The sequence below is a fragment of the Vipera berus genome (assembly GCF_964194415.1).
Source record: "Vipera berus genome assembly, chromosome: 2".
In the NCBI taxonomy this organism is placed as follows: domain Eukaryota; kingdom Metazoa; phylum Chordata; class Lepidosauria; order Squamata; family Viperidae; genus Vipera; species Vipera berus.
The window spans coordinates 59858004-60002182 of NC_138203.1; the positions used below are offsets into that span (position 1 = coordinate 59858004).

At 40.2% G+C, this 144179-nt stretch overlaps 1 protein-coding gene and 1 long non-coding RNA gene across 2 annotated transcripts; both read right to left on the reverse strand.

The window, feature by feature from the left end:
- Positions 1-40647: 40647 nt before the first annotated feature.
- On the reverse strand, positions 40648-43148 carry GADD45G (growth arrest and DNA damage inducible gamma). The gene is made up of 4 exons (XM_081315739.1): positions 42871-43148; positions 42518-42655; positions 42147-42360; positions 40648-41627 (listed from the first exon to the last, which is right to left on the reverse strand). Exons 1-4 carry the CDS (start codon positions 42921-42923, stop codon positions 41517-41519), a joined length of 516 nt encoding a protein of 171 aa, XP_081171865.1. The 5' UTR covers positions 42924-43148; the 3' UTR covers positions 40648-41516.
- A 5439-nt stretch (positions 43149-48587) lies between these two features.
- LOC308661143 lies at positions 48588-80560 on the reverse strand. Its single transcript, XR_014024898.1, has 3 exons — positions 80508-80560; positions 63570-63628; positions 48588-48695 (listed from the first exon to the last, which is right to left on the reverse strand). It is a non-coding gene; the product is annotated as an uncharacterized lncRNA (long non-coding RNA).
- Positions 80561-144179: the final 63619 nt, after the last annotated feature.

Below are 144179 nucleotides of genomic sequence, written 5' to 3' on the forward strand. Positions count from 1 at the left end.
GACTGAACAAGAGGTAGCATAACCAACAATATTATCTTATTTTTTATTACTTTTTGGGATAATCTTAAAAAAAACATAAGGAGATATATTGCACTGGTTCTATCTGAGAATTCCCCTTCTCTTTGAGTCAAGCTCTTAGAATGCCAAGCAAACGTCATGAGGGGATCCTTCTGGTAGAATTGACTACTCTTGACATAAATTGTGAGCTCTAAAAGAAATCAAGTGTTCTTGCCCAAAGTTAATGTTTTATACGTTTACAATGGAGCAGCTGCTCTGCTAATACTACAGCCAGGAAAGAATTTGCATTTAAATCTACACAGTCATACTTTTACTGCATGATTCAGCTGAAAGGACTATTGCTAGCTTCTGCTTAGATTGCAAACTACGTTTATTCAGAGACAAAAGTCATTATTATAATGCTGTATGTCCAAGTTATTTTGGGAGAGTTTTTGAATTTTAAGGGTTGTAAGGAACAGACAAGTATTTTCTTGATCCTAAATCTAGATGCTTTTGTTTTATCTCGTGGCCGTAAGCAAGCAAATATGTTAGGCACTTATACTTCATAAGTGAAAAACAGGACTAAATTGCAACTCATCTTCAGCAGATTTAATCAGCATACTTATTCTTACTGGGCTAGAGTACTGATATTACTGAACAATGAGAACCAGTTCATATCTAATAAGTGGAAATACTTCAGTGGCTTGGAGAAGCTCCTGGTGCTGCAGTGGTTAGAATGCAGTATTGCAGACTAACTCTGCCCACATACTGTACCAGCAGTTTGATCCCAACTGGATTAAGGTTGACTTGGTCTTCCATCCTTCCAAAATCTGTAAAATGAAGACCCAGATTGTTGGGGCCAATATGCTGACTCTGTAAACTGCTCAGAGAGTGCTGTAAAGCACTATAGAACACTATATAAGTCTAAATGGTATTGCCAACTGCTATAAGGAACGTGCTACTGGCTTATAGATTCCTTCAGCCACATGATCACTTCTAAATATTTTCCTTTCTGTCTTTATGAGCTATTTTTGCTACTATTTTTCAATCTAGGACAACCACTGATTGCATCAAGATGAGAATGGGGAACCTGCAGCACAATTTCTCTCAGGCAGCTGCTTGCATGTCTTGCCTATTTCAATAATCCTTACTCGCCAGATTGCCCTTGTAGGAATTGCTTCATCTTTTGCTTGTGATCCTGTATATAAAGGTAAAGGTAAAGGTTCCCCCACACATGCGTGCTAGTCGTTTCCAACTCTAGGGGTCAGTGCTCATCTCCGTTTCAAAGCCAAAGAGACAGCGCTTATCCGAGGACATCTCCGTGGTCATGTAGCCGGCATGACTAGACGCCAAAGGCGCACGGAATATTTACATAAAAAATAATTAAATTGCTTATTGAAAATTAAGTGTCTAACCCTTCAGATTTCATCAATTATTGTTCTATGTTGCATTCATTTGATTTTTCCTGGTCCTGAATGTCCTTCATAGAAAAAGTTCCTCAGCCCCAACTTAAACCATAATATGCCTCCAAACAAGGAACGCAGATTTACTGTGAAATACTAATTTCAGTCCTATTTTGAAAATAATTTACAGTTAGTTTAAAAATTCAAAAAACAATGCAGGAATCTCTTTCTCCCTCCCTCCCTCCCTCCCTCCGTGTTTCTCTCTCTCTCTCTCTCTCTCTCTCTCTCTCTCTCTCTCTCTCTCTCTCTCTCTCTCTCTCTCTCTCTTCTCTCTCTCTCTCTCTCTCTCTGTTTTTGGTTCTTTTATTTTCTTTCTTTTTACTATCATTTTTTCTTTGCCATTGTCAATAGCTTTTCTTGTTTTTTCCTTATTTAATATATCTTTTTTCTTTGAATGTACTTATATATGTAAAATCTTTTTAATAAAAAACTATTTTAAGAATGAAAAGTGTTGAGTTTTTGAATGTTTAAATGCTTTTTGGGCATAATTGTACAAACGTGGAACTGTGGGCCTCCATAAGGCAGACCATACAGAGCAAATTATCTTGCATCATCACTGCATAAATGAAGCAAAGCTGTCATTCTATAAAGGCTTCTAGACACGATGGTTTGCTTTGGGGTAGCAATTGCTGATGGCTTTCCTTTTTAGGCCTTGAAATTTTCTTTTTTATAATTAGCAATAAACAATCTTCTCCCAGTTGAATTAATTATAGTGTCCTTTGGGATGGATGACTCCTTCAGCAGTTTTATCAAATTGAAAAAGAATATCTTAATGGATTTTATGAAAAAAATTGACATACCGGTAAATGAAGCCCCTATTCTGCATCAAACTGATCCTCTGGAATAAGTACATGCAGTTGTGAGTCTGCTGGCAGGACATGCCCATGTGTGCAGAATATCTTTTCCAAAGTCGCTTCCCTAACTACCTGTAGATTTCTGAGTCCAATTCAAAATGCTGGGCATTACCTTTCAAGTTTTGCATGGAACAGCACCAGAATACCTAAAATAGCACTTTGGATCAGAATATCCATTCTGAACATTAAGGGAAGGCCTTGCAAAGTAGATTGGGTCTGAAAATCACACCAGGCTTTCTTGCCAGCACTCTCACTTTGCAGAATTCTCTCCCCACAAAGCTATAAGCACCTCTAACCATCCTTGTATTTCAAAACCAAAGGAGTCCTATTTCATTATGCATTTGCCCTAAAGTGAATGCAAGCATCATAATAGATTATGTATCAGCTTTATTCAAATGTTGTTACTTTTGTAAATTTTCATCCATGCTATTTGCATACTTTGGGCTAGGGAAGAATATCCCAAGAAATTATTTGAAATTAATGAATATTGAATAAAAACAGTTCCATGTTCAGCAAGGTTATTAATCAGGAGAGATACTCCAGGACCAATGCAATGTCACATTATGTTGATCATGATGTAGGTTTGTGTATAAAGCAAAACGTGTTTGCCCCAAAATGTAAACAGTTTTGTGGAAATTTTCTCAATGTTAAAATGAACACAACTACTAAGTCTAATTAGAGAAAAACAGCCCCTCCTTTTCTTTTTCTTTTTTCTTTTTGGAAGAAGAAGAAGGCAGTGACAATACATCTACTTAAACTATTTGATGGGGTGCAGGGAGACTTTTGTAGCATATAAGCTCTGAGCTCCAGTTTGCTTTCTTTACCTTGGAAGAATTAGCTGTTGACTCTGCCTATTACTTATCAGACTCTCTTATGAAGTCAGCAAGTCCAGTACAGAATCTATGTCTTTCTTTGCTTCATCAGCATGCTATTCCTGTTCAGCAGACTTGGTATCAAATATTACGTTAGTGACCAAAAAAAAAAAGCTGCATGCCCAGTGCATGGCTTGTTTGGAGCCTGTCTTCCCAGCATAATTGGAGGCACTAACTCAGGAGCAAAGAGCATATCTTAGATTAAGTTGCACAATTCAGCTGAAAGTCAACAAAATTCACTAAAGAACTGCCTGTACTTTGGCTAGCCACAATTCCATGGTACTATCAGTCATGGGGTCTCTTGTCCCAAGGTCCCTGGCAAACAGAATCTGTGGGATTAAGCGATAAAAGCATTCATGATGCCGTTCTAACACAATACGTTGTTTCTCATAACTATATTTCTCCAAATGACTGGATGGGGCAGTGCAAATGCTTTGTACAGGAGGGGGAGAGTTAGCTGTCTTTGCCGTGATCACAGCTGCTGCTGATATACTAACAGAGAACTCATTTTCCAATTGTGGATCCTTATGAGAGCCAACTGGCACCATCCCAGCACTAATCTACGCAAGCAGTAGGGGGAAGTAGAGTTAGCAGATTTTTTTTAAAATAGTATTTAGAGAAAAAAATAATGGGAGGAATAGCTGAATGAGAGTAATTAATTAATTAATTCTTTTTATGTAATTTGTGGATAACTAAGCTACAAATTTGACAACTGATTTGCAGGAGGTAAATTTACATAGGGAAGCAGATTTCTAGTGTTGGAACAGGTTAATTCTGTGCACATACAAATCTTGATATTACTTGCAGTGAGTTGCCTATTCAGCTGCCCATCCTATCCTTTTCCATACTATAGTATACTAATCACAACTCTGTAACAACTACCTTTGTATGCAGCTGGATCTGTTGCACACTGTTGGTTTAGCACTAATATTTGCTAGGATATTAAAATCTAACACAATACACCAGAGAATGCTAGTGACTGCATCACAAAAGCTAAGTACTTTCTGAGGTAATTTTCCTACACTATTTGAAAATTACATGAGTCACTTGTTTATATTTTCAAACAAAATAATGGAGTTTATTCAAATTCCAAAACCCAATGTCTCAGAATCAATTGTTTAACTGCTTCGAGAAGGTAAATCTCATTTATAGATCAACCCACATACTTAGCTCCCAAGTACACAAAGGAGATAATGAAAAGTATAAGGTAGCTAATTTCACTGTTCTAAGATGAATTCCCTTGACCCAGAGGGTTGTGTAACTTTGTTATTGACATCAATATTAAAAGCTAATCCCATCTGCTATGCCTCTGTAATAATTTGAGAAATAGATTGTAACTTATATTTCCAAAATGCTTTGCAATACCCTTTCCACAAAACTCTGAGCATTCCTTAATGCTCTACACAGATTTTAGTTGTCTTGTTTGCAAAACTGTTCATGAGGTCCCAATAATTTCTCAACTGTTCATTAAATATTTGAAGAGATCATAGGCAGGGGAGATTCTGATCAGTCTAAATGCTTTATGAAACTCATGATTTTGACCTGCTTACCACTACCAAGGTGGCCAGATCGAATTGTATTCAAATGAATAGGGGTAAATTTGCATGGCTTATCAAGCCAACTGCATTGGCTCAAGATATTTGCTGTCCATGGCACCTACATAGACTAAACTCTGGAGTGGTAACTGAATCAGGTAATTACAGATGAAACTCGAAAAATTAGAATATCGTGCAAAAGTTCATTTATTTCAATAATGCAACTTAAAAGGGGAAACTAATATATGAGATAGACTCATTACATGCAAAGCAAGATAGTTCAAGCTGTGATTTGTCATAATTGTGATGATTATGGCATACAGCTCATGAAAACCCCAAATCCACAATCTCAGAAAATTAGAATATTACATGCAATCAATAAAACAAGGAGTGTACATAGAACAATATCAGACTTCTGAAAAGTATAAGCATGCATATGTACTCAGTACTTGGTTTGGGCCCCTTTTGCAGCAATTACTGCCTCAATGCAGCCTGGCATGGAAGCTATCAGCCTGTGGCACTGCTAAGGTGTTATGGAAGACCAGGATGCTTCAATAGCGGCCTTCAGCTCTTCTGCATTGTTTGGTCTCATGTCTCTCATCGTTCTCTTGGCAATGCCCCATAGATTCTCTATGGGGTTCAGGTCAGGCGAGTTTGCTGGCCAATCAAGCACAGTAATCCCACGGTCATTCAACCAGGTTTTGGTGCTTTTGGCAGTGTGGGCAGGTGCCAAGTCCTGCTGGAAAATGAAGTCAGCATCCCCATAAAGCTCGTCTGCAGAAGGAAGCATGAAGTGCTCCAAAATCTCCTGGTAGACGGCTGCATTGACCCTGGACTTAATGAAGCACAGTGGACCAACACCAGCAGATGACATGGCTCCCCAAATCAACACAGACTGTGGAAACTTCACACTGGACTTCAAGCATCTTGCAGTGTGTGCCTCTCCATTCTTCCTCCAGACTCTGGGTCCTTGGTTTCCAAATGAGATGCAAAAGTTGCTCTCATCAGAAAAGAGGACTTTGGACCACTGAGCAACAGACCAGGTCTGTTTTTCTTTAGCCCAGGTAAGACGCTTCTGACGTTGTTTGTTGTTCAGGAGCAGCTTGACAAGAGGAATATGACATTTGAAGCCCATGTCCAGGATCCGTCTGTGTGTGGTGGCTCTTGATGCACTGACTCCAGCCTCAGTCCACTCCTTGTGAAAGTCCCCAACACTTTCGAATGGCCTTTTCCTGACAATCCTCTCCAGGCTGCGGTCATCCCTGCTCCTTGTGCACCTTTTTCTTCCACACTTTTCCCTTCCACATAACTTTCTATTAATGTGCTTTGATACAGCACTTTGGGAACATCCAACTTCTTTTGCAATTACCTTTTGAGGCTTTCCCTCCTTATGGAGGGTGTCAATGATGGTTTTCTGCACAACTGTCAGGTCAGCAGTCTTCCCCATGATTGTGATTCCTACTGAACCAGACTGAGAGACCATTTAAAGGCTCAGGAACCCTTTGCAGGTGTTATGGCTTAATTAGCTGATTAGAGTGGGACACTTTGAGCCTAGAATATTGCACCTTTTCACAATATTCTAATTTTCTGAGATTGTGGATTTGGGGTTTTCATGAGCTGTAAGCCATAATCATAACAATTATGACAAATCACGGCTTGAACTATCTTGCTTTGCATGTAATGAGTCTATCTCATATATTAGTTTCCCCTTTTAAGTTGCATTACTGAAATAAATGAACTTTTGCACGATATTCTAATTTTTTGAGTTTCACCTGTAAATGTTGCAGTAGGAAGGAAAGGGTTCACCATGGAGCATCTCAGCAGTACAAGACAGAGTGTGTAGCACCCAGAGTTCTGACCCAAGCAGCATTTGTCACATTTGGCTCCCCCTAATGAGAAGGAAGGACTCACTGGAGAAGAGCCTAATGCTGGGAAAGATTGAGGGCAATAGAAGAAGGGGACGACAGAGAATGAGGTGGCTGAATGGAGTCACTGAAGCAGTAGGCGTGAGCTTAAATGGACTCCAGAAGGTGGTAGAGGACAGGAAGACCTGGAGGAACATTGTCCATGGGGTCACGATGTGTTGGACATGACTTTGCAACTAACAACAACAAATTTTACTTAATGTTAGGGAAGGTTGTCATTCATATCTGGTACACAGTGTTCATCAGCATTGTAGACCAGGCATGTTCAACCCATTACCCACGGGTTGCATGTGATCCTGGACAGCTAGCAATGAGGGCCCAAAATTTTTACATTATTGTGTGATTTTAATATATATTAACAACTGTATATATTTTACATGTGACCCAAGACAATTCCTCTTCACTCAGTGTGATTCAGGCAAGCCAAAAGGTTGGACACTCAGGGGTTTGACAGTAGGTCTAAACTAGATAATTTGAAAGCTTGGGCATGTAGGAGTAGGAGCTAACACAAAATATTGTAGCATAGAATCCTTCTGTTCAGTCATCCGCGTCCTCTTTCAGGATGTGCCATTCTATCTCTCTCCTCCCTTTTTTCTTGCTCTCTTACGAGTGATTCAGCGTTCTATAGCACTAAACAAACCTAGACTGAATGGTGTTATTTGTAGAGTTTTCTTAAGGTTTTTCCCCTTGGACTTATTTGCTGTATTTCTCTTGCATGACTGTTAATTACTCTTGCTTGTGCACCAGCAGTGTGTTTTGACTACAGAAAGCTGTTTTCATGCACACAACCCCTCTGAATATTTGCTATGGGAAGAATTATGCTTACCAAATATCCCAGTTCTAATGATATGTTTCTGCACATCAGACCATGTAGCTGGAGCAATATGATTCATGCAATTTCCGTGAAGCTGCAGTAGATCTAATCTGTTCTTCACTTACATAAAAAGTTGTAAACAGGTGCAGCCACGATTACAATGCCACAACCAGAGAATTAGAACCAAAGCCCAAATGCAACCATATTTTCTCCTGCAACAAGATACCGTATTTTCCGGCGTATAAGATGACTTTTTAACCCATGAAAATCACCTCAAAAGTTGGGGGGTCGTCTTATACGCCCAGTCATCTTATACGCCGGAAAATCAGTGGGTGGCGTCTGGTGGGAGCCGGCAGGGCAGCTCCTTAGCAGCTGGGGAGTGCGCGCATGTGCAGGACTGCCCTGCCGGCTCCCGCCCGACGCTCTTCCCTCTTGAGGCAGCATCGCTCCCTGGCTCCTAAGGAGTCCTCGGGGATGCTGCCTCAAGAGGGAAGAGCATCGGACGGGAGCCGGCAGGGAAGTCCTGCACACGTGCGCGTGTGCAGGACTTCCCTGCCGGCTCCCATCCGACGCTCTTCCCTCTTGAGGCAGCTGCTGCCTCAAGAGGGAAGAGCCGGCTCCCGTCCAATGCTCTTCCCTCTTGAGGCAGCAGCTGCCTCAAGAGGGAAGAGCGTCAGACGGGAGCCGGCAGGGAAGTCCTGCTCCCGTCCGACACTGCACTTCCGCCGGGCGGTGCTGGCCGAGACGAGCCAGCAGGCAGCCGCCATGAGCGCGGCGCTGAGGGGCAGCGGCAGGATGGCCCAGCACCTGCAGGACGGCCAGCAGCCCCATGCGCAGCAGCAGCCGCCGGCTCAGCAACAGGTCCAAGCGCAGGAGCCGCACCGCCAGGCTGCCCAGGAAAAGCAGCCACACCGAGAGGCTGCACGCCCAGTCTAGCTCCATGAGGGGCAGGGCGGGAAGCCGGCCGGGAAGAGGGACCGGGAGCCCGGGCCGAGCGCGCCTCGGCCGACGGTGAGAGGAAAGCGGCACATGAAAAAGAGGCTGCGGGCGGAGCTGCCCCGCCCTGTGCCGAATGGGAGAAGTTCAAGGCCTGGGGGGGAAGCAGGAGGGGCGCCGGCCATGGCGGGGTGGCGGCTGCTCTCCGGCGCTGCCTGCCGCCCGGGAAACGCTGCGCCTCGGGGGCCGGCAGAAGCGTGGGAGCAGCAGGAGGGCCGGCGGGGCCAGTCGGGCCTTCGCCTCCTCTGCGACGGACAGGGAGGGCAGGGCATGTAAGTATTTTCCGGCGTATAAGACAAAAAACCTTGAAAAACCTCTTAAAAGTAGGGGGTCGTCTTGTACGCCGGGTCGTCTTATACGCCGGAAAATACGGTAACCTGATGCTGCAGTACTGTAATACTGTGAGCAAGTAGTATTACAGAGGACTCTGATTTGAGATCTATTTGAAATCATCTCAAAGAACAGTGGCAAACATACTGGGCTACAGACAGAAAACTTCTTTTGCGCATCTTCAGAATCGTTTTTCTTCTCAGTCTAAAATCAGGTTACATTGGATACTCTTTTATTGTTTGGAAGTACAGTACTACCTATTCACATGAAACCACAGAATGTTTTTGCTGCTGGTTCCTAGGAAATTGAGAAAACAAAACAGAGATAGTGTGAGCTGCTTCTCCTCCACAAAAGTGAATCTGAATCTCATAAAGGAGGGGGGGGGAGGAAAGAAACCCCATGCCTACATTTTAAATGAAGTCTCAAAGTAACTATGACAAATATTGACTATAGCTATATCCCAAAATGCACAGTAATAGCTGAGGACCAGCATGCATTGTATTGAGTAAGCATACAAAAGAGTAAACATGGGCTGACGGGACTGCAGGCTTCCCTCTGAGGAAAGTTTCCTGCTAAGGGAGGGCAGCCTGAGCTAAAATAACAAGTATGAGGAGAAGAGATTGGCCAATGTCCACAAGACCAGTTTTATTTTGCCTCTTGTTCCAAGAACTCTGCCTGACAGCTGGCTGACAATGAGAACAGCAAAACACTAGAGAAGGTGCTCTGCATCCTGTTCACAACAGCCCAGCCGCTTATAATAGAGAGATGGGAGAAAAACAAATCTGAGAGAAAGAACTATTATTCTTTCCTCAGGAACAGCACATTTCCACCCTTGCCTTTGCTGCCATTATAAGATGATGGTGACTGTCTGTCTTTCTGTTGGGCTAATTATATCAAATAAGAGTTTGCTGCTGCTGCTGCTGCTGCTGCTGCTTTAACATAAAAACAAAACTTGGGTTATTTTTGTTACTGTATGCACAGCCCCAGGGAACGTGCATATGAGAAGGATCTCTTTTCCCTCAGCTTGAAGCACATTTTTGCACAGACCAGAGTTAACAGTATTTTGGTCAGTCAAGTTTTTCCATCAATACAAGAGTAGGCAATCAACCAGCTTACATCTGACACACAAACCTTCTGTATGTAATGATTAAATATTCCCCGAGAGCAGACCACAGAAAATCAGCAGTAAACCATCATATTCCAAAGCCATGACTTCCTGTTCCTTTTACATACATAAAATAGTTTTAAAGCATAATATACAAATCTTATTTGTCTTCAAGACCCTATTCCAGCATCCTCCTCCTTCTTCTTTCAAAAAATTAATTCCTCAGCCACCACAAACTTTCCAGCTCTTGAACTGATGGGTGCGTTTATTTGGTAGCTTGTATGTAAAGTTGTTTCAGTATGGAAAATGCAGGAATGCAAAAAGTACAAGGAAAAATACAGTAACATATCTATTGGTTACTGAAAGCCATAAGATACTCCAAAGGCAGTTTCTGTAGGAACTATATAGGCTAGCTCTACTATTAGGCATTTCTTTCAGGTAGCTGTTTTTAGGTGCAATGAAAAATATTTTAGGTGCAATCATAGTATTTTACTATCAGGAAAAGATGATATTTGTGAGATTTTCTTCTGGAAAATAATTTGACCTTGAGGAATAAGTGAACATCTGAAATAACTTTCCCCTGGAGACCTCATTTAGCATAGTGGGCATTCTCCAAAGATAACATCAAATTCAGAGAAGTTTGTGAAAAGGGCCATTTTTTAATGCACAAAATTGATAAAGCAAATTTGCTGTGCCACAGAGATCAGAGGGACTGGGAAATGGGACAAGAAGATATGTGACTGTATTATATTACAGACTACTACATCTCCAGGTTATGGGTTTTATTATAATAGATGTCTGTCTATTGAATAATGGTTGTAAAATATTAAGGAAGTGGTAGTTCTGATCTCATGCTTGTTTACTATTCAGTTCTCTGACTCATCGTTGGTGCTGTTCTTATAGACTACAATATAAGAATGAATGCTCGTGTTTTAAGGCAACTGCCTTAAATTAAATCTCCTTTAGAACCAATACTACTTTTCTATGCTCTGTTTTATGAAATGAAGCAGGAAAGCCTTCCCCGATATTTTGTCATACTTTATTTGTACATGCCAGAGGATGACTAAACTTCTATGTATGATAAAAAGTTGACAATCCAAATATCCATCTTCCTTTTTATTGACCTGCCATGACTACTGCAGAAATTTAGCAAGATAAAGCTTTTCCCAAGTGTTTGTTTGGCTGAATTGTTGCTGTTTCCCAAACTCCAAATCAACTTTCATATTTTAACGCCTTCTTTTAAACACTCTCTGTTCTTGTTAAATAGTATGTCATTTTCTTTAAATATGTAAATTTTCATTCATTTCCCCCCCCCTTTTTTACCTCCCTTACTCTCCTCACATCAAATTTTATGACAAATTCATATCCTTTTATTTTCTATAATATGCTATATGCATATTAAGGAAGTTATTTTTAGCATCTGCACTCACATTGTCAAAATAAAATTAGCAAGCTTTGACAGAAGGCCAGGCTTAAATATCTAAGGTCATTTTTGACATGATGGAGAATTAAATCAGGGCTATCTTTAAATCCACTCCTCTTCTATATGCTATAAGGACTCAAGTGAAACTAGGTCCAACCATGTTGACCTCATGGTACAAAAGTCAGTGTGTGGATGGTAGAGGACAGGAAGGCCTGGAGGAACATTGTCCATGGGGTTGTGATGGGTCAGACACGACTTCGCAACTAACAACAACAACAATGCCTAAGGAAGAATATTAGCCCTGGTGGCACAGTGGTTAGAATGCAGTATTGCAGGATAATTCTGCTGACTGCCAGCAGCTCGATTCTCCTTGGCTCAAGGTTGAATCAGCTTTCCATCCTTTCGAGGTTGGTAAAATGAGGAGCCAGATTATTGGGAGCAATATGCTGACACTTTAAACTGCTTAGGGAGGGCTGTAAAGTACTGTGAAACAGTATATAAGTCTAAGTTCTAGTGTCCAGCTGTGACCTCTATTGCTCCAGGAACTTTCAGCACTATAACTCATGTGACATGGCCATCCTACCTTCCTACCATTTTGCCTTTGAATTCATTACATTAACAGGTGATGGAAAAAGTCAGCAAGAATGTCTCTAAAGCAGACATGTCAAACTCGCGACGTCACGTGACGTCGTGCAACGTATTGGAGCTTTTTCTCCATTGCCGGCAATGGGGTGGGTGCAGTTTCCTGCTGATGCGTCCGGCCAGCGGACCGGCAGTTTGACACCCCTGCTCTAAAGGAAGACTTTCTCAGGTATCTAGCAACAGCTGGGGAGGTTCATAAGAGAAAATGGTAAGACTTCTCTTTCAGTCATAGGGTTCATGCTGTCATTAAATGGTGTTATGGAAAGAAGGAAAACATAAATTAAAAAGGGTCAAATAAGCACCAAGACTTATGGAGAGGAAAACAATGATTGCTCCCATGAAGCTGCTCTATCTTCTGATTAAAGGAAGTCAATTGGTTTGTTGTAAATAACATATGTTGCAAATTTAGCTCTTTATCTTGTTCATGAATTGAACTTGCTTTCTACAAAGAGCTTTGCCTTTCTAGCAAAGCATTATTTTGTTCAATAGCCTCATATATGAACAAAACATGAGCTTAAAGATGGGGCTGGGATGTATTCACTCCAGCTGCTCATTATTTTCTGCTATAATTGTTGACACAGGCCATAAGCTCTGACAGTCATCTTAGCTTTTCCACTGGCTATTAGCTTTTAAACAAGAGAATTGAAAATAAATGCCAAAAATAATGACAGTGTGTCAGGTGTGAACAACCGGATAGTCATTAAAGAACCCACAGTAGTAGGTTTTTTTTGAAAGCTTTAAAAACATTTTAGGGAAATACAACAAACATCCAAACACTGTCTAGAGTTTCTCTAGATTGCAGCACTGATTTCACTGAAGGAGCTCAATAGCATAATACATACTGTATTTAGCTAATATAAGAGTAAGTCCCAGAAAACTCAATCAGATTTTCCTTAAGAGGCACAGGATCCTGTTCTCATTCTCTGAAACAGAAATAAACAAGGCAAAAGCTCAGTTCTCTTCATTACTTTACATGACACTCAATGACACAGCGAGCTTTACTGTTTGTATATATATACTCTGAGAATATATGTTCTCAGAAAAATCACTCACAATGGTCAGGTTGTAGATAAGAGATTAGACTAAATGCAATCCATTGAAAAAGGAAATGACAGTCTTCCAAGTCTTTGCCAAGAATTCCAAATGACATTTGCAACTAAGACAAGATCAACATTATATGAAAAGATGATATTCCCAGGTCAAAAAGTTTCCAACACGTTATTGGAGGAGAACAGAGGACAAGTGTACATAACACTAGTGCACGTGACATGGCTAGATTATAGCCAAATGGACACCCAGATGCTGGTATGCCAAGAAACAAAAAGAGAACTCAGTACTGCAAAGATAGGTATACAACTGATACACAGAATGCCAGACTTGTGAACCAAAAGAAATATGAAGTTGTGTCAGAATAAAAATGTCAAAACTGAATTTTGACATTCTGGGAATCAATAAACTGAGATGAATTGGAATAGGTTATTTCATATCAGAAGAGTATGGTGGAGGACAAAACAAAACCATACAAGAAATAGAGAAGTCATCATTATTATCAAATGAGCGTCAAAACCTATGTTCCAGTACAACACAAAAATTCCTCATTTGAATCCAAAATGAGTCAATGAAAATTATAGATCTACAGGTGTATTCTCCAATAACAGATGAAAAAGTTGGACATTTCCATGACAACTAGCAATGTCTTGTCAACAGAACTTCAAAACAGGACATCATGCTAATTATAGGAAACTGAAATTTTACAGTTGGAAGTCAAATAATATCTGGAATAGCTGAAAATTATATCTAATAGCCTTGGAGTATGAAATGGAACAGGAGCCAGAGTAATCAAATTTGTATCAAGATGATTTAATGTTTGCAGCAAATATTTTCTTCCAGCAGCCAAATGTGAAAACTATGGACAACAACAAAATCAAACCGATTATACTCTCTGCAAGCAAACATGGATAAGCTGTAACTACATGGGGTTTCACAATCACCGTATCCTAGGCCTGGAAGAAGAATAAAGTTTTAATAGCGTGTGTCTATGGAGATTCTCAATCAACCAGGTGATGGTTTTCCCAAAGGTGCTTTGTTCAAAAGATAACTGGACTTTCTTGGGGGGTTTTCTTTGAAACATTTCACTTGTCATCCAAGAAGCTTCTTCAGTTGTGAGAACTGAACTGAACAAAATTGAAGAAATTTCTTGGGTGAGAAGCAAAATGTTTTCAAAGAAGAAGAAAAAAGACCAGTTGCCTTTTGGGGGGAAAAAACACCTTTGGGACAAGTGTTTAACAGTTTCCAAAATGTTATAAAAATAGGTGTTGCCTAAATTTCTAGGGGAACATCATTCCAGAGAGCAGGTACTGCAATTCCCAGCAGATCCATTCATGATCTTAACAAGATGACCAGTGAAACCACTAACTTCAGTTTTTAGCAGATATGGTAAATGAGAGCAGTGGCCAAGGGGTTGGAAAAGGTCAATTTATATTCCACTACCAAAAAAGGATGATGCTAAAGAATGCTTAAAATACTGAACACTTACCCTTATCTGAAATGCTAGTAAGATAATGCTCAACATTTTGCAATCCAGACTTCAGCAATGCATGGAATGAGAACTGCCAGATGTACAAACTGGATTCAGAAGTGGCAGGGATCACATTGCTAGCATCTGAGGAATAACGGAGAAGGCAAGGAGCTCCAAAAGATACACTTTTTGCCTTATTATGCTAAGTAAATCACATGGATAGTCCTCCCCAAAGATGGGTGTACTCCTCTGCCTATTGAAATATTTGACTGTAAAGTAACAAAATGGGATAGGGAACAATTAACTTTTACTAAACTGGGAGAGTATTTATCTATTTAGAAAATTTATATGGCTGCCCTCTCACTCTCAGTGACTCTGGGCAGCTTACAAAAAAATGAAAACCCAACATAGAACAATACAAATAATAACCTCACTTCTCCCCCCCCACTTGATAGGTTCCATCAATTGCACCATGATTGTATGCTATCACCTTATTTATTTCATATATGTTTTGAGTATATAATAAGAACTTTATTTAATTAATAGATTTATACCTCTTATTTTCCTCACAATAACAGACCTCTGAGGTGGGTTGGATTAAGAAAGTGTGACCTTAATACTTTAACATTATACCAAGCTGACAAAAGATAAGAGAGCTAGATGTTATCATTAGTGAAAGAAGCATGAGCTGATAAGAACTCAAAGAGGAAGTTACTGGCAGATATTCCTGGCAAAATAATATCTATCTGAAGCAACTTACTGACTGAACAACAAAAGCCCCATCTACGTAGATCAAATCAAGGATTTATTTAGGCTCTTCATATTATTTTCTAAGATTCGATACCAAATTGTAACATACACCTCTCTCCTGTGCCCCAATAAAGCCACGATGGTGGAATCGGTTCAGTGCAGATGCTTGGAGAACCCTAGCATTTGAATGTAACATTTTGCTTTAATGCAAGTATTAAGGGGAAGGGAAGAGATAGAAGAGGATATTTGTTGCTCAGGGTTGGTAGGGAGGAAGATTAGAGGAGGGTTAGAAATCGTCTCAAGGACACATGTGTTATACAATCAGCATGTCATATGTAAGTTGTGTATTAAGAAGCACTATTATAATTTAAAATAATGTAACATCAACTTTTCTCAGAAATTATTTGCAATTCCATTTGTTTCCCTCACTCCTCATTTTGCCCACTGTTTTTAAATTTCACTGTGTAAGCCTGCATGAACAGGGGTTCAAATATCATCCACTCTTTGCCAATGCCTTGCCTTTAACAAAAGCAATATTAAGGTCATCTTGTTCCATTAGGCAGCAACTAGAGAGTTTGTGTTTGCAGGAACTTCATATGCTGCCAATTTAAACAACCTTTGTGTCTCTACAAGAAACCCAAGAAAGTCTATAACTTTATACAAATACTAGGAAATGTTATGTTCAAGTACTCTACTGTTATTATAGAATAATATAACTCCTACAGAGAAAAGACAGATAGAGATTGAAGTCTTGACCAGGATGATGGTCAGTAAGGGTGTGCATATTTGGAAAAGGTTCTTCAAGAAATGTTTCGGATCTCATTCCTGCATGTGCACAGCATCTCTTTACTATTTATTAATTTAGTCTATTTTTGTCAGGGATCCACATGAATGTGAAAAAACTGCAGCTGCTTTAAAGTATTCCATTAGCTTTAATGAGTAAATTTCTTAAAGCATGGGCACCTTTCAGGCGCAGAAAAGCATGGGAAAAAGGGGCAACTTTTGTTGAGAGCAAAAAAGCACAGTTTAGCACTTCCTAATACTTCAAGAACTTCTTCCAAAGTATTTCTGAAGTAGATACAGCCCTACAGGGCAGGATAGTTTCATGTGATGAATGATTAATTCTGTCGCAGAAGAATTGAAAGAATATACTCAAGCATTGGCACTTTCTAATGAGGACTTAAAAGACTTCTATTGAAAGTATTTGTACCATGCAGAAACCAAGATATCAGATGAGTGTATAGGAGCAACCTATAATCTACAACTAAATGGGAAACTGTTTGATTTCAGCATCAGATAATGGTGATTGTGAGTGGTGAGAGAATGCTGTTACACAGGGAATCCAAAGCATGTAGCAATGGAATAAGGCCCCTGCAATCAATTATATTTTAAGCCTGCTTTTCCAACTTCTGAGAAGGGCATCAGATGTTTAAGGACTGGGGCTCCCCAAAGTCTTAGTCAGTGAAGCTAGTCACTTGGAGCAGTGCAGTCTCAATTTATCTGAGGATTCCAGTTTGGAAAAAATCCACCTGAAAAATATGAGTCCTACTATAGTCAGATATTACTGTTGTGATTCTCTGCATGAGTGCAATATTTCTGTATTGAATTTCAGAGGACATCATTGTCCAAACCATTGAATGAACCCATTCACTATAGTGAAGGCAAAAGACTGGAGAGGAAAAAAATGTGATGTAAATTTAAAATCAGGCCAGATTAATTTCAAGCTCCAAGGAATTCAACTGAGCCATTATAATCAAAAATAGTTCCCTGTTCATCTCCATTTCAATATTTATCACACACTTACCGGTAGTAGCCTAAGCACAGAATACACACTTGTGAATATTATCAAAATGGTTTTGATAAGATGGGGCATAAATATACAATATTGTAAAATCATCTTGTGCTATCTGATCTTGGAGATGTTAGTCACTGAAAAGACAGAACCATATCTGTCCTTGTAGCAGCTGAAAATAAAGAAATGGGAAGCTTTGGGAAATTAATAGAAATTCACATGAACCAGATCTAGGCTGCAAAAATTCAGGTAACACCAGATGGCCACAACAGGAGTATTCGGCATGTATTGTGCTGCCAAAAAGTGGGTTTCTGACTCTTTGTAGTCCAGATGTTGTAGCTCAACAATATCCTCTTTCACTGAATAGCTATTAAGTAGTGCCTTCTTTACAATTGAATCTTTCTAGTGATATAAAGGGACACGGTCACTCAGTGGGTTAGGATGCTGAGCTTGTCGATCAGAAGGTCGGCAGTTTGGCGGGTTGAATCTCGAGTGCCACGTAGCAGAGTGAGCGCCTGTTACTCGTCCCAGGTTCTGCCAACCTAGCAGTTCGAATGCACGTAAAAAATGCAAGTAGAAAAATAGGGACCACTACGGTGGGAAGGTAACAGCGCTCCGTGCTCCTTTGGCATCTAGTCATGCCAGCCACATGACCACGGAGACGTCCTCGGACAAGCGCTGGCTCTTCGGCTTTGAAACGGAGATGAGCACCGGCTCCTAGAGTCGGAAACGACTAGCACACATGTGCGGGGGAACCTTTACCTTTTAGTGATATAAATTGTCCTTTAGTGATGAGGAAAGAAAAAAAGGACGCAGTTATGCTTCAGTGGCCTGGACCAAATCCAGGAAATAATCCTGAGTGGAATACTACTAGGCCCACAGTTTTAATCCAAATGGCTCATGTCACTGAAGGACCACAGAAAGGACACCTTTCCTAATTGCACTTCCAAGCCATGGACTAAGTGATTGCATTTTCTTAAAGAATTCCCCACAGTGGAATCACTTGAGAATAATGTAAAGGTATTAGTTGTAGGGGTTTGACTAACAAGTCTTTTTAAGGATGTGGTAGAATCTGAAGTATGAGCAAAGGGAAGTGTTTCAGACTTTAAGTTGGGGTCATGTTTTTAATATTCCATAGGAGTCGTGTTACATGGCAGTTTTAACATCAAACTTATTTATGTTCTGTGATATAGATTGTGTTTTGTAATATGATTCATTTAGATGTGCATGGCTCAAGAGCAAGCCTTGAAATGGATGTTACAGTTGATGGTTTTAACCACAGAAATGAAGAAGAGACTCACCAGTAGTCAAGCAATACAGATCATCCTTTGTATATACAGTATAAATGAGGCTTGGTAAACTAGAAGCCATGTTTTGTTTCCCAGCATGCCACTGAAAAACCCTATAGTTGACCTATCATTACTTGTTTGCTTGTTGTTTGAAAGTTCTCAAGAAATCTGACAGAAAGTGCTTCTGTCACTTATAGCCAGAGAGTTGAAATCCAGTCCTTTTTTCCCCATATTTTGCAATCCATCAATAAAATGCGTGCTGCAATTCTACAACGTACAGTAAATGGGAATTTATGTAATCAAACAAAATTGGACTTGGAAAAGATATGAATAGGATTAGACGTCATGTAACAATCATGAGGTAAAGGTACGTGGTGGCTCAGTGGGTTAGGACGCTGAGCTTGTCGATCAGAAGGTCGGCAGTTTGGCGGGTCGAATCCCGAGTGCCACGTAGCAGAGTGAGCACCTGTTACTCGTCCCAGCTTCTGCCAACCTAGCAGTTCGAAAGCACGTAAAAATGCAAGTAGAAAAATAGGGATCACTACGGTGGGAAGGTAACAGCGTTCCGTGCGCCTTTGGCATCTAGTCATGCCAGCCACATGACCACGGAGACGTCCTCGGACAAGCGCTGGCTCTTTGGCTTTGAAACAGAGATGAGCACCGGCCCCTAGAGTTGGAAACGATTAGCACGCATGTGCTTACCTTTACCTTTACCTTAACAATCATGAACATATTTAACAAGTCCAGGGGAGTTCAGTGAATTTTGCTACAAAAAAATTATTCAAGAGAAAAGCAATGAAACTTTCAGCTAACAGAGTTTGTAGCAGAAACATTCTTCTGTGAGCACATTTTGCAACAGTATAAGCTTACTATACCGACAATTCCAAATTTGGGGGATACAATTTAAATGCATTAATATATTCAGCTCTTAATTGCTTTCAAAGAAGTTTGTTCACTATAGTAATAGTATCTATCCTATAAGGAATTCCAAGTAGATGCATCAGTAATGTGTACTATCGTATATACCAAAATTCCTTTAAATGTAATATAGCACCAACATAGAAAAAATAAAAGCCAGCCTTTTAAAATTAATCACAGTTATCAAGTGCAGTAAAACATAAAGCTAATATTCCTTAAACCCTTAAAGTCATGTCTACTGCAAATTTATTGTGCAAATTATTATTTTTTTTAAATGGGAATAATACTTTTTTATATTCAGTAAAGGTCTTCTCTAATACTCCCAATGCCTCTGAAATTTTACAGCTGGGAGGTCATTGGGACCAAATAATATACATAACAAGTATTTTAACTATATGTATTACCATTCAGATTTTCTAAGTAAATTGTATTCTTTTAAAAAATCTCAGAAGTTTTAGAAGGAACATCATTGGTTTGTTTAATATATCTATATGCCCATTATCTAGAACAGGGCTTTTAACCTTTTCACCCATTGTACCACTTTTAGGATATGGCAATATCCGAGTTCCACCAGTCGCCTAGCAAGATGTCAAAAACGATGACAAAAAAAGGAAAAAAGTGATGAAGTACAGGTAGTCCTTGACTTACAACAGTTCGCTTAGTGACTGTTCAAAGTTACAATGGCACTGAAAAAAGTGCCCCCCAACCCACAGCCAAGCAAGATACCTGCCTGCCTGCCCGGTGGCACTCTTCCTCCTGTCCGAGTTTTTCAGTGTTGTGAGCATTTCTGTTGAGGATTGGCAGCGAGGGTGGGGTGGCGGTGTTTGGTTTTTATTCCCCCCCGTCTGCTGGGTGGTTGCAGCAGGTTTTGGTCACTTCACATGACCCTGGGACACTGTGACCGTCATAAATATGAATCAGTTGCCAAGCATCTGAATGTAAATCACAAGACCCTGGAGATGCTGCAACATTCCAGCTGGTCAGCACTTCTTCTGGGCTCAGAAGCGCCAGGATCAGTGCCGAGCTCCAGCACTGCTGAGCTCAGCTTCTGCTGAGCCCTGACAGTCCCAAAGAAGTGCTGATCCTGGCGCTTCCGCTGAGCTCTGACAGCCCTGCAGCTTCAGCCATCTCTCGCTCAGGCTTGTGCGGTGCTGCCACTGGTTCAGCTCATTCCCCTGCCCTGCTACCACTTTTCTAGGATGGTCGCATACCACCTGCCAGGTGCCAATGTACCACAGGTGGTACCCGTACCACTGGTTGAAAGGCCCTGATCTAGAAGGTATTAAGGTGGGCTGCAATGCATATAAAGCAGAATATTAAATAAAATAAAAAAACTGAGGATAATCAATGGTCACTTGCAGTTTTCTGAGCAAGTATTTTAGAAGTGGTTTGCAATTGCCTTCTTTCTAGGGCTGAGAGTGTGTGATTGGCCCAAACCTCACCCAGTTGGCTTCATGCTTAAGGCAGGACTCCTGGTTTCTTTCCCAGTGCCTTTAATCACTATATGAAACTGACTGTTGAAGTTGGAATGGCAACAAAGAAAGCACTTTACTTGGTGCTAGACCAAATTGCCTGGAAGCAAAGTTGGATAATATGAACTCCAATAAACTCATCCACTCAGATTCAGTAATAAGCATTGTTAGTCTTCTCATCTTCAAATTACAGATGGAAGTTGTCATAAAATGGACTGACCTAGAATTTAAAAATAGCAGCACAAGATCAGAAGGCGTACTGCTTTACTTCTGAAAGGTTGGGGAGACCCTAAAAATAGAACAGCTGTCAAGCATCTACAATGAGTTTTCCTTTTTTTAAAAAAAATAGCCCCTCCTTCGATGATGTACCCATCCCTGCACAAAACACTTCAAGAGAGGCACCCCATCATGTCTCTCTACACTCCCCACCCTCATGCCGACAGTGAAATATTCAGTATAATGCGTTCACGAAGCTAAATAATACAGTGAGAAATGCATCTAAGAAACAAGCCAATACAATCTGATGTGCCTTGCATTCAGCTTGCTGCAGGAGCTTCCCAAGTGAGAACTCAGTTGGTACCAAGGGCACTGAGTCCTTTGCAACTCATCCCCACAGGACCAATAAAAAGGAAGTGTTGTGTATTAAGGCTTAAAGAAACACCTAAGCACTTGTATAACAGTCACTACCAGTATGCATTTGAACTGTAACTGTTTTGGCGGGAGTCAATTATGGCGGGAGATTTAGGTTCAATCTGATTGGTTGGCTGTGTACTCAGAAAGGTATATAAAGAGTGCAAGTACCACCTAACCCCTCAGTACAGTTATGGTCACCAAATAAAGAGCTGTTTGACTGTACTCATCTGCCTGGCATCATTCCTACTCTTCAGAACCCACTACACAACAGAAAGCAAATGGAAAAAGCCAAGTCACAACCCTCAACTTCTCAAGGAACCCTAGTAATTCCATGCTCTTCCCAACAGTCCTTCTTGTAAGCAGAGGAGCACTTAATAGTCCAAATCTAAGCTAACCACCCAGGGATCGATTATTTTTCTTCCAAAGGTGGACTTCTATGTTCTTTCATGCAAGCTCTATTTTGTGTAGTATTGTGCAAGCAGTATGACTGATTTCTGAGTAAACTTCTTTTTTTTTTAGAACAGACTCTAATTGTGTTAGCTTCTTATTCATTCTGCTTAGAAGAAATGATAAAACTTTTCAAAGTTATTCTCTAAACAGGGAAGTGCGTTCTCATTTTTTTTTATTCCATAGGTAGACAGGATAATAAGCAGGTAAAGTAATTTTATCTATGCCTTTAGACAGTCATGAGAGAAAGAGATTATTGATAAAATGGATGCCCGAAGTATAATATAAGATTTTCTGAAGACTTTACAAAGCTAAAGTCAACCTAAACTCCTTATTTGGTATTTCTTCCTCTCTTCTGCTTTTCTTTTCTTTTTTATTTTTTTTTACTGGAGGAGCTTCATGTGATGTTATCAGTCTAGTCTCCTCCAAGGCACAGAAAAGATACATTATGTTCAGACATTTAAAATCAAAAACACCTGAACTTTCTGTCAGGAAATGCAGCTCTGGGAACAAAATGGTAAAAACCTAGAATTCTTGTAAGTGAAGGAGCACTCAGTAGTCTAAAAAAACAAGCTGTCTCTACTTTCTCTAATTGTCAGTGTTCTGGAAATCAAAAGTTTTAAGAAATGATCCATGCGTTGACCCCCTGGTAAGGAATTTCACATGTCAGTTCAGGTTCTTTTATTTTGATATTATTTTGATTGGAAATGTACGATAAGGTGGCAGCAATATTTTTACACCAGCTTTTCCTTTGGGAATCCAGATTCATCCTTTCACATTGCTGACGTTCCCACACACCCCAAGCCCTAACGCTAAAGCCTCCGCTCACTTGTTGCACATTGGAATGAGAAAGGCATTGGGACTATGAAGATGGAAATGAATACGGCTTGCTTTCATACTTCACAGCATACCAGTTGCAGTCCTCCCTTTCTGAATGCTGACAACTGGGTAGAGGTGTCCATGAAAGGCTTCGGGAATAGAAATAACTGGGATTTATTACAGTTTGAATTTATGAACTAGATGCTGATCAGCTGAAGTAACTTCCCAGTGTTGACGAGGAAGCTTTCACAAAACTCTGAGTCAGCCTAATCACTCTCTTCAATAGGGAAGAAAAACAGAAAGAGTATTTAAACAGACCTAGTAACTATCACAAGATGGGGGTGGGGGTGTAAAAAGAAAAGCAAGAAGAAGACCACGGCGATGTGATCATTTCCCTCCTCTCCTCTCCCTCCCTCCCCCCTTTTTTTGGTCAGGGATCAGCACAACACATTTAAAACTGATTCAGAGTTTTGATCACATTTTGAACATACATGCATTTGGCTGCATATAGCACATGGCTGCCCAGATTTCATTGACAGTGATCAACAGTATCCCCAAATTCATTTGTTTTCAAAGTTGCCTCTTCTATACCAGTGTGTACACATGCCATTTCTAGCAATTAATTTACACATAATTCTTATAGCACGCGAACGTCTGTGAAGATGATTTCTATACAGGTACATCATTATTTATTGCTTAAGGAGGAGCAGGATCAAAGTATCCTATCCTGTGAAGACGTCAGCCCTCCCACTCACCCATTCATGCTATAACACAGATTTTTGACCAAGGACTATATCCAGACACCTCCAAGGCCAACTCTTTCTTATGACTCAATGTTGTGTTTCATAGGGAGTGAACCACATGGACAACACATGAACTGTTCATTCCACATATTGATTAGTCTGTGTCCTTTACAATCTGTGCCCTGCATGTTATGCTGCCTGGCAAAATACTTTTGGAATCAGTTCCTTAGTGAAATAGTTAGATAACTGTACGTTCTGTTCCATTTCAAAGCAACTTAATTGTGTATGAACTTCTTCATGTTTGATTCATGAATAATCTTTCATAAATATACTAGAATGGATAACTACAACAAGTTGGGATTGTGATTGGGTTTATGGATTAAAGGTAAAGGTAAAGGTTCCCCCGCACATGTGTGCTAGTTGTTTCCGACTCTAGGGGCCGGTGCTCATCTCCGTTTCAAAGCCAAAGAGCCAGCGCTTGTCCGAGGACGTTTCCGTGGTCATGTGGCCAGCATGACTAGATGCCAAAGGCGCACAGAGTGCTGTTACCTTCCCACGGTAGTGGTCCCTATTTTTCTACTTGCATTTTTACTTGTTTTCGAACTGCTTGGTTGGCAGAAGCTGGGACGAGTAACAGGCGCTCACTCTGTTATGCGGCACTCAGGATTCGACCTGCCAAACTGCCGACCATCTGATCGACAAGCTCAGTGTCCTAACCCACTGAGCCACCGTGTCCCTTGTTTATGGATTAAAGCTGCATAAAAAGGAAGAAAGAGGAGGGGACTCAGACATCCATAGCATGTAGCACAGAAAACAATTCCCTTCCCACAGATCTGCCATGGATATTTAATATTGTATAGGTGACAATATGTAATTCAATCAGATGCTCTCTGTTTTTAAGAAATAAGGGTGGAACATACATTGAGAAATGGAGACTTATAGATCAAATTGCTCCCTTGTCATGAAATTAATCTGTTCAGTGCTAGACTTATCTGGAACAAATTAGGTAGGAACTCGTTGAGCTTTCTAGGTATAGTACAATGTATTTCTTTTATTTCTCAATAGCAAACTTGCACTTTAGTCAAGAATTAGCAAAACCTCCATTCAGACACCTTCCCCTTTACCCTAAATAGCTCACTTTATAAATAAAGCCAAAGTAACATTTCCAAGCACAGCCTTAAAATTCCTTCATTTCCTGCAAATTGGAAAGCTTACACTGTGTCTCTCTAGACAGTGGATGAACCACAAAATGACCCAGAAAGAAATTGAATACTTTTTGCGATGAAGATGTTGTACATTCTTCCAGAATAAAGATCCATATAGTGAAAAATGAGTACTGTAGTGTGCAAAATTGGTGTCAGAAAGAATGAAAAATCATCTTAACAGACCTATACCTCACTCTATAGGACATCAGTCACAATGCCCCTAGAGTCTACCCTCTGAAGTTTTGTTTGTTATTCCAGAAGAAACATGTGACAATGACAAATGTTGCAAGTGTTCATACAACCTGTAAAGTGATAGGACCTTGAATGACCTTCAGTGCTATCATAGGAAGGAAACTTGACATTGTGGTTGGCTACCAAATGCTCTCTATTGAATTACCCGGTAGAGGGCTTCTTCAGAAGATTTGTTTACAAACACTAGATTGAAGAGCATCTAGTACAATTCTTCCCGGTACAATTTCCATTTCACTGCAAATTCAAATGATGAAGATCATTTTCCCTCCTAGTGTAAAATTCAGATGTTGGTGACAGCCAATTTCAGCAATCATTACTTTGGCACTTCCATGTTTCATTTTCAAAGCACAGAACTACTACAAACTACTACAAAATTTCCAATGGGTTAAAGTTACTATGTTAGAGCACTAACACTAGCACTTAGACTTATATGCTGCTTCACAGTGCTTTATATCCCTCTCTAAGCAATTTACAATACCAGCCTATTGCCCCCAATAATCTGGGTCCTCATTTTACTGACCTCGGAAGGATGGAAGGCTGAGTCAACCTTGAGCCAGTGAGAATTGAACTGCTGGCAGGCAGCAGAATAAGCCTGCAGTATTGCATTCTAACCACTGCACCACCATAGCTCTTATTTTACACAACACAGATTGTATTGTATGTCTAAGTTTGATCAGAGTATAATGGTATCAATAAAGGAAAATATTTGTAGCTGAAGGTTGAAATGAGGGCTCCTTGGTGCTCTCTGAGCTTGGTTGTGTTCTTGCAGACATTTCATTACCCAAATTAGGTAACATACTCAGTACTAGTAATGAATGGGATTTGTCCTCGGTTTATATTCTAGTGCAGAGGTCCCCAACCTATGGGCCGTGGCCCACTACCGGGCTGTGGCCTCTTGGCCACCGGGCCATGTGAGTAGCTGGACAGTGCACACAGATGTGTGCGCGTGCTCACCCTCCCTCGTGCCACCATTGCTGTGAGTGTTGTGTGGGCAGCGGCAGCTCCGCTAGTATTGCACAGGCGATGGGATTGCCATGAACCTTGCACAGTGGCGGGAGCACTGCAAATGGCAGGTGGGTGGCAACGTGCCACATGCGGGTGGCAGCATTGCCAGGAAACTTGCACGGGCGGCAACAGCACCGCAAGAGGCAGGCAGCAGGCGGGCTGCAGCATGATCCTCGTGCCGGTGGTTGCATCGCTGCAAGCCTGGCGGTGGTGGCACCACAAGCCTCACAGCCGCCATTGCTGAGAGCCTCGCAAGCATGCTCACAGCCCTATTTGCATAGTCTGCATGCTTGTGGCCTGTTTGTGCATGCACGTGCATGTGTGGCCACCTTCACGTTTGTGCATGCGTGTGTAAGGCGCTTGCCCCTCCAGGCCAATCCAGAAAGATTGGGGATCCCTGTTCTAGTCGCTTGCCCTGTCAGTGTTGGTGGGAGATGGTCTTGGAAGTTCTTTAATTGGGCCGTTTACTGTTAGCTTCTTTGGCAGTTCCTTGATTGGGGTATTATTTACTTCTTGATTGTTGGTCTGATATTAATTTTGGAGTTTATGTTCATCTGGATGTTAATTGCTTATGAGGAGCTGTTTTGGTCTTTTTATTCCCTTTTTGGCTAGTTGATTGTCTCTTTTGCATAGCATATGTTGTTGTTAGTTGCGAAGTCGTGTCCGACCCATCGTGACCCTATGGACAATGTTCCTCCAGGCTTTCCTGTCCTCTGCCATCTTCTGGAGTCCATTTAAGCTCACGCCTACTGCTTCAGTGACTCCATCCAGCCACCTCATTCTCTGTCGTCCCCTTCTTCTATTGCCCCCAATCTTTCCCAGCATTAGGCTCTTCTCCAGTGAGTCCTTCCTCCTCATTAGGTGGCCAAAGTATTTGAGTTTTAGCTTCAGGATCTGGCCTTCTAAAGAGCAGTCAGGGTTGATCTCCTCTAGGACTGACCGGTTTGATCGCCTTGCAGTCCAAGGGACTCGCAGGAGTCTTCTCCAGCACCAGAGTTCAAAGGCCTCAATTCTTTTGCGTTCAGCCTTTCTTATGGTCCAACTTTCACTGCCATACATTGCAACTGGGAAGACCATAGCCTTGACTATACGCACTTTTGTTCACAGGGTGATGTCTCTGCTTTTTAGTGTGCTGTCTAGATTTGCTATGGCTTTCCTCCCGAGGAGCAAGCGTCTTTTAATTTCTTGACTACAGTCCCCATCTGCAGTGATCTTGGAGCCCAGGAAAATAAAGTCTGTCACTACCTCCATTCCTTCCCCATCTATTTGCCAGGAATTGAGAGGGCCGGATGCCATGATCTTGGTTTTCTTAATGTTTAGTTTCAACCCAACTTTTGCACTCTCTTTCTTCACTTGCAACAAGAGACTCTTCAGTTCCTCTTCACTTTCTGCCATTAGCATATAGATACTGCTTATGTCTATGTGGCTCTTAATGGGTAATTTGTATGATGGTAGCTATCCTCAGGTTGGGATTACAAAGAGAATCCAATGAAAATTAACTTACTAACCTATTTCTCCAATTGTTTATTATGTTTCAACTTATTGTTATGTCTTTCAGTTGTGCTATTCATTGTCAAACATGCTTTCTATTACATTGATATAAAGAACATTGCTATAGTCATGAGGTAGGCTGGGTGCAAATTAATGAATGCTGAGTTGTAAACAAATATGTCAATGAAAGTACTGTATAGGTATGTACATAACAATGGTTATGTCTTTCTTAAACTTAAATGAAAGCTTTGAAGCTTTTATATGAAGGGTTCTAGCAAAGGAAATTGAAAACATTTTCCTCAAAACACTATTCCTCATATGTGTAGCCCTGAACTGCTATTGTAACAACAGTTTATCTTCGGTATTCTAATCCTGGGGTCCTCTTAGCATGCTGGAATAGCAGCTTAGTTATTTTTTTCAAATCATATATTTGAAATAAACAAAACTTATTCTAAATGCTCATAAGTAAGCATTCATTTTCATTCTTAGGTCTCCATGTGGCCCAACTTCTTTATCTGTCTTGTCTCATTCTCAGTTATTCATGGAACTCAACAGAATATCTTTTTCCCCCAGATCGCATCTTTAAAAATGTTGCACAATTTATCCAAAACTCAGATCTAGTCATTCCATTATCGGCATTCAAACAACAGCATGTAGTCATCACCTGCCTATGGATTCCTATTTTCACACCTACCCACAATACTGTAATTCATATTTTTGGACATACACTTTAGACCTTTTGTTTATAATCAAACCTACAACATCACTTTCCTGAATATTTTTATGAAGTCCAGAGCAGGTCATTTTCATTCTAATGAATTATATTCTTCTCCTTCCTCTTAGTTTCACATATAAACACTTCATGTTCCTTGTTCTTGGCTTACTATCACAACTGGGACCAGAATTTCCATTTCTAAGCTAGGCTGTAGTTAAGTGCATTGTGTCCAATTTTATCTTTTTTGCCGCAATTGTTAAGTGAATTACTACAGATGTTCAGTAAATCATGGAATCATTAAGTGACTCTGGCTTCTCCTAACTGACTTTGCTGAATGGAAGCTGGCTGGAAAGGTCACAAATGGAGAATCACATAATCCTGGGACATTGCAATACAGGCCAATTGCTAAGCACTGAATTTTGTTCTTGTGACTGTGAGGATGCTGCAACGGTAGTAGTGCAAGGACTGGTGATAAATCACTGTTTTCAGTGCTTGTTGTAGCTTCAAATGGTCACTAAATGAATGGTTGAAAGTCAAGGATTACCTGTACAGAATTGGTCTTTGTCTGGTATATAATAGGATTATGCTGCAACAGGAATACAGGGTCAAAAAGTACATGTACTTAAAGTACATGTATTGAATATTTGTAGGCCATTTTAAAAGATAATAATTCAGCAGAAATATTCACAGACGTTTTGGAAACTCCAACAAAGATTTGGGGTGGAAAAAACCATACTGGAGGCCCTGAAGTCTCATATTATAATCCCTTAGTTTAAGATCACAGTAAAATGTGAATTGTAGTTTTGCAACCCAAGATCTTAGGGAACAATTCCCCATAAAAATCAGGTGATTATGATCACTGTGTCTTTATAGCTGAAAATGTGAAGTTCAGGTGGTTACCCTAATGGTGGTGTAGTTGTGAGATGTCACAAAAATCATGTTACCTAGTCAGGAAGAAGCTTTCCATAGGAGCCACATGACTGAACATAGCCATAGATTACACATGTCCTTTAGATGTGCGAAAAGAGAGGTCAATATTGTCCTCCCAGATACAAGAATAGTATAGCAAAATGGTTAGAAGGGAGGAGAAAATACATTTTTCTCAATGCCCCAAAGTTATTCATAGCCAACAGAAACTCAGTTATATCTAGCATTTCTGTCCCTTTGCATGAAGTGGGCAAAGTCTCGCCATATTTTCTAATCTCACACTACTTGTGTTTTTCTATGCTCTGGCTGCTGTCAGCTTTGATGGTATCCAGCCACCATGTTCTTTGGTGGCCTGGTTTACTTTTACCATTAACTTTTCCAAATATAATTTGTTTCTCCAGTGAATTCCCCTGCATGACATGACCAAAATAAGTGAGATGCAGTTTTGTGATTTTAAGACAAGTCTAATTAGTAGTTACTATAAGGCAGGAAAATGAAGAGCCATATTTAAACCTACTGGGCAATTTTGACCAATGAGTAATTTCCTGTCTATCCATGGATATACTTACAACTGGAATAAACAGCAGGAGAGCAGGAAAAATAATGCCTGCTGCTTTGAGTTTTTAATAGCAAAGATAAGATACAAATGTAATAGAAGCTCCTGCCCCAAAGCCTGGAGAACTGGGGCTGGTCAGTGTAAAAATACACTGCTACTTGAATCAGTGACTTGATCTTATCCCTAAGGCAATTGCCCGTGGTTTGAACTGTCTGCATCCTCTAGTCTAGAAGGATTCCTGGCCTTTCTATAAAGACACAAAGAGCCAAATCTAATCCTGCAGGGCCTTTTTGTTCTCCAGGGCAGAGAAAGGTTCACTTGCAGAATTTCAGCCTAAAAACCACTGTTAAAGGTACAGAACTTTGATTAGAAGAAAGTGGCAACTGTATGACTCAGCAAGAGTTTTTTCGTCTTTGGAGAGAGGAGGGGTAAACCCAGTGATTGCTAATGCTGATTTCTCGACTTTCAGAAACCAGTTGAAATAATTATGGTGGCAAGAGCGGGCAGCTATCAATTAATCTTGGAGATGTTTGCATTTTTCCCCATGGTCTATTTTTAAAATTGGAAAAAAATCAAAGTTGGGAATTGAATACTCCCTGAACAGATTGGTTGGCAGCCCTTGCTTGGAAGGAAGTTGCTTCTGACAGGCAAAAGAGGCCAGTAATTGCTCAGAGAAAGAGAAACTGAGAAATTTTCATTTTCTCTATGACTTGCTCCAGGAGTTGCCGGGTAGGGCAGAGAAAGCTTTCTCAGTGATTTGTGTAAGTGTGTTTGGTAATCTGAATTTGTGGCTGCAGCCTGTTTATTTCTCTGAAAACAAGGTGACTATGGTGGGTAAAACTTGGTGAATCAAGGGGCTTTTTCTCAGCTAAAATAAGAGGGCAGGGGTTTTCCTGCTTTCTTTGCTATTATTTTCTCCTGGGCTCATGAAGATTTCAAAGAACTAATTTCTAAAGTATATGTGTATATATATACATATATACATATATACATATATACATATATATATATATATATATATATATATATATATATATATATATATATATATATATATATATATATATATATATATATATATATATATATATATATATATATATATATATATCCATCCCTAGGAAAACACACACATATCACTTGAGCTAAATCAAAATACTCAGTTTTAGAAAACAAATCTTTCTAGGCACCTGGATTAAGTGTGTCCAGAGGCGGAATTGAGATGACCCTTGGATGCAACAAAACAATCTATGTCATGAGAAATTCAGAAGTAGAGTACAACACTGGGGTTTAGAAATAAAGAGGTTATTACCATTGTTGAGGGCCTGCTGAGGGCCTGATTTACAAGAAAGAAGAACCTGAAGAATGGAAAGCAAAGGTCTTATAGAGGGCTATAAGGTGGGAAATTCTAGGGATCTGATTTGCCAGCTAGTTTGGGGACAGATTCTTGTCCACTTGGGATATAATACTATTGTCTTGTTAGGCAAAGCAGGCCTTTTGGGAGGGGCAACAGAGCTGGGAAAGTCCCTTGTTAAGGAGAATGGAATGTTGAAGATCATCAGGTGACTTGAGAATGGAATGTTAGCATTTCTCACCTGGTTACTATGCAATTCCCTTATTAGGGCTTCCCTTGGCCTTGGTTGGAGCTAATGAGCAAGGGTTTTATTTTTTCCCATGTAGATTGGATTGCAGGGGGCTTTGTCTGGGGGCAGGGAGGATCAATTGGGGTCTGGTAGGATTAGGCAAAGAAGAGCTGGGTTTGGCTCTGGTCATGCCCAAAAAACATGAAGGAGAAAGAATATAGCCTCCACTTTGTTAGTTAGATTTCTTTTCTCCATCACATCTGGACATTCTTTGCTACATTTGGTGGCCATCTGGATCTTTGTATGTCAGACCTAGGAACCCTAAGCAATTTTTTTTTATATCGTAAACTGCTTGGGTTAATGCTGTAATCAAAGTGAAAAGCCATTGCTTTTTAGAACAAGGGTTTATATACATGAACAGAAATCATAACTATGTAGAATTACAGCGTTGACGTGTGAATTTCAATATGTTGTGATTCAGGGTCAGCCTGTGGGTTCGGCAGTTGGGTCGGACGACTCAGAGGAGGAGGGGGGTGTTGAAGATATTGCTGATGAGAGCCCTCAGCCAGGCCCCTCCCACCTGGTCATGACGGAGACCCAGCTGTGTGAGCATGACAGCGTGGATGAAGATGACCCACAGCTGGCCCTGTTCAAGGACGCCCGACGCAGGAGGCAGTCAATCAGGAGTAAACAGAGGAAGGCAATGGGGCACCTCGGAAGGAGGCAGAGAGAAGCCACGCCCTGAACTGTATAAAAGGGGAATGCGTGGGAGGGCTGGTTTGCTGAAGGCAACCACTTGATTAGTTCCTGTTTTATAGCTCCTGTTTCATGGTTGGTGTCTTGTCTTGCTCTGTTTTATGTGAATAAATTTGGCAGGCTTAATTCCAGCCTCTTGCCGTTTGTAAAGGGGTTGTCCCTGCCTTTTCTGCAGGGCCGGTAGCAGGCTGATACAGAACACAATAGCATCCATAGCTTATTTGGCAATCATCTTTCCTATCTTGCTTTGACAGTTATAAAGAGATACAGCAGTAATGAAACTATGTAAGGATTTATGGTATTTATATGACTGAAAGTGGTCCATAATAAATTTAAAGTTTTACGGGACTCCTGAAAAACATCCTTAGGATGGAATGTGAAGGGATCTTTATGGTCAGCAGGAACAAAACCAAGTAGCCAGTTTCTGATGTGAAATGTTAATCAGAGATGCAATATTTACATGACATATTTAATAATAACAACATATTTTCAATAATGAATCATCAATGAGTGAGAGCACGTTTTGAATTTCTGTCCCGATTAGTTAGTTGCCATATCTGAACTACAAAAATCTGTATGACCACCAAACAGCAAAGATAAAAATTGGAAAATTCTAACACTTTTGTGCCATATTGTGGTTGTCCAGAATGTTTTAGCTCAGATGTGGTAGGTCTACATTATCATCATTCAGAAAGACTAATGGAAAGGAATGATGTACGTTGTACACCAAACCAAAGAATTACCAACCTTGTACAGCCTTATATTTCATTTTTTAAAAATTTTATTTCCATTTATATCCCGCCCTTCTCCGAAGACTCAGGGCGGCTTACAAGCTTAGCAGTAGCCTTCATTCTATGTATATGCCTGCTTATTATTAGGGCTTTCGCCCCCCCCCCCAAGCGGCATTATTACAAAGTCAGCTTATTGCCCCCAACAATCTGGGTCCTCATTTTACCTACCTCGGAAGGATGGAAGGCTGAGTCAACCTTGAGCCTGGTGGGATGCGAACCTGCACTAATTGCAGGCAGCTGGTGTTACTTAAGGAGGCATTAGCCCACTGCTCCACCAAGGCTCCTTAGGGTGATTGTGTTGCACCTCCATCATATCCAACTGAACAGATTGTGATGGACATAAAAAATGGATGGAGAGAGAATCTTGCCCACCATCCTGAGGGTCTTGGAGAAATCAATGATATAGGGAGGGAGGAGAAGCAGAGATAAGTCCTTAGAATGTATACCACTCAATGACATGGATATATTTACGAATATAGCTACATTCAAGTATGATCCATATTTTGCTGGTCAGATTCCATCCCCACATAAATGCTTAAAACATTGCATGGTTTAAGCCTTCGACTTTAGCATGAAGAGTGGTTATTAGTAATTCTGAAAAGAATAGTCTGTATTTTGGCTGGGGAAAAAAACAGTTTTCTGTCATGGTTTTCTTCTGGTGGACTTCCAGTTTTTTGCAGCCCAACCCTGATACGTTTACTTTCTAACATGCTTCCATAGTATAATAGCTTAATGCAAACCATGCACTTGTAGATACTGGATTTGAGCTTGCTATTAATGATCAGACAACATGTCCATTCAAAGCCAGGAAAAGAAAGAAAGGCAATCTTCTCATCTGGAGTTTCCTGTTTCATTCCTTATTTATTAAAGGTAGCCTCTTCCATGTCGATGCTTCCCAGATGTCACGGTCCACAGCTTCACGTTTTAATGGCATTTACTAGGAAGGATGGGAACTTTAGTCCAACACTTCTGGAGGGCACCAACTGGTTTAAGGAAGGCTGATGCAGGGACTAATTACAAAAGATAATATCCATTGTGCAGATTTACTGTATGCTATTCTACATAGGGGGTGAACAGGGAGTGATGACTAAGTGGCCAGAAGACAAAGCAAACTCAGAGATCTCCATTTGAAGTTCGGCATACAGATACAACCAACCAAGAGAAGCTGCACATTTGGATCTTAAGGACAGTGGTATGCACAAAGCTAAATAAATGAACCAGTTCACTAGTTTGGAATGCCTCTAAAGCCTTTGTCCAAGAGACAAAGTCTGCATATCATTCTGATCAGGGGTTTTAGATTTGGACTTTGCATACTGGCTGGGGAATTCTGGAAGCTGAAGTCCACATATCCTAAAGTTGCCAAGGTTGAAAACGTTGGTCTGCTGCTTCTAACATTACTCTGCCTTAGCTTTGGTTTTGGGGAGATAAATACCTGAAAATAATGTATCTAGAAGGTAGGGATAGATGTACAATCCTTTTGTGTTTTGCTCATTTCCATGTATTGGTTTTATTTATTTCATGGTAATGTACTGTATATCCACTTATGTGTAAATACACACATAGCACACATATCCCAGTTTTCCTTCAGCTAAGCCCTGTCTGTAAAATCAGATTTCCTGACATACCTGATTACACTTGAAGGATAAAATAAAATATTGTCCAAGCATACCAGAAATCAGTTCCTACTGGTTGTTACAATATGTCTTACTCTATGAAGGATTCCATTGGTCTACTCTAGGTGATGTCAATCTTTGATTAATGGATGCATGCAATGGGACTGTATAATATGCTCAGAATGCAGATGCTATCCTTCCCGTCTCATTACTGATCAGATAGGTCATAACACACACTTCTATTCAGTGATATGAATCAACACACTATGTAATTTGATAGCACTTTTGCTGCTGATGTTTGTTCAGGATGATATTGATATTGATAATATGGAGAACCTTGATGACCTTGTCTACTCTTTTTATTGGATTAGGCACAGGCTCTAGAGCACATGTGTAAAACAACATTATCCAGAAAATCAAATCACAATTGATCTAGCACGCACATTTTGGAATCAAACATGGAAGTCATGTGCATGCAGCATTCCATGTACACATGCCCACATGTCATTGGATAAAACTCCTCTATAGGCATGTAGTGTATGTTCTAATTCTGCAGTTAGCTTACATAATGGGGCATGTGGATAGTATAAATATGTCCATGCAGTTTCTAATATGATATTCTACATGCCAAGGTCTAAACAAAAGATCTGATCCATATCCCACCATGTGTAGATCTAGAAGCCTACACAACTGGATGGTTTTAATTAATTAATTAATTAAGTTGCAACAACTTTTGCTATGCTATCAAGTATTTTGAATGCAGGATCCATAATTCCCAGGTAATGTGGCTGGAAATCACAGAGGTTGAAGTTTAATACATCTAGAAAGAAGCAGTTATTGAATGATAAGCCACAACATTTGTCCTAACTAAATAAAAACTCTAGGAAAGGGGTTCACATCATATATATTCAGATAAGAAGGTGCCCCAGGGCTCTGTTCTGGGCCCAGTGCTCTTCAACATCTTCATCAATGATTTGGATGAGGGGATAGATGGAGAACTCATGAAATTTGCAGATGACATCAAGCTGGCAGGAACAGCCAACACTCCAGAAGATAGGCTTAAGATACAGAAGGATCTTGACAGACCTGAACATTGGGCGCTATCTAACAAAATGAAATTCAGTGGTGAAAAAAGTGAAATTCTACATTTAGGCAAGAAAAATTAAATGCACAGGTACAGTATAGGTGGTACCTTGCTCAATAATAGTAACTGTCAGAGGGATCTTGGAGTCCTAGTGGACAGTCACTTAAATATGAGCCAGCAGTGTGCTGCAGCTGCCAAAAAAGCCAATACAGTGCTAGGCTGCATTAACAGAGGGATAGAATCAAGATCACGTGAAGTGTTAATACCATTTTATAATGCCTTGGTAAAGCAACACTTGGAATACTGCATCCAGTTTTGGTCACCATGAGGTAAAAAAGATGTTGACACTCTAGAAAGAGTACAGAGAAAACCAACAAAAATGATTAGGTACTAGAGGCTAAAACATATAAAGAATGGTTGCTGGAATTGGGTATGCCTAGTTTAATGAAGAGAAGGACAAGGGGTGACATGATAGCAGTCTTCCAATATCTCATGGGTTGCCACAAAGAAGAAGGAGTCAAGCTATTCTCCAAAGCACCTGAAGGCAGGACAAGAAGCAATGGATGGAAACTGATCAAAGAGAGAAGCAACCTAGAACTAAGGAGAAATTTCCTGACTGTTAAGAACAATTAATCAGTGGAACAACCTGCCTCCAGAAGCTGTGAGTGCTCCAACACTGGAAGTATTTAAGAAGAGACTGGACAGCCGTTTGTCTGAAATGGTATAGGGTTTCCTGCCTGAGCAGGGGGTTGGACTAGAAGACCTCCAAGGTCCCTTCCAATTATTCTATTCTATTCTATTCTATTCTATTCTATTCTATTCTATTCTATTCTATTCTATTCTATTCTTCTATTCTATTCTATTCTATTCTAATCAAGGAAAGAAGCAACCTAGAACTAAGGAGAAACTTCCTGACAATTAGAACAATTAACCATTGGAACAACCTGCCTCCAGAAGCAGTGAATGCTCCAACACTGGAAGTTTTTAAGGAGAGACTGGATGGCCATTTGTCTGAAATGGTATGTAGGGTTTCCTGCCTGAGCAGGGGGTTGGACTAGAAGACCTCCAAGGTCCCTTCCAACTTTAGATGAGTAGTAGTAGTAGTAGTAGTAGTAGTAGTAGTAGTAGTAGTAGTATATTGTAATCAGCATTATCACTTGCAGGACTGGAAATGTACATCCCAAAACTAAATATAATTTCACCTGTACACCCTAGTTATATTGCCATTACACACACTTTGTTTCCATATAATAGCAGCAGCATCTCCCAACCTGCTGTAATATGTGGCTCATTGGAAGAGTGTTGCTGAATCTATGAGAGTATGGTATACTAAACAGTATTCTACAAGCATGTTGTTTGTTGCTGCTGCTATATCTATAAAGCCTCTTCCCAGTCTCTAATACACCATAGAGCAAATAGTGCGGCATATGATGGTCATCCATTCTAATGGTGTGTCTTGCCCACTGCACCTCAGCTCTGATAATTAGGGACTCAATGCTGGTGGACCTTGCATAATCCAAGATCTCGGTGTTGAGATGGTCTTGCCAACAAATGCCAAGAATGGAGTGCAAAGGACACATGTGAAATTTCTACAGTTTGGTGTGTCATTGATGTACAGACCAGGATTCACATCTATATAGAAAGGAAGGGATCACCATAGCATTGCAGACTTTCAGCTTTGTGGAGATACAAATGTGTTAATTGAGTGCTCTAATACACAGCTGTCTCAGAGCCTGACTTACCTTGCTGATCTTGGAGTCAATTTCTTTGTCCAAAGACCCATTGTTCAAGATGATGCTTACCAAGAATTTGAAGCTTGGTCATGTCGTCAACAATGAATTTGGTTCTATTGGGTAGGTATTTGGCATGTGCTGGTAAAGTACTTCAGTCTTACAGGCTGATAGTCAGGCTGAAGAGCATAGCAGCATCTTATAATTTGTTCAGCATCAATTGTAGAGCACTGTCTTGTGTACCAAGAATGCCCAATCATCAGCAAAGAGGGGTTTTTTTAAAATGACCCTATGAAGGTATTTTTTTGCATTCAAGCAGCAAAGATTAAAGAAACAGCCATCTAACTGGTACTTGATATACATTCCCTTCTTCAGACCTTGGACAGCATGCGACAACCTATAAGGAAGAACAGATTGAACAGAACTGGGACTACCACACAAACCTGCTTCATCCCATTAGAAATGGCAAATGCAGCTGACATATCACTATTGTAAAGGACCTGTTCTGTCATTACTAGCTGAATCAATGTCACGGATTCCCTTGGGCATCCAGTGTCTCAGGATGGTCCAGAGAATCTCCCTGCTTACGGTGTTAAAACCTTTTGTTGGGTCAGTGAAGACAGCAAAGAGGTTTGCTCTGCTCAGTGCACTTTTCTTAAGACTTGCACCTTTTTTTGCCCTTTTTGTTGCTGCTATATCTATAATAAAAGCAGGAATGAAGGACCAAAACACTGTAGTCATTGTTGAAGTCTGGCTATGTGGTAATTTAGCCAGTACAACTAATGGTTAAGGATGATGGGGTTCAGCAATAACTAAGAAAATGGGTTGTCAAGTTCAGATGTAGATAACCAGAAAACCAGTATATTTACTGTGCTTAGTTTAAGGGTTTGGGGACATTTCCAGTCCAATATGTGTGTGAGGTCCAGTGAACCTTAGAGATAGAACTGCCTGGATTTTCTATTGAATAAATGTGTTCTAGGATTAGTGTGCTAGTACATTTTGGAGTGACTTATCAAGAAAAACAACCCTAGCTTTCATCAACCTATTCTATAGTACATCTTTTCATGTGCTTGAAACAGTGTCACCTCAGGACAGCAAGTTCACTGAATATTTTGCTTTCTTGCTTAGACAAATGAAACATAACTTTGCTCTTGACAAGTATAACTAGTGTACACAACAAATTGTCTCTCCAGTTATAGCACGAGATACCTGCTTTGTTCTAAGGTCTTCTTTCCATCTTATCAGCGCAACAGTTTATTAAGTTATTTAAGGCCACTGCTTTTGACTCATGCTTTGCATAAAGTTATTACAGGATAGTGTTTTGTTTTTCCCCAGTTTTTGGGTACAGACCACATCAGGAGAGATATACAAACTAGCAGAATCCCATAAAGTCCTTGAAAATATATATTTATCAACCCAAAAGTAACTGAGGTCTCCTATGCAATCTTCTGCCTAAGGCATGGTCAAAGAGTTACTTAAGCAACTTCATCCAGATGTTCACCAGTGAATATTCTTAGTCATAGCCATTTGTGAAAAGGCTTTAGAATAGTTTTGAGCTTCAGTACATCTGGTAATAAAAGAGTTTAAAATGATTCAGAATCTCTGTTTGAATTTATTGGATCATATTTAGGAAATATGATTCACTAATTGTATCACAGATTCAGCTTGACTATCAAGAACTAATGGAATTTCATTTCACAGAATCTTTCACTGATATACTGTAAATAATTCTGTTGCCCTTGCATATTGTACAATTCAGATGACAAGAGTTTAAATCATAATAGGGAACCAGTTTGGCCAGGTAGTTGAGGCACCAGGCTAGGAACTGTGAGACTGTGAGTTAAGCAAAAAGTCAGCTTGGGCCAGTCACTCTCTCTCAGCCCTAGGAAGAAGCAGTGACAAACTACTTCTGAAAAACTTTGCCAAAAAATTGCAGAGATTAGTCCAGATACTCACTATAAGTCAAAAGTGACTTGATGGCACACAGTCACACATGCGGCCATGTATGCACTCACACATACAGTCATAATTACATATGAAGGGGTAACAGTGCACTATTAACTTGGAGTATATATTATTTACATGGTGCAGGGCCCTTTCCTTATGTCAGCTGCAACACCAGTTAAAAGGTTTTTCATAGTTAGTGAAAGCATTTATCAAATGGCACCATGGGGAATGTGATATATACAATCATGCCTAGTTTTAAATGCCAGGGCTGCAAATGATTTTTCTCCCCAAGATGCAAACAGCTATTCAGGTCCAAATGTAAGGATAAATAATATCAGACACTGGTGAGATAGCTTCATGCTCATTCACTAGAGTGAAATGAAGACAAAATGAGGATATTCATTCTCCAAAGGCACCTAATGTTGCTTTCCACTGCAACATTTTTAAGATGAAAAATTGGAGTATATATTATTTACATGGTGCAGGGCCCTTTCCTTATGTCAGCTGCAACACCAGTTAAAAGGTTTTTCATAGTTAGTGAAAGCATTTATCAAATGGCACCATGGGGAATGTGGTATATACAATCACGCCAGGAATAGTTTTAAATGCTAGGGCTGCAAATGATTTTTCTCCCCAAGATGCAAACAGCTATTCAGATCCAAATGTAAGGATAAAGAATATCAGACACTGGTGATATAGCTTCATGCTCATTCACTGGAGTGAAATGAAGACAAAATGAGGATATTCATTCTCCAAAGGCACTTAATGTTGGGTTCCACTGCAACATTTTTAAGATGAAAAATGTGGCTGATCTTCTATAGATTAAAAAAAGAATAGTGAAGTGTTTATACTCCCAGGGCAAATAAACCATTCTTTGAAGAACCAAATGTCCACGTTTATCATTATTTTGCCTTTTTAAAATGTTCTTCCAGCAACTGGGAAGCTAAATGATCAATTCTGTTGCTACGGCAGATGGCAGATGGACAAACAAGCAGACAACTTGAAGCAGTTGCAAGTTTTTGGCACTCCATCTGCATATTTCCAGTGCAATTCTATCCAATGCTTCAGCCTACGTCTGCTGCTCGTATCTATTGAAAATCAACTGTGCAAGATAAAAGTATTTATTTATTTGAAGAGAAAGATGGGTATGAAATATTTCTCCAGTGCTTTTATCTTTGAATGAACAGTGCTCATCTCACTGTCAGGCATCTGATCCTACAAAACCATTTTTGTAATGTTTTATTCCTTCAGTGTTTTGAATGTTCAGCTGGCCAGTAACATGTGCTGTGCCTTCAATGCACAACAAAGGCGACCTACATTAGCAGGACTCATTAAACATGCAGCTCTTTAGTCTTGCAAGCTGTTGAGAGAAGCAGCTGTTGCAATGTGGTGGGTGAAAGGTCATGTCACTTCAATGGAAGGCATTTCCTTTGTCCAGCCACTCACTGCCTAAATCCTTCCAGCCAAAGATACAAAACTATGTTGCTCCAAACCTTAAAATTTTAATCCGTATACAAGGTATTGTGTTGACTTACAAAAATAACTAAGTCACATTCATTTTTATTCTTTATTATAACTTTAAATTTATTTCAGGGAGCTCTGGTTATCTCCATAGTATACACTAATGGGAGCATTTGAACCACTTTTAAGTGTTCTGGAGCTACACACTGTAGATAAATACACTCTTATTTTAAAAAGCAACAAGTTTACAGCCTATGACTGTATCAGACAATTGTGCCTTAGCCCCTAGTACTGGAGTACACCTGTTACACCATTTGAAGAACATTTCTTGTGTGTGTTAATGTCAGTAAATAATGTCCCCATCGGCTTCATTGAAACTTTGATTGCAAATCCATTTCCCCACCACCACTCATAAGCAAGACCATTACTACATAGAAGTTAATCTTCAAAATTTATTACAAAATATATAAGATCTTCAACAGCAACATCAATTTAAATCAAAAATAATTATTGCAAAATTGATCAATATAGAATATAGTCCAAAGGCCTCTGATAGATCAGTCTTCATTAAACTTTTTATATCAATGCAATGGTACCAATGTGTACTATGCTTAAGAGTCTTTTGGGGCACTTTTAAGTACCCCCATCAACCATTCCTGATTACAGTGTCCACATATTATTCACATGCCACTTGTATCCAGTTTTCCAACTTTCTCCCTTATTTTGCTACCAAACGTTTCATCTCACTTGGAAACCTGCGACAGTTTTTCTTTTTCTTCTGCTCCTTAAAACATGAGATACTTTTTCAGCTCCAGACTTGTCAGCTTCCTTACCAACTGCAATTTAGTGGGGACTTCCTGTTGGCATGAGCCATCCCCGTCCCTCCTCTTCTCCACAAGATCCCACCGTGTGCTGACTGAGCGACTTAATCCAACACAAGCTGTTGACCGGGCTAATCTCCAGAATCAGCCACTTGTTGGGTTGCCCAGATGTGTAACTCCAGGACAGAGGGAATGCAACAAAAGGTGCGAACCTCTTCTATGCATTGGATGGTCAGCCTCCATCACTCAGGAAGGGCAATATTGGGCACCCAGTCATTCACATTTCGACTCTCCTCACAAAACAAGTTCAACTTGTCCAAGGCTGGATCTTTCCAGGCATCCTCGTTGGGATTCTATAGTAAAACAAACAAAAAACAAAAAAAACACCAGAAGCTATTAGTGAAAGCTGTCGACCTAGAAATCATTTAGTATTTTATATAAAACATTTTCCTTACTTGTAATAATAAAACTATGATTTCCCAAATACCAGTTGTAATGCTCTTGCATGGAAACCAATGTATTATTTAAGTTGTTCAGTATTTGCATACTATTTCAGGGGTGTCAATTAATGTACAAAATTGGTTCCCTTGAGAATAATCTATTGCTGGAAACTCAGTTATGGCTTTGGATATCTCCAAGAGGCTCAAGTTGCTCTAACAAATCATTATTCTGCCTGAAAACTGTGACTTAGTGACACAAAAGCGACTCCAAGGGAGGAGGGAGGAAGAGAGAAGTAGGGGAAATCCCACTCTCTACATAATCCTGCATAAAGGTCAAGTATTAAAAGTCACAAACATAACGGGAAATTTTGCAACCCTGAGGGAGTACAAGCCCTCTCTCGACATTCTCTAAGCAGACACAAAACCACTTACCGTAATGAGGATGCAGTGCAGATCTCGGGGCTCCCCAGATTCCTCCCCGGCACCCACGATGGCAGCCAGTTTCTGGATGTCATTTATTCTCACAATGTCGATGTCGTTTTCACAGCAGAAAGCCTGGATGAGGGTAAAGTGGATCTGGAGGGCAATGTCTCCCTCGTCCTCCTCATCTGCAGCCAGCACACAGAAAGCCACGGTGTCTGGATCGCTGCGGGGGGGGGGGAAATGAGGGGAAAGCAGATTAGCAGGGATCCCGGGATGCTTCCAACCCAAGGAGGGAGGGAAAAGCGAGCTTAAAGCCCCTCGCTCCAAGGCCGGCCAGCCACCCACCCACCCACCCTGCGCCGAGCGAGCCGGATACTCACACGTTCATCAGCTTGGCAGATTCATAGACGCCGGCGGTAAGGCAACCTCGGCGCTGCGAGGCGACGAGCAACTCCTGGAGCGCTTTGCCGGCGCTCTGCATCCTGGTTCCGCTTGCGCTAGTGCTGCTGGCGGCGCTACTGCAAGAGAAGCGGAGAAGAGCGGGTCAGTGTCGGGAAGAAGGAGCCGGGCTACAACGGACGCACCGCTCTCTGGCTCAGCCTCGCCACCTAGGTGAGGACCGGCTTTGCGCGAGATTCCCTTCCCGAGCGTCAAAAAAAAATGCCCCGTCCTCTCTCTTTTTTTTTTCCTTCCTTCCCCGGGCTGAGAAGCAGTGCCGGCGGATAGTAGTTACCTGTCGCTCGTTTCAGGCATCGGTTCCTGGCCGTGAATTTCCTCCAGAGTCATAATGGTCCAAAAGACGAAGGAAAAAATAAAATAAAATAAAGCACCAGGGTTATCCACACAAGGCTGGCTCTGCACTTCAAAGTAAAAATAATAATAATAATCTTCCGGAAAGCGGTTCGACAAAAGAAAAGGGGATGGGGGCAAAAAAATAAAATAAAAAATCCAAAGCCGAAGTTCCTCTGCTTAACCGTCTGCTCTCAAATCCCAAGCGCGTCTGAGCGGCGAGGAGCGGCGTTTGCCCTATATATAGGCTGCGGAGCTAGCGCGCCGGCAGCTGCCGGAATCTCGCCTCCTCTGATTGGCTGAGCTTGGCGTGTATTGTTATGTTAAGCCGACAGTCGGGTAGACCCGGCTCGTGCCGGGAGGCCACGTGGGAGGAGGGGGCTGGCGGGCGGGGAGAAGCGGGTAATGGCGTGGAAAGGGGCCGGGGGATTTCAATGCCTCGAATTCGCTTTTGTTGTGATGTTACTAGGCAGACTGCGGCCGACGTACTAGATCTTTGAAGCGGGCGGAGGGAAGAGCGGATGACTCAAAAGGAGGGAGCTCGTCTTAAGATGGGCAACCTGTGGCATAAGTTCCGCCAACTGCGCTGTAACGTGATAAAAGAGTTTTTTTTCCTTGCGTGCGTTGCTTTTCCAGAGACAATTCCATCAGCAAAGTCTCTCCCTCCACCCTGCTCCCAAATCAAGTTCTCTTGTCCTATGGCCAAACCCAAACCGAATGAACCAAGGCTTGGGCACTCCATCGGGGTGGGGTGGGGTGGAGGGGTGTCCCACATCTCTGCATCTGTCCCCAGCAAGGGCTCACAGGTTTCTTAACGCCTCGGATCTCAAAACGCCGGACTTTTTGCAGAAGCAATCCGAATTAGGTTTTTGCTAGAAGTGGAGATTGGGGAGGGTGGGGGAAGGGGAGGGGAGGGGGGGCACGGACAGTTCCTGCAAAGTTCACCAGAATGAGACTAGATCAGCGTTTCCCAACCTTAGGAACTTGAAGATGCGTGGACTTCAACTCCCAGAATTCCCCAGCCAGCTATGCTGGCTGGGGAATTCTGGGAGTTGAAGTCCACGCATCTTCAAGTTCCTAAGGTTGGGAAACGCTGGACTAGATCCAGGCCGGCATGTCTAATGAGCTGCTGCTGTGAGCAGATTGCGGAAGGCACACGCTGCTCGTTTGCATTTCTATGGAGACCTCACAATAGCGGAGGTCTGGCGTGTGGCAGTTTGGAGCGCAGACAATTGAGGCTTTCTCTTCATAGCTGCACTGTCCACCTGCCACTGGGTGAAGATTTGCTTTGGGGCTGAAGGAAGGCGGGAGCGGTGCGCGGAGGGAGGAAAGGAGGGGGGGGGGGACAATTGCATTACTCTCTTGGGTCGGCCAATCTGCTCCTGCTGATGAATGTCTCCACTTGCGCGCACGCACACACACATTTCCAAAGTGCAATTGAATTTGGAGGCTTTCGGAGCACGCGATCGTCTCCTCCTCAAAAGGCTCCGTTATTCGGCCTTTTGTCTTTGCCCCGAGCCATGCTTTCATTGGCCTTTTGTCTTTGCCCTGAGGCCACACATTCAGACATTGCAGGACATCATTTAAGCACACTTGGCCTGTGGCCGCCTCGGCTTAACCGGGCCAGTCTAATGAAGCAGAAAGCAAAAAAAGGGCTACTACACCTGTTCTCAGAAAGATGGACTCCAACTTCATCTTTGGAAGTGAGAAATGAAGATTCAGATCCAAGTGAAAGGAAGTTGGTTGCAGGAGGGGGCATGATTCACTTACAGAATTCACTGCAACAAGACACCAGCTTGGAAGATAGGAGGCAGATCTTGGATGAAGGGTGGGCAACTATTGCAACTTTACCAGTGCAGACATGGACTTGCAGAATTCCTGAGCCAGCCACGTTGACTCAGGAATTCTGGGAATTGAAGTTTGCAGATTGCCTACCTCTGTCTTGAACAATGAAATTATCAGTGGCTGTTAGGCATGATAATGAATGGATGACTGAGGAACATGAGTGCAAGTTTTATATTGTCCTCCTGGCCTGCTTGTAGAATTTCCACTGAAGCAACAGAATGCTGGTCAGGCTGGCAAAGTGTTCTTTGCAATTAATGATAAGGCTCAAGAGAGGAAACATCTAATTGTTTATTTAAAAAAAACTTTTTCAAATAGAGAAAAGAGCACAATTTGTCTTGTGAATTAAAGAAATGAACATCTTATGCTGAGGTCTCCCTTACTTTTTTCCCCTCTTGTGTCTTATTTCTTTCATTTCAGCAATTTTAGGCTAACAGCGCTACCTGCTGGATTAATGATGCATATCTTTCAGATTATAATAATTGGCTAAAATCAAGTTTCTAAGAGGAAAAGAAAAAAGTCTCCCATTGGATAAAATGCAGGGGTTTTTTTCCTGCTTACAACAGATTAAAAAGCCGGTATTAACTCTTTTTTGCATATTCTACCTACTCTCTGGGGTTTGTAGTCTTTTGGTTCTGGCACATGAACGCAGCTGTTTCTATGTATTGGCTCCTTTGAAAGAAGAACCCTTTCTATATCAAATAGAATTGTGCCACCTTGTGGATATACAAATCATGGCTTCCAGAAAGAAAAAAGTTGGATGCAACTTAGCTTACAAAATCATAACCAAGTTCTATTGAAAATATGCTCCCAAGAGCATTTACCTAAATTACATACTGTAGATAAGAAATGTCATAATAGTTAATACAATCAATTTATGAAGTTATCCAGTCTGTTCCTAGCCAGCACTCTTTCAAAAAAGAAGAGAGGCAGATGGAAGTTCCCAATCAGAGCAATTGTACTAAAGAGCAAATAGGACCACAGACATTTAGCAACAAAAGAGAAGTGAGAGAGAACCACGCTGGCCTCCCACCTCCAGAGATAATAGCTCCAAAGTAAATTTAATAACCATGTGAGGAACGTAGAGATCCAAATGCTGCAAAATGGTAACATATGGCTTTGAGAGCAAGGAGTATTTAAAGAAACAATCCAAGTTGCTAGAGTAATAATTTGTACGACATTGCCAGTACTAAGTAGCATGACAAAAAACTGAGGACTGGGTGATTTTCAATTAATTGCAATGTGGATTTCTGCTTGGGGCAATGAGGTCTAAATTCTGAAGAAACCAGTTTGCTCCACTGAAACAAAGGTAAGTGAATTAGAGCAAAGATGTGTGCAAATAGAACTCGCTGGGTCTGGCTGTTTCATCCCATTCCCAAGATACCAGCTGTTTGGGAGAAGAAAGGTCTTAAGGGAGAAGGACATCATTTCAAGTGCAAGAATGAAGTTTCAGGGAAAAGGTCTTTGGAAAAGGTCTATGAACTCACATTCTCATATCAAGGATACACTTCTGGAAATGGACAACTTTTGTTGTTGTTGTTAGCTGCGAAGTCGTGTCCGACCCATCGCAACCCTATGGACAACATTCCTCCAGGCCTTCCTGTCCTCTACCATCTTCTGGAGTCCATTTAAGCTCGCGCCTACTGCTTCAGTGACTCCATCCAGCCACCTCATTCTCTGTCGTCCCCTTCTTCTATTGCCCTCGATCTTTCCCAGCATTAGGCTCTTCTCCAGTGAGTCCTTCCTTCTCATTAGGTGGCCAAAGTACTTGAGTTTTAGCTTCAGAATCTGGCCTTCTAAAGAGCAGTCAGGATTGATCTCCTCTAGGACTGACCGGTTTGATCGCCTTGCAGTCCAAGGGACTCGCAGGAGTCTTCTCCAGCACCACAGTTCAAAGGCCTCAATTCTTTGGCGCTCAGCCTTTCTTATGGTCCAACTTTCACTGCCATACATTGCAACTGGGAAGACCATAGCCTTGACTATACGCACTTTTGTTGACAGGGTGATGTCTCTGCTTTTTAGTGTGCTGTCTAGATTTGCCATGGCTTTCCTCCCCAGGAGCAAGGACAACTTTTAGTTGCAGATAATTTAGTCATTACAAATTATCTTGGAGTCAAGATGAGATATTTGAGTGTTTAGTTGCAAAAGGGTACATAGAGGCTTTCTATAAATAAGCTTGGTGGGATAAATTGAAATAGTGGAACATAATGATTACTAGACGCAGACTTTAAAAAAAGAACAAGATTTAGTATGCTGTTGTATTTATATCAAAGAAGGTATACAATTTATAGTAGTAGAAAACATTGCAAGACAGAATTGCTGTGGATTGCAGTAACTGGCCACACATGTACCTTGGGTCTAGAAATATATCTGATCAAGTGCAAATTTAAGAAAAAGCCAGGAAGGTACACAAAGGGGAAAATATTAAAATATTGATTTTTACACATATCCCCACATAGCTTTGGTATATTCATGCTCAGGCTGCAGGTTCTTCTGCAATAAAGTTCCCCAATGTTAAACAAAAGCAGGCAATGCGCAATAATACCATTATTATATCATATTACTAATATCAAAGAAATTGCATAGTATATTCAGTGGCCACAAATGAAAACAAGTCCAGATCACCCCTAAGTATTTTGTAAGCTGGGTTCACATTGGAAAGGTAGGAATGTTGGTTTTCTGGAAAAGCAATTAAAGTACACAAGTGAGATAAGTAGCACAACATGAGATATTACACAAAGCTCAGTCACTTGTTCAGCTAGAGCAGGGGTAGGCAACCTTGGCTCTTTTATGACTCATGGACTTCAACTCCCAGAATTCCTGAGTCAGCTATGCTATGCCATGACTGTAAAAGAGCCAAGGTTGCCTAGTTTTGTTTGTGTCATTCATCTAAGAAAGAAGTGCTGCATCTGATTTCTTCCTCCCGCAACAGTCTTAAGGATAGCTCTTTAAAAGGCATATTTAGAGGTAGACTGAGCAGCTGGGAGATTGTTTGGAGACCGTATGCTTTGCCTGACCTAAAATAAATGACACAAAAGAGAGCTTTCAAAGGTCACCAAATGACTTTTTCTAAGTCGCCATTTCTCTGGCTATAAAAGGCCATTAGCGAACATTTTTTAGAGCACCGAGAGAAGGAAAAGGAAATAATATCTTCAACAGGGACATATATCTTCCCTTTCTATTTAATATGATACACCCACCAGCATCTGGGCTAAAAACAATAGTAGTACTGGTTTTCTTTAACAGAACCTCAGCTGAAAAAAAATGAAGAGTTCAGTTCACATTTCTTTTTTAGGGTTAATCAGTGGATGTGCCTTTTCATAGAATCATAAAATCAGAAGAGAGCATTTAGGCCATCAAATCCAATTTCTTACTCAGTGTACCTTTCCAATGTAAAACATATACACCAGATGCATGCTTGAATGTATCCAAAGAGGGGATGCTTAGTAAATAAATAAAATTATTAATAAACAACTAATAATTCATAGAAATTCATCCTGATATTACAGTTGCAGCCAAAACCTAATTTCTAATTCCATCCAAACTGAAAATTCAAATTGCAATATAAGCAAACAGGCAGAAAAACAAAGAATCCTAAATCAGACTGGACACTTGGTTCCAACGTTGAACTCCGTTACTGTTAGTGTTCCAGTTGAAGTGGACTCTAACTTTCTGTAATTTAAGCCAATTAGTCCAAGAAATGTTGCTGTTTTGTGTAACAAACGTCAGATACTTTATAAGTACTTGATGAACCTCCTCTCAATCTTCTCAAGGCAAGACTATTTTAATTTCTTCACATTTTCTTCATAGGACACAGTTTGCAGGCCTCTGGTCATCTTCTGGGCCCTTCTTTGAACATGTTTTAGTTTATCCAAGTTAATATAAAAGTGTGATGTCCAATTCTGGCCACCCAATGTGAAGTCAGTTCTATCCAATACAAATAAAATGGATCATAACATGCACTAGAGATGGTGGAACATAGAGAAGAGGGAGACATAACAAAAAGTCATAATACAGCACCCTAAACATGGATTTTTTTAAAAAATAAAAAACTGTAGAAAGCAACAACAACAACAACAACAAACTTTGGGGCTAAACAGAGTAAATGCCTAAAGTTGAATCAGCTTGGTAAGGCTATTGTGACCTGTTTTCTGCTGAGTCACCATTATGATAAGGTCCCCATTATGAAATCATCTGGCACAAGCAAGGTCAGAGAGGCCCTTTGATAGTCTTCTGGGCCAGTTGGATTTGTGAGCTTTTGAATCACTTCTTTTCAATATGTTATTACATATTTATTATTGATTGGTTAGAATGCTTGAATTTGTATATGTATGTATGTATTTTTTATTTATCCATTTTCTTAATAAAGGGAATAATTTATTCCCTTGATTTATTACATTACCTTTTTACAGCTATTTGTTGATCATGTATAAGTATTTATTTATTAGGTCTGTTTGTTGATTGGTTGCTTTGGAAAGACAAGGCACTGAAAGATACACAAAATGTAAGTACAATTTTTTTATGGCTTCTATATTCCAGAGCAGTGTGTAAAAGGAGATAAGTGCAATAGCAGTCATAGGAGCTAAAACTGTATGTTCAAATACACTTTTTTTAGCTGTGGCTGCTCCCTTTGACAGTCCCCAGTCATGAGGAAAGAGTTGTCTCTATGGAGATACATCCCAACACAATTGGAGATAGTGACATACCCACAATCTCAAATCCTGAGGAAGCATCTGCAAAAAAGCTGTTAGGATCTTTCTATCATACTTGATGTATTGAATTACAAATGAATTGGTGTTATGTACTGTAAGAGACAAAAGTGCATTAATTCATGTTGCTCATCCCCTTCCCCCATTGTTCTAGGATAGAAGTGTGGTCCTTCTTTCGTAAAATGACATCAAAGGTTTCCCCACTCCAGAAAGAAGGAAAAAATAATCAAGAAAAACACACCAGCAAACAGGACAGCAGGGAATATATTCCACCAGTATATTCCCCTGATATCCAGATAGATAACGGAGAAAAGGTATTAAAAAAAATCCCCTCCCAATGGATGGCTACTCTGGGAAATGGCAACATGGCGCAAGTTAACATCACACATGTCATGACATCGTTGTACAAATGATGCAAGCTATATAATTTGCATCCCTTCTAGACTGACAAAATTTACATAGTTCACAACAGGAGCCTGATATCATGATTCAGGTAGAATCACTACTGTACATTTATATCTCTCCTCATTAGTATAGTAAAAGTAACAATAGGACTGTGGGGAAAATATTAACTACTGGAAACTTGCACTGATTACCTAGCCCAGTGTCAGCCTGTACCTACTTATAGCTGCAAAGCTGCATCTGTTGGATTTTTGACAGCTATTCTCCTTAGCCAAGTCGGGGGATCAACTACCTCTTGTGAAGCAGATTCCAGCTTTCCTGGTGATAATGGCAGCAGAAAGTGAGCAGTCTGCATTGGTTCTGCAACAGGAAGGAAGAAAGCTTGCTTCTTTCTTCCTTCCAGTAAACTGATTAATTCAAGTTGGGTGAGATTTTGCAGTAATTTGCAACTAACCTGTTGACATTAATACAACAAAGGGAATGTTGTGTGGTCAGTGAAATACGACATTAGTCATTAGTGAGGTCTTGCCAAACAGCAACATGGAAATATGGATTCCCAATCTGGTGTTATTCAACTGATTTTTAGAGTACCAAGACTGGTGGCAGAATCAGTTAAGATTTTACATTCTGTTCAATATCAGGTCAGACTTCAGTGGGGATTGCCATCTTGGGTTTTTAATTGTTTGCACTGCCTGTGCACTTATCAAGGATAACACTTTTGCTCTCTTTGATGTATAATTATACAAGAGATAAAATTTTGAAGTTGGGGAAAAAAACGAATTGAGCCACACTAGCCATTCTTCCATACTTCCTGCAGTATTCCATGATGTCACCTTCGTTTTATTCCACTAGGCCGTGTGTGTTCCCAATATCATTCTTAATATTGAATTAAAAGTAATTTGTAAATAGGTAATTAAATACATCTATGAAGTTATATCTAGCAATACGTCAAAGGCAGAAATAAGAACCTAGTGGACATTAATTTTGCTCCATTCTCTACCTCCCAAATAAGGAATTCTGTGTCTCAAACCTTAATGAGATAGCTCCACAGAACAAGACGGTAGTAACTTTATTTTTTTATTATTATTATTATTATTATTATTATTATTATTATTATTATTATTATTATTATTATTATTATTATTATTATTATTTTAATCCCATTTATATCCCGCCCTTCTCCGAAGACTCAGGGCGGCTTACAATCTAAGCACAAATCAAATGTGCTTAGCAATAGCCTTCATTCTATGTATATGCCTGCTTATTAGGGCTTTCGCCCCCCCCCCCAAAGCGGCATTATTACAAAGTCAGCTTATTGCCCCCAAGAGTCTGGGTCCTCATTTTACCTACCTCGGAAGGATGGAAGGCTGAGTCAACCTTGAGCCTGGTGGGATGCAAACCTGCACTAATTGCAGGCAGCTGGTGTTACTTAAGGAGGCATTAGCCCACTGCTCCACCAAGGCTCTTTTACTGAAGCTGCAACAGTACTTGATACTATAGGAGCAGATATATGTCCAAACAATGACAGTTAACTTGGGCTGAAGCAAAAGTTGTTTTTGACCAGTCCACAAAAATTCCTAAGATTCTTCTTTCCTCATCAGCAAATTTCTACAAGAAATTAAAATTTATTTTCTTTTGATGCCTTTTAAAAGTAATCATAGAGATCTTTCAGATAATTGTGGATCAAAATAAGGAGGTTGTATGCCACATTTGTTGTGCTAAATGGCATGCGTGGCAGTTGAAGCTGTAAGATTTCCATCACCTTTTCGTCTGTAGAGGCTTCCAAACTCCACTGTACAGGCCAAAAAATGGAGAAGTATTATCTAGGATAAAGGATGCACAGTTCTCTGAGCTGAATTCTGAGTCAGGGAGACACTTTTCCAATATCATTGGAATATGTGACTGCTTTATTATGGGCATATCCAAAAAATGAACAATAACCAAACCTTGAAAACCATAATCCTATCTCAAAATTGCCTTTTGTATTCAGGAGGGCTATTTTCCAATCACCTGAACTTTGCTTTGGGATAGCACCTACGCTCTCTTTTTCATTGGAATGGATGGGTTAACTGGCTTTTGTATATCCACATTGATATATCTTAGATATTTCACTGTCTGAAAACATTTTGTCTGTATAATTCACAGGAAATGATGAATTGTGCTGTAAAGATGATGGTGGTAATATTGTAATAATACCATTACTACCACAAGAAGAATTTTATTCTGTGTTCACTGCTTTGTCAGTACGCTGGAAAATTGTCGGCTCACCAGCATTCAGGATTTTAATTCTTTTGACTTTCTACATTTGTCCTATACATCTCTGCATCATTATATCTGCCAAACATTTCAGTCCAGTCAAGACAGTTATCCTTCCCAAAGGAAGGCACTCTAAGAAAATCTATGATCGGCCGCTTAGTGTGAGAATAGTGTATCCCACTAACAGCAGGAATGGGAACAATCCATGAAGGCAGCAATGTCCCATCTTTGGCCCCATCTAGTGCCAAAACCAATTACAAAAATCAGGAGAACTTGCAGAGAAGATTTAATGTTACCATACTACAGTAGTAGAATCTAGGTAGTAGAATCTAATCTATACTATTGGTCACTAGCAGCTGGAAAGGGCATTGCACTTCAGAGATTGGTTGGATAAGTTAATGGTTTTAATGTTAAAAGCAGTCAGGTTGTATTTCTCAAAAGTGTCTTGCTCCAAACTAGGCCTATTATAAAACTAAATAATATTCTGCTTTATAATAGAACTAGGCAATGCTTCGGATTCAATTTGGAAGAAGTGCTTTGAAAATGTGGGAGTACAAATGCAGCCCCTCTGCTTTAAGGAGGGCATTTGCAAAAAAGAACAGTCTTTAAAAAAAAAGACTTATTGCTTTACTAGGCACTTTTATTGTAACATTCAAGTGTGGTTAGAAATGCATGGCTTAATCTCTGAGACAAGAATATGTATTATTTGTTCACTCAACCAGATATTTAGGACAAATACTGATTTGGCCCTGGTTATTAATGTATTGTTTTCTTAAATTTATGCCTTATGACTTGAGAAAAAAATTATGCTGGGAGAGAGAAACAAAATAAATGAGTAAGTTGTATAGGGAATAAACAGTGTCCCTGTTTTTTTAACATATTGGCAGGTGCACAACTGGAAACCACTATGATATATTAAGAAATCTGAGGCACATGTTCCACAAAATGCATGCGTGTTTCTTTTTCTGAAGGATTTTATAAATCTGCTGCTTGGCAGAATTTGAGGAACTGAATGCAATTTTACAATGTTTTTTCTTGGATTTCTGTTGAGAATAATGCAACAAAAGATTTTGAAAATGAACTACTCTTCTAGAGAGAGATGAACTTCATTTATGCAGCAATTTTGGAAATAAATACTGTCTTGGATCGTCTATTTCATTTTACTATGCCAACTCTGAAAAGAAGATATTTTTATTCAACAGAAAGCTATTATTTAAGATGAAAGGAAGATGAAAGTAAATCATCTTATTGGCTTTACTGGCTTTTAGGTCCTCCAAATTTTCTTCTGCTCTATATGCTCTCCTTGGGTAATTCCATTTTTAGTACCCAAACAATATCTTCTGTAGGAGTTATCACTTGATTGCATTCATATTTACTATACAGCTAGTCCTTGACTTACAATCATGCCTGCCTGGACCTTCCATCACTAAGTGATGCAGTTGTTAAGTGAGCCAAGCCCAATTTTATAATCTTTTTTGCTACAGATATTAAGCAAATCACCATGGTCATTAAGTGAATCACACAATTTTTAAGCAAAACCAGCTTCCCTCACTGACTTTGCTTGTTAAAGTCCCTGGGAAGGTCATAAATGGTGATCACATGATTTCAAGGTGCTGCAACCATTGTAAATACAAGCTAGTTGCCAAACAATTTTTTTTTCATTTTTAATCCCATTTATATCCCGCCCTTCTCCGAAGACTCAGGGCGGCTTACAATTTAAGCACAAACCAATGTGCTCAGCAATAGCCTTCATTCTATTTATTTATTTATTTATTTATTTTATTTATTTATTTATTAGTTTTTATAAACCGCCCTTCTCCCGAGGGACTCGGGGCGGTGTACAGAGGAAGGAAGGTATACAGATGAACAATAAAAATAATAAAAACAATAGTGAAAACAAACTGGGACCCCAATTAACGCTATCATGCCAGGCCGGACTGCTGGAACAGGAAAGTTTTTAAGTCGCGTCGGAAGGTACGGAGGTCGGGGGCCATCCGGATTTCGGTTGGTAAGCTGTTCCAGAGGGCTGGCGCACCCACTGAGAATGCCCTCCCCCTGGGGGCCACCAGCCGACATTTCTTGAGCGGTGGCACCCTGAGGAGGCCCTCTCTGCTTATTAGGGCTTTCGCCCCCCCCCCCAAGCGGCATTATTACAAAGTCAGCTTATTGCCCCCAACAATCTGGGTCCTCATTTTACCTACCTCGGAAGGATGGAAGGCTGAGTCAACCTTGAGCCTGGTGGGATGCGAACCTGCACTAATTGCAGGCAGCTGGTGTTACTTAAGGAGGCATTAGCCCACTGCTCCACCAAGGCTCCACCAATTGAATTTTGTGACCTCGGGGATGCTGTGATGGTTATTAGCATGATAACCTGTCATGAGTCACTTTTTTTTAACACTTCATAACTTTGAATGGTCATTAAATGATGGTCATAAGTTGAGGATTACCTGAATGTGCAAAGGAGCAATGTCTAGCTAGCTGTGATGCGCTCATTTTCTTTCTCTCTTTCCCTATATTCCCATCACTTTCCCATCAGGTTCTGTGTGCATATCCAAATTAAGGATTGCCTAGGTGGGTTTTTCTCCCAGGATAAGCACCCATTTCTACCTATCCACCTCAAAAATGACTATCCAGCCAATCAGGAACAATAAGCATGTAAAAACAGCATGTACTCCCTGATGTTATTTTGGTATTGTTTTTTTCTTAAGAGTATCAAGCTTCCCAACTGTTGTAAGTCTTAAGTTATTTTTATAACTATGACTGTGTGTAAGTAAAACCAAGGAAGGAAGGAAGGAAGGAAGGAAGGAAGGAAGGAAGGAAGGAAGGAAGGAAGGAAGGAAGGAAGGAAGGAAGGAAGGAAGGAAGGAAGGACTTAAAACAGTCTTGGAGTCTTTTTAGACCATACTGCAAACTCATGTTGTTCTCCAGTTTTCAAACCAATGCGTATAACCAGTTTCTCTGTGACTTTGGTTGTCCAGAAAGAGATTCTACCATAGCAGAAAGCAAAAATCTGTACCAGCTTCAACATATATAATTATAGAAAGCATACTTTGATCCTTTTAGACTTTCTGACTAACATTCTGACTTTTGTAACTTGCAGGGCATTGATATATTTATCAACTTTTTGAATGCCATGAATACTGTTTATGGCCCATTGGCAGAAAAAGGAAAGATTGTAGAAACAATTGTGGTGAGTCTATCCTTCTGTACCATTTGAAAACCAACAGTATCAGAGCTATGATTATATAATGGTAGTCCTCAGGTAACAGCAGAACTTGGGATCAGAATTTCTGTAGCTAGGTGCTGTGGTCATAAAGCAGGATGTCATAAATCCAGCACTTCCAGTTGCCATTGTTAAGCAAATCACTGCAGGTTGTTAAGGACACCATGTGATTGCCACCTGCTACTTCCTGCCAGCTTCCCCTTTGGCTTTGCTTATAGGAAGCCAGTAAAGAACATCACAAATGGTGATCTGGTGACCATGGGATGTGACTGACATAAGTATAAGCACTGGTTTAAGTATCACTTGCTCAGAGCACTGTACGTTTGAACAATCACTGAACATACTGTTAAGCAAGGATCAGCTATAAAAGTTTATGCATACAGAAATGTATGCCTGCTTAGTTTGTGTGGAAATATTGGTGATCAGAATAGAAACATCAGTTCAACTTCCGGATGGCAAGGCGTCGCCGGAGGCAGCCATTCTTTGGCTGTCAGCCTCGCGGCTCCATAGAGCCGCTGAAAACAGCGCCGATCAGCTGTTTCGGCAGCTCAGAAGCCCCCACCTCGGGAGAAGAGGAGGGGGTGAGCGCCCAGGTAGGGGTAGAGCTCTCCGGGGCCACCAGAACTCAGAGTTTTGGCGGCTAAAGGATTGAGCCCCCCCGAAGCCTGGGAATGCTCCGGACTGTGAGGCGCCTCTGCTGCAGGTTTTTTGGAGCAGAACAGGGCGTTCGCAACCATCCCTGCTAGCAAGGAAGAGTTATTGAGAACGAGGACGCAGGCAGAGCGATGCAGGAGATTTCGGTGAAGATGGTGTTTTGATCTTTAACTCAATGGACTTTGCTGAGCTCGTAAGTGAAAGTGCATAGCTAACAATAGTGGGTGAAAATGGCGGCTATATCTTCTAAAGTTCCTGCTTTGGTGCAACAGTCTTCGCTGAAAACTTTATTGTCCCCTGCACCCGTATCTGCATCAGCTTTTACAGTAAAAGATTTGCAGAATCTGCTGCAAGAGACTATGGAAAAGCAAATGTAACAATTCGTTGAGATAATGGAGAAAAAGTTGGAGGAGAAGTTTACAGAGAAATTAACAGAAATGAGAGCAGACATCACATCTGCAATGCAAAGCATGGTTAAATGTATTGAGAATTTGGATGAAAGAGTGGAAGATCTTGCTCAAAATGATATTAGACTGGAAGCCAAAATGACAGAAACTGAAAATGTGGTAGAGAAAATTGATTATGATTTGATTTCGACACAGTATTATCAGATGGAGTTTGCTTTAAGGATTAGAGGCCTAAAAGAAAATCCTGAGGAAAATTTGAAGAAAATGGTTTCTGAGGCTTTGGAAGGGGTGTTGGGGCGACCAGCAGACGAAATAATGGAAGATATAGATAAAATCTTCCGTGTTAATTCGTGGATTGCAAGACAAAGGAAATTACCCAGAGATGTGGTGGTTTATTTTACAAAGAGAATGATTAGAAATGAAGTTATCCAGGCCTCCTACAATATTGATTTTGTAATTGCTGAGCAAAAAGTTCTGATTTTAAAAGAGATCCCTGCAAGAATTTTAAGAAAAAGGAAGGAATTTGCTTTTTTGACACAAGAATTGAGACAACGTGATATCAAGTTTAGATGGCAGATACCAGTGGGTATGGTGGTGACCTATGAAGGTACGAGGCATTGTTTTACCACAGTGACTCAGGCACGTGATTTCTATACTGTAGTAATGTTTTAAAAGCAGTCCCCATACCATTTTTGGAATCTACAAAGAAAAAAGGTGAGAGAGAGTCTCAACGTTCCAGAGAGAATCTACAAGATGCTGAAGGGTTAATGCAGACAGATGTGAAAGCTACAGGAGTGGGTCAAATTTCAGTACCACTGGAGAAGGCCAGAAATTGGAAGAGGCGTGCTGCTTCTGGACGAATGAATCAAGCCTGAAGATTTAGTTGCATAACTGCAGGAGATAATAATGTAATAAGGACTATGGGAATTGGAATTGCTAGAAGGACTAAATATTTGGGGATATATTTTTCACCCTTATAAAATAATTATGTAATATTTTATGTTGCTTTAGTTTTAAGATTATGAAAATTTATTTGGGAAGATTTGTAGTAGTGCTTACTGATATTCTGTAGGTTATGATTTGTTATTTGGATGGTATGTATAGTTACGGTGTGATAAGAAGGTGGATATTGTGTGTTAGGTATGTATTTTGTGATATGCTTTGGTGCAATTTTGGGAAAAATTATAGATGAAATTAACTTGTAATTTTTTATGGGTAATAATGAAATAGGTAATAGAAAATATAAGAATGATGTGATTATATAAAAATTTTTAAGTTTGGAAGGTAATGTATGGTATTTTAAGTTGTATAATATATTAGGAGAAGGGAAGGTTGTATAAACCTGGTCTTAGTATGAATTTAAAGCCTAGTTGGATAGAAGAATAGTTTTATAAAATTGATATAAATTGTTTTATCTGTGATTGAAGCTAATTTGTAATATTTTTATGGGTAATACTGGAATAGGTAATAGAAAATATAAGAACGATGTGATTATATAAAAAAAATTAAGTTTGGAAAGTAATCTATGGTATTTTAAGTTGTATAATATATTAGGATAATATGAATTTAAAGCCCAGTTGGAAAGAAGAATAGTGTTAGAAGATTGATATAAATTGTTTTATCTGTGATTGTTTTTATTGGGTATTAGATTGAAAAGTATTATTTTGTATTTGAATAATCATTGATATGATATATATATGTTTGGAGTTTATCTATATGAGTTAAAGTGCGATAGTTTAAATAGTTTAGGATTGTTTGCGTAAATTAGATTATGATTGTTTGTATTTTTATACCCTGTATTTTGCTCTGGGAAGTGGGGGGGAGGGGAAAGGGAAGGAGGGGTTGGGGAGGGTTGGGGAGGGGGAAGAGGGTGGGAGGGGAGGGGGTTGGGAGGGTTTTTTTTGTTAAAGATAAAATGTATTGTAAAACTTTTTAATAAAAAAAAAGAATAGAAACGTCAGTTTAGTCTGTTCCTTCGGAGAAGAGAGGGTAGCAGAAGGCAGTGAGCAGAAGATACCTTATATAACAGGGATGGCGAACCTATGGCACGCGTGCCACAGGTGACATGCGGAGCCATCCCTGTGGGCACGCACTCCATCACCCAAGAGGGAGGTGGGGCCAGGCTGCCCCACCCCCTCTCCACGTGCTCCTGCGCTCTTGCTCTCTTTCTCTCTGCACTGAGAGTCAGGGAGCAGCTGCAAGAGCTGGGTGGATCCGGGCTGGATGCTGGAGGCAGCTGCAGCATGAATCCAGGTAAGCCTCCGGAGCGATTTCGCGCCCCCCCCCCGATGGCTGATCAGGGTGGCAGAGGCCTTTTCAAAGCCTCTGGACCTTGCATCCATGGCCGCAGAGCAATTGTGCAGTGCACCAGCAGCCCGATCCGGGCTCCAGAGGCCTGCAAAAGACCTCTGCACAACGATTTTGTGCCCTCCCCACTGCCGACCCAGGCCACTGAGGTGCCACAAAATGGCCCCACAGCCATGGATGCAAGCTCCAGAGGCTTCAAAAAGGCCTCTGCCACCGGCCGGGGGGGGGGGCACAAAATCACTGTGCAACCTGAGATCCATGGGGCAGAGGCCTTTTCCAAGTAGTGGCAGGGTGATCCATGTGGGGGGTGGAAATGGTGGAAGCAGCAGGACAATCCATACAGGGGGGAACTGCGGCCTGGCAGCCGTTCTCCGGAGGGAGGCACGCGGCCGCTGTGCACCCGAAACTGGCCCTCTTTGGCGATGTGGCAGGCAGCCATTCTCCTCCGAAGGGAGGTGAGTGTCCACTGTGCGCCCAAAACCAACTCTTCGGCAACGCACCTCCTCCTCTGGAGGAGAACAGCTGCCTGGCGCATCACCGAAGAGAGCCAGTTTCGGGTGCACAGCGGCCGCTCGCCTCCCTCCGGAGGCACGTCGTGGCACAGAGCTGATTTCTGGTGTGTAGTGGCCGCTCGCCTCCCTCCAAATCAGCCAGGGGGGGAGTGAAATCGCTCTGCAGCCCTAGATTTGGGCAGCAGAAGCATTTTTTAAGGCTCTGGAGCTTGCACCCATGGCCGTGGGGAGATTTTACGATGCTCCAGTGGCCTGACCCGGGCATTGGAGGCCTGCAAAATGCTTCTGCTTCCTAGATCTAGGGCTGCAGAGCAATTTCGCTTCCCCCCCCAAGCTGATTTGGGCAGCAGAAGCATTTTTCAGGCCTCTGACGCCTGGATTGGGCCTGGAGGCAGCTGCAGCATGAATCCAGGTAAGCCTCCGGAGCGATTTCGCGCCCCCCCCCCCGATGGCTGATCAGGGTGGCAGAGGCCTTTTCAAAGCCTCTGGACCTTGCATCCATGGCCGCAGAGCAATTGTGCAGTGCACCAGCAGCCCGATCCGGGCTCCAGAGGCCTGCAAAAGACCTCTGCACAACGATTTTGTGCCCTCCCCACTGCCGACCCAGGCCACTGAGGTGCCACAAAATGGCCCCACAGCCATGGATGCAAGCTCCAGAGGCTTCAAAAAGGCCTCTGCCACCGGCCGGGGGGGGCACAAAATCACTGTGCAACCTGAGATCCATGGGGCAGAGGCCTTTTCCAAGTAGTGGCAGGGTGATCCATGTGGGGGGTGGAAATGGTGGAAGCAGCAGGACAATCCATACAGGGGGGAACTGCGGCCTGGCAGCCGTTCTCCGGAGGGAGGCACGCGGCCGCTGTGCACCCGAAACTGGCCCTCTTTGGCGATGTGGCAGGCAGCCATTCTCCTCCGAAGGGAGGTGAGTGTCCACTGTGCGCCCAAAACCAACTCTTCGGCAACGCACCTCCTCCTCTGGAGGAGAACAGCTGCCTGGCGCATCACCGAAGAGAGCCAGTTTCGGGTGCACAGCGGCCGCTCGCCTCCCTCCGGAGGCACGTCGTGGCACAGAGCTGATTTCTGGTGTGTAGTGGCCGCTCGCCTCCCTCCAAATCAGCCAGGGGGGCAGTGAAATCGCTCTGCAGCCCTAGATTTGGGCAGCAGAAGCATTTTTTAAGGCTCTGGAGCTTGCACCCATGGCCGTGGGGAGATTTTACGATGCTCCAGTGGCCTGACCCGGGCATTGGAGGCCTGCAAAATGCTTCTGCTTCCTAGATCTAGGGCTGCAGAGCAATTTCGCTTCCCCCCCCAGCTGATTTGGGCAGCAGAAGCATTTTTCAGGCCTCTGACGCCTGGATTGGGCCGCTGGAGCATCATAAAATCTGCCCACAGCCATGGATGCGAGTTCCAGAAGCTTCAAAAACACTTCTGCCGAGATCGGGCGTGGGGGGGGTGAGCGAAATTGCTCTGCAGCCATAGATCTGTGCAGCAGAAGCAGCAGAGAGAGAGATTGAGCCAGCAGGGAAGCAGAAGTGTGAGGAAAGGAAAGCATTACAAAGTAAGCAAAGTTACAAAAAGAGGAATCTCTCTCTCTCTGTGTCACACACACATACACACACACTTCCCTACCCCTTTAATATCATGTCTTCCCCCACCCTCTTTAATGTCTTCCCCCACCTTTAATATCATGTCTTCCTCCGCCCCCTTTAATATGTCTTCCCCACCCCCTTTAATATCATGTCTTCCTCCACCCCCTTTAATATCATGTCTTCCCCCACCCCCTTTAATATCTCTTCTCCCACCCTGTTTAATATCATGTCTACCCCCACCCCCTTTAATATCAGTGAGGCTCCTCCAGTGGACCATGACCTGGTGCTCGCCCCGGTCCCATCCCCCCTCTGCCAGAGACCCTTAGATCCGCCCCAGTCCTGCCCAGCTCCAAACAAGTGCCCCTGATGCAAGTGATGTTGAGCTGGCCACGCCCACCCAGTAGGCCACGCCCATGCCAGCCATGCCCACCCAGTGGGCCACGCCCATCCGGCACCCAACGATAAATAAGTGGGATTTGGGTTGCCAAAGACAAGAGCATCTACAGTAGACTCTTTATCTGTAGTATTGTCTGTTTTGAAAATGCTGGAATATCTTTAAGAAGTTGTAGGAACATGGGCCAATGCCTGCAATAAGCACAGGACTAATTTTCTGTTCTCTGTTATTTTCTTCTAGGAAACATTGGAGGAACACTATAACCACCCTCTTGCCCTTTTTCTTCTGATAAATTGTATGAATGCGATTGCTAACTTAAGGTGGGTTTTATCTTCAACAGTCCTTTTATAAAGAATATTAAAGTGATGTGGAATAAGATTAGAAATAGTTCTCTGTTCATTTGTTCATATGAGGATTTCTACTCCCTTTTCCATGATGAATACACGGGAAATTGCCCGTCTTGCAAAAAATGTATGAAAGAAAATATTAGAATATGATACTGCGTATCTGTATGTAAACAGAACAATGTCGATGTCAATACAGCTGCACCTTCACAAGAAGGAATGTGAACTGTCTAGGACAGGGGTCTCCAACCTTGGCAATGTTAAGACCTGTGGACCTCAACTCCCAGAATTCCCCAGCCAGCATGGCTGGCTGGGGAATTCTGGGAGTTGAAGTCCACAAGTCTTAAAGTTGCCAAGGTTGGGGACCCCTGGTCTAGGACCATGGTCTTATAGCAGGTTCATGAGCAGATAATTAGGCTTTTGGCAGCATCAGGAACACAAAGTCTCTCCTAATAGCAGGCTTTCTGTATATGTGTATAGTTACAAGCTCTGGTCAGCATCTTGTTAACTCGAAATCTCACACCTGCCAGCAAAATCCAGCCACCCATAACATCAGACGTGGAAACACGGTTGCTGAATATTGTTTTGAGACGCCTCATAGGAAATGGACCTGAACGGCAACTAGAGATCTGTGATAAGGTAAATTTCTATTGAATTTGAATATATTGGAACATTGGCACCTATCAGATCTGTGATACTTATCTGATTAAAAGTGTGAATTTATATTTAACATTGAACTAGGAGGGAATTTTGTATCTTTCAGGTAAAGGGAAGAAGCCAACATACCTACTCCATTATTGTTACCACATGGTTCTTAGAGTATAAGAACAGGATTTCATTTCATGAGGCAAAACAATATAGTTTTCTGTAGCATATTCCTGAGAACCCGTTTGGCATAGTGCTTTAAGATAACACTCTAGAAACCATGAGTTCTAATCCTGACTTAGGCATAAAGCCACCTGGATGACTTTGAGTCGGTCACTCTCGTTCAGACACAGAAAGAAGGCAATGGCAAACAACTTGTCTAGGCAATCACCAGAAGTCAAGACTCACTCAAAAGAACAACCACTTGCATAATGCAGGCGTACTATTTCTAGAGAGCAAAACCTATAATTCAGCAATGATTTGCTCTGTTTTCTTGCAGACCCTCTATAGACAAGCTTCCCTGGCTTTTGCAGCAATGCTCAAGGGCTTGTTGGCTGAGGCACCAACAATAGAGCATCTCCATAACATCCTGGAGGTAAGTGTTTAAAAAAAGATGAGGGTGAATAATAGTCTGTAAATAGACAGGAGAAAGGTAGAACCAACCAGGTTCTTATCCTCACTTCAGGAACAGAACAGAAGAGAATAGAGAATTGGAAGGGACCTTGGAGTCTTCTAGTCCAGACATGTCAAACACAAGGCCCGGGGCCACATCCGGCCTGCGAAGTGGTTTCATGTGGCCCGCGAAGCCATCCTGGAAACAGTGAGGGAACGGCCCCCACTGCCTTGGCCCTGGCCCAGAGACCCTCCTTCTGCCAGAGACCCTCAGATCTGTCCCACTCCTGCCCGGGCCCTCATAGGCACCCTTGATGCAAACGATGTAGAGCTGGCCATGCCCACCCAGTAGGCCATATGCACTCTAGCCATGCCCACCCAGTAGGCCACGCCCACCCAGGCCATACCCACCCGGCCCCCTTAGGGCAACCGCAATGCTGATGCGGCCCTCAATGAAATTGAGTTTGACACCCCTGTTCTAGTCCAACCCCCTGCTCAGGCAGGAAATTTATGAGAGAGCAGGTTTGGCATGTGTCATTGAAACAATGATGGAGGGGTGCCTCTTTCTGAAATTTGTCTGATGGAGTTTCATGCGGCAGCTACCCTATAAAGACATTTATGTGATTAAATTATTCTAAAATAGGTTTTTTCCTTCTTCCACAGCATTTCACAAAGTACATAACATCCAGCAATCGTCTAGAAAAAGTCCAAGCTATCAAGGCCACCAATTATCTGTTTATGGAAGCTTACCATAACCTTGGTCTTCATTATGATGTAAGTATCCCATCTTTGTACATGCACCTGAGGATCTAGGATGGGAAACAGTTATAGAGATGAGTTACAAAACATCACTGCTTCCACTTAATCTATGAAATCTACAGCAATGGAGAGCCCTCCTAGAGATGGGTTTACAGGCTTTGCTCTTTGCCACTTGAAGAAGGGAAGTGAAATTAGCATTTCTTCAGTCAAACCTTAGTTAGCAGACCAAAAAAGTAATAGAAACAGAAGATCAAATATTATTGGATAGAAGGTAAGAAGTTTTCAAAGGCTGGTTGAACAATTCTAATTCTTCAAAACTGTCTCTTCGTTCTTCCAGGCTTATGAAATGCGAGAATATTTGGGAAAAATCTGGCACTGCCCGAACAAAGAAAAACAATGAGAAATTTTCTTTCCTCCTTATCTATCTGTGCACGCTCTCCCTCTCCCTCCCTCCTTCTCTCTCTCTCTCTCTCTCTCTCTCTTTCTCTCTCTCTCCCTCCCTCTTGTGTGTGTATGTATGTGTGTGTGTGTACATGTGTGTGTGCTTTTTGCTTTCTCCTTTCTTAATTTCTTTGGTCCTACCTTCCAGCTTTCTCTTGGTTTTCCTATTCCAGAGGACTCACCTCTAATCCATTTTTCTTAGCTGAAATGGGATAATTATATCTTTTAATAGCCAAAGCCTCGGATTACAGTTTGATGCCTTGCTCTGTTGCCCACCAGGCTTTCTGTCTTAAGATTTTTTTAAAAAGCTTATCGATTCTAAATAAATTGTGTGTGTATGTGCATTAATTTAGGATATTTTTTATTTTTACTTTCTGTGAGTAATCACGATCACCATAGCAAGAATACCTACAATATACTTTCCAAATTCCATATGTCCCCACAGTCCTAAAAGTAGTTAGGAACTATTGCTACAATGTTCTACTGCCCCATCCACATTAGGGATCAGGGATGCCCATAGGAAGTGATAAAAAGGGTCAAAATGGCAGCTGTGCACATAAAAAGCCAGTAAAGCTTTGATTACACCGTCAAAGCTACCATATTGACTTTTTTGACCGCACCTTGTAGACATCTTGCAAGGGCTTCTTTGATAATATGAGCAGTATTTTTTCAATTGGAATTGCAGCTTAATGGGTAGATGACAATAACAAATAACTAATAGCAAAACCTTTTTTCATGGCTGGTTTGGGTTTGGATTTGATATTCTCTGTTCTGATTTTTTCATATGGGGAGAGGTGGAAGAGAAAACTACATCATACTTATATGAAGATTGTTTTCCCCGAATACTGTTCTGTCAACCTGAGATTACAATAGTGGTCATTACATTAAAAAAAACTAATTTCTTTACTATTTTATAAAGAATCATTATTACCTTCACAGTGACTTGATTTCCTGCTATTAAGAAGGTTCCCTAGAGAGGAATTTTCTAATGAAATGAATCTGATGAATGTATTTGGCTTCAAATTTACTCTACTTCTCTCTTGTTCATCTTTTGGTCAGTAGCTCACAATTTATCTTACCCATTTGAAAATATTTAGACCCAAAGATCCAAATCCAAATGTCCAAATGTATAAATGTTCCAGAGTAATTCACTCCTGTGGAAGTTTGGGGTCAATTCCCCTGCAGGGCATGTTCTTTTGTTGATACACTGTGCTCTTCTTCCACCTTTCAATGGTATAGAGTCTCCTGCTCAAGCAAGGCATTGAACTAGAAGACCTCCAAGGTCCCTTCCAACTCTATTATTCTATGTTCTATGTTCCAAGTGAATTATTCTGAACAGAAATGTGGGTGTAGTTCTAACACTAACTGTATTAGTATCACTTTCTGTTACAGCATGCACAATCTTATTGCATGAGATAACCCAGGAGTAAACACAGTAAACAGTGGTTTGTATTGTAGATAGTGGTTTATCTTACACTATCTACAATATCATACACCAGGAACAATATACATACATGTGCTATCACAGCAGGATCCAACAAACAGCAGTTACAGCAGAACAGAAGAGAGAGCACACATCCGCGGAGCCTTGCCTTTTATACAAAGCTCTTAAAGAGACACAGACCCTGCTTGCTCTTAAAGAGACATAGACCCTGCTGAGTCATTCCCATCATTACATCATATATTACATCAGCTGGTTAGCTATTAAATCATTACCTTGACACTTTCATTTCTTTATGGATTCAAAAGCATGCTGGGATAAGGATTAGGATAGATAAGTGTAGTGCTCTTAGGGTGAGTTTGGCTTAATGTTAAATATCACCAAGGTTAAATTTATTGTGAAAATTAGTACTATGGCACATATTTATGGCTAGTGCTGGGTTTAAGTTACAGTTGAGACTGATGTTACTAAGGGTTAAGTTGAGAGGGCTCAGATTTATGTCATCATGAGAACTAGCTCAGCACCCATGGGTGGCAATACAAATGCCTTTTTTACATGTAGATATAAACATCTGTAGCAATTGTAACATGAAGAAAGTAAAGGACATCAGAGGATAATATTAAATATAAATTTATTGAATAAAACTTTGTGGGAAGCAAAGTTTTTGGTTTTTTTTATATATTCCACTTTCACCATGGTCTGACAATATTTTTCCTTAACCAGAATACCTCCATTATTTGTTACATTTTGAGATAAAAACAGTTTTGGTGTTGCTTGCGATGATAAATTTGTTACCCTTGACATCAATATAATTTGTTTCTTTTCATTGATAAGCAAAACTGTTTACATAGATACTGTATGTATTTTTAAATGCTATTAATATCCTAGTAGGAAATAATGTGGAAAATCTTTTTGTACAAATTTAGAATTACAACTTCTATATGTTTCAATTCTAAAATGGTATCACACTAAATTTCCATTAACTCCATTGTTTTCTTCTGTAGCACTATCAATTTCAGAGCATATTGTGATAGCACTGAATCAGAATTATAAAGAATATTCCAAATTATATAGTCAGTGAAGATTACTGCCATTTTGATGTACACAGAACCATCTCCTTTGGATGCATATTTATCCTCAGGTGTTAACTCCACATGAACCCAGTAGTACTTACTAAGTAAGCATCTTTGGCTAATACCTTAAGAATAAATAATATTGAACTTTTTTTTGAGCATTCAGTTATAGGGTAGCACACTTTGTCATTAAGTTCCCCCAAATCCTCTTAAATAACATTCTTCAAATTCCTCTACTTTTAGCTGTGTTAGATTTTAATTCCCATTATTGTCAATCCCAAAGATCATGCTGGTTGGGAATTCCAGAAAATGAAGTCCAAAACATCTAAAGTACCAATTGAGGATGGCTGCCCTATCGCATGGATGAGAACTAATCTATTCCAGTTTTCCCTGTGTCATACAGAAATACAGTTCTGTAAGTTAAGTATGCCAAGATCTGACCTGGCTACAGAAGCTATTATTAATTCCCTAATCTATTGAACCTTAATTTAATTACACATAGACTATGCTACTACAAAAAAAAATTTCCAGTTGCTAGGAGACATGCTAGGGAAAAAGAAAATGGATTTTCTCAAGTTGAAACTGTAATACTATATTTCCACCATTAGATGGCAGAAGAGGCCTATTCTTTCTTAATCTCAAAGCCTCAGGAATACAATAACCATGGGTGTTGCAGCCTGAAAAGAAGCACTTTTTAATAAACCTTTAATAATTTGCTTCCTCTTTCCTAAAATGAACACCCAAAAGTTTAAATATAAAACAGCCAGATTCATTTTGGTCCCATTCCTAGAAATGCTTTGGTTTTATTTTTATGTTTATTCAGTCTATAAAGCTCTAAGTAAAAGATTCTGTTATTCTAACTTAGGAATCACACTGACAGAAATAAGCTAACAAAAAAAAAAACCAGTTGGTTCACAATGCTGGCTGAGTTGCACACAAGGAAAACCATTTTTATAGTGGTTCTACAAATGCTTCATAGACTAGAGCACATTTACTTCTGAGTAAACACACATGCCTCAAAATGTTGTCGCATTGAATGAATCAAGTATTTAAACTTTCCCCTGCCTATTAAAGCTTTTTTTCAAGTTGTACAGATTCATTCTCCAAATGTTGAAGTTACAGACCTATTCCAAACTTTTGAACGTAGGGGCAATTACATGGTGATGGCTCCCATCTTGAGACTGTCCAGATATGCAACAACAGCATTTGCAATCTGCTTACTATGCAGATCAAACACACTGGTGATAAGGTTCCCCGGAGTCTACTGAACCTTGTGTGACATCTCTTCAGCTAAAGAAAAACTTATGAGTAACTATTAAAGAGACTTTCATTTTAAAGGCCTAATGATGGATGGATTTTGAGTCAACAGCTGCACTAACAGCTGTAAGTACTGGTAGGAGGCTGTCTTGGTATAAATATGTAAGTTATCTATCTAAAACTAAGAAACAAAGAAAACACTTTAATATACTGGTTCCACAGTAAGATGAGACATACATTTTGTTCTTTCATATCAGAACAGTGCATTCATCAAAACATTATTCAAGCATATTAAATGTCCCTACATAGCGTGTAAACTAAGACTTTGATGTCATACAGATAGCCAAAAAAATGAAATTTTATGCATTGTAAATAATTATTTGTAGCTATCCAAAAGATGTTAATCAGATAAACTCTTTCTAATGAAATATGCTCTTTTTTAAAAACTTTTTTTGAATCGGTCGGAAATTTTCTGGTACATTTCCAAGAAGGCTAATTAGATTTAGAGTAGATTTAGATTGCATTAAAGGCTCTCCTCAAATGTGCTGAGAAGAAAAAAAACATTCAAACGTGTGCCTCATTTTTAGAATTATAAATTCCAGCTGTTATGGTTACATTTTTATATTATTTATCTATAGTATTGCCTTTGTCTAAATCATATTTCCATGCCCATTGGCCTCTAGATAGGTGGAGTATATTTCTCATGACATATAATAATGTAATAAAACATACCGTATTTTCCGGCGTATAAGACGACTTTTTAACCCATGAAAATCTTCTCAAAAGTTGGGGGGGGTCGTCTTATACGCCGGGTCATCTTATACGCCGGAAAATACTATTCACCTCTCTGATCTTTTCTGCTGAACGGCGGGATCGCTGGGTGAATGGAGGTAGGCGATGGCGACCCATGGTTAAGCGGCCAACAGCGAACGGGTGATGGAGGGCAAACTCTCGTCAGATCATGGGGCGGCTGCTGCAGCCGCCACATTGCTCTCTCTAGGACTGTCCATGCTGGCGCTTCCAATGCTGGCTGTCAGGTCCCTGACGAGAGGACGAGCAGGCGGTCCCCAGAGATGCGCCGCTCAACAGTAGGAAGGGAGCACCTTTGCTCCCGCCGAGGCACCGCCTGACCCGCGCCGACCAGAAGAATTGCTTGCCCGGTCACGGAGTGCGGAACTGAGAGCAGCAGCGCACCAAGCAAGAGAGCTCAGAGGAAAGAAGGCGAGGCGCCCATTTGGCGGGGAAGGAGCAAAGCTGGGCAAATCACAGAGCAGGCGGAGCAGGGAAACGTTACAGGGGAAAAGGGGGTGGGGTTTAAAAGGCGAGGCAGGCGGGACGTGGAGACATTCTGTTAGAAGTAATGAAGGAGCCTCTGGGCGCTTTCTGGATCGGATTGTGCGAACTGAGGGTGCCGCTACAGTCCTCGTGTTTCCCAGGGTTGCCTGTCATGCCAGAGGTATTCCCTGTAGCCCCAGATTCTTTAGCTCCCCACTTTCCTTAATTCGGGCGAATTTTGTGCTCCGTGGAGAAACATTAATATGCAAATGCCATTTGTTTAACCGCGCAAAACTCGGGGGAAACCTTGGTATTTGGGAATGGAAAGGCTTAAGCCTTTTCATTTCTGTTTTATGCACGGGCTGGGAGGGTCACGAAGTTTACCTCTTTTATTTTAGCAACATCGTGGCACTTATAAAAAAAGGGTACTAACACTAAACGAGTTGTTAATATGCAGATTGTGTGCCAGGAAGTGAAATATTGAGTTATTAGCCCAAACCCTATAATTTAACACGAAAAGTAGGGGGTCGTCTTATACACCAGGTCGTCTTATACGTCGGAAAATATGGTACATGGAAGATACTAGGCTGAGAAAACCTGCTTTAAAGACTAGATCTGAAAATTTCTTGTTTGTAACATTTATTAAAATCTTTTGTAACGTTAAGCTCGATTCCTGGTGACTCTATGCACAAGTCCAATTAGATCCTTGCCAAAAATATGGAAATATTTTTTCTGCTGCCTATTCCCATTTTAAAAAAAGTTCTCCATAAATCATATAGGAGAAGTAAAAATAGAAATCTTCTTAAATTCTACCCTAGATATTTGTCCGGATCAGTTTTCCTACATTTACTTTAAAATAAGGTTTCCTAACCTTGGCAAGTTTAAGATGTATGGACTTCAACCCCAGGAATTCTGCATGCCACACATGTTAAAGTTACCAAGATAGGGAAACATTACTTTAAAGTCAGACAAGAAACAATATACAATTAACTGTGTCTTGAAAATAGCATGTTAAGAGCTTCTTGTATCCCTCTGCTTCCATTTAGTGGTTGTATGGATTTCTGCAGCCCACATCTGGTAGGCCTAATCATAGTTAAGATGGCATTTTGCACAAAGTGCTAGCACTCAGCAATTATTTCCTGGCTAGTAGCCCTGCTCTCAGGTATTGGTGCAAACATATCTTGGGAATCTTAACACCAGAGTCCCCTCACCCGAAGGCTGCAAGCAGTGCTTTTTTTGTAAAAGAAAAAGGTGCCGGAACTCACACATGTCATACAACGTGCCTTGCCTACCCTACAAGGTTCCATCCAAAAAAGGTGCCGGAACTCCGTTCTGGGCATTCTATGAGGAAAAAAAGCCCTGGCTGCAAGAATAAAAAAACCTCAACACAGTCATTTTTATCTTGGAGACCTTCCTGACTACGCTTTAGAGTCCCTCTTTGAGGGAGATGTGTGGTTCAGAAATGTAATTGATAGAAAATACATACATACATACATACATACATACATACATACATACATACATACATATTAACCTGAAACTGATGGAGGCAGTTATGACTACTTTCTTATCTACTGCAGATATCTAGTTGGCTGGGCCTGAGGAATGAAGGATGAGAGCTGGAGTACCAGGAGGTCTTCCCAAGTGGAAGGATGGAGTTTCCCATTACTTTCCTCCTCTCTACCCTGATGCGGAGTCATGCATGCATGTGCAAACACACACAAAATGCAATTTCCTTCCTTCCTTCCTTCCTTCCTTCCTTCCTTCCTTCCTTCCTTCCTTCCTTCTCCTCCATCTTCAAATTGTATAATTTTCAGGCAATTTTATAAATATTGCCCAGGACATCTGAATACCATTAGACCAGATTGAAAATTTGGGCATCTTTTGGGAGGGGGGGGGAGAAAGGGCAAGACAGAATCGTATACAAAAGAGGTGTAGTTTCAACTACAAACTCCATATGCCACCATGCAGATTTTGCTGATTTTCCCCATAGATGGTCCTGGAAACTTTATCCCCTTCCAAATTGTTGCCTTGAAATGAAATTTTCTCTTTCAAGGAAACAAATATAAATTATTTGTAATAAATAGATTCCTCAGTTCAGACCAAATTGTTATCTAATAAGCATCAATAAACAAGGGAGCCAGATGAAATCAGAAACAGAGCTTGCCCACCCCTGCTCTAATGTATGCAAAACAAACATAGCCATAGCATATCACCTAAAGGTGCACTGCACTCTCAATAATCAGATGACTATTAGATAGCAAAGGTTGCTTATTGGTTTAGGAGGTAAGAAAATTCTGAGACTGTTTGCAGTTAATTTGTGTAGGCTGCAACCTCAAATTTTGTGACAGCTGAAGCTGTACACTGAAGAAACCGGAGCAAGAATGAACTTGCTGGAAGTAGACACACAATTTATTTGTTGCAGCAAACTATTATCGTTCCAACTCAGCTGGATATGAAGTTGTATCATTAAAATCATTTCCTACCTCACCCATGGGCTGTTCAACCTTTCACAGCTAAATGATATACAATTAAAGAATGTATTGCCTGCAGTGCAGACACACCTTGGTTCAAAGATTAGTATGTCAACTTGGGCCCTCTACGCATATTTTGAAATTTGCTACTCCTGTAAAATCACACACACATGCACACACACACACATTTATATTTGGATAGACATTTACTCAGGAATAAGTCACAACCAGCCAGGCTTTTGAACAAAATGAACAAATGCACAGAAAATGGCACTACTTTGTTGACAGCAGAGGAAAGTGTTGGACTGATTAGCTCACCTCATGTATTCAGTATGCCTATAATATGAAAAGGGATGCAGTGGCTCACTGGGTTAGGATGCTGAGCTTGTCGATCAGAAGGTCGGCAGTTTGGCTGGTCGAATCCCGAGTGCCGCATAACAGAGTGAGCGCCTGTTACTCGTCCCAGCTTCTGCCAACCTAGCAGTTCGAAAGCACGTAAAAATGCAAGTAGAAAAATAGGGACCACTACGGTGGGAAGGTAACAGCGTTCCATGCTCCTTTGGCGTCTAGTCATGCCGGCCACATGACCACGGAGACGTCCTCGGACAAGCGCTGGCTCTTTGGCTTTGAAATGGAGATGAGCACCGGCCCCTAGAGTTGGAAACGACTAGCACGCATGTGCGGGGGAACCTTTACCTTTACCTTTATAATATGAAAAGTCTGATTAATGTTCAGTTAATGAGTGGCTTACCTCCAGAAGTTATGGGTGCTCCAACACTGGATTTTTTTCAAAAGAGATTGGACAACCATTTATCTGAAATGGCATACGATTTCCAGCTTGAACAGAGGGTTAGACAAAAGGACCTCCAAAGTCCCATCCAACTCTTGTTATTCTATGTGAAACAGAATTCTTGCGTACCATGAGGATACAATTCTGTCAGTGCAACAGCTGTGAGTGGGTTATTATTCTGTATCCTACTTTTCTCTATATCTAGTTGTTTATATCAACCTATGAGCCACTCCTCAGAAAAACCAGAAAGGCTGGGTAAACATTTTATGGAGGCATCCCTGCATGTATTTTTTTTTCTCTCACCCACGTTATTTTTTCCCCTTATTGCACTATTCTGTATGAGTTATGAAGTAAGATAGTGGCATTGCCTTACTAATTGTAACCTTTCTGAACATCATCAGTTGATAAGATGTCTTCTGCCAAACACCCCATTGGTGTGAGTGGAGAATGATTTTGACATCTGACTACACCTGCATAGGACAGGCTTGCTACCTGTCATTTGATTACCTTTTCAAGTCCCATGGATAACTGATTGCTAGGTTAAGAAATGCTGCCTAGTAAGGCTCTCCCACTTTACTTCTGCAGCTTCCCTAACCTGATAACTAGAAGCATTGAGAACTTGTTTTGAGGCCGCATTAATACCTTTTTGACAGAGCACTAAACCTACTGTCAAAACAACTCCATCCAGATCATCGGAACTGCCAGGTAAAGCAGGAGAACATCATTTCTTTGCCAGACAGCACCCACAAATCAGCTGTTTGATGGGTTTGTTTAGACTAGAGCATTGATTTAGCACTCTTACACGCCCCAAACACACCAGATTGTTGATTTGGAATACTTGGATGTGCACAATAGGTGAGCCCAATTTGAAAGAGCAATTTTCTCTAGCTCTCCAAATCAGAAGAGTCGTGGAGGGTATTGACAAGGGCTGGAAGGAAGAGGACTGTGCCTGCACCAACCTAAAGTAGCTGCTAAGTAATAATAAGATAATTAACAAGATAATTAGGTGCCATGGTTAAAGGCATCAGGCTAGAAATTGGGAAACCATATATTCTAGTCCTGCCTTTAGCACGAAGCCAGCTGGGTGAACTTGGCTCAGTCACTCTCTTTCAGCCCTAAGACAGAGGCACTGACAAACATACAAAGGGATTTGTCTAGACACCCACCAGATGTCAGAAACTGACTCAAAGGCAACATTAATAGCAACTGAATTTGGACTGTACACATTTCTTCACTTTTATAATGTATTCACTTCTAATCCTCTTAAACACACTGAAGCCAAGAAGGTTAGAAGTGAAAACATCATGACAGTGAAGAAGATCTTAAAGTCCAAACTCAGCAGAGGGAAACACCACCAAGCCAATTAATACCTAGGCAAATGTAACACCTTTTCCATACGCAACTGGAATCGTGAACTGGACTCAAGCAGAACTAAAAGCCCTGGTAGGAAGACGAGAAAAATAATGACAATGAATCATCCATGCTTCATCCATGCAGTGTTGTTGACGGACTCTACTTATCCAGGAGCATAGGTGGGTGTGGAATGCTGCAAGTAGACCAGACAGTTGAAGGAGAAGAAAAAAGGCATTTGAAGAGTATCTAAAGCACAGTGAAGAAGACACACTGAAGCTAATATACCATGAAGATTCGTGAGTACTGGCAAACCAAACTGGCCTACAAGAAAGACCAAGTGAATAAAAAAGACATGGCAAGACGAACTACTACATGACCAACACACACACACACTTCTAGCAGGCAAGACCTGGCAATGCTAAGAGCAGTAAAGTTGAGGGCAGAGCCAGAGGGATAATTCTGGATCTAACAAGCATATAGTTTGCATTAATGCTATAGATCAAATCACCAGAGGTTGAGCTCCACTTGAAGGAAACATTACCTTTTAAGAAGTATTTTCATTGCTCTATTTTTATTTAGGCTAGCGATATTATAATAAATATTATAATAAATGGGATTACAATAAAAAAATAAAATAAATATTACTTTCTGGACTTAACTGTGGATTCCTTTTCTAAAATTTATGATCAGCATAGCTGAATCTAACAGTTTATTGAGCTCCCATCAACAAAAAGTATGGCTTATAGAGCCATAAGGATCCCTGCCTGCCTTTCCTACAGTATGGGCTAGCTGATGAACCTGATGGGCAGGAAATATTTTGCAGATGTCATCCTGCCATTAATAGGAGAAAATCAATCAATCCAGTCTCTGCCAACCAGTTGATCAAATCACAGCAGTGGTTTTCCACAGCTAAAGAGAACTGGAATGAGATAAACAATATATAAAGGGATATGAATAAAAGTGTGCATGGACAATGAATAACTTCATCCTTGCAATTGCACAGGGTTCAGAAGATTGCAGACCCATGCCACAAGGTGATATACAAGTAGTCCTTGACTTACAACACTTCATTTAGTGACTGTTCAAAGTTACAATGGCACTAAAAAAAAGTGACACAACCATTTCTCACACTTATGATCACTGCAACTTTCCTCCGGTCACATGATCAAAATTTGGATGCTTGGCAACTGACTCATATTTATGACGGTTGCTGTGTCCCAGGTTCATGTGATCACCTTTTGTGACTTTCTGACAAGCAAAGTCAATGGGAAAGTCAGATTCACTTAACAACCATATTACTAACTTAACACCTGCAGTGATTTACTTAACAACTGTGGCAGGAAAGGTCGTAAAATGGGGGCAAAGTTCACTTAACAAATGTCTCACTTAGCAACAGAAATTTGGGCTCCATCATGGTCGTAAGCCGAGGCCTACCCATACTACACATTAAATCAAAACTCAGCCAATACTAACAGTTTCAACCCTATTCATTACTGTATAACTTTTTCTTTTCTTTTTGACATAAAGGCTCATCCACAGAGCAGATGGGAGGCATACTAATGCAGTCACCAAATAATCCAATTCCTCTGCAGCTTTTAACCTCTAGGTCTTCTCATTTCAAATGCCTATCCTTAGAAAGTCTCTTTTTTTTTCCTTCATGTTTTTTTCCTTCCCATAAAGTTAAAGACCATGTTTTGGGCAGCATAATACCTATAGAGGTTTTTCTTGAAGCTAAGAACAACTTTTTATATTACAGAGTACTGGATGCTTTAGTTATTTTAGCAAAGCCTCATGGTTAAGGATGACATGGAGAGCTTGCTTGTTTGTTTTTCTAACAATTCTTTTTCCCCCCTCTTTTTTCTTTTTAATGCTGTGTGGAAGATTTCTACATCAAAAGCTGCCAAAATATTCTTTTTAAACATTAAGAATCAAAAGATCAGGTCTTGGATAGTAGAAGGACAATTTAAATTGACTCTCAGAGATTTCCATTAGGAAAAGATCAGTCTTGTTGCAATTAAGCTAATCGAATCAGAGAAACACAAGTAGACTCTTAGGTCATCTTGTCTACCCTGGGGGGTTTGTGCATCATGGTTTGTTTGTTTTTTTGCTTCCACTAACCTAATTTGGAGCATTCTGATCTGCTAATACTTTTTGTTCTTTGATTAATGTCCACTGGAGTGAATAATTTATGCTCTGGTGTGTGTGTGTGTGTGTGTGTATTTCAAACACGAGGCCTAAAAACCTTTTCCACTCACTAAATTGCAAACCAAGCAAAATTATCCGCAACCTTTGTAACCTCCCGGATTCCCTCCCTCCCTCCCCAGTATTGCTCAGCTAGGAACCTGAAGGCAGCTCCCTCTTGGGGAAAACAAAGTGGTTATTAGGGACCAAACGACAGCCTTGAATTGACTGTGTTACAGCATCAGTTGTTTAATATTGCAGGGTATCTTCTAGCATATATTTTTGTCCTTGCGCAGGTTATAATCATGTTAGCAAAGGCAACTCTGGGCCGCTGAGACACTCCCTTTCCTGCCTCTAATCTGTACCCAATGACATCTGGTGAAATCCACAGAGGCAGAGCTAACAATCTCATTTCCGTGCATACCATGACAAGGAGAAGGGATTATGCTGGCATTCCCTCAGAGGTGTGGACCTGCTGCTTTAATTGTTAACCCCCACTGTAGACTCTGCATCAGCTAAGGAAGAGAGGAATTCAGTTATTTGGGTGCTGGTGCACCAGGCGATGTTCAGGTTGCCAACTGTCCAAATCAACTTCTATGCCTTTTACAGTACTTTGATCCAAAAGAAACTAGAGAAAAATCAGATGGAGTCTGGTATCGCCTTTTCTGACTAACACATTTTATTAAAAAGCATAATCTTTTGCAAATAAACATTCCCAAAACTCTGTAGATGATACTTTCATAGCAGTAGAGGGGGGGGGGAAAGTATCTTCTGCTAATGGAGAATCCAGACAACATGTGTGGCTGATATGTGGTTGGCTTGTTTGTGGTTCAGAGTATAATGTCATATGAACCAAGCAAACTAGTTATTTCAATAAACCATAGTTAAAGTGTCATGTAAACACAGCTATTCCCATCCACCTGCTGTTAGATTTTTTTTTTAAATGGTAATTTTAGGCACAATTGGCTATAAAATACAATTAATAGAATAGCAGTTTTTTCTAGCCAGGTGATCTCTGAATATGTTGGTCTACAATTCCCATTAGGTATATTTTCCCATTGTGTGTGTACATAAAAATGCTATATTAAAAAGTTCCCTTTTTATGACCCTGTAATCCCTTAATTCAGAGTAGAGTTGGGGCAACTGGGTAGAGCTGAGCATTTACAGACTGGATGCCCTTCCTGACGTCATGCAGAGTTCGCAGCAGCTTTTTTTCTTTGCTCCTTAGGACAGAAAAATCGGCCACTACCTAGGACTGTACTCTCAACCTACCAAGCAGGAAATGAGCATCTTTACCACTAGGCCACCACACTGCTATAAATATACTATATATCTATATAACATATGTTTGTGTGTGTGTATATACACAGACAAATACACAGACAACTTGATGGCACTATATATGCCACTGAGAGATATGAGTGACTTCTAGTCTAAAAGTGTGCAATACAACAATGAAATAGTCAATTGCTATTTTTATATAAATGACTAAGGGTTAAAATTATGGACCGAGTACTACATATTTGAATTGATATAATTCCAAATCAATAGAGAGATTCACATGACCGTGTCTTACCTATAGCAAAATAAATAAATTGCAGAGAATCTTTGTGAAATCAGAAGACTAAGAAGCAAGCACTGACTTCTATATTGCTTTTGACTGAGGAGAGGCTTCCTGCTATTTCCTTTGAAGATAAAACACTTCTGAAACTTAGCCTGCTGAGGAAATCAACAGCTATATGTCAAGTGCTTTTTTTTTTAACTTCAAGATTCCATATTGTGTAAACCCCATCCCAATTAAGGGGAAAAGATTTTAAAAGATAGGCCAGGCTTCATGTTCCTCATTTGAATGCAAGTTTTGAAGTTCCCTTTAGAGGTTTCAAAAGCCAGGATCTGAAAGCAAAAAAAAAGGCTATTCTTCTCTGTGTAAGTTGTACTGCAATCATATCCTTTATCCCTGAATACATGACACCTTCTATTAGCAAATGCATTAACCTAAAAAATGCCATCCCAGGGTGATTCTGAACTGCAGAAATGGGAGTGCAACTAGCCTTAGCTAATCTCAAAAAATATAAACTGGGTTGGAATTTATTAGTACTTTATGAGGAAGCATCAGGAAATGCCAAGCTAGACTGGAAATTTTTAAAAAAAAATCCTAGAAGACAATAATGGCAAATCACTTTTGTATTTTTAACATTTACAGTATGTGACTGGCTGCTAAAATATTAAATAGAACAAATAGGTCTTCCTCTTTTTGTGGATTTTCTGTTTGCGCTCTCTCTTGCTCTCTCTCTCCCCCTCCCTTCTTCCCTCCCTCCCTCCCTCTGGTTTCTCTTCAGATCGTATAAATCTTTCGCCTTTTACCCCTTTAACAAGTGTTTCCAAGCAATCTCAGTGGGCAAGAGAACAGGTTCCTTTAAAGATGCAAAGAAATTCACATTGATAAGAGAATAGAGGCACAATACAGTGAGGCATGAGATAGCGTAAGAAATCATGTACCCTTCCCCCCTCAAAAAAAATGTTGTAACTAAATGTATAAACCAAAGCAAGGTAAACCTATTCAGGGTTCTTGATATTTATTTTCTTATCCAGTAACTTCAGATACAAGATACAAGCCAGGAATATCAGGAATAGGCAAGAACTAGGGGGAAAAAACAACCAACCACTAAGGCCCCCTGGCTAGGTTTTCTGCTGTTCAAAAGGGATGAGTTTAATTGATAGGTGTCTGTTTCCTTTAGGCAATGAAATAATTATTGTCTATTTTTTTTTCTTAGGTGGGTGTGAATGAGCCAGGAAGTGGCAACCTTCTGCCAGTCCACTTTGTGTATTTGTTGCAAAGGAATGTTGACAGACAGAAAGTGAAGAAGAACTAAAGAGCCTCTTGTTGCAGGTGAAGAAGGAGAGTGCAAAACTTGGGTTGAAACTTAACATTAAGAAAACCAAGATCATGGCATCTGGCCCTCTCAATTCCTGGCAAATAGATGGGGAAGAAATGGAGGTAGTGACAGATTTTATTTTCCTGGGCTCCAAGATCACTGCAGATGGGGACTGTAGCCAAGAAATTAAAAGACGCTTGCTCCTGGGGAGGAAAGCCATGGCAAATCTAGACAGCACACTAAAAAGCAGAGACATCACCCTGTCAACAAAAGTGCGTATAGTCAAGGCTATGGTCTTCCCAGTTGCAATGTATGGCTGTGAAAGTTGGACCATAAGAAAGGCTGAGCGCCAAAGAATTGAGGCCTTTTAACTCTGGTGCTGGAGAAGACTCCTGCGAGTCCCTTGGACTGCAAGGCGATCAAACCGGTCAGTCCTAGAGGAGATCAATCCTGACTGCTCTTTAGAAGGCCAGATCCTGAAGCTAAAACTCAAATACTTTGGCCACCTAATGAGAAGGAAGGACTCACTGGAGAAGAGCCTAATGCTGGGAAAGATCGAGGGCAATAGAAGAAGGGGACGACAGAGAATGAGGTGGCTGGATGGAGTCACTGAAGCAGTAGGCGTGAGCTTAAATGGACTCCAGAAGATGGTAGAGGACAGGAAGGCCTGGAGGAATGTTGTCCATAGGGTCGCGATGGGTCGGACACGACTTCGCAGCTAACAACAACAACAATGTTGACAGAAAGTGACCAGAGAGAGCCAGGCAATGGAATAGCTTTCCCAGACAATTCAGAAGAGGTTTTAAGCATGGCTGGCCAGCTAGGGTTCAGTTTCTTCACAGAAAGGTTAAGTTAAAACAAAATATATTAGAGAATACCCACCAAGGGGTTGATGGATAGAAGAAGCTGGCTCTTCACTCTTGCTGTAAATAACCTGATATTCAGCCAGATTTGTAGACTTTTTTTAAAAAAAAAAGCAATAATATCTGTGTATATGAACATGATTATGATTGCCAAATTATATGGAAGTTAGGGAAGTTAATACTGTGGGGATGGGATACAAAAGATATTTGTTGAATAAAACAAAGCGATATGATGTCAAGAAAAAAATGGGTAATGAATTTGTATTGAATAGAAAAAGTAACCAGTGCAAAATAAGCACTTTAGAATAGTTGGTCATACAGAGAGAATGACTGAGGAAAGCAAGTATATGGGGAAAAAATAAGAAAGGAAAATCTGGGAATATTGTGTTTAGATGGAGTTATGTGATCTTCAGAAAGGAAAGCTGAGGAGTTCATGAAAGAGCATAAAAAGTTAAGGATGACTTGCAATGACTGGAAAATATGGAGAGGCATACCGAATGGTTTGGGGTAAACCAGCTTTAGCTATATTTCTTACTCTTTTATATCTCACGCCATAATTAATTTGGCTGCCAAGTTGGGATTTCCCCTTTGTCCCACTTTTGTTTACAGAAGCCAAATAGGTTTGTCATTATTCTTTGCAATGCTCCCTGACAAATCTATGAATAGTCCCTAAGCTTAGGAGCAATTAGACTACATGGATGGTACACAAATCTCTTTCTTGAAATCAAAGGCACACAGTGGTTCTGTCCAGCAAGTGGCAGGGTTGCAAGCCATCTATCCGTTTGTTGTCTGTAAAGCTGCAGCTAGAAGAAAGTAACACACCGGTCTTAATTCAAATCACATTTGCATTCACAATACTCAGCATTAAGAAGCACAAAACATGTTTATGAATAAATAATATTTACCTTCCATCATTTCATGTACATAAGCCCATTATGTAATTCTGCCTCTTCACTTCCAGTATCGGCAGCTGCTTCACTTTGCATAAAGGTATTTATGGATTTGCTGTTGGTTTCATTTCCTCAATTATATATACTATTATAATATATTTAAATATGCTGATATATTACTTACATGTAAGCTCTTTGTGAAACATATCTTGGTTTTTTGAGAATAGTACTTTACACTCATTTCCAAAAATATGTTCTCAGGTGCAAACCTAGGACCTATCTCCAACTCTTTAAAGCTTCTATGTCATTTCCAAGGCTGACACATTAGCTGCAGGGGCATCTGCATAATCCTGAGAAAAGCTGGCATCTTTAAAGATTTGCGGACAGGTATTATATATGTAAGGGACGCGGTGGCTCAGTGGGTTAGGACGCTGAGCTTGTCGATCAGAAGGTCGGCAGTTTGGCGGGTCGAATCCCGAGTGCTGCATAACAGAGTGAGTGCCTGTTACTCGTCCCAGCTTCTGCCAACCTAGCAGTTCGAAAGCACGTAAAAATGCAAGTAGAAAAATAGGGACCACTACGGTGGGAAGGTAACAGCGTTCCGTGCGCCTTTGGTGTCTAGTTATGCTGGCCACATGACCACGGAGATGTCCTCGGACAAGCGCTGGCTCTTCGGCTTTGAAACGGAGATGAGCACCGGCCCCTAGAGTCGGAAACGACTAGCACGCATGTGCGGGGGAACCTTTACCTTTTTATTATATATGTTCTCTAAAGTCCTCTTTGGCCTTATCCATCAATCTGTCTATGTATCTGTCTGTCTATCTATCTATCTATCTATCCACAGTAATTCATATCTTCCAATCCAGAATGTGGTTAAAATTAAAACAAAAAGCCAAAACAATATTAGATCATACTGAAGTTTTATATAGATTAGCAAGCAAGTTGTAATAGTGGGCAGCCCCATGCTCTATAGGCGGGATGTTTTCTCCAGGAACTGTTTTCAGAGCTGTATTACCTTTGTGCACTTAGCTATCAAAACCCATGGTTCTTGTTATACAATTTCCATTGAATTAGCTAATCCTGTTAAAACTAGCTAACCTTGTGGGCATTTCCATGACACATGGTAATGAATCTTAGAAATTGGCATGTCTTGAGTCTATTTCCAGTGAACTTAATTGGGTAATTCCAATCTTCTAATATTGCACTCTGATGATTCTACATAATATGTTATGCAACAAAGACTTCCTATCTGTTAACTGAGAAACCTATACATAGACATTTTTTTATTAGCATGAACAGACCTGTCGGTATGCTATTGAAATGAATGGCAACCACTAGGCGTATGCATTAGAGTGCCTGAATCTATATGGACATTCTAGATTGTGGAACATATGTCTAATAAAGAAATATGAAAAATTATTCTACAGTAACACATTAACTGCACAAACTAATCAATTGGAATTATCATTTCTCATGATGAAGCTACTGGAGCTACCCTAATAAACATTTCCAAAATGCAAATTAAAAATCAGAGGGGAAAAATGTACTTCCTGGTTTTGAACCTGATATGTATTGGAAGCAACATACCCAAAACATTCTCCCTTCTTCCTCCATCAGAATCATTAAAATAACTGATTAGAAGAATTTTTGTTATCACATAATTTTAAAGCAATAAATGGAAATAAAAAGTGCATTTTCCAAAACATTGTTTCTCAAGTTTTCTGCATTTATTTATTTATTTATTTATTATTTTAATCCCATTTATATCCCGCCCTTCTCCGAAGACTCAGGGCGGCTTACAATTTAAGCACAAACCAATGTGCTTAGCAATAGTTTAGAAAATGTGAACACCGAGTGAAGCCCACGCTACCTCTGCACATCTTTAACTATGGAATATAGAAATACTTTTTTTTTGGCAAATAAGACAGTGATAATGGTTGAATCTGTATATCCTTTCCCATCCCAGTGATCTTTTAAAGGTCTGTTTAAACAAAATCATATTCAAAATATTCACTCCAAATTTACTTGAAATATTTTAATCTACCTCATATCATAGAAATTACTAATAGCACAAACTTGCTGGAATCTTTGAATAATAAGGAACTACAGACAATAAATTGCCATTTTAATATGCTCATTACACTTGAACTGCTTATGCAAGGTCACAGTTCTACTTAGGAAATTATATATGAATTCATATTAATAACTGCAATTGAAACTTGTTAGTTATTATCAGTTTTCTGAATTTTAATATTCAGTCTTACTTGTAATGTATTTCAGAAACCAGCTGACTGGTAGTGATTGCTAGAAGGCTGGGTTGGACCACCAGATGACCTATCTTCTCAGTATCATAAGGTAAAGGTAAAGGTTCCCCCGCACATGCGTGCTAGTCATTTCCGACTCTAGGAGCCGGTGCTCATCTCCGTTTCAAAGCCGAAGAGCCAGCGTTTGTCCAGCATGACTAGACGCCAAAGGCACACGGAATGCTGTTACCTTCCCACCGTAGTGGTCTCTATTTTTCTACTTGCATTTTTACATGCTTTGAACTGCTAGGTTGGCAGAAGCTGGGACGAGTAACAGGCGCTCACTCTGTTACGCAGCACTCGGGATTCGACCCGCTAAACTGCCAATCTTCTGATCAACAAGCTCAGCGTCCTAACCCACTGAGCCACCGCATCCCTCTCAGTATCATAGCCTGTCATTTTTAAATCCACTTTCAAATCGTTTCAATCATGTCAGATAATACTTGTTCCCCTTCCATAACATTTTAAAATACATTCTTTCTATAAATGCAGACATTCTTAACATTAACTTCTGGATCCGTTGTTCAAAAATATCTTTCAATGGGTCCAGTGTTAAAATGTTTTGCTTTATTCTGTATTAGTAAATTGAATTGGAATGTCCTCCTTCTTTAATTGCAATCTTTAGTTCCTCTCATTTCTTTTAGTGTCCAGTTTTTAAAATCTCATTTTTTAAAGAATTCAAACAAAAGCATGTTTTTAAGTGCAGGATTTTTGATAATGAATTCCAAAATCTTATTTCAGATTTATCTGGACCCTTAGTCCATCTATAATTTTCAAAAAATAAAAGTTTTAATTACTCTTTTGCTGTTTATTCCAGAAAAAAAATATTGAGCCCTTAATTTTTGTATCTAAAACTGAAAACTTGCGGATCCAAAGGCCCCTAATAGCTGAAAACCAATTAACAAGCAATTAGCAGAAGTGATTAGTAAAAGAGGTATGTTAACTCAGCATCCTTTCTGTAATGTATTGGGCTTGCTTGTTAACACCATGTGGTAATGGCTGGTAGGCTGCTTGAGCAGGGAGCTACCTAACGGCTCCCACCATCTCAGACAACCCGTCTCCAGCACTGCTATTGGTTGCCCCTAGGGCAGCAATAGGTTGCTTCAAACCTATTGGCCGCCACCTAGGGGCCAGGGTATAAGTTGCTGCATCTGCAGTCCTGTTCTCTAGTTCAGATCCTGCAAGCAATAAACCATGATCTTTGCTGAACACACTCGCCTCATCTTCATTCCTGCGCAACGAACCCAGACACAACACTGGTGATGAGGGTGGAATCCTGCTTCTCCATCAAAGCTGAAAGTCATTAGGGGAAAGGTAGCGCACGCCTGGCGGGAAAGCAAATTCCCCCCCCCTACAGTCGGCTAGCTAAGCCACGCTAGCAACCACGCGCTCAGAGGACCAGTCCCTGGGCAATAGAGAGGCAGGATTTGAAGACGCTGAGATCCAGCCGCGAAGACCAGCAGAATGCCCAAGGTCGGAAGGCTGCGAGAATTCGACATCAAGCAACCAGAAGGATGGCCCTCGTACCTGTACCCTGAAGGTTGAGAACTACCTTCAGGTGAACCAGGTCACAGAGGATGGACTGAAGGCCACCACACTGCTTTGTGTGTGCGGCCCAGTGTTGTTTGATCTGGCCGAAAACCTGTTTGCACCCACGCCGTTGGAATCCGTCTCCTACACCAAACTGAAGAAGCTCAGAGAACACTTCCAACCAAAGATGTCGCTCATTGCATGGTGCTACGCCTTCAAACAACGAATACAGCAGCCAGGAGAGACTGCATCCAATTACATTGCAGCCTTGAGGCAGGCCGCACACCTGTGTCGATTTTCAGATGTCAAAGAGCGACTTTGAGACCGGCTCGTCTGCAGCCTCCGCAGCAGAGAGCTGCAGCAGAAACTTTTTGCCAGAGAGGTCCTGTCATTCACAGATGCCCAGAACGAAGTCATGGCGGATGAAGCTGCTGGTGGAGCCATCTGAATGATCCGGCCCGCCAGAATGATGCAACACAAAGAAGCCGTCCACCACGAGGATGCAGAACTCACCGAGGACTCCGAAGAAGACGCCAAAGTCGAGAAGTTGCACAGACAACCCGACCAACAGCTCCGCAGCAGCAAGCAGCAAGACACTAATTACAAGGCAGATTTCTTGCCTAGATGTCCAGGTTGTGGCGCCGCCACCAACGCTCGGACTGCAGGTTCCGGACAGCCACGTGCTGGGCCTGTGGAAAAACTGGCCACATCGCATCAGTTTGCAAAGGTCGCCAGAGGGACTGGCCATCAAATCCCCAGTCGGAAGATCTGACCAGGAGAGGTACCGGTGCACCAGGGCCGTTCAGCATGGGGTTTTGCTCAAGCCGTAGAAGTGTCTGCCGTACCAGGGCCCAACGCCCCCTTAAACCCAAGTTTAGACTTCAGGTGGAGCTGCAAGGGGTCCCCTGTAAGATGGAGCTGGACACAGGCTCTGCCGTTTCCATTATTTCTCTGGACACATTTAATTTTGTGTGCAGTCACAGTAGGAGATGGGCCAAGCTAAGGCCCTCTGACATACTTTTAACAGATTTTCAGAATGCAAAAGTCATAGTCAAGGGTGAAGCCACCTTGGCCATTAAATTTAAGGGGTTTTTAGGGCACCTGGATGTTTTCGTAGTAGGGGGCCAGAGAACGAGCCTAATTGGGCTCGATTGGTTTGATGCACTAGGCATCCAAGTAACCAGTATCAACCAGACACAAGTTGCAAATCTAGCGTCAGTTTGCAAGGACTTCGCAGATGTATTTGATTCAGCCCTAGGAACTTACACGGGCCCACCAATAGCATTCAAACTAGACCCAAATGTGGTTCCCATCAGGATTAAGCCTCGCAGGGTCCCCTTTGCCCTCAAGCACAAAATAGACACGGAACTAGGCAAGCTTGTGGAACAGGGCGTTTTTGTAACACCACTTAAAGCCAAGAGGGAGGTCAGAATATGCACAGATTATAAATGCACAATTAACCGGGCCCTTAAACAGCATGCATACCCAGTCCCAGTGGTGAGCCACATCCTGGCATCTTTGCAGGGTGGCACCATTTTTGAGAAATTAGATTTGGTGCAGGCCTATCAGCAACTACCTGTTGATGAGGCCATGGCCGCAGCACAGACAATTGTGACCCACAAGGGGGCTTTCAGAGTAAAGCGCTTGCAATTTGGGGTCAGTGTAGCCCTGGGCATTTTTCAGGGAATCATGGAACGCACACTCCACAGAGGTGCTAGCAAGGAGGCTCAGAGCCGTCCTGTGGAGGCTGCATGAAGCAGGCCTCAAACTAAAAAAGAGCAAATCCAGTATTGGGGTTCCCTCAACTGATTTTTTGGGGTTTCACATTGATGCTAATGGCATCCACCCAGCTGAGTCCAAAGTGAAGGCCATTCAGATGGCACCTAGCCCTAAAACAAAAGGAGAGCTGCAAGCATTCTTGGGCCTCCTCAACTTCTACCACACGTTTCTTCCTAACAAGGCCGCAGTGGCAGAGCTGCTTCACAGGCTCTTAGATAAAAAAGCTTCTTGGAAGTGGACCAGCATTCACAAAAAAAGTTTTCAGGACCTAAAGTCACTTCTGTCGGTCAGTTCCACTATCACTCATTTCAGGGAGTCTAAACCAATCTGTTTAGCATGTGATGCATCCCCATATGGGGTGGGTGCAGTCTTGAGTCACTTAGAGAAAGATGGAACACAAGTTCCCATTGCATTTTATTCGAGGACACTGTCCTCTGCTGAGTGTAACTACGCTCAAATTGACAAAGAGGCATTGGCCATGGTAGCTGGAGTTAAAAAATTCCACGACTACTTATATGGCAGGGACTTCACGGTCTTCACAACCAGAAACGGCTACTGGGGTTATTCACCACAGACAAACAGACATCCCATTTATTATCCCCTAGAATGCTGAGATGGTCTATTTTTTTATCAGCATACACATTTAAGCTGATTCACAAACCCAGCAAAGAAATGGGCCATGCAGATGGCCTGAGTAGGCTTCCACTGCCACAAATCGAACCAGATCCTTATTTTGAGGACACAGGGATAAAAAGCTTAGTAAAACCTGTATCTCAATTTGTCAGAATCATCTTCTACTGCTCCCAACCCAACTCAAACCCTGAAGCAAGAGCATTTTTCAGTTAAGAGGTGGGGGGGGACCCAAGAAGTGCCAATTACTGGTAGCAGCAGCACCTTGGAGGTAATAGTTTTATTGTGAAAAGGAAAAGGAATAGCTGGGCTCAAATAGAAATAGAACATTCTGGAACCAAACTCTTTGCTGGGACCTGTTTGTACCCTGAAACACTATCTGAGGTAACTTGAAGTCAGCTGCTACTAAGTTACCTGGATAATGGATAGTTCCAGCAGAAGTCAATTTATTGACTTATTTGCCTCATCCTCTGACTCTTGCTTCAGACATGGAACATTGTTATCTTTAGGCTGGAGGGTTTTGTTGTCACTGTGAGTTGTGGTGGTGGTGGGCACGAAGGGAGGCACAGCCAATCTCAATGTATACAGGGTTGTACTTTGACAATAAAGGTTCATTCATTCATTTATTTATTTGTTTCCTAGCTATCTCCAATATGAACTCTTTTTTACTATTAGTATTCTTTACAACATCTCCCTGCCTCTCTTTCTTTGAAGTAAACAGCAAAGCTGGCCCTTTAAACTGGGTGGATATCAACACCTCTGTTTTAAAATGAAAACTTGGGAAGATGGTGCAGAAGATAAAATTTGTACTCCTTGCTTATCTTCTAGATCAGCTCTGGAGTAACTGAGGCCTTCAGATGGCCCCAGCTGCCAATTGAGGCAGGTACCAGCAGATCTACCTGTTAGGAAATCAGCCTCTCTATGCAACACAATCTTGTTAATGAAAAGGCAAGAACTGTTTGTAGAGATCATTTACTATAGATACACATACAAACCAAGTAGTTTCGCATATCAGTTTGATACCCAGCCAGCCACCTGCTTATAAAATTCCCACTCTGTACCCGGAAGTGGTGATATCTCCTGACAGTGTAAAAACAAACATGCCCTTTTCAAAACCAGCACCATTTGTTTCACAGTAATTCATAAAGTTTAATTGTGTTAAACTCTGCTGTTATATAGCTTTCACTTCCACTTTGGTCTTTTTGCATAGAGTGGTCTGACTTTCAATAGGTAGAAAAAAATCCACTGATAAGGTTAAAATTAGAATAAGGGTGGAGGGGAACGTTTTTGGAAATGAGAAGAATCTTGCAATAATGACGACAAGAAAACCAGAACAATTTGATTTTTGTTTCATTTTAAATTTAAAGCAGTTGAATCTGCCCAGTCCAGAGTAATGTACATACATCACAGGACAGAGTTCTAGTATAATTCCCCTCCTCATTTCTAATCATCATCATCATTTAAGCCTTATCCTCTGCAGGATGAAGGCCTCTTCCACATGTTCACTTCTAATATGTGAAAGAAATAGAAAGCTATATCAAACAGCCATAATGTTCTATGTTGATCCTGTCAAAATCCCATAATAATAATAATTTTCTATCAAGTCTGTTCTATACACAGGAGAGAGAATGAGATAGTTTATTAACTTATTGTTTGCTTTTGTCATACCCGATTTTTTTTTACTTCCCTTGATTTTTCTCAAGCATCTATTTCTTTTCCAGTGAATGTTGTCTTTATATCATGTGTCACAAATATTCTAGCTTCATTATTATTGCTTCTAATGAATAGTTTGGTTTTACTTCATCTAGTATTAAATGATTTGTTCTTTTTGTGATGTAAAGTACTTTTGATCATTTTCTCCAGCACCACAATTTGAAAATATATACTGTATATATACAATTTTCTTCATTCAGCTTTTTGATTGCATAATTTCCAAAGCCAAATGTCACAATTTTAAAACCATGGTCTTGATATTACATTTCTTGTCAGTGTAATAACTTTGCACTTTGATATTTTGTCTAGTTCTGTCACAGTTTTTCCCCAAGTGGCAAAAGTCTTTACGTCATGGCTCTATCATTTTGACTTTGAGTCTAGGAAGACATTGTCCGTTCTTCTCTGCACATTTGCTGGTTTAAACTGTAATTTTGGAAGAAGAAATTCATAATCTGAGCTGCAGGCAGCATCATTTCTTCTTTTTGTTGACTGAGTACAGTTTCTCCTTTTTTTTCACTGGTGGAAAATATAGTCAGTGTGATTTCAGTGTTGTTTATCAGGTGATATCCATATATAGCATTGTCTTTCCAGCTCTTGTAAGAAGGCATTTGATTCTTAGATTTTATTTAGTTTGCCCTGGATTCTAATTTAGATCACCCTATCATTTTTAATAGTATGTAAACATTCAAATAATAATAATAATAATAATAATAATAATAATAATAATAATAATAATAATAATAATAATAATAATAATGATAATGATGATGATGATGTGGCATTTGCTGTCTATTGCTGTCTTTTCCATTCTGGCTTTTTTCTTACAGTTTGGTCTTGTGCAGCCAGAATTAGGCCCTCTCTCTTCAGTTTTCTTGCTCTTAGCCATTGCCAGTTCTTGTTGTTATATGCTTGGCCTGCTAGCTTTTTTTTAATCTCCTGGCCCTGTAATACTTTGCCTTGCTCTGTCTCTTTTCTAGTCTTCATTTGGTCTTTCTTGTAAGCCAGTTTGGTCTGCCAGTACTCAGTAACCTTCATGATATACTAGCTTCAGTGCATCTTCTTCACTCTCCTTTAGTTTAGATAACTCCCAGTGCCCTTTTTTCTTCATCAACTGTATACTTAGTATACTTGCAATATTCCATGATCACATTTTCCTTAATAAGTAGAATCTGTCAACATAGCTGTGCGGATGAAGAGCATGATTCATTGTCATTATTCTTCTGATCTTCCTAGCCAGGCTTTTTAGTTCTGCTTGAGTCCAGCTGTGTATTTAATAACTGGAATTTCCTGGAGATGTTAATTGCCTTGATAGTATTTCCTCCACTGAGTTTGGCCTTTAAGATCTTCATTCTCACGATATATTCACTTTTTTAACCATCTTTATTTCAGTGTGTTTGATGTTGTCAGCATGAAGGATGGCCAGGTATTCATAATGATCATCTTCATCCAGACTCTTGATGTTATTTTCTTAGGGCATCTTGGTTCCTTCACTTTTCACTATTTCCTTCCTTTTGATGGTGAGGATGGCACTTTAGTCCAGTCTAAACTCTACTGCAATATCTTGCCTGTATATACGGACATTGTTGCTTAGTGATTCTTTTTCAGGTGGTGTTTTTCCATATAGCTTCAGATCATCCTGGTTAAGGAGATGGGATAGCCTGGCAGATGTTTTTGAAGTTTGATATCCATGGCCTGAGTTATTCATATTGTTGACAGAGAAATAAGTGCAATTACAAGCAATAATGGTGACAGTGAGTCTCCTTGAAAGACTCCTTTTGTTATTAACCTCTGCCAGTCTATCACCATTGACTGGCAACTTTGTCTTCCATTGTGCCACTGGTCTTTGCATAAAGTTTCTGATGTTTCTATTGACTTCTGTTATTTCTAGGCAATTGATTGTTCAATCATGTGGCAGTGAGTAAAATGCTTTTTTGTAATCAACCCAAGGTACATTCAAGGTGATTTTTCTTCTCTTGCAGTTTTCCAAAATCATCTTGTCAATTAGGAGCTGGTCTTCTGTTCCTCTGCTCAGGTGGCATCCTTTCTACTCAGGTGGAAAGAGCTTGTTTTTAACCAGATGCTAGTAAATTACATCAGCTACTATGCCAGTTAGCAATTTGAAAGTTATAGGTAAGCTGGAAATAGGTCTCTAGTTGGTTGCTATTGCCCTGTTTATTGTATCTTTCATTATCAGGTAGGTTTTGCCAGATGTTAACCAATCTTCAATTCATATCTCCTTCCAGTATGTTGTTAAATTACTTGGCAATAAGTGGGTGCAGACCAGTCCAATATATCAACCAAACTCTATGCAGTTCATTTTTATCTGGTGCTGACCAATCCTTGATCTTGCTTGATCTTTTCTCCACCATTTCTATTGTTATTACAAGTTCTTCAGTGTCTTTATTCTAACCCACCTCCTTTATTCAAGCTGCCTTGTATTTCTTTGAGTTGTCCCATGCAACAAGAAGTGCACTGTTTCTTCTGTGGGTAGGTATTGACTTATTAACACTGCAGTTTCTTCACTCATGGTTTTTTTTTTAAATCCCATTTATATCCCGCCCTTCTCTAAAGACTCAGGGCGGCTTACAATCTAAGAAGCACAAATCAATGTGCTTAGCAATAGCCTTCATTCTATGTACCGTATATGCCTGCTTATTAGGGCTTTCGCCCCCCCTCCCCAAGCGGCACTATTACAAAGTCAGCTTATTGCCCCCAACAATCTGGGTCCTCATTTTACCTACCTCGGAAGGATGGAAGGCTGAGTCAACCTTGAGCCTAGTGGGACTCGAACCTGTACTAATTGCAGGCAGCTGGTGTTACTTAAGGAGGCATTAGCCCACTGCTCCACCAAGGGTTGATAGAAATGTTTCTGATTTGGCTAAAATTGGAGATTCTACCTAGTGTTACATACTGCCCTTTATTTCCATTTTAGCTTGGAATGTGAGAAAGAAGCAACACTTGATTTGCACAACTTTATTATATTGATTCTGAAAATAATGATCTGCTGAAAGAATGCTGTTTATTTATTTATTTATTTATTGATGGGATTTATATCCCGCCCTATCTCCTGAAGGACTCAGGGCGGCTCACAATAAAACATATAATAAGTGCATAAATCAAGATAAAATGAAATTGAGAACATCAGTGCAATAAAAAATTAGAGAATTTAAAAATGAATTAAAAATACTAAATATAAATTAATTAAAATGCCTGTCAGTCTAGGTCAGCTTGGTGGAACAGGTGTGTTTTGAGGCCGCGGCGAAAGGATTGGAGGTTTTGGGCTATCCGAAGCTCAGGGGGGAGCTGATTCCATAGGGTTGGTGCTCCCACAGAGAAGGCCCTCCCCCTGGGGGTCGCCAGCCGACATTGCCTAGCTGACGGTACCCTGAGGAGGCCTTCTCTGTGTGAGTGTACTGGGCGATGGGAATTTGTTCCCGGCAGCAGATGGTCCTGCAAGTATCCCGGACCTAAGCCATGTAGGGCTTTAAAGGTAAGTACCAGCACCTTAAATCTCACCCGGAGGGCAACTGGTAGCCAATGCAGCTCACGCAGGAGGGGTGTAATATGGGAGTATCGGGAAGCTCCCATCACAACCCGTGCAGCTGCATTCTGCACCAGCTGAAGCCTCCGGGTGGTCTTTAAGGGCAGCCCCATGTAGAGAGCATTGCAGTAATCAATACGGGAGGTAACGAGTGCGTGGGTGACTGTACGTAGGGCATCTTGGTCCAAAAAGGGGCGCAATTGGTATATAAGACGAATCTGGGCAAATGCCCCCCTAGCCACGGTTCCAATGTGATCTTCAAAACTGAGTCGTGAATCTAGGAGGACGCCCAGATTGCGTGCTTTATCAATGGGAGGTAACATCTCTCCTCCTATAGTCAGAGATGGAACCTCTTGGACTAAACGAGATGACGGTATGTACAGCCACTCAGTCTTGGCCGGGTTGAGTCGAAGCCTGTTTTCTCCCATCCAAATCTGTACCGCTTCCAGACAACGGGACATCACATCGAGGGCATCACTGGGTTGGTTCGGGGTGGAGATGAATAGCTGGGTATCATCAGCATATTGATGATATTTCACCCCGAAGCTATGGATGATCTCTCCCAGCGGCTTCATATAGATGTTGAACAGGAGGGGCGAGAGCACCGAACCCTGAGGCACTCCACAATTAAGAGGCCTAGGGCTTGACCTCTGCCCTCCTGCCAACACCGTCTGCGAACGGTCCGAGAGGTAGGAGGAGAACCAACGCAGAACGGTGCCTCCCACTCCCAGCCCCTCAAGACGACGCAGTAAGATACCATGGTCGATGGTATCAAAAGCCGCTGATAGATCTAATAGGACCAGGACAGAAGAATAACCTCTATCTCGGGCCCGCCAGAGATCATTCACCAGCGCGACCAATGCCGTCTCCGTGCTGTGCCCTGGTCTGAAACCCGATTGGTACGGATCTAGATATTCAGCTTCCTCCAGGTTCAAAGGGAGCTGTCGTGCCACCACGCTCTCAACGACCTTCGCAAGGAAGCGAAGGTTGGAGACAGGACGGAAGTTGTTTAAAACAGCTGGGTCCAGTGCCGGTTTCTTGAGGAGGGGCCTTACCACCGCCTCTTTCAAGGCAGCAGGGAAGTACCCTTCACTCAGTGAGGCATTGATAACTGCTAGGAGCCAGCCTCGTGTAACCTCCCGAAAAGCATAGACTAGCCAGGAGGGACACGGGTCCAACAAACATGTGGCGGCACTTAGTTTCCCCATGATCTTGTCCACTTCATCCGGAGTCACAGGATCGAACTCTTCCCAAATGTACTTGGCCAACTTCATCGTTTTCCTCTCGTTAGATACTGCCCAGTCAGAGTCCAGACCAGCCCGAATCTGAGCAATTTTGTCCACCAGATATTTACTAAATTCCTCAGCCCGTCCATGTAGGGGGTCCTCTCCCGTCTCTTGACTTAAAAGGGAGCGGACCACTCTAAATAGGGCGGCCGGGCGATTATCTGCGGACGCAATGAGGGTGGTGAAGTAGGCGCGCTTTGCCACCCTCATTGCCACAAGATAGGATCTAGAAAAGGATCTTAACTGTGTTCGGTCAGACTCAGACCGACTGGCTCTCCAAATGCTCTCTAGGCCCCTTCTCTGGCGCTTCATCTCCCGCAGGTCCTTGGAGAACCAAGGAGCGAGTCGGGACTTGCGCCGGGTCAGAGGCCGCAAAGGGACAACGCGGTCGAGCGCCTCCGAAGCAGCCTGTTGCCAGGCATTAACTAAGGACTCGACCGGGTTGTGGGAGAGGGAGGTGGGAATCGGTCCAAGCGCCATCTGGAATGCTGGACTTCGAAGAGATTGATACACCCATGCCAGGAACAAGAAGACAAGCAAATAAAAAACAACTGACAAGTTGCTGAGAATTATTAGGGGTGCTGGAGGAGGAGAGATCAGATGAATTCTTAGTAATTTTTTTGGAGCTAGGAATCTCTTGGAAGATTGATAATATTACTTTTTGAAAATACAATCTCCTTTATATAGCAGAATGGATGCCATTTTCATTTTGATTAGTGGATCTTGGAATTGTCTCAAAGATAAAGGAGAAGCCACAATCTCTGTTATGCAGAATCTGCACGTAAATGTGGAGGAGGTCATACTGAAGTTGCAAGATCCAAATGCCAAATGTTGAAATAATAGTGAGGGAGGAGGTTGAGGTTTGTGGTAGGATTAAACTGTTTCAACATTCTGTTATAAACATTCAGTGTTGTAATGGGAAAATGATAATATCTTTTATTGGGCTATTATCTTATAAACTTACATGAATAAGCATATGTATTCTGTTTTTGATTTAAAAATGGGCTTTCCTACTATTTGATTTGAAGAGTTCTTTAGAATGTAAAAAATGCAAACAATAAAATGTTTCAGATTTTGCAATGCAAAAATAAATAGTGTTGAGAACAATTTTACATTTTCTTGGGTGCCATGGTATAAGCCTTCAAGGAGTAGAAGCAACTTTGATAAATGGTTTAAAATCTAGGTAACCGTGAAAAGCTATTATAATAAGCAAGGGGGGAAAAACAGACAAACACACACAACCAAAATGGAAGATCAGGCTGAAAAATAAGATTAGTATAATAAGATCAGATGCAAGCAAGCTAGAACATATTAAAGAGAATAAACTAAAGAACAAGAAGACCAAAGAATAACTGATAAATATCACCTAGAAACAAGGAGCTCACAAAAGGGGCCCTGATCTAAAGTTACAAGGACATAGATGAGATAAAAGAGCTTGTATGTGGTGGCCCCTATACTTTTGAAACTTCCTACTGCTGAGATTTGTAAAGCCCCTTCCCTCTTGACATTTAGATCATTGAAGACAGTTTTATTTCATCTAGTTAAAGGTTATTTGTGTCCGTCTGAAGGGAGATTTATTATTCTTCATATAATTTTATATTAAAGGTTTATTAGAGATTTTAATTATAATAAAAACTAATACAAGCTAACATCTTTATTCTTTATAAATAAATAACTATAAATAAATTGATTATTGATTTATTTAACCTGTTTTAAAATGTTCACAATTTGCAACTTACTCTTATGATTTATGCAGGCTATAAACCAAATAAATATTTCTTTTCTCAGTTATCTTTTCTCAAGGTAAAGCATATGCTGATGGCCCAGCTTCTCCGACCTACGGTATATATATTAGCTGTCTTCTTTGCTTTTTGCCTTGTTTTTCTTTGACCTGCTCCAGTTTATATGAATCCTCATTAACATGGCCAGACTAGAAACATTCCCAGAGGTAGTATCTAAGCAATCTAAAGCACTGAACATTGCCAATGTTTTGATACATATCTGATGTGTGGTATGATGTAAATATACATATACATGTACATGTACATGTATATGTATATGTATATATATATATGAGACTCATTCTGAATAACAGCTACAACTTTCAAAATAAATTTTGGCAAATTTTAGCACCTAATAAATGTTAAATGCTATTCTTAAGACATTAATATGAGCTCATTAACATATTCAATCTCTTGTCTATTGGACACCTCTGTAAATGCTTGAGAAGAATTGGGTGTCAACCTTTTTATGATACATACTGTATATAATGTTTTGAGGGGTGTTTGGACAAAAAGGGCACAATGGTCCTTTTCTATAGCTGTTCTGTTTTACTCTGATGAACTATTGCTAATATAATTTTGTCAATGAAAAACAAGATTTAAAAATATTAATGTCATGTTAAACTATTGGAATATTGGGATGTTAAACTTGGAATTTATTAATCTGACCTTAGATCCAAGAAGATGGTTTTGTTTTGTTAGAGAATGACTATTACTGTATTTCAGACTCAAAATTTTAGGTTGAAGTTATGTGTTTATTTTGACTCTTGGAACGTGGCTCTCTGCTAATGAAAAAGATCATTATGATTCCATATGTCAAGATTTAATTTGTTTTTAAAACTGAGTTGCACTGTAAATCTATTGTAGTAAATGTAGGTTGGCTCGATTTTTCTTATTTTTTTTTCCATATTGGTATGCATATTATAGTTACCTAATTTAAGGATTTAAAGATTTTAAAAATCCCTCTCACTTTCTATTGCTTCCCAGCTATCCTGTTCTTCAGTTTATTAATTATATTTATTGCTTAAATATCAGGTAAGATTAGCTCCCAAAATGGCTTAAAATTAGCAAATGAACAGTATATGTAGACAGGTAAATTATGAAAAGAGTTATTTCTCAGGAAATCTTGTGGTGAGAGTCCAAATCTTTTTTCTTCCATGGCAAAAAACAGGAATTGAGTGACAATGGCCAGAATAATCAAACCTCCCACCACATCTTACTTAATTCAGTCTATGCAAATAAAATAATGCTGTATATTAAGTGATGAAATGCAAAATGTTTGTTAAATAAAATGCTTATATACCCTGTTTAACATTGCCAATCTTTTATCCAAGAGACCTCCTATGAATCTGATGTTTGGATGCAGCCTCAGTTCCTCAACTATCAGTCTTGCTTTCTGCTGCAATGAATCAGACATACATTGAGCATTTGGCAAAGTTAACCATATTCCTGGGTTAATGTGCAGAAATACACATAGAATAGAATTTTTTATTGGCCAAGTGTGATTGGACACACAAGGAATGTGTCTCCGGTGCATAAGCTCTCAGTGTACATGCAAGCAACAAGTGATAAATCATGATCATAATCATAAAATACAATCGTAACTCATAAGATACAGTGATAGTGATAGGATAGTAAATAAAGCAATCAACATAAATCATAGGATACAAACAACAAGTTATAGCCATAAGATGCTAAAGGAATGCGTAATAGGAAAGATGAGAAGGATAATAGTAATACAGTTCAGCTGTATTATATGGTTTGCATCCTAGGGCATAAGACAGTATTGTAGGAATAAGTTGTTTAGACAGAGTTTGTAATGCAGGTTGGGACAGTTACCATAACTGTTGATGCTTCACAAAACAGGAAGCAGTATACAACATATAGCCAGTTCCAGTAAGCTACATATTTATTTTCTTTTAAAAAAAAGCAGCTGACCTATTTAATATCTTTTATGTGGAATAAGTATGATGAAATGGGCAGCAATTGGCCATCATCTTTACTTTAGACATAAAAATAATCTTTTGTGGGCAACTTTACCGTAACAGACCAACAGTAAGGAAGTGGCTTCATATAAACTATCCACTGAACATCAGTATCCAGGCAATATACTGTATATTCATAGGCTGTTATTCTTGAGATATAGGCTAAAAGGGTAAGAAAATAACAGAAGATGTAAAAGATCTGGCAAAAGAAAGTCACAAACAGGTTTTATATCTGCTTTTTTATTGTACCACCATTGTGAAAATTAATATTGTACCATTTGAAAACAGAAAGAAAACAACAAATTACAAAGATAGAAAGGGAAGTTGCCTTTTTAGTTGGGTTTTCTTCAACAACTGCTTATTTGTACCAAAGGAAAAGACTTACTGGCAACTAGTACATTGGTTGTGTGTTACTTGCTACATACTATATAGTACCAGGTTACGTACAACACATTTACAGTATTATTCGTAAAATTGCCCCCAAAATGGAACAACTATAAAGTTATTTTAAAATTCTTGATTAAATTGTGATTGCTATTGGACATTCAATTGTATTTATTTTCTTTTTATTCTATTCTATTTATTCGGGTATATTTTTTTCCCCTGTTTCCTTTTTCCTTCCACTGCCCTCTAACACAGCGCAAGAATGCCTGAGGGATGGGTTGGCTCTGACAGTGAATACAAACAACCCAGTGATCTTTTCTGGAGCCTTTCTCTGTTTCATACACAGATACCCTGTTCAACTATGGAATTCTGGCAAAAGAAGAAAACTACTAAAAATAAAATTTAAAAAGAATAAAAAAACCCAAGTGGAGCCCATGTATTCTGTTGGCTTCTACAAAATATGTAAGAACGTTCCTGTTTACGCCAATCCAATTTTGCTAAAACTACACTTGTACAGTTACAGATTACAGATAAATAAATGCATGCTCATGTAGGCTGTTGTGTATGTAAATAGTTGCAAAACAAGGGAATTTGCAGACTGCACCATAGCTAGGTTTGAGCGGGAGATTCAGGTGCAGTCATTGGCTGCAAATAGCAAGAAGCGGGAAAATAAACGCCTCTGATTGGTTACAGTTCAAACAGTTCCACTATAAAAGGTTGCAACACTTGACAGTTGACAGTTGACATTTGTGTATTCAATAAACTCGTTCATTGCAAAAACCACTCTGAGTCCTCGTCTATCAGAACCAAACAATTGGCGACGAAGGTGGGATAGACAGAAGACCAGAGAATCGGCGAATTGTTGCGCAAAGGCGGCAAATTCGAATACGAGTCACAGTCAACCGGCGGCCGCGGTGAAATAGAAGATTCTCCGAATGGCGCAAATAGGGTCTTTGAAGGAATTCGACCCAAACTTCCCCGAGGATTGGGAAGAATACATCGGTCAAGTGGAAGGGTTCCTGCTAGTGAACGGAATCACTGATGACCGGAAAAAGGCGGCAGCATTATTGACGATTTGTGGCACACCGGTCTATAGAATCGCTGTCGGACTGTGTCAACCGCAACCGGTCTCTAGCGTGCCTTATGCCGACCTCTTAGCCAAACTAAAGGTCCACTTTACACCTAGGAGATCTGAGCTCTTTTGGCGGCGCATCTTTGAGAAAAGGAACCAGAGACCGGGTGAATCCATTCAAAAATTTGTCGCTGCCGTCAGGGAAGCCGCAGTACGATGTAAATACGATAACTTAGAAATAAGAATTCGGGACCGAGTCGTACTGGGCTTGCGTGATGAGCAGCTACAAAACAGAATAATAGCCAAACCCACCGGCGATTTGCAGGAGGTGATAGATGAACTCTTAACGTACGAGTCTACCGGGTATCGCGACCCCCCCCGCAGTAGCATGGCAGCGTCGTCCGAGATCAACCAAGAGGGCTATGTGGACTGCGGGGAGGTGGACCAGCATTGGGAAGACGACATTGCCGAAGTCTCCAGGCGATTCGGGAAATTGGCGCCAAGACCACCCAGAAGTGAGGGGCCTGATCCTAACCGCCGACAACAACCCGCAACTCCGCAAAGACAAGCGACCGGGGCACAACGACCATGGAGGGACACCGCAACCAGACCGAGAGACAACGACAACCAAAACCGGTGTGGCAGCTGCGGAGGCAACCACCCCCGTGCATCTTGCCGATTCCGGAATGCAAAGTGCAGGGCGTGCGGGAAGACTGGCCACATCCAGGCCATCTGTAGGAGCCGCGCTCGTGACAACCGCCTTCACGAAGTCGATGTGTGGCCCGAAGGTAAGGTAACCCCTTACTTTAGTGGCAAAGAGACCCCTAGACCCCGGGTTAAAATTCCAAATCTAGGGGAGGTGGCGCGCGTCAATCGCAGGAGGAATGGGAAAAACAGCAATTTTCCAGAAGGAAAATTAAAAATCATAGTCCATCTGCAAGGGGTTCCTTGCAGAATGGAAATAGATTCAGGGGCATCAGTGTCAATAATTTCTAGTGAAACCCTTGAGAGGATTGAACAAATAAGTGGAAGGAAAATTCCACTTAGTTCAACAAAAATTCAATTAACAGACTTTCAAAAAAGCCCAATAAAAATAAAAGGGAAGATTAGCCTTAGAGTAAAATTTAAGGGATTTAAGGGGGTCTTAGATTTAATAGTTACTGAAGGGCATAGGACTAGTCTAATTGGCCTTAACTGGTTCCCGGCCCTGGGCATTTGGGTCGGGGGAATAAATTCAGTAATTAAAAATAAGACCCTCGAATCAGTCTGCAATGAATTTGCAGACGTATTCGATGGGTCTCTCGGTAAATACAAAGGGCCCCCGATTAAATTTAATCTAGACCCCGCAGTGAAACCTATCAGGCTTAAGGCCCGAAGGGTGCCTTTCGCCCTGAAGGAAAAAATCGAGGCCGAGCTCGACAGGCTTGTAGGCCAAGGAGTATTAGAACCTGTTGAGGGTGGTCTGTGGGAAACGCCGATTGTCACACCCCTCAAACCCAATGGGGATGTGAGAATCTGCGCTGACTACAAGGCCACCCTGAACATTGGAATGAAAAAGCATGCTTACCCGGTCCCGACGGTGAAGCAGGTCCTCGCCACGATCCAGGACGGCGCCATGTTTGCCAAGTTAGACTTGGCGCATGCGTACTTACAGTTGACTGTTTCTGAAGAGGCTGCAGAAGCACAGACGATCGTTACCCACAAGGGGGCGTTCCGGGTCCACAGACTGCAATTCGGTATTGCAGCTGCTCCAGGCATCTTCCAAGAAGTGATGGAGAGGACCTTAAAGGGCATACCTGGTGTATGCCCTTACTTTGATGATGTCCTGATAGCTGGAAAAAATGAGGAAATGTTAGTAGAGCGGCTGGAACAGGTACTGGGCAGATTTAGGAGGGCTGGATTGAAACTAAAAAAGGAAAAATGTTCCATTGGGGTTAAGTCCACTGATTTCTTGGGGTTCAGGATAGACAAAAATGGAATCCATCCTACCCCTGACAAAATTAAAGCAATTAAATGGGCTCCTGAGCCAAGGAACAAGGCTGAACTACAAGCCTTCCTTGGCTTAGTAAATTTTTACCATACGTTTGTACCTCACAAGGCTGCCATTGCAGAACCCCTCCATAGACTCTTAGATAAAAAGGCTCCTTGGCAGTGGCTGAATAAACATAGAGCTAGTTTCCAAACATTAAAAGACATCCTTTCCAGCCAATCAACTGTAACCCACTTTATAGAAAATAAACCTATTTACCTAGCGTGCGATGCTTCACCTTATGGTGTGGGGGCTGTGATCAGCCATTTAGACAATCATGGGATACAAAGACCAATCGCATATTATTCCCGGACACTAACCAAAGCTGAGAGGAATTATGCTCAGATTGACAGGGAAGCATTGGCAATCGTGGCAGGAGTAAAAAAGTTCCATGACTACCTTTATGGTAGGAACTTTACCATACTGACTGACCACAAACCCCTGTTGGGACTGTTTACCACGGATAAACAGACTCCCCAAATCATGTCACCCCGAATGCTGAGGTGGTCCATTTTCCTCTCAGCATATTCATTTTCTCTCCAATACAGACCGGGCAAGGACATGGGACATGCTGACGCCCTTAGCAGGCTGCCATTGAACATCACTGAGGATGACCCTGCCCCTGTGGGACAAATAATGTCCCTACAGGACATCCCTGACTGGCCTTTAACCGCTAAAGATATAGCTGTGGCGACAAACACTGACCCAACTTTAAAGAGAATAATGGCCTGGGTTCTGAGTGGGTGGCCAAATGCCAATCCGGATGCCAAGTACATTCCATATTTCAGAAGAAAAGATGAACTGTCAGTTCATTTGGGATGTTTACTGTGGGGAAACCGTGTGGTTATTCCTGAAATCCACAAGCCAGCCATTCTATTAGAATTACATGAAGGACACCCAGGAATAGTACGCATGAAGGCGTTGGCTAGGAGCCACTTGTGGTGGCCAGGACTGGACAACAACATTGAGGAATGCGTTGCCAATTGCCATCTGTGCCAACGCTCTAGGCCAGAACAACAACACATTCGTACGCATAAATGGGAGTTAGCTAGAAATCCTTGGTCCAGGATTCATATTGATTTCGCTGGACCGTTCCAGGGGTTAACATTTCTGGTGGTTGTAGACAGCTTCTCTAGATGGCTAGAGGTAGTACCAGTCAGTTCAGCGACTTCTGGTAGAACAATACAGGTATTAAGGGGCCTCTTTGCCACTCACGGGTTACCAGACGTAATTGTGTCAGATAACGGGCCACAATTCACCTCTGTTGAATTCCAGGATTTCCTCAAGGCCAACTCGATTAAACACAAGACATCAGCACCCTTCCACCCATCCACCAACGGCTTGGCTGAACGAAATGTGAGGACCACGAAAGACGCTTTAAAAAGGATCATCCAAGGTGACTGGCATCAAAGACTGGCCGAATTCTTGCTGACCCAACACACGACCCCATGTACTGCTACTGGCAAAAGTCCAGCTGAAATGAGGTGGGGAAGGAGACTAACCACCAAATTGGACAGATTACACCCTGACAGACTTCCACCAAGTGCTGAACCGGACATTCCTAATAGAACATTTAAAGTGGGGGATTTAATCTGGGCTAGAAACTATGCACAAGGGGACAAATGGATTCCAGGGGTGGTTACTGAAATTTTAGGTCCCCTGTCGTACACTATTGAGGGGGAAGGGAATAGGATCTGCAAGAGACACATAGACCAGTTAAGGAAGAGAACTAGTGGGTGCGTACCAGAAGAAGGGGATCAAAGCATATTTGTGGGGAACAGTACATCCTGGTTCAGTGATAACAAACTGCCAGATAGTGGGGTTGCAGAATTGCATAACAACTCAGCCCCTGGTAACCAACAACAGCAATCTAGTCAGTACGATTGGGAAATACCCCTGCGGAGTAGGCCAGGAACAGATGATCTTCAAACACAAACAAATCCACAAAACAGCAATAGGGAAGCATCAGAGCCAGTTAACCAAGAGCCCAGGTCCAACAGAGACAATCAGCCAAGCAGACAATCTGGTAAGGGTGTCCCTAGCAGCCAGGGCAATAGATACCCTTCTAGAATCCATAGGCCACCAAAATACTTGAAGGATTTTGTTCATAAATAACAACAACTGGGGGGTAAGGGGTGTTGTGTATGTAAATAGTTGCAAAACAAGGGAATTTGCAGACTGCACCATAGCTAGGTTTGAGCGGGAGATTCAGGTGCAGTCATTGGCTGCAAATAGCAAGAAGCGGGAAAATAAACGCCTCTGATTGGTTACAGTTCAAACAGTTCCACTATAAAAGGTTGCAACACTTGACAGTTGACAGTTGACATTTGTGTATTCAATAAACTCGTTCATTGCAAAAACCACTCTGAGTCCTCGTCTATCAGAACCAAACATAGGCAGCAATACATTGCCAGTTTAGCTGATTACAAAATGCTAACCAGGATCAGACCTGGTTAGTAGTGAGATGGGAAGCATCCAAGAAATCTTAAAGCTATAGGCTAGATTGGAACTGTGGGGTAGGAAGAAAGCCAAAACACTATGCAGCACATACACAAACAAACAAAAAACACATTATTTGTTGCCAAGAAATCTTATATAGACAGGACCCTGGAATAAGAAGCTGCTGGGCTTCATTTAAAGTGTACAATAAACAAACTAATGAAGGTTGTTGTGTATGGTACTCAGAAATAAGTATTGATTGGTTATATGTACATGATTCAGCAAGTTTCAGTTAAAAATCCTCGCCAAACTACTCAAGCAGCTTACACAGATATATTTACTTTCCAGGAAGTATTCATTTGCTTTAGGCTTAGCTTAATGCTTATGCAAAGAGAGAAAGAAAAAAACCTTTAGCTGTTTCCACTGTACAAAGAAAAGAGTGCAGATTTTAAATGCATTTCTCCAGTTTTACTGTTTAATCTCTTTGGGGAAAAATCCTAATAAAAATTTCCTTGCTTTATTTATTTAAGCAGGGGAATTCTATCTTTCAAACAATATTCACATTTTACTAAATACAAATCTACCAGGAAAAATGTTTGAAATAGTTTCAAAACAATATGCACTCCATCACCAATTACTCCACTCATCAGTAGTTAATAATTACTTAAAGCTTCAATTGTGTAATTTTTTAGTTTTAAATCATTAAAAATTGTAAGCACTTCTTAGAAACCGTAGCATAGAAATCCTACCGACAGTTGAAGGTGAAAATAAAACTAAACAGGAGAACACTATAAAGAGAGGAGTAAAGGTTTGGTCATTTTCTTTGATATCCACAGAACTGAGATCCAGATAATCCAACTCTTCATGACCACAGTTATAGAACAGAGGTTAAGCCTAGTTGTGACCATTGGTGATTCCTAAAAGGTACCAAGGAAAGTAAATGTTGTTTGTGCAATTGAAGGAGTAACATTTAAATGGGCTACCCATAAATTCTGAAGAGTTTTTCCAGTCTTTTCCAGTTTATTTTTTATTCATGGGAGATTCACTCTACACTTTATGCCACGATAAAATGTTCTTTTATGTTTTGTAATAGCTCTTCATCAAAGGACTGATCTTTATCTTTCTGAGTCTTATTTTATGAGTCTGCGGCAGTCAGAATTCTGTTCCCAGGAGATTTGTTTGTTCAAGAGAGGCCCCCCCCCAGTAAATAAATAAATAACTCTATCATGTAGCATTTTATTTAATTGATGCTGGAGAGGTAATGAAATACACTACTATTTGTTCTTTCAAATAAAAAAACTTAATAAATGCCAGTAGAGGGAAAGTAAAATCTCTTGCCTAACAAAAATAATAATAAACCTCCTCCCATTTCCAGAAAAAACTTCTGTAACTCCACACTTGATGGAACAATGACCTGGTTTTGCTTGGGCAAAAGAGATTCAATTAATAGGGCAGCATGTTATATCAGGTCTTTGCATGCCTCTCAACTGAGGCCAAAGATCACAGGGACTGAAGTCCTGCCAACACAACAAAGCCAGGTTAAGGGAAGGGAACATATGAAAAGGAACCTTTCCTTTGTATTCACTGGGCTGTTTGTTATATATCCCGGCAGTTTCTTATATGAATGCAGTATTACATTTATCACTTTTATTCAATTTCCCCGAACCTGTTACTACGCTTTATAGAGCTAACAGCGTGGTGTGCTATAGTGCTAAAGCACTTTTATACAATTCTGCATGATTGCATTTTGAGCAGATTATTCTTCACTAAAAGTTCAGTCATTTATTTATATTTTGCTGGATCCAAATAGACTCACAGATTTATGAAACAACTGACAAAAACACCCATAATTAAAAAGTTCACAGCAACTAATTAACTAATACAACTATAACTGACAACTGATGAAAGTGACAACAGTACAATGGAAAGTTATAGTAACAGTGATAAATAAAACAGATAATCACAGATTCAAATAAAATATCAATAATTAAATCAATGTGAGTAATTCAAAGTGAAATAAATTAAATATGGCACCAATGAATGATTCAACCAAATGATCTTTTAAAAGATTTTGGCTTTGGCAGCTCTTTAAATATTAGAAGGATAAGGAAGACTTAATTTTAAGATAAAGACATTCCACACAAGTTCAGACTATCAACTCCAGGCCTCTCCTCCCCTTATTTCATGAAAATATGGTACGACCCAAGAAGAACATATTAAATGGGCAATCCAAATAAGAGAAGACAGTTCTTTTTTTTTTATTGAAAAGTTTTATCATACATTTTATCTTTAACAATCCCCCCTAGCCCTCCCCTATCCCTCCCTCCCTACCCCTCCCCCCCTCCCCCCCCCCGACTTCCCAGAGCTAAGTACAAGGTATAAAAAACCAAAAAAAAACCAATCGTAGACATTCATATGCTAACAACCATAAACTCTGAAATCCATCTCTCTCTAGCTCATATAGGGTAATTACAAACACTATTAATATAAAATATATAAAAAAAAGGAAAAGAGAAAAAAAGAGGAGAAAAAAAAGGAAGACTTATTCAAATGCTACATGAAACTTCTTAGTCCCATATTTGTTCTGGATATACTCAATCCATTTTCTCCACTCCATAACATAACGTTCTTGCGAGTGATCTTTCAAATAAGCCGAGATCTTTGCCATCTCTGCCAGGTCAGAAACCTTTAAAGTCCATTCTTCTACAGTCGGCAGTTCCTCCTTCTTCCAATATTGGCCTATTAAGAGTCTTGCTGCCGTAATTAAATTCAACATCAGCTTAGTGTCCACAACCGTAGCATCTGTAATTATACCCAACAAAAAAAGTTGCGGACAAAACTTTATCCTTTGCTTGAAAATCTTCTGCATGTTCCACCAAATTTTAATCCAAAAGGCCTTAACCTTTTTACAAGTCCACCATATATGAAAATATGTTGCATCTTCTTCACACCTCCAGCATTTAGGCTGATAGTTCGGATACATACTTGCCAGCTTTTTAGGATCTAGATGCCATCTGTAAAACATTTTATAAAAATTTTCTCTTAAATTTTGAGCTTGTGTGAATTTTACGTTCCTCACCCAAATCCTTTCCCATGTGTCCATTGTAATAACTTCTTGGATATTTTGGGCCCATTTAATCATACAATCCTTAACGAGTTCTGTTTCTGAGTCAATTTCTATCAAGGCAAGATATATCCGTTTAATATGTGCTGGACCCTGATTTCTGATTTGCTTTATCAGATTTTCATCAGTCAATGTAAAACCATTTTTCTGATCTTCTTTCCACCTGGCCCGTAGCTGAGTATATTGAAACCAAGTCTGAACAATCTTCTCATCTCGCAAGAGACTATATGGTTTCAAACACCAGACATTTCTTTCCAAGCTTAGAATCTCCTTGTACGTAGTCACATCGTGTTTGAAACCAGCATGTATATTTTCTATTGCGTGTTTTGGGATTGCCCACAATGGTATCTTACAATCTAATTTATGTCTGTACTTCTTCCAAACCCTCAACAATGCCTGTCTTAAAATATGCACTCTAAAGACATTATCTACCTTCTTATCATACAACAAATATGCATGCCAGCCAAACAACAAGTCATGGCCCTCAAGATGTAATAATCTCTCTTGTGTCAAATTGATCCAATCACTTATTCCTGCTAAGGCAGCAGCTTCATAATATAATTTAAAATTAGGCATTTTAAGACCACCTCTTTCACGAGTATCCTGTATTATCTTTAGTTTAACTCGTGGCCTTTTCCCTGCCCATACAAATTTATTGATACCGCGCTGCCATTCCTCCAAGTTAGAATCTTTCTTAAGAACCGGTATCATTTGAAATAAAAATAAGAATTTAGGCAGGACATTCATTTTCACTGCTGCGATTCGCCCCAACAAAGACAATTGCAATTTTTCCCAACTCTCCATTTCTTTTTGAATTTTCCCCCATAATTTTCCATAGTTATTTTTATATAACTTTGTATTAGAGGGCGACAAAAGCACCCCCAAATATTTAACCCTTTTAACAATCTCAAATCCAGTTAATCCTTCTAAGAGAGCCTTTTGCGAAGCTGTCATATTTTTGGCCAGAATTTTAGTTTTTTGTGTATTAACTTTAAATCCAGAAACCTTCCCATATTGTATTATTATCTCCATCAGGTCCACAACAGAGTTCTCCGGCTGGGTCACTGTAACAACCAGATCATCTGCGAACGCTCTCAATCTATAATCCTGATCTCTAATTTGTATACCCTTAATTTTTTCCGAATTCCGTATTTTAACCAACAATATCTCCAATGTTAGTACAAATAACAAGGGCGATAACGGACACCCTTGCCTTGTGCCCTTCTCAATATTACATGCTTCTGTCAGGCTATTATTAACTATTATTCGGGCAGTTTGTTTTTGATATAATGCCCTAATTGGTTGCAAAAAATTATCCCCAAAATTCATTTTATCCAAGACTTTCATCAAAAATTGCCAATTCAATTGATCAAAAGCTTTTTCAGCATCTAAAAAAATTAGCGCCGCAGGGATCTGGTTATTCCTTTCCAAAAACTCTAACACATCAACTATATGCCTCACATTATTTTTCATTTGCCTACCACTAATAAACCCCGTTTGGTCCCCATGAATCGTCTGTTGCAGAACCCTCATCAATCTATTAGCCAACACCTTAGCAAATATCTTGTAGTCTGTAAGCGATATCGGTCTATAATTTTTAACTTGAGTAGCATCTTGGTCTTCCTTCGGAATCAAAGAAATAAAAGCAGTTCTCCAAGACGGAGGCACCTTTCCCCCCCTCTGAATTGTCTGGAACAGTTCCTTTAACGGTTTTATCATCTCTAATTGTAAATTTTTGTAATAAGCCGCAGTCAAACCATCCGTGCCTGGCGCTTTGTCCACCTTCAATTCCTTAATTGCTATAAGAATTTCTTCTTCTGTTATCAATTGATTAATCCCCTCTTTTTGTTCTTGCGTAAGAACCGGGATGCTAGCATTCTCCAAATATACATCAATATCTTTTTCATTAATCTTCTCCTTAGCATATAATTTAGAATAAAAGTCCAGAAAGGCCTCCTTAATAAGATCCTGTTGAAACACAACCCTTCCCTTATGCTCAATTTTATCTATATTAGAAGCCCTTTGCTTTTTCCTCAGTCTATAAGCTAACCATCTACCTGGTTTATTAGCATTGCAAAAGGTGTTGTGCCTGGCAAACCGCAAATTGGTTGCCACTTGGTCAGCCATTAATTTATCAAATTGTCCTTTTAATAGCTTAATAACCTCCTTAGTCTTCACATCCGCTGGATTCAAAATCAAAGCCTTTTCTTTTTCCTTAATTTCATTCTCCAATTCTTTCCTCCTGGCTTCCAAAATACGTCTATGTTTATTGTTCATATATATCAACACCCCTCTCATATAGGCCTTGCTAGCATCCCAAACCATGTCCATAGAAGTGTCTTTGTTCATATTAATTTCAAAAAAATCCTTCATCCGCTGTTTACATTCTTCCACATTTCTCTGATTTCTAAACAAATTCTCATTTACGCGCCACGAGCGCCTATCTCTATTCTCCTTATTAATCTCTAGCCAGACTGGGCTGTGATCAGAAATAGTTCTTGCACATATCTTCACCTTTTTAATCCTTGAAAATAAGTCATTAGTCAGCAAAATAAAATCGATCCTGGAGAAAGATTGATGTCTGTCAGAAAAAAAAGTATAATCCTTTTCATGCAAATGTATTTCACGCCAGATATCTCGCAGTTCCAAGTCATCCTTCATTTCAAAAAAGGATTTAGGCAGTCTAGCATGACTTGGAACGTGTTTAAAAGAACCAGCCTTATCCATCTGTACATCCAAAACACCATTCCAGTCCCCCATAAAAATAAACGATTTATAATCCAACTGAGTAAGCTTTGTGTGAAGTAAACTAAAAAAATCAGCTTGTTGTTGATTAGGAGCATATAATCCAACTAAAAGCGTCTTTTTACCTTCTAACAGCAACTCTATCATAACGTATCTTCCATGCTTATCTGCTTCAATTAAGTCCGCTGTTAAGGCACTTTTAACATAAACAACCACTCCATTTTTCTTATTCATTGCAGAAGCAACAAATTGCGTGCCCAACCTTAAGTTCAATAAATACTTTTGGTCCATAGCCCTAATATGCGTTTCTTGCAAACATATAACATCTATCTTGAATTGTTTTAAATATTGAAAAACTTTCTTCCTCTTCTGTGGTGAATTTAGTCCATTAACGTTCCAGGTTAAGAATTTAGTCGCCATGCATGTCATCCCAAAGCTGTTGGAGCACATCTTTGATAGGCTCTCCTTTAGGCCGTGCTCCTCCCACTGCTTGGCTGTAAGTACGTTTTGGAAGTTCTGTACGTACCTACTGTAGATGCTAAGCCATATACAGCTTTATAGATTGAAACTATTCTGAATTGCCTCCAGAACTATTTGATAAACAATGAAAAGTTCAAAGCCCAAGTGTAAAATGCTTCTGGTGGAGCAGGTATATTTTATAACAATTGCAGTTTCAATTTAATTTATACCAATTAGTGGTTCACTCCATCAGATTGAGCATTACTTTCATTGTTTTCTGCTGTTATTTTAAACTAAGGTCTAGTAAATCAAGAGTTTATATTTGCCGGTTATGCAAGTTGCAAGGAATGTAGCAAATGCATATACCTGCTACAAGAAAATATGTGTGTGTACGGGCGCACGTGTGCATAAAATTTTTGTCTATTTCTTTGTAGTTGGAGAATTAGCTGTGTATTCATGGAAACAATGTAGTTTTTGGGTTTTGAGTTTTCAGTTCTTATGATGCATTTGCAAATACTACAGATATCAGCTTCAAGTATACCTAAATGATAATGAAGATTTAGCTTTTTTGTGTCAAGTTGTCAATTTATATTTTGTTATGTTGATTCACTGATGAACTAATGTGGAAGAGATAACTGAATAAGAGTTCAATCACAGATTCAGATGTCTCATATCCCTTAAAAACAACAAATCAGCATTTGATGCCAGCAGAGGATCAATTTTAACAGCATTTTCTTTCATGTGTCAATTTTATATTTATACAAATGTAATGTTTATTGAAACATCAGAGCTATAGAAAAGAGACTGAGTGTTATAGCTCAATTACTTACATTTTTTAACCTTCATCATTTTGGGGGCAGGCTTTCCCAACCTAGCATGCCCCTTTTTTTGACCCATGCATTACAGATGAATTGCAACTCTTATTCTTGCTTGGAATTGTGAGATTTGTAGCTCAATGCATCTGAAAACAGTAGGTCAGAGAGGGTTACTTAACATCTCCTGGTAAAGGTAGCAATCTTCTTTTTCTATTCACTGGGACGTGAATAAATCAAGCTCACAAGTGTCACTTAGAGCTTCATTCACTTGTTTTCTTGATAGGGAATGACAAGTGTGGAACTTTGCATGTTAGAAATTCACACTAAACTTTTTCATCTGATCTAATTATTGTTCATTTTAAATGGCAGACTGCTAATATTCTTTGCTAGGAAAGCCCTATCGTCTGTCTCTGTCTGAAAATCCCAGCCAGTGGGACATCTGTTTTTCCTTGTTGCAAACTGTTAAATATGCTCCATATGAGTTACTTGCATTGAATTGTCCTTCCTCCACTACCATCTTCAGCAGTCACAGCTAAAATGTTTGCCATTTTGGCGTGTCTTTCTAATTTGGCAGACTGACATTACCAAAGCCTATGGGCACAATAGCTTCTACTCAATGTGTGAGGGCTTTTTATATATGTACATTCAGGCTTTGTAGATTACTTTAATTCAGTTTTTCATTATAAATATCTGTTGCATCTAATGTGCAAAAGCACAGTATTTAATTAAAATATTTTTATTTGCCTTGGGATATAAGGCTCCTCTGAAGCTTTAAGATTAGGAGATATGTTCCAACTGAACCAAACTTTGAGGCACTTATTCATACCTACTTAATATAATGAATATAGCTTATAATGGCATTTAATTATATTTTCTATATTTTAGAGGTTGGTTGGTTAGTTAACCAAACTAACATTAAAACCCTAGTTTTGCAAGATTCAGCAGAAAAACTATGATTACCACCTCTACCTGACTTGTCTGGTCAGTCATGAATCTTTTGAAATGTCTGTGGTTTTTTTTAAAGTATTAGTTAAGAGTCAGCTGCATGTCACACATCATGTTATTAATGATCTTATCACTACTTATTCTGCAGAGGACGATGAATCATAGAGCTGAAGGACCAATGATGCATCTTTGGATTAGACAAGCTAAAACTTAGCTGCCTTTCTTTTATGACACATCTCTTGGCATTATTAGGAGACAAAATACTGATTTTTTTCAACAGCTTTCAAATATATTGTCTTGAGACTCACTCAGCCAGGTACTTAATGGTGATGTTGATTGTTTTGCAGTTCCAACATCTTTTGTAAATTTTCATTCTTGCTCTCAAAATGCAAGATACAGTGAATATTGGGCAAATCAGCACAATTTTTATTGTAAGATGAGCACAAGATTACAAGAGGCATCTAGGAATTTAACTGGAACTTAACATACATACAGTATTTCTGCTTCCTTACTAGGAAAAAAGAGAGGTTGTCTCTCACATTTAATCATTAGAATTTTTCCTCTACGTGTGGGCATCCATGGTGCAGGGAGATCAATAGTCAAAATGGCAGACATTACTATATGACTGAACCTCACCTGCTTTATAACATGCACCACATACATATAAAAAGATAGAGATCTGGTGGAAATTGTAAGTTCCTCAATCCAGTTTAAAAGGCATGCAAAACTGATCTGATTGGCTTTGGCTATCTGAGTTCTTTCAAACAACAAAACATAATAAGCAAGTATTATGGTCATGAGTACATGCACTCTACGTAGACCAGTCCTTGAAAACTACTCAGAATCTATAGATGATCCAGAATGTGGTACTGCAGGCAATTGGCTTCTGGATGTAATTCAAGATGCTAGATATTACTTCTAAAGCCCTTCATGGTATATGGCCAGATTACTCAAGGAACCACTTTTCTGTAACAACTTTTGCCTGTCTGGTAAGATCTAATAGAGTGGATGTGCAGTGGATGCCGTCTATGAAAGAAATGTTATCTAGTAAGTCCTTGGAAGTATGCCTTTTCTATCACAGCGCCCGTTTACTGGAATGGTATCCCCAGAGATCTGTATGGCTCCCTGCCTGATGATGTTCTGTAAGGCACTGAAAACCTGGTTATTTTCCTAAGCCCTGTGGTAGGTAGGGTAATGGTGAGCCCCTGTAAAGTTTTTATTTGGTTTTATTCTATATGGCTCTTCTTTTGGGAGAAAGGCACACATATCTTTGTTCTTTGTCTTTGCTTCTTTATAGTATAAAGTATCCAAAGTCATTGGGAGTTGCATGTTTTTAAACCTATATGAATGAATGATAAACAAAGATACTCCTTAATAAACTATTACACACCCTTTCAGTTCAACAAAACAGCATGGAAAATTTGTCATTGAAGCAGTACTCACTTGATATTCTTTTGAGGTGGTCAGTGAACTATGAGTTCCATGCCCTCAGCTTACATGGGGCCCATACCAAAAAAGGAAAAAGGGAAAAGTTGCATAGCACAGCTTCTGGAATTTTTTCTATTTACTAAAATGGCCTTTGCGGGGAGGTCTATATTTCCTTGATTTGCCTCTAGGGCTGTTTATTTTTACTTCATGTTGCAACTGTGTGGGTTCGATTACATGTGCCCTGAGAAATAGGCTGCAAACAGTCCTCTCTAGGTGATGGAGATAGGGGAAGTGAGGCTTAGAATGGAGCAATAGACAACATTCAGAATTGTTGCCCAATTGTCTTTTCCAAAGGGATGCACTGATGATTTTTTTCTGAGTTTTTCAGTAAGTATTCAGAAGCTGACAAAAGAAAGATTAGGGTTCAGATATGCAGCTTCAAGAAATATCTACCCCATGTTTGAACTCAGTTTTATTTCCTGTCAGCTACTTCCAGCATAACCAATTTTGTCTTGCTTCATTCTGGTTTGAAAAGTTATTGTGAATAGTGTCTGAAGGCTGTCAGAATCTGGATGGAACAAAACATGCTCATATTAAATCCTTTCAAGACCGAGTTGCCTTTTGTCAATAAACATTGAGACAGTCCATTAAAAATGATCCAGATAGTTAGTCTGGATGGAGTTGTGCTTTACTTGAAGGAAGTCTGCTCTGCAACTTGATAGCTCTTTTGGACTAAAGCCCTTGCTTAATCCAGAGGTCCCCAACCTTTTGGGTACCACGGACTGATTCCATGGAGAAAGGTTTTTCCGTGGACCAGAGAGGGTGTGGTTTCATGTACTGCCTGCATCTGTGGATGGGGTTTGCTTGTTTGAGTGGATGGGTTTCTGGCATGCTGTGGCCCAGTGCCGGTCCATGGACCGGGGTTTGGGGACCTGTGGCTTAATCCACAGGTGGAAATAATTGGCCAGGAGAGTTTCATTTAGCACCAGTTGACCAGCTTCAGCCTTGACCACTGTAATTCACACCTTGGCAATCAGGTGGTTGGAATACTGTGGTGCACACAGGTGGGACAGTCTTTGAAGACTCTCTGATAGCTTCAGTTAAAGCAGAATGCAGCGACCAGACTGCTGGTGGAAGAGTCTCTTCATTGCAAGGTTGCTGTTCTGCCTTCCTAGCATGTTAGCTTCTGGACCCAATTCAAAATCCTAGTTATTATTTAAAAAGCCTTTTTAAGCATAACACCAGATTATATAAGGCACTGCCTTGCCAAAGTTTACAGTATCCATGTAGTATGGTCATCTCATGAATCCTGCTTGGAGTGCCTCCTTTTTAGAGATTCATGGGACCTGGATGAGGTAGCAAGCCTTCTCTGTGGTGGCCCCATGGGAGATGCTTCTCTCAGAAGATCAAGCACCATCCTATGTTATTTTGGAAGATTGTTAAAACTTTCTAATCTTTGAGCTCCAATTGATTGGCTATGGACATGCATCTGAAATTGGATGCAACGTGTGGTATCTTGCATTACTTTATATAATTATATACTGCCCATAGCGCTATGATTGGATCAGTTAACATAATAGGCTAATAAGCACATTAAATTTAAATAGAAGGGTGGCATGTGATAAAGAGAGTCTCAAACCTATTTACACAATTTCCTTCCGATGTTCACTTGACTTGGAAAGAATAATATTTTGAAAATCTACCTTGCTCTTCACATTTTAAATAAGAGAAAAAGGCCATCAGTGTTTTCTCCCTTTTTTATGTTGCAAAAAAACAAGTGTTTCTGTTCCTTGGGGGAAAATGTCACATACAGTTTTCTGGAAAGCAGTTCAAGGAAAAGAAATCATTAAAAAGTATAATGATAAGGACTAATGACCCATAGAAGCTTCCTTCTCACTGTGCTGGCAAATCTCCATTGCCTTTCAGACCTGTGGCTCATGCCAGCATTTCCTTACAATGAAGCCCAGAGTGGGAACTGGGATGAGGCAAGAATGCCTCACGCTTACCTTCTCACCCCTGGAAGCATAAACTGCGCCTTGAAGGCCAGGAAACAAGCTTTACCATTTCTAAAGTAACACTTGCCAGGCTGTCAAGATATTTCCCCTTTCAACTATAAAACAGCTTGACACAAGAATACCACACAATTGCAAAGGCCAGCGATGATGCTGTGCAAATGGCTAAAATTGCCTTGTCATCTGGAAAACCCTTTCTTTGAAATGAAAAGTATTTTCAGACTATACTTAATTGCACTGTCATTGCATTTACTTAGTTCCATAATGTGGGCTTTCATCCAAGATAATTTAGAACACTGAACCCCGAGAAATTGATGGCAGAATGTTAGCTAACTCTGCACAATCACATCAAACCCTCACTGAATTTGCCTCCAGCTTCTTCATATTGTTGTATCCGCTCCCTGTAACTTTGAGGTCCAGTTTGTTTGTTTAAATGGAACAAGTTACTAGACATCATTATTGTTTGCCTTACTCAGGAAATGAGATGATCTGGGAAAGTTTCCAGCTATTGACTGAGGCATTCCACTCTTTCCAATACCGTATTCCTTCCCTTCGTGTCTATTCCCTAACCTTGCTCACACAATTTGGCAATTAATATTGATAAAACAAACTACTTTGGATGGAATTTCTTTTACCAAAGTTGTTTTCGCTGCTGACACTTATTAGCACCGCATGGCCAATCTAGTGCTACAGTAAGAATTCCTGAAGAAATATTAGGATATGAAGAATATTGTTAACATCCTTATTTTTAGAATATGATTTATTTGTTGGGGCTATTTAATTAATTAATTTTTTAACTTTGTATATTGTGTTTTAACTGCCCTGTACACCACCCCGAGTCCTTCGGGAGAAGGGTGGTATATAAATCCAATAAAATAAATAAATAAATAAATAGACATCCAAGTAGCTTTGGAATACATATGTGACATGAAAGAGATTATACAGAGAAAACAAGAAAACTCAAGATTATCCAAGATAAAAAAGGGGCAGGAAAAGGTTCTCCTCCTCTTTCATAATTCTGGAGCTGTTTCCAAGTGAGACTTTTAACATAAAATTGCCTTATTTTGTTCAAACACTTTTTCAGGGAATCCGGATAATATCTCCCACTTACAAGTCTCTCATGCTTTCCTACTGCTTTTTCCATCCTTTTTTTCTTACCACAGAATAATCCATTAGGGAGAGAGAGAAAAAAAGGCATTGCTACACAATGCCATTTGATTAGGAATCCTCCTCTTGAAGGGGTCCATAAAATTGATTGGCAGATTCAGGATAGATAAAAGAAAGCCATTATTTGGACAGTGCTTCAGCCAAAAGACACAGTGATTGCAACTCATTTAGATGCCTTTAAGAAAGGATTAGTATAGCTTTGGAGGACAGCTCTATTAAGGGAAATTTATGATAGATGAAACCTTCTAATTTGAAAAAAAAATCATTTGCTGAAGGAAAGCGAAGAACTTTCGGCCTTCACGCAATGTTTGTGACTTTCACAGAGGTATCTAACTGGCCATTCTGGGAAGCTGGGTATTGGTTTGATCCAGTAAGGCTATCATCTTTTTTAAAAAAATCAACTTAGTGGTTATCTAATTAGAATATTTTCTAGAATGATTTTTCCTGTGGTGAATTGTGGCCTTCAGGCAGAGAGGAGGGGGTGGGCAGGGCTAAAACATGTATAAGTTGCTTGTACTTCAATTGGAAATTCACTTTACTAGAATGGTCTGCTTGTTTGAAATTTGTGGGAATAAACTAATGGAAGTGGAGCTAAATTGGTTCTCCAATTTTTCACTTGGACACATTGGACAGATACGAGTTTACCTTCAAGTGTGGATCAGATTCTAAATTCTAATGATGTGTAATACACAGTGTATTGACATGAAGTTTCTGTATCAGGTAAGTAAAGGTAAAGGTTCCCCTGCACATGCATGCTAGTCGTTTCCAACTCTAGGGGCTCATCTCCGTTTCAAAGCCGAAGAGCCAGCGCTTGTCGACGTCTCCGTGGTCATGTGGCCGGCATGACTAGACGCCAAAGGCGCACAGAGCGCTGTTACCTTCCCACCGTAGTGGTCCCTATTTTTCTACTTGCATTTTTATGTGTTTTCGAACTGCTAGGTTGGCAGAAGCTGGGACGAGTAACAGGCGCTTACTCGGTTACGCGGCACTCGGGTACTTAAACATAAACTGCTAACAGTCTCTGCCAAAATAATCAGTGTAATACATAGTATTGCCATGAAGTGTAATGCAAACTTTCTATAAGCACAGAGGCACTTGTAAGATCAAAAACTTTCATCAAAACTATCAAAATAGTATTGCACCATCAGGATGAAACACATACAAGAGGGCTGGAACTTGCATCTCAAAAATGCACCAGTAGTCCTTAAATTATGACCATTTCTTTCATGAACATTTGAAGTTATAAGTGTTGAATTTACATTGTTAAATACACTACTAACTTTTATTGGCCTTTTAAATGTCAAGAGTATTATGACTTTTAAGTTAAGACTTACCTACAACCAATCTTCACATTTACGACTGGTGCATTATCCCTCACAGTCTCACGAACCTGCTTCTGGCAATTGGCAACTAGCATGTACTTAGGATGGTTGCAGTGTCCCAAGGTCATGTGATCTCAATTTTCAACCTTTCCAACCAGCTTCCAACAAGCAAAGTCAGTGGAGGAAGCAGATTCCCCTGATGATTGTGTGATTTACTTCACAATTACAACAAAAAAGCTTCTAAAATTGGGCACAATTCTCTAAACAACTGCATTGCTTAGCAACAGAAATTTTGGTCTTAAGTGTGATTTTGGAATCCAAGGACTATATGTAATGGTTGTTTGGTCATTGGCCTCCCCTTGTCTACTCCTGCCCCTGAAAACACATCTGCCTATCTGAGCAGGTAGAGAGAAAAGAAAAACATAGTATCTTGATCATTCTTTAGTCACCTCTGTTGAAGCTAATAAATGGTCAGCGATGAAAGTTAAATGATCATTCAGTAACTAATATACAAAATTTCTAACAAGGCAGCAGGATGGTGTAATAATTTAACTATTTTGTGAAGACGGAAAAAGCAGACTTGGCAAAAGATGCATTTTCCCCACGTCTGAGAAAAAAGGGAAGTAAAAAAGAGACTGAAAACCAGAATTAGTAGTATGAGAGGACCCATAAGCATATTGACAAGAGATACTAAATATGGCTCAATGGTACTATGATAAAATGCATTCCCCAGTGAAATAAAGCAAAACATGGCAATGCACAATTTGTTTGCACTTATCAGTGTTGAATTGGTCTCCAGGATGTTCTGTTTTATTTTTGTTTGCAAATGGCCACAATAAAAGCCTTTGGTGATCTAATCAGATAAGTTGGGGCATAAAGACCCTGAAAGCTAAATATTTTTGCACCCCATTTTTAAAATAAATCTCCATGAATCGGAAGGAATAAGAAACAAAAGTAGAACAGCACAGAGTAGCTTTACTTTGCAGCAATGTGAAGTGACACGGTGGTGAGAACTTCCACCTAACCTCAAAATGACAGTGCTTCTATGTTGGAATGATACAATAAGCAAAACCACAAAATAGCATGGTGTGTCTTATGAATATGATTTATGTCTAGGTCAAGCCCTACTTAACCATTATGCTCATTAGATAATTGGGCAACTCATCTTCTTGTCCTAATCTTGCTCAAAGAGTGTTTAGGAATAAAATGGAGGGGTGAGTGGCAAAGTATAAACACCATCTTAACTATTTTGAAAGGAAAGCAATATACAAATGATAAGTCCTACTCTTAACATTTAAAACATTTAAAAGGTCAGCAATATATACTGTATTTAACAACTGATTTATGTTAAATACTGTGACAGCCGTACACACCATAGATTGCTAGCTTTTCCCCCTGGCTCTAAGAGTTGCATATTGAGCTGCTGTGATTTTAAGAAAAAACAAACAAACAAGAGTGTATTTAGTTAGTACTTGAATAAAGATTAACATAGACTTGGAGGTTCCATCCAAAAAAGGTGCCGGAACTCCGTTCTGAGCGTTCTATGATAAAAAAAGCCTTGATTTTATATATCCTCCACTGTTAATCCTAATGGATGAGTCTACTAGGCACTTGGTGACATCTGGAAGGCAAAAATTCCCTCTTCAGAATAGTTCTGAATCTTCCATGTGTATGTTTGGCTGTCATTGACTCTTCTGGATTTAAGACAAAAATCTTGCATAAGGTAAAATCAGAATAGGAAATGCAAAATATGTGCTCACTTCACTCCAGGACACTACAACTTTCATGAATAGGAGGAGTCTGTTACCAAGCATCCAAATTTTGATGACCACAGGGATGCTGCAATGGTTACCTTTGAAAAATGGTCATTAAGTCACTTTTTTCAGTGCCATGTAACTTTCAGTCACTAAATGAACTGTCCAGGAGTACCTATATTCTGGTCTACATTATTGGTAGCCGAGATTCTCCCACATCTCACGGGACTGGAGTGTAACTAGGAACTAACAGGACTACTGGAATAAAGATTGTGTGAACAAAGTCCTAATAGACGACCAGTTGAGTCTAGCTTGTCAAGAAGCTGGCAGATTAAGGAGCAGGTGCTTGTTTCTTAATATTTTTTTTCCTCAGGATCCTGGGAAATGAAAGCGTTTAGTTACTCAACTTTCGTGGGGGCAGGGGGCGGAAGATGGCCGCGTTATGGGCAAACGAAATGACCTAGTCCTAGACGAAGTATAAATATACAACAGCAGAAACAACCGATGATTACGTTGGCTGCCTTAGCATACAAACGCTTTTTTAAAAAAAATAAAGGAATTTTTGGGGACAAACGTTTAAGCTCTGTGTGCAAATAGCAAGAAAATAGGAAATTATATTCCCCCCACCCCCACAAGGAACGGACCATTCCGGAGCGATCCATGATGCTTGTTTGCAACACACCTACATTGAGCAATACCTTCGCTTGTCTGCACTCAGTTCCCAGAAAAACCACCGCCGAGACAGTAACAATAGCACGTTGAATAGAAATAAGCCTTGGTGTCTGTAAGCCAGCGTTTTCCAACCTTAGGAACTTGAAGATGCGTGGACTTCAACTCCCAGAATTCCCCAGCCAGCTATGCTGGCTGGGGAATTCTGGGAGTTGAAGTCCACGCATCTTCAAGTTCCTAAGGTTGGAAAACGCTGCTGTAAGCAACTCTTGCAATTTTGGGGGGGTGGGAGGGAGCCAAGGGGTGCGTGCGCCCATGGATCTCTTAAGGTCTTCCCGGTACGGGCCCCCCGCCCCCCCGAAATCGACTTTCGATCGTGTGATCTCGAATAATCGGTTTATTTTTTAAAAAAAACATCACGATTCTGATCGGAATTGAATGAACGGAATGGGGAAAAGGGGGGGGGGGAAATCCCAGCCTAAAGAAATCCAGTCTTATTGCCCCTGTGCTTCTCCTCGCCTCAGCCCCTGCTTTTGAAATCCCCGCCCCCCCACCGCTACTCAAGGCATCCCCCCGCCCCCTCTCCCGCTTCTCTCCCCGAAGCGGATCGCTGAAGGGCAGAAAAGCTACTGTGGGCCGCCCGCTGTTGCATTGGCTCGCTCGGCCTCCACCTCCTCCTCCCCTGCTGGAGCCGCCGCCGCCGCCGCCATATCTGCGGGCCAACCCAAACTTGTTCCACACTGGCACCAACTCCTCCTCTTTCTCGGTGCAAGCTGGGCTCCTTTTTAATTTCCATCCATTGACGGGTGCGGGTCGGCCAGGCCCGGCTGAACGGTTCCTGCAACCGGGGGAGGGGGCGCTGGTGGGGGGAGAGAGAGGCGGCGTTCTTCACAAAAGCCGCGACTAACGAAGTCGGAAAGGCGGCACAAGCAGGTAAGCAGCGCCTTTTTCGACGGACCCCGTGCGCGCCGCTGACCGCAGTCTCTCCCTCTTTCAAGCCTGCTGCAGCGGAGCGCGGGGGCGGGAAGGCAGGAGGAGGAGGAGGAGGAGGAGGAGGAGGAGAAAAGAGGTAGCGAGGAGTAGCGCTCTCTGGCTTTGCAAACCCCTTCAGCCGCTGGAGGATCTCGTGAGCGGCGAGGCTTTTGCCAGGTTCGTATTTGCAACAACGCTGGAGCTCAGGGATCGGGGAGGGTGTGTGCGTTTGTGTGTGTGTGTGTGTGTGTCTGGGGCGGGGAGGGGGGGAGACGGTATTTTTTGAAAGACCGGGGCGACGTTGGCATTTGAAGCGAGCTGGTGGAGAGTAATCAGTGTGCGGTAGGTTGTAGCTACGGGAGAGGCGGGGTGTCTTGCATTGGAAATGTATCCCCCCGCCAGGCGTGGAATAAACAGGAGATCCTTGGCTTAGAAAAAGAGGGACACATCAGACCCGAGAACGCAGAAGGCGACCAGTTTTACGTGATCCGAAAAAGATCTTTGAAAAATGGAATGTTTTCTTTCCCTCGATCTAGTTTGCAGGGAGTGGCGGGCGAGTATAAAGGAAATGTGGAGTTGCAAAGGCTGGCCGCCCTAGTTTTTTGTTTTTGTTTTTGTTTTTTTTTACTACGGAGAGTGAGTGGTTCGTAGACCGTGATATTTGAAACGCATCCCTTACCTTCCACACGCGCGGATCGCCTTACAACGAATACCAAAACGTTTCCACAGCTTAATGAATTAGGTTTGGAGGCGGGGGGGGGGGAACGAGTGCAGTGCTGCATTCGTGCATGGGGAGGGGGAGTTCCTACTCCGGGGGGGCTTTAATTGCTTTGGGGGGGGTCTGCGTTTTGTATTCAGTTTATTTCACTCTTCCATAGGATGGTTGACGCCCCCTCTTTGCTTTTGCCCAGAAATGTCTGATGACGTGACCTTTGCCTACAAAGGCACGTTTTTCTTTCTTAGCAATCGGTGCTCATACGTTCACCTGCCTCCTATAATCTCCAACCACCCCCTTCCCCCGATCTTTTTATTAGTCTGAATCATGCAATCCCCTTTGTGTCTAAAATTCAATGGAAGAGGTGGATTTCCACTGTTGCTCTGTCATGATTTACTGAGGCCGCCCAACCTTACTCTGTTCCTGACCATTTCAAAGACCTTTTTCTGCTGCCCCAGTGACACTTTCATACGGAGAAGGCTGAAAGGAAATGGCCCTTTGTAAAGATGGAGATAATATGGGGGCGGCGGGGGGGGAGACATATAAAGGGGGGGAAAAACCAATCAGTGTGAAATCCTGTTATATTAGCTTTACATTTTAATTTGACTTACACAAGACTGTTACCTTGAATTTCTTATGCTGTTATTTGTTACCTTTCCATTTATGGGATCAAAAGTGAAATGCTGCTTCTAAACAGGGTGGGGAACATCTGGTTCTCCAGATGTTTGCTGAACTAGAAGCCCCAGCAGCTGTGGTTGGCATGACCAATGTGAAGGATGCTGAAAGGTGCAGTTGAGCAATATCTGGAGAGCCCAATTTCTCCTGCTGTGTCAAGAGAGTGGTAGCCTCAAACTTCGTTGGATTTATTGGTTTTCCTGGTGGAAATAATAACATATTGGACTAGTCTGTGGATAGAATTTTTAATTTAAAAAAGAGTGATTCTTCTCTTAAAATGCTGCTTTACTAAAGAAAGTAAAAGGAGAATGTTCCTTGACCTAGGACCTTGGCACATTTTGTCCAGTGGGAGGTATTATTTGGAGTTGTAATAATATCCTCAGGAAGCTGGGATGGATAAAGCAAAGAGCGCCTTCTCAGCCTGTGTTTCTTCAGGTCATGAATAGAATGTTTTGGAATTTGCTATTTCAAACAGAGAAGGGGATGGGGAGTGGGGCTGAGCTGCACCTGTTGTTCACATGCGTCTCTCCTCCAGTGAGCGCTTGCTTTATTGGCAAAAAAAAACCCAGTGTAATGCATGAGCCTGTTTTTACCCACTCATAGCCTGAAAGAACTTTATTAATTCTGAATGCTGAACTGCATTCTACCAGTATATTATTTTTTTCATAGCATTCATTTCAAATTAAGTTTAATTTGGCTGTTATTTTAAAAATGGGGTCTCTTGGTGTGATTGGATTTTGAATCAAACTCTTTGCAGTGACTCTGACAGTAAGGCATGGAAGACATGACATCAGATGCCATGATTGTTCTAAATCACTAGTGTCAAGCTCACCACATGACGTCCCTGTTCTAAATGTACTTTATTCACTGATTTTTATACATTAGGCTTATATCCCATTTCCTGGTGAGCTTCCATGGCTGTGGCTGGCCTTGAACCTCAGCCTCCCTGTCTAAGTAGCACCTTTGACATTGTACCATGTTGGGTTCTGATGCACTCCAAAGTGGATATAAAAATTTTGCTTATAGCCCTCCCTTACGTGGGAGTGATCTGACTATGCTGCATAACTCCCATATAGAGGTTTTGCATCTCAGCAAGAAGTATGTATAACTTTTATACCACAAGGACTGAATACTACTCAGGATTAAAAGGCTTTGTCAAGTGCTGGTGCTGTAGTGTAAATAATTTTGTGGCCTTGTGGAAGAGATCTTTTTAACATTTTTCACAAAGTTTGGTCCTAAGTGTGCGCATTGGTCAGAAAATGAGGTTTTTTTTACATTACCATTGTTTTTTTGAATGGTTATTAAATGAAGCTGCCAAACGAGGAGTAGCTAGCTGGTAAGTTATAAAATAGGTAGCAAAGATTTTCATGTCTTAGTTTTTCCCCAGATAAAATATGAACACATCATTGCCTATCCATTAGATGGTATACTATGAGGGATTATGATGGTGCAAAAATTTTATTACATGACAGGGATGGGGCTACAAATGGAGCAAACATATTTAAGGTTGAATCAAAGGGAATAAGATATAAAAGGGATTCCTTGATTTGATTGGCCTTAAGCCTAACCCCCTCCCCCCCCCGTCTGTTTCAATAAAATAATAAATGATAGTCTAGTGGCCTTCAACATTTCCAAATGTAACAGTAATGTCTTATCCTAATTAGTACCATAATGATCTCTAGGTTTTGGCCTTTTTTGCTTTCTTTTCTCTCTTTCAAAGGTTTGAGAAACATCTGCATGTTGCATGGAAATTTGGGATATTGGGTAGGGGGCTACATGCACATATTAGCATAAATTCATGACCGCTAGAATTTATAGTGATAAGAGATTTAAAAAAGACAACCTGTACTTGTGTGGAAAAAATAAATATTTCTGGTATACTTATTTTGCTAAAAAGAAGTTCTGAACAAACATTTTGTGGTTTCCCCCTCTCACATCACTGAGGAGGGGGTCTAACTTGCTAGACAGTGGTATTAAAAATAGGAACACAGAAGTTACTAGACTGTGAAAGTTTTATTTTAGCTCTTGGAGCTGGCAAAAAAGATAGGAAGAGCTTTGTGCATCCCTTAGTACTCACTGCATACATTCTTTTTGAGTGAGATTTTTTCCCTCTCTCAGCGATGTCCCTTGCTGCTGCGTATGGATCAATGAACCAGTTTATAGACAAGACTAGTAGACTTCAGTGTATTGATTAAAGACAAATGTAGATTTTTTAAAAAATGTCGCCTTTATTATTTTTATAAATAACTTAAGTCAGCAAGCATAGCTATATTAATCCTTTCTCCTATTTTCCCCCCAATATTGTATGACAGGGCTTTTCAACCAGTGGTACGGGTACCACCTGTGGTACATTGGCACCTGGCAGGTGGTATGTGACCATCCTAGAAAAGTGGTAGCGGGGGAGGGGAATGAGCTGAACCGGTGGCAGCATTGCACAAGCCTGAGCGAGAGATGGCTGGAGCTGCAGGGCTGTCAGGGCTCAGCAAAAGCACCAGGATCAGCGCTTCTTCGGGGCTGTCAGGGCTCACTGGAGGCGCCACTGGAGCTCGGCGCTGATCCTAGCACTTCTGCTGAGCCCAGAAGAAGAACCAATCAGATGGACTGTTGCAGCATCTCCAGGGTCTTGTGATTTACATTCAGATGCTTGGCAACTGATTCATATTTATGACAGTCACAGTGTCCCAGGGTCATGTGAAGTGACCAAAACCTGCTGCAACCACCCAGCAGATGGGGGGAATAAAAACCAAACACCCCCACCCCACCCCCACTGCTAATCCTCAACAGAAATGCTCACAACAATGAAAACCTTGGACAGGAGGAAGAGTGCCACCAGGCAGGCAGGCAGGCAGGCAGGCAGGTAGGTGTCTTGCTCGGCTGTGGCTTGGGGGGCACTTTTTTCAGTTCCATTGTAACTTTGAACAGTCACTAAACAAACTGTTGTAAGTCGAGGACTACCGGTACTTCATCACTTTTTTCCTTTGTTTTAGGGGGTGGGGTCATCAAGTTTTTGACACCTTGCTAGGTGACTGGTGGTACTCGGATGTTACCATATCCTAAAAGTGGTACAGTGGGTGAAAAGGTTGAAAAGCCCTGCTCTACGAGGCTGATAGAGAGTGACTGGACCAAAGTTGGCTTTCATGCCTAAAGTGGGATTTGAACTGAAGAGTCTCCTGGTTTTTAGCCTGGTGCCTTAACTACTAAATCCAATTGATAAATGTATGAAGTAGCCTTCCCCACCCTTCAATGGGTCTTCAGTATATATTACTCTGTAATATCTATCTTCTCCAGCTGGTAGAAAATAATTTGTGCAGAAGATACCTTTTTTCAAAGATGTTTTCTTGAGTTATCACACAAATTTAAGTTATATTGTCTTCGCTTCAGTTCCTTTCTTTTACTACAGAAAACATACCAGAAATTATTTTCTAGATTAAAGCATAAAATGGCTTGGGATCTCCAAGCCTGGAAGGCAGGTGACTTCCAGGATGTTCAGTGAAATAATTTGCTCTTAGCAGCTTGCTTACTCATGACATTTACTGGAGAATCTAGTTCAGTTCAGTACCTCAGATCCCTCCACTGGATCTTCAGCTACATGGTACATGCTAGTTTCTAGACATATAGTCTTAAAATGTCCTGAGGGCATCTGGTTGGGAAAGACCTCCCCTGCTATCTTGACTTTCTGTTATATAAGGCAATTTGGCCTGCTAGAGGACTTGTTGGGTTTAAACATGATGTGACTACATATAAGGAAATTTTAAGTTTGGAAAGGAATGTATGGCATTTGAAGCCATACAACTTTTTACGAGGAGAAAAGATTGTTCAAACCTGGTTTCAGTATGGGCAACTACAGGCCAGGTGGAAAGAAGATCAGAAAATTGGTTTTTCAATGACTGATGAAAATTTGGTAAAGCAAATTAGAAATCAGGGTCAAGCACATATCAAACGGATATATCTTGCATTGATAGAAATTGATTCAGAGACAGAACTTGTTAAAGATTGCATGATAAAGTGGGCTCAGATCTTGGTTATATAATTCAGTTTCAGGCCACTGAAGAAATTATAAATGGGTACATGCAGTTCTACAGTCCAGCTTTCTCATTGTTTTCGTACCTCAGTTTCCCAGTTTGTTCTGATATCTTTTTGTATTGGAGGTTTTTTGGGGGAGAGTTTTTTCCCCCCTTAACAAGCTTTCAACACACAATTGGAAATTACATCTAATAATGCTGAATTTTAGTGGAACAAAATTTGTCATAGAGTTGCTCTTACAAAGACAGTGTTTATTATCTCTAAAGATATTATCTTGAGTTTTAGTTAAGATATCCTAAATAGGTCATGTGGGAATATTTTACTTACATTTTCATCACATTTCATCATCAGTTTTATTACGTTTTTATTGTTTTTAGTTTTAATGTGATGGGAGTCATCCATTGGCTTTTCAGTAGGACAGTTTAAAATGGCCTAATAAATACATAGTGCATAATAAGTATGTTGGAGTAAAGCTGTGCTCTTACTAAAAAGGGAAATTTTCCTATATGATTAAAATTCTGCCTCTGCTGTAAACTTTTTCTCTGTTGCTACCTTGTTTTTCCAATCATTGAGTGTGGGAGTTTAATCATGTGAGAATGGCTAGCATACAATGAATTTTCGATGCTGCAGAGGTGACCCATGAGAGTCTTCAGATATTTTTCTAGATAAGAATAACTTTCCACAGTAGGAGGAAACACAAACATTATACTATATTCCACGACATTTAACAAGTGAAAGTTTCTTTCTGATCAAGAAATAACAATTACTTGGATTCTAAAAGGGACCATTTGTCCATTATTTAATCAGAAAGAATGTCTCATGCCCTGATAACCCTGTGAAAAACAAAGGATGTTGCAATAGCGTACCAAAATTTCTGGCATTGTTTTCCCAGAACATTGTATTCCACTTTATCAGTTCTCTGTGCTTTTGAGAAATAAACTTTGACACAGCAGTTTAAGAGAGGACTATTCTACCCACCAGCGTGTTTAAAATAGTACTATATTCATAGGTAAATAATAAAACAAATCATTTTATCTAATTTTGCTGAGAAGGACATGTATAAATGCAGTAAGTACAACACTTCCTTTTTAAGTATGGTCCCACTTCTAAAGTGTTATATTTAATTGTCTTCATTGTATATCTTAGTTGAATATATTTTGCATAATTGACCTGTTACACTTCAGGAATAGCTTGTAACTTAGTAAAATACTCAGATTTTAAAAGTTGAATAGTCAAAAAGATTTTTATATGCAACTTTATTCCCGCTGCCTCTGCAGGAGGCTCACACAAAAATAATGTTTCTTAGCTAATAAATTAAAAGTAAGAGATTTCATTAAATACATCAACACATTAACATTTAAACCACTGCTAAATAATGCGGTCGTGAAGAATGACTGCATAATTTAGTGACAGCAATCCTTGCAGTCCTGGTTGCTATTGTTAACTGAATCCTACAGTTGTTACACAAGGCAGCTTCCTGATGGCTTCCCAGATCCAAGTCAGTGGGGAAGCCCTCTGGAAATTGCAAGTCCCAGGTGACTCACAGGCAGTCAGGTAGACAGGTAAGTGGATAGTCCCAGGTGGGGGAACGGTGTGAGGGAGATGAGAGTGCACTGGAGGGTACATGTGACTGTTGAAGTTTGAGTGCAAAAGGAAGAGAGTGAGCAGGTGGTGGGACTTACCCTAGCGATATGCAACATTCCTTGCTGCTTTCCCCATTAATTATCTGGAAAACTGGTAGGGAAGGTCACATTGGTAAGCTCCCAAATTACAATCATGTGACTGCAGGGATGCTGGAACAGCCATAACAATTGTAACCACTATTTGTTCAACACCGTCACAACTTCAAACAGTCACTGAACAAATGGTTGTAAGCAAAGGACTACCTTTAAGACTTTAGAGGTCAAAATCGGTGCTTTGAAATTTTCTTGGAAACATACTGGCAACCATACAACCTCCACAGTTTAAATGTTACAGTGTTAAATCAGTTGTCATCATAAGGGTTGCTGTATTCTGCAGCAATTGAAATATCCAAGTAGTCATTAAAGGTAGCTACAAGGAGAATAAATTGCAGTAAATCAGTCTCAAGGTGAGGGCATGGGTGGTTGTCCCCAAAGCTTCCCATTTCAGAAAGGATTGCAATTAGTACAATCAGCCAAAACTGCAGATGTTCTCATGACCAAGATCTCCACATGTTGATCAAGTGGAACCTATGAATCCAAGATAACCCCCAAAACATGAACCTATTTCTTAAAGCAGAGTGCTGTCCACAGGTGGCATAAGAGTCTCTGCTAAACCTGAATTCTAACAGAATAATAGAGTTGGAAGGGATCTTGGAGATCTTTTAATCCAAACTCCTGCTTAAACAGGAGACCCCATAGTACTGTTTCAGACAAATGGTTGTTCAGTCTCTTCTTAAATCTAGTGATGGAGCACCCACAACTTCTGAAGGCAAGCTGTTATGCTGGTTATTTGTTCTCACTGTCAGGAAATGTCTCCTTAGTTCTAGGTTGCTTCCCTCCTTGATTAGTTTCCATCCATTGCTTCTTGTCTGCCTTCTGGTGCTTTCGAAAATAGGTTGACCCCCTCTCTTCTTTCTGGCAGTCCCTGAAATGTTGGTACAATGCTATCATGTTACCCTTAGTCCTTCTTTTCACTACCCAATTCCTGCAACCGTTCTTCCTATGTTTTAGCCTCCAGCCCCTTAATCATCTTTGTTGCTCTTCTCTGCACTCTTTCCAGAATCTCAACATCTTTTTTTATATTGTGGTGACCAAAACTGAATGCATATTCCACATGTAGTCTTATTAAGGTCTTATAAAAGTGAGACTAACACTTCACATGATCTTGATTCTACCCTGTGTCAATGCAGTGTATTGCATTGGCTTTTTTGGTACCTGCAGCAGACTGTTGACTCATATTTAAGTGGTTGTCTATTAGGAGTCCAAGATCCCTCACAGTTGCTGCTATTGCCAGGATACATTTATTCTATACCTGTACATTTAATTTTTCTTGTCCAAGTGTAAAACCTTACTTTTCTCACCATTGAATTTCATTTTGTTAGATAGGATCCAGTGTTCAAGTTTGTTGAGATCCTTCTGGATCTTGAGTCTATCTTCTGTGGTGTTAGCTATTTCTGCCAGCTTGGTGTTGTCTGCAAATTTGATGAGTTCCCCTTCTATTTTGTCATCTATATCGTTCTGTCTTACTAGATTCAATTGCAGTTGATTCTTCTCATCTAGTCATTAACTACCTCTAGGCATGGTGTAAAATTGTTCACTGAATTTCCTGTTTGGCTTAGGGTGGAAATACATAACTGGTAATATACAGATAGTCTTCATTTAGTGATTACAGTTATAACCAACAATTCAGTTATTCAGGAAAGTGGTCACTAAGTGAAACTTAAGATCTTAACTATAAATTTCTTTTGTTTTACAGACCTATGAAAGATGTAAATACAGGTATTGGCTGTAACCTTTTTAATCACTGTTGTAACTGAATGGTCACTAAAAAGGCAATCACTAAATGAGGACTACCTGTATATCGATCGTACTTCAAGTGAATGAATAAGCTCACCAAGCAGTTTCAGGTAGACATTAAAGAACAGGGGAAGAAAACTGAGACTTGTAGTAGCCAAATACAGCAGGATTCCATTGCTCTCTTCTCATTACCTGAAACCAACCAGTCAGTGGGTATCAGGCCATAGGTAGACAAGATCAAGAAATCAATTTCACAGGAAAGATAAAATTACTTTATTGATCTTGGCTACAATAACAGAATCTTCAAAACTTGATTGTGCAATATCTTTGTCTCTTTCCTATACTCTAGTGCAGGGCTTCCCAGTCCCTGGGCCATGGCTCACTGCCGGGCTGTGGCCCGTTCCGAACTTGGCCGCGGAAGTGATGGACAAGCATGCAACATCACCTGCTTGCGCAGTGGGCCGGCGAGCATGTGCAGTTCCATTTGTGTGAGTGGCAGGTGCGTGTGTCTGCTGCTTTTGTAAATGGAGCTGCATGCACACGTACGCCACCTCTCCCACCTCCCCCATCTGTCTGCAAAGCCGGAAAGGTTGGAGACTACTGTTCTAGTGAATTATTGCTTAAGCAATAATAAGGACTTTAAAAAAATATTTCAGCCCCTTTTACCTAAGTAACAGTTCTTGCATATTTCCATCAAGGCCATCTTCCTTATATTCCAACAGCTAGAGTGAAACGCTGAATGACGGTGCCCCCAACACTGTTATCAGGTAATCTAGAAGGATGCCATGGTAGATAATTTTGAGAGATCCAAGAGCCACGTATTCTCAGTATCCAAGTCTTGGCAGAGATCATCTATATACAATAATCTGAAACTATATTTAAAAGGTAATCTATATAAATTCCTTTCATCCACAGTTCTTTTTATTTGCACCTCTGCTGTCTTCTCCCAGACAAAGAAAACTATCTCTTCAGAAGGAGTTACACCACTTCCTCCTTCAAGGCAAGCACAACCCCATCTGTCTACAAACCGTTTACTACTTCTCTATTCCAATTGCACCCCTTTAACCAGCAGAACAAGGTCAGATACAGATCTAATTCACAGGTGGCTTTTGACTACCAAAACCTGTCTACTTCCTGAAGGTCAGAATTCCAGCTTCCTCAGAAAACTTGATCTAATTACCTCAGTTCCTGTTCATACCATATTAGTAGTCATTGGAGCATGCATTTTTAGGCTGTACAGCTTAGCATTTTTATGAACAAACATCTAGTATACAAGCATGGAAAATTGTTTAAATGAAAATCTCCCTCACATTGAGCTTAGCAGCTAGTGAGTTCACAGACATATGCATGAAATTTTATGGAGGTAACAATATGAAATGGTTTGTTTGGCTGCCTTGTAAGATATTTTTTTTACTTCTTTGCTTAGCCTAAATTTTGATGGGCCTCATCCTGCTTATATCCTGAGCCCAGATGTCTACCCATTTTGTGAGGCAAGGATTCATTGTGTGGTAACAGAAATGTTATTTGATATGCCTGCAGTTATCAAGCAACTGGTTACAACCACATGTAATTGCACAGATTGTTCTGCTCTTCCCCCCCCCTAATAGTATTTACATTGTCCCCTCCTTCCCCCTATTTATACCATAGTTGCTAAATTGTCAGGTTTTTATCTTCTTGCTGTTTGTTATTGTCCAGAATTTATATTGTAAAATAAACAAATAATTGACAGTGCGTAAATATGGTGCGTGCACATTACACCTAGAGTTTATCTTATATTGTTTAGTGAACACAGCTCAATCTTGCTGACTTGTTAATATATGACTTGTTAATAACAGAGACCCTTAATTTTACCTTGCTACAATATTAAATGTATTTCTAAGAAATTATCCCATGGAACATGGTAGAATTTATTTATGGGTAAATACTCTTGGCTGTATACTCAAAAGCATTTTGTTGAAGATTGATACAGAGTAAGAATGATTAGCATAAGGATGTATTTTGTTCTGAACAGATATGTATAGTTTCTGCATTTTGCAATACGTTTACTGTTTTAATGAAACTGATACACAGCTTAATTCTAAGACAGGGTTTTCAAACCTTTGAGGCCCCAGAGCCTTTTCATAAAAATCTGTAGCCTTAATCCCTCTGATCAATAGATTTTGGAGATTTTGAATGTCAGCTGACAACCCTTTCTGTTGTACCTTAGAAAAATTTCTATGGGCATCCCTGGAACAGCGTCCATGTAGAAATGGATGGCTGAGTGGAGTGTGGGGTTTCCCCCCCAGTCACTTACTGCCTTGTGAAGTCTTTAACACTTGTGCCAAGGACTAAAGGGTAAAAAATCTCAAACATACACATCATCTCCTTTTGCTTCAACACTGCTTTTCAGTGGTGTCCATAGCAATTGTTCTAGGGGAAAAACCCTACCCACTCTAAAGGTAAAGGTAAAGGTTCCCCCGCACATGCGTGCTAGTCGTTTCCAACTCTAGGGGCCGGTGCTCATCTTTGTTTCAAAGCCGAAGAGCCAGCACTTGTCCGAGGACGTCTCCGTGGTCATGTGGCCGACATGACTAGACGCCAAAGGCGCACGGAACGCTGTTACCTTCCCACCGTAGTGGTCCCTATTTTTCTACTTGCATTTTTACGTGCTTTCGAACTGCTAGGTTGTCAGAAGCTGGGACGAGTAACAAGCGCTCACTCTGTTACGCGGCACTCGGGATTCGACCCGCCAAATTGCCGACCGTCTGATCGACAAGCTCAGTGTCCTAACCCACTGAGCCACTCTACAAGGGACTAAAAGAAGAGGTCCCCCCCACCTTTCTTTCTGTGGAACTAATTCTAGGGGACCTAGTTTGAAAAGTAAAAATTCCAGGACATTATCTGATGGTATGTATGCTTGCTGCAGTTATGTACATTGAATTCAAAAGTGAGGAAGAGAAAAGTGAGGAAAATTCAATCCAATGGTTTGAGGAAAATGTAAAGTTGAAATTTTCTTACTCTTTTAGATGTGAGCACTTTTGCTTATTTTGTTCAATAGTAATAAATAACTTATAAACTATATGTTTCTAAAGTACCCACAGGAGAGATACACTAATGTCATGTAATTTTGTATGCAATTTATTTTCTTTGGGCGTGTAACAAATGAGTATTTCAATTTTACTAATTGCATAGGCCACATAGATGATAAATATATTTTGAAAAGCTATTGGAACTTTATTTCCTGATGAAATTCTGGGAGAGTTTTATTGTGTCTGGTGACTATATGAGCTTATGTGAGAGAGTTATGGACAGTTCTCACTTATTCTCTGCAATTGGGACTGGCAACTGTCTATAAATAACTTAGTTATAAAGTGAAATATCACAGCACTGCACTTGACTTAAACATCAGTTTGACTGTCTTTATGAAGCAAATAACTAACTTGCTAGCTCTCTCTGTCCCCCCCCCCACTTTGCTTGTCAGATTTGTCTGAAGGGTGCAAATGGCGATCATGTGACTATGGACCACTGTACTATCATAAATGCACATTTGGTGCCCAAATCATAATCACATGACCACTGGGAAACTGACAGCTGAATGTTTGAGGCCAGTTTTAAATCTCCTTTTCCAACATCGTAACTTTGGTCATTTGAGTGGTCACTAAGCCAGGACTATCTGTATTGGAATAATGCACAGGAATATGCTAGGTCAGGAACTGAAAAATCGCCAACTGATTTCTGTTTGTACCCTTTCTATCTAGGTGTCTGGAATATATCCTGAACTAGTTCTGACTAACTGAATTTTTAGGAATATTTAATATTTTTATATAATTCTTCCTAGGGGTTATCAAGAATATATTTTGAATTCATACTGGGTTCAGTTTAAAGTCTTAGTAAATCTCTGCTTCATCATGTTTTGTAGATAGAAACTATTAAGTTTAACATTATTAAGAACAGAGAGATGACAATTTTAAGGAAAGCCTAGCATATTGGTTATGAACGTGAACCTAAACTTTATTCAACACCTGTCACTGCTTGTAGTAGTGGTAGTTGAAATTTTATTTATCAGACAGTTATAACTAAGATGGAAAAATCTTAGACGTAGAATATAATAAATAACAGTTACTAAGTCAGTAATCGCATCTTAATATATAATAAGGACCCCTTTCATCTGCTTTTTTCATCCTCTCCCTTTTGCTTTAGTGCCGTTCACCTGCAGCTGATATGTCTTCATGGGTGTGATGTCTGCCATTACCCAACCCATATCTCAATTGATGTCAATTATTTTGGACTTAGGAGAGGTCATTCTATGATAAGATTAGAGCAGCTGTTGGGAACAAAAGAATGATCAGATACTGTAGAAGCTACAAGGATTTTCTTTCCTTTGAAGGTGCTGATTATAACCCTTTTTATAACAACTAAAAAGTATTTGTTGCCTTTTTCTCCTTCCAGGTTTAAGTCCCTTATATGTAGCAATGAGAGTTCAATTCAGAAGAGGGAAGGGAATGCCAAATTAGTAAAGAAAAAATATTTGAATCCTGAGAAAGTAAAAAGCTTTAGAAAGAAAATCAAAACAGTTTTCCTGTTGTTGCATTATGCTTAATTTGAAGTAGAGAAGGATTTTGACAGTTTTAATGAATTATTATTGATATGGTTGGTCACCAGTCAGAGAGATGATTCAACTCGATTTTGCAATTGTATCCACCTATCTAATTCTTCCCAAAGACCTGGGATAGGCAGATATTGTTTGATTATATCAGCAAATAAAATATATCGCAGGACGTAAGCTGTTACAAGTAAATCTGCCTTTTGCTATTGATTGTTGGTGATTTTGTCAATGGCAAGGGTGTTCAGATGGTGCTTCAGATGTTTGGGATTGCACCCAAGACACCTATAAGTATTGGCACTATCTTTGGCTTTTATTTAAGTTCATTTTTTTCCTACTGTTTTTCTAGTTCTATTTGCAGGTCTTTATATTTAGTGGTTTTCTTCTGTTCTTTCTCTTCTCTTCTGCTGTCTCCAGGTATTGCAACATCTACTATCCAGATTTTTTTTGTCTTTCTTATTGACAATTTTTAAGTCTGTGGTGTTATGTGGCAGGTGCTTTCCCATTTGAATTCTAAAGTCCTGAGCAATTTAGCTTCTTTTGCTATCATTTTCTCTATTTTGTGGTTCCCCCCAGGTCTTTTTTGCAGGCAGATGGTATTTCTTGCAGATGTTCCAATGCACCATTGTTGCTACTTTGCCCTGCTGTTGTTTGTAGTCAGCCTGTGCAATCTTGCAGCAGCTAACTAGGTGGTCCACAGTTCCTTCACTACTTTTTCTTCTTATTATTATTATTACCATCCCTTAAAGTCCTTTTTAAATCGCCTAATGACTCTTACCTGTCTCAGAGGCTGACATCCTGTTTCTCTTTTACTGTTTTTGTTTTTTATTTTTCTATTTAGTGTTCTTGCTGCAGGGAGGGGAATATGCATGGAATGTGCTTTTCAGCGTAAGCGATTTGCATGATAAAATGCTTGATATATGCAGATAGGTGAGCCATTCATATTGTAAATGTGGTACCTTATTTTTCAGGCAATTAATTTTAATTAGTAGTTATTAAAATGATTATTCAGTTAGTAAAATTTTTCATCCTTGCCCTGGCTTCTGGCACAGGTGTATGTGTATAAATACACATACATACACATCACACACAAAAATGCGCATGTAAATGTGTCACATGTTCATTGAGTGGAGAGCAGAAGGAGTCTCTGGGATTGATTTCAACTAGGAATGTCAACTGAGGGAAAGCTGGCTATTGCACATGGCTTCCATCTGTGTTCATATTTCTTCTTTCTATTGTTTCTGAGGACTTAAATTCAGGATCAAAGAGTGCTTCATTGAGGCAAATGTGCTGCCTATAGTAGGGAGTTACAAGGAATTGATTTTTTTTTTCATTTGCATAGAAAACTTCCTAAGAGAAACTGACCCATCCCTAAATCTTTCATAGAAAATATGGGGTAAAAACTGAAAATTTCAAAAATGTAGTTCTGGGGTAAGGAATTATCTAGAACACAGTTTGAATTTCAGTTTACATTGGAAAATATTCTGACATTAATCTCTCACATGTAGGTTTAACTCAGTCATCTGAAAATATTCATTTAAGTTTCAAACTGCCAAATTTGTCCAATGCAAAATTATAGTGGTTCATATCCATTCCTTATTATCACTGAATGAGCATGTGTAGTGGTTTTTGGTTTGGGGTCGATTTTTTTTTTGGAGAAATGAATTATTGGATTTTTTCTAAAAAAAAATGTACCAAATAGTTTTCTATTGAATTTTTTTTAACTCGCAGTGTGAAATTGAAGTAGGGAGAGGCCTTATCCAATTCTTTCCATAATGCAGCAATTCAGGAATGACAGCAGGTATCCAGAGATTTTTCATGTACTGATTCTGCAAGTAGAATTTATGTTTTAGCTACATGGGAGTGCTTTTCACAAAGAAAGTCCATTTTTATATTTGAAGTAATGATGCATGCGATCATCTTCTGGTGTTAAGGCCTTTTCCAATTTTTTTTTTAAATCATTGGCGTATACTTCAAGTCATACTGGTAAAAAGCTTTTACAGTTTGAAATAAGAATACCGTTACAGAGCTTTAGTATTATTTTGGTTAGTATATTTAATGTTTTCGCACCATGTCAGACTATTTTTTAAAAAGTTTTAAAAGTAAATGGGCTATGGGAGAGCACCTCGTGTGGACGTGTGCAATCAAATCTCTTGGATGACAGCAACACACAGCTATTTTGGGGAAGGTTTTCTGATAGCTGTTACTCTGCCGTTTCCTGTGGGGCTGAAAATGACAGGTGAAGACAGGAGTTAAGGGTTTCAGTGTCCTCTGTTGGAAAGATTGTATTTCTTTATGTCAGAAAGGGTATGGGTATGAGTAGCTTCAGTAATTTGCTTAGATTATATTCAAACATGCTAAAGTTTGTGCGCATTTATTTTCAGGGCAATGTGTTTTGAAATCACTTCCACAGAACCTTTGGGTTGGGGTTGAGTTGTGCCACAAAGACACAGACACCTCCCATCTGGTGATATGGGTTACTGACATACAGTAATGGTTAGAATTATTATTGGAATAATTGGAAGTAATCTTTCTCTGCAGGAATTACAAGAAATATCCAGAACTTCTGTTCAAAGTGTTTGTAAATATCACAAGATTAAGGTGATTAAGATAGTCGAAACATTTGGCGTCTTAATTATTGTAACACTTTTTCAGGATTTATATGCTATATTTTGTAAAAATGAAAGTGTTCTTCTGCCATTTGTTGTTTATAGAATCAGGGCTGGAAGAGACCTCAGAAGTCTTCTAGTTCAACCCTTCCTTAAGACAAGAGCCCTCCCAGTCAAATGGTTGTCCAGTCTATTCTTGAACACCTCCAATGATTTAGATATAGTTAGTTGCAGATACCTCACTATCACTAGATAATCCAACAAATACATAACTTGGGAAGGTTTACATGCTGGCCGTGAAGTTAAGAACACATCGGAAAACTCAAGACTGGTGATTTCTGAACTATGGTTTGCTAAACAATCCCCAACTGGCTCAGTTCTCAGAATACTCTAAACTAGTGTTTCTCAACTTCAGCTACTAGTACTGGCTGGGGAATTCTGGGAGTTATAATCTGCACATCTTAATTGTTAAGGCTGAGAAACATTGCTCTAAACCAGACATGTCAAACTTGCGACGTCATGTGACGTTGCGCAATGTATCGGGACAGTGGGGTAGGCGTGGCTTCCAGATGATGCATCCGGTCCACGGGCCAGGAGTTTGACACCCTTGCTCTAAATCATAAACTATAACAGATTTATGATATGATTTAGGAAGCAACATTGGCTGTGACTAATATACTATAGAAATTCAAATAGAGAAACTAAAGACTGCTAACAAATTCCAGTTAACACACACTTTTTAAAGTAATAGCCATAGTCTGGACTTGGCAAGCTTGCATATAGTATCATACCTTCGGAATTATAGAATCAAATATATTAAGACTTCCTTTGAAACTGCAAAGGCAAATGTTGGGGAGAAAAAGCTTTAGATGGTGTGAATTTTGTGACATTTATTGACCTCAAAGCTTACTTACATGCATCATCAGATAATCCATGTTGTGTTAAGTACTCCTTTGAGGCTTTTTGTCATGCTTACCTTATGCCAAAACTTTTTACAGGATTTGTGGGGAGGAGTTAGCTTTCAAATAGCAGTGCTTTCTATTCTTTTAAACATTAACTTTTATTTGCATCACTTGATCTGCATGGTTTTGTCTACTTCCTTTTCTGGCAAGCTTTTGTAATTTGCAGTAGAATGCTAATTGAATCAGTGCTTGCTGAAAAATATTAGAATATGAGATCAATCATTCATATAGGTCTTTATTTTGTAGTAAATAGTTTTATTGAATATAATTTGGGGCCGTCCTTGGTAGATGGGAATCAATAAATGATTCAAATAGTTCACTGGAGACTTTACTTGTAAGTTCATATGTATTTTTATATCACTTTATCAAGGCAAGCATTATGTCATTTCAAGGATCCAGAGGTGTTTACAAAGACTTCTCATGTTTTATTTTTTTCTTTCTCTTGCCTGTTCTTTTCTTTCCCTATAATGCTGTGCATAAATCACACACTTGTCTGTTGTTGATTCATGTATCCCATTGTGATTTGCTGGTTTGGGCTTAATGTATTGAATTCCATTGCAGTTGTGAAATGGTCTAACTCTAAACTCAGAACTGTCTAGTTTCATGCTCAGAATATTATGAGATAATATTATGAGATTGGCCAGAATATCATTGGGGTACTACTGCTAGTCTGTAATAACCCATCTTGAAATTGAAGCAATTGTTTTGGGCTCAAAACGTGTGCATCTCTAAATTTTAAGCCCCCAAAATTTGATGTCAGTGATGGCTTTACTATTTTGAGACGAGGAGAAAACTAGCTGGTTTAGATCTAGGTTTTTCTGTTTTATTTTTAAAGTTTTAAAACATTAGCATGTTGAGGAAAACAAAGAAAACCTTACTTTTTATGACTCTGTAGTCCCTAAAACATTTAAATCAATGTTGGTTTTTCAGTACAAATGAATTATCATTTTTATTAGTTTCAATCCTTAAAGGCGCTTCGGTGATTGATAGATAAACAGTTCCAATTTTTCCTTCCAACTACTCCATTAGTTAGCCTAGGAATTGCCTATTGAATGAGAGCTGAAACTTTATCTTCCTGTGCTCTTCTCTCATGTACCCATGTTAATAATCTGTGTCAAGCAGAGATGAGTGATGTCTCCTTCCTCACATTGCTTGGCTTAGAAGGGAAACCTTTTTAATTGCAAAAATATGAGATGATCACAAGTTCAGTCCCTGAGATTTCCTGTCAGAAAGATCTACATCAAAGTAGGGCTAGATGGACAGATATTAAGGCATTTCTGAAATAGCGTAATAATAAGCAGTCAGTAATAAGCAGTCAGAATTTATGGGTTTGTTATTATATACATATTCCTTAGTTCTATATCTCGTTTCTTTATTTGTATTTGAAAGGAAATTCATTTCTAAAGCAGGATGACAGCTTTTTCTATTTGATTGCCAAATTAATGATTAATTGCTCTTGGTCAGTTGCCCAATTTTGATGTATTTAACTGCCTTGATTGAAACTTAATTTATACAAAATTCCTATGAATTCATCTTAACTTTTGGAGTAAAATGTATGCTTTCTATTTTAATAATCACTGTCCTGATAGTGTTTGTACTTTCTTGTCGTTTTTCTTTGTTCTATTCTGATCCATAATTTCAGTCAAATGCAGCTAAATTATTCAAGGAATACTTAGAATTAAGTAGTTTTGTTGTATCAAGTCACTATCACTAAATTTATTTTATTTTGTTTGTATCTAAGAACCACCCATCTTACTCACAAAGGGACTCTGGACATACAATAAAATATTAAAAACATAAAAATTGTATATAAAAATTAAAAGAACGTTAAAAATTAATTAAAAGCAGGGGAAGGAGTTTAAGGGCGCTAATCAGCCCCATGGTTGTATGGTCCATTACACACTCCAAGAAATACTGCAGAGCCTTTTTATGCCTTTATGGAAGATTGGGAGAGTGGGGCCTGCCTCACTTCACCAAATAGTTGAACATATAACCATTAAAATTAGTAGCAAAGCTATCTTGAAGGATTAGATCTTTCTGCTCATGTCAACCTCTTAAAAATTCTGGTCTGAATTTCTTCCTGTAATTTATCTAATTTATGCCATAATGTATTATATCCAAGGCTTGTTGAATAAGTAACCTGGTTCACAGTAACACTAAGCTAAGGATCCTCATTCTTTTGGGCCAGTGATCACATTTGGAATGTGATCAGTTTGGTGTCACCTATTGTTTTTATTTTCTAAGAATATGCAACATACAGAATTCTTACTGAAATTAATTATGCCTGAGATTTCATTTTTCTATAGACTGTCAAGAACCATTATCTAAGCCAGACATGTCAAACAAGGCCCGGGGGGCCGGATCCGGCCCACGAAGTGGTTTCATGTGGCCCACGAAGCCATCCTGGAAACAGTGAGGGAACGGCCCCCACTGCCTTGGCCCTGGCCCAGAGATCCTCCTTCTGCCAGAGACCCTCAGATCTGTCCCACTCCTGCCCGGGCCCCCATACGCACCCTTGATGCGAACGATGTAGAGCTGGCCACGCCCACCCAGTAGGACATACACACTCTAGCCACGCCCACCCAGTAGGCCACGCCCACCCTGGCCATACCCACCTGGCCCCCTGAGGGCAACCACAATGCTGATGCAGCCCTCAATGAAATTGAGTTTGATACCCCTGATCTAAGCAAAAGCCACCCAGAGTCACTTGTTGAGATGGGTGGCTATAGAAATCTAATAAATAAATAAAAGTAACTGACTTTTTTTGATCTGGTCTGTCAAGTCAGACTGATATCATGAGAGACCTACCTCTTTACAGAATGGCTGCCACCACCACAAAAATTCACATCCTGTGAATGTACTTTCTCTTTAAAGCCTTCCTTTGAATTTGTCCATCTGTACCATATTACCTACCCTAATTGTTAGTTGCTCAGCCACTTCCGTCTCTTTGTAACTTAATGGACATCATTTCACCAATATTAACTCTCTAATTGCTTTGTTGAATTCTTGTACATTCATATCTGTTTCATGGGTGACAGTATCTAGTCACTTTTTGTTTTTAAACTCTTAAATAGCTAAGAAAAAAATGTCAATTTTTATAAAAAAATATTTATTGATAGAATGAATGCTTACATAATGTATTAAAAGAAATCTCTCATCTGATAATGTGAAATCTTGTTTATCAAGAAGACTTGATTGCCTAATATTTGACGCTGGTCCTACTACTTTGAAATGATTCCACCTAAAGGCTGACACAAGAGTTTTAAGACTTGGAATTGTTTTCCATAAAGCTGTGCAACCTTATTAATATGATTGATTGATCATTTGTTATGATTTGTTTTGTACAGCTGCCCATCTCAACAAATGATTCCGCATTATAAAATGTAAAAGCAACTTAAAAGTAAGGCAATTATATGTTTAGTAATAGTGAGCCCATCCACTAAATATTTTCTTGTAAAATAAGAGTAAATACAGTATATTAGGGTTACCAGATCTGGACTACAAATATAAATGACCTCTAGATGGTGTCAGAGAGTTTAAGGTCCATATCTTTGGTTTGGTTCATCCAGTCATCACCCTCACCATCAACCAGACTGATTTTTGCAGTCCAGGACCAATAGCCTTTATGTACAGTTATCCAAAGTCTTATATATATTTCAAGTGAAAAATCATATGCTGCATTATGACTTTTTTTCCTCTTAAGTGGGCAAGTTTAAAATACTGCTGGGAATATGATAATCAATGTTTATTCGATTTCTAGATGGAAAGTGAAATATTTTGGAGCCAGTATACTTACTGAAGAGAAAAAAAATGTTTCTAATTGCTCCTTTTCTGGCACATGATTAGAGACTACTGACTTGACTACTTCCAGTGGGAATCCTACAGAATCATTTGGAGCCAGAGAGATAATTATGATATACAGTTTAAAAGCGGAGACAATGAGGCCCAATTACATTTTTGTTTCCATTCTTACACAAATACACAAAACGTGAGCTGCTTAATGGGTAATTCGTGTGCAAGAGTTAGGCTACTAAGGTGACATAAGATTTAACAAGACATGATTAAAACAAAGGAAGCTTAAGACAATGTAGAAATCCAGCTAAATATTTACTATAGTTTACTATAGTTAATGTTACTTTTTTCATTCTAAATGGTGGTTATCATAGAAAGGAATTCTTCCCAGATCCCATCAGAGGAAAAAATGTGTAAGCTTAGTATTAAGCCTAGATGATGTCGTCATGCTTTGCCTTCCTGAAAGATTTTGCATAAAGAAAAACAACAGACTTTTAATTCACTCTGAAAAGACTTAACTATCAATGTTTCCAAAATTTAGTTCACCCTATTTTGTAGTGATGTTTTTAGTATAAAAACCTAGACCATAAAATTCTCCCCCTCTCTCCCTCTCATTCACACACAAACACAATCCTCAATAAAGCCATGGTGCTAGATAAAGTGCACTTCTTGGTAACCTAATTATAATCTTATTTTTAAAAGCTGTTTCTCATGTAGCTTAAGTGCATAAAAATATTTAATTCATGAATGCAAATCAAATGTTTAAAAAGAATGCACATTGGGACAACTATGAACCAGAATGCAATTTAATAATAACCTTTATTTGCATGGTTCTTAGTCTGGTTCCTTGTAATCTTTCTACTCAAGCAGAATTATGCAAATACCAATGCTTTCAGTATCTAACATAGAGCAAGAAACTGTACAGTTTCTGTTTTTGTTTGGACAGCTTGAAGAGAAAGACTTACTTGAATCCAGGCAACTGAGATTTGCTATCAAGTAGAAAACTCCAGAGAAAGAAATTTTAAATCCCTTGCAGTCCAACAGCATTTGACATCAATACTACTTTCTTTAAAGCAAAACAAATCCAATATTGAAGAGAAAGGTCAAACATTCATTTTGAGTGTACCAGCCTTGGCAACGCTGTTCAAATTATGATGGGAGATCACACTATCACATTTTATATTACATTAATAAGTTAAGGTTAACAAAGCAGTCACTACATGTGTACTGAATTTTGCTAATCCAAAGTACTTTTATGATTTTTAAAAAGCCTCACTGAATTCTAATGACATTTCTTCTAAACCTATAGCTGGAATCACTGACCTAAATGGCTGATCTCAAGCCTATTAAGTAAGAGTCTATTAAGTCTCTTTAAATTTAATATACAAAATAAGCATATGTTGGATTGTTATCTAATTCAGAGCTTTTCAACCTTTTCACCCATTGTACCACTTTTAGGATATGGCAACATCCGAGTCGCCTAGGTCGCCATCTCTCGCTTAGGCTTGTGCGGTGCTGCCACTGGTTCAGCTCATTCCCCTCCCCCGCTACCACTTTTCTAGGGTGGTCGTATACCACCTGCCAGGTGCCAATGTACCACAGGTGGTACCCGTACCACTGGTTGAAAAGCCCTGGCCTAGTTTACACATTGTGCAGTGCCATTTATTGGGCAAATAAAAGCACAGTGCCTAGCACCCATATCACATGATGCCAAATCCAGACTATGTTAGCATGGCCATCTATTACCTTTCACAGCTCCATCAACCTTGATCATCAACCTTACTGGCTGGGAATTATGTGAATTAGTTTGTCTAAGAAAAGCCAGGTGGAGCAGAGTAGTGTGTGAAGCATTTTTTCTTATGGAACAAAAAACTCAAAGATTGTAGAAGTAATTAAGTTTATGCCATCTAGAAAATTCACCTCATGGCGCTTCTGATCACATGGGAGACATCTGCAGATATTTTTTCATAAGGCCAAGATTTTATAAATGAAAATTAAAAATTTTTAAAATGTTTTCAGGGTTCAGTTTAGATAAATAGGGTGGAGAGAGAGATTGATTTTTCTCTCCCTTTTTTCTCATTAAGGCAAAATTCTCTGTGTTTGAAGGCTTTGAAGGCCAAAATGTCTTGATAAAGTAGGTCTGCCTGAAGTGTTTCTATAAATTCATGTTAGTTCATGCAGAAACTGGGTAATACTCAGTAACAAAAATAATTCTTGTCTATTTTTATAAGAGGACAGGAAGGCCTAAAGGAACGTTGTCCATGGAGTCGCGATGGGTCGGACACGACTTTGCAACTAACAACAACAAGAACATTTTTATAAGTGTTAAATTTGGGATACCTTAGTTTAAATATATGCCACTGGCATGTTTCTATCAACAGGGTTTAGCATACTTAGCTGGGACATTAACTGCCTAGGTATTCATTCTCTTCTTTTGATTGCAGTAGGAGAAAAGAAAATCTTTAATATGCTTAAAAAACTATTCAGATTTTTGCATAATTACATTTCTGGAAGTACTTGAAGGCACATATACAGGACATAAAATTGGGAAATTATATTCATTTGTACAATATAGTTTAGTATTGGTTACAATAGTTTTAATAATTATTGTTTATTAGTACTTAAGTGGTATCCAGTGCATGATAAACTGGCTGATTAGTCTTTTATTTCTCTTTTTTAATTTTCTTTTTTATTGGTTAATAGCTACATACCAAGCAGAGCTTTCCTTGGATATGTCTATGTAGTGATACATGTTTTTGTTGAATTTCTTCTTGTCAATGTCTGAGACATGGATTGTGAAAAGAAGGTAAAAATTGTCAAATGTTTTGTTCCTTTGTGTAGTACAGGAGACTTTAAAATATCCTAAAGATCCTATAGAAGTTTTAAATTATTTTGGAGTAATCTTTCTCAGTCTGGGTCTCTCCTGAAGTTAAATTGGGACCAACTTCAAGGATTCCCCGCAAACA

Excerpts from the sequence above, each read along its gene's own strand:
- GADD45G (XM_081315739.1), bottom strand. The coding sequence starts at position 42,923 with ATGACTCTGGAGGAAATTCACGGCCAGGAACCGATGCCTGAAACGAGC. Across the intron at positions 42,656-42,870 it reads ATGCCTGAAACGAGCGACAG|TAGCGCCGCCAGCAGCACTA; the intron begins GTAACTACTATC and ends CTTCTCTTGCAG. Across the intron at positions 42,361-42,517 it reads TCTGCCAAGCTGATGAACGT|CGATCCAGACACCGTGGCTT; the intron begins GTGAGTATCCGG and ends CCCCCCCCGCAG.